This window comes from Sus scrofa, chromosome 5, assembly GCF_000003025.6.
Source record: "Sus scrofa isolate TJ Tabasco breed Duroc chromosome 5, Sscrofa11.1, whole genome shotgun sequence".
Lineage (NCBI taxonomy): Eukaryota > Metazoa > Chordata > Mammalia > Artiodactyla > Suidae > Sus > Sus scrofa.
In genome coordinates this window covers 91817489-91961667 of record NC_010447.5, presented here as the reverse complement: position 1 = coordinate 91961667, position 144179 = coordinate 91817489, and the positions used below count along the sequence as shown (strand labels likewise).

General features: G+C 38.2%; 2 protein-coding genes across 3 annotated transcripts; both read right to left on the bottom strand.

Moving 5' to 3' along the window:
• On the bottom strand, positions 75388-77663 carry CCER1 (coiled-coil glutamate rich protein 1). The gene is given in 4 exon segments (XM_003126728.4): positions 75388-75874; positions 75877-76338; positions 76341-76868; positions 76871-77663. Coding segments are annotated over 4 exon segments (1209 nt in total). The 5' UTR covers positions 77016-77663; the 3' UTR covers positions 75388-75800.
• EPYC (epiphycan) lies at positions 83889-123996 on the bottom strand. 2 transcript variants are annotated; one of them, XM_021093030.1, is made up of 6 exons: positions 120293-123996; positions 97438-97606; positions 92376-92534; positions 91311-91513; positions 90566-90661; positions 83889-84857 (listed from the first exon to the last, which is right to left on the bottom strand). In XM_021093030.1, the coding sequence occupies exons 1-6, from the start codon at positions 120455-120457 to the stop codon at positions 84687-84689; spliced, it is 963 nt and encodes a 320-aa protein (XP_020948689.1). In that variant the 5' UTR covers positions 120458-123996; the 3' UTR covers positions 83889-84686. The 2 variants fall into 2 exon arrangements, with proteins under 2 accessions (XP_020948689.1, XP_020948688.1); XM_021093029.1 differs by lacking the exon at positions 120293-123996 and adding an exon at positions 98788-99302.

The window sequence follows — 144179 nt, the reverse complement described above, 5'->3', positions numbered from 1 at the left end:
GTTGCTGTGAGCTGTGGTGTAGGTCGCAGACGTGGCTCGGATCCTGCGTTGCTGTGGCTCTGGCGTAGGCCGGTGGCTACAGCTCCAATTCAACCCCTAGCCTGGGAACCTCCATATGCCGCGGCAGCAGCCCTAGAAAAGGCAAAAGGACAAAAAGAAAAGAAAAGAAAAAAAGAAAGCATTGTCCAGAAGTAAGGAATGTTTGTTTCGAAGACAGAAATAAGTATCTCCTGGGATGTAAGTACTAGAATTCTTTCCATGATAAGGCTCCTTCCCCAGGTGGACAGGTGGACAGCCATGCTGACTCTCTCTGTACATGCTCATCAGCTTTTTTTAAACCTTGAAGGAATATACCCCTGCCCTGTTTGAGGTTCTTTGTTCTGACAAGAAATAAAACAGTGCTAGAAACCACACTTCTTGGGAATAGTTCCTCAGCGCTATGGGAGAAGCTGTCTCTGAAGTCCTCACTTTGGCTAAATTCTCTTCTGTTCTTCTTATCGATTGAATATTGGTCATTTCCATCGAGAGGGTCACACCACACGTGGGTATGGAGATTCAGAGATTAAAACTGCACTGTCTCCTATCTTGAGAAGCTTATGAGTCCCTAATAGAAACGATCATATATGTAAGTGATCTTAGGCAATGTGGCAGTTACATTCAAATAGGTCCAAAGGATGATGAGATAGGATATAATTAACTCAGAAATCAAAGAAGAAAAACTACAAGGAAAAAAATACATAGCAGAAGGTATTTTTTTGCCCCTTTATTCACATTAGGCATGCTTGCAAGCGAGGCCATCACATTGTCAACTAAAATCATTATTATATATTATGTGCATTATAAATATTTTATATTTTGCATTATGTACATAAATGCATACCACAATATGCATTACAAAATATATGTAATGATTACTTTACCTGACCCAGCTGTTTAGTTAGAAATCAAACCAAGTAAACTTTGATATGACCACAAAAGTAATCGGGGTCTTTCGTATTGGGGTCATCTCTGACATATTTATCACACTTAGAAAATGAATAATATCCCCTAATGTTAAAAGCACTGATGTTAATTGCAGAGTTTGTATTAGAAAATTATCCATCTTTCATCTTATCTCTATATGGTATAATTAATAAGAATTAGTCCGTGAAATGGAGTTTCTGTCATGGCTCAGTAGTAACGAACCCGACTAGTATCCTTGAGGATGTGGGTTTGATCCCTGGCCTCACTCAGTGGGTTAAAGATCTGGTGTTGCCATGAGCTATGGTGTAGGTTGCAGATGAGGTTCAGATCTGGTGATGGGGTGGCTGAGGTGTAGGCCGGCAGCTCCAGCTCCAGTTTGACCCCTAGCCTGGAAACTTTCATATGCCGTGAGTGTGGCCCTAAAAAGGCAAAAAAAAAAAAAAAAAAAAAAAAAAAGAATTAGTCCATGAAAGCAGAAATTTCATTGTCTTAATTTTTTTCAACTTGACTCATTACCTAGCGTTAGACCTAATATAGTAATAAATGTATGAGAACATTTTCTACTGAATGCTTTAAGTAGCATTTTCCTTGAGATATGTTTATATTTGTCTCTGTAAAATTTAATTTCTGAATATGTGAAAAGAGCTTTATTGCAAGGCATTCTCATCCATAAACTTGTTCCATGGAAATTACTCCATTCCTTACAGTGAAAGGAATATGATGCCTTTTTCCATTCACTCTTGTGCTGAATAGGTTTTAATATTTTCCCTCTTCATTTTCACACATCAATTGCCATATAACAACTATATTGTATGATAACTTAAATGACTATATAAGAAAAAATTATGGGGCTTGAGACAGAATAGTCTTATGATGCAATAACTTTTTGTGTAGAAGAAAAGATTTAAAATTGGCTCTGACTCAATGCATGAAAAAATGAATATAATATTTTATGAAGTTACAACACAGTAAACAAAGTGACAAGGCAAAAAATTAAAAATATCCTTTTAAATAGAAATGGATATTGAAATTAAAAAATATATATCCTTTTAACTAATAAACCAGTCAACCATAAAAAGATAAAGGTGCAAAGTAAAGAGAGAGATCGAAGCTCTGTGACCTCTCCCCATACCTAGCCCTCTGCTTCTCTTCCATTTGGCTCTCCGTGAGCTGTATCTTTTGATCATAAACTGGTGGTCTACTTAAAGTGGCAAAATAAATTCAAATGTTTGGTCTCGGCTCCTCCTCCACCACTATTGACCAAATTAAGGTGTGTCTCATTGGCTCTCTTGTGGTGGATGTATCAGGGTTATAGATTCTTATACTCAAGGGGTAAATAAGCTCTCTTCTTCCAGAACTACTAAAGTGAAATATGTTCCTATAAATGCCAAATTCTAGGAATATATTTTTAAATCTCCATGTGGGATGTAAGTAGAAAAATTTTCCTCAGCCAATGTGGGGTTTCTTCTTGTACCCCTCAATAAAAGATATGTCAAGTGAAGATGACAAACCAGGATACCACATGGTACATCATCATAATGCAGTACTTTTGCCACATTACATTTTGCAAAAGGTTGCAGATGAGTCATAGCACAAAGTTCTGCAAGAGCTGCCGCATCTCTCTATTGCACCTTCATTCTTTTCAGCAAGCCTCCTCTTACTGGAGCCCTGGCATTTTCTTCAAAAGGACTGCCGATTGTTTTAGTGTTTCTAAGATGTACAGAAATGACTCTGAAGTTTCAGACCGAAAAGCCAGTAAGTCACCTCCTGAATTGCCTTCCTCCCAGCAAAGCTTCCTGATTTTCTCAACAGGATTGCTCCTGAGAAAGCCCTCCCAATACTGAATGTATTGCAAAGAGGACATTTTTGTGTTGGTTACAGGACATTATTTGGTTCTCGGCCATGGCAAACTATGATCTGTAAGGGAAAGGATATTGCAGTTCCTTTGGCACTAATGAGTTAATGCCCCAATTTTAAAAAATGAATCATCCACGTTTAAAAACTTAACCCTCATTTGTCTTAAAAAACAAAAGCAGAAGTTTTTGCTAAAGAAGAAATAATCAATGATAAGTATGTAATAAATTCAGCCTCGAGCTAAAAGATGGTCCCAAGGGAGTTCCTTCTTGACACGGTGGGTTAAGTTTCCGGTATTGTCACTGCTGTGGCTCTGGTTGCAGCTGTGGCTTGGGTTAGATCCCTGTCCCAGGAACTTCTGCATGCCATGGGTGCAGCCAAATAAATAAATAAATAAATAAATAAATAAATAAATAAGTAAAGAGACAATCCCCAAAGCTCTGGGATCATTGGTATTGCGTGAGGAGGTGTGGGTGTTAGACATTAGGGGTGCTTATTCACTCCACAACAGCCTGCTGCACAAACCGTAATCATTCCTGAGGACAACGCTGCTTCACAGTGAGGCAAGTTATTATCCTTGAAAGTGACCAAGAATGAGGGGCTGAATGCGGAGAGGGAGAGTGGGAGCAAAGAGTCAGTTGTTTCTCTGTTTACATGAAAATGTTTTAGAGCACACTACTTCTTCAAGGCAAATAAGAAAAAAAAAAAGTCACTTTTTAGTAATGTGCTGCCAAGATCTTTTCTTTATTCTTTTTGCTTAAAGAAACTATCCAGATTGATAATCAAGTTTGAAATATTGTAAAAGCCAAATATGAAATCAGATGATTCTCTTTTAACCAAAAGTTCCTATATTGTATACGCTTACAAATGTTATGATAATTGTTCTCCTTCACTGTAAAAATAAATATCACTTGATATCAGTAGAGACATGCTCACTTTAAATTCATAGTATGAGCATCTTCTTTCAATTTCATTCTTTAGAATTAATTTTGCTCTATTTTAACACCTAAGACTATACTACAGAGTACTGGCTTTCTAATTTTTCATATGTTTGTAATATTTAATGTTCTTTGATTTTAAAAATATTCCTTAAAGAAAATATGATACTATAGGTATGCAATAGTTAGGTTCATAAATGTATATGTACTTTATTTATATGCATGAGATATATATGTGTGAAACACACACACATGACTCTTGGCCACACCTGAGATATTTGAGTTTTTTCTCAATATAAACTTTATTATGTATTTTAGAAATGTGATGAATAGAGTTTGAAGAGTGAAGATTTAAAAAGATAAAATACATTATATCCCACAGCTAAGCAGTAATTCAAAGACTTTTCTTGCTAAGATAATATAATTGTACAATAAGATTATTTTTGTACTTAAAAAATAGTAAAATCATAGATGTTATGCTTGCAAATAGGTCTACAGTTAAGCACATTCAGATTGATACATGAAGATGCTTTGAAGAGGAGTTCCCTTCGTGGCTCAGCGGTTAACGACCCCAACTAGCATCCATGAGGACTCGGGTTTGATCCCTGGCTTCTCTCAGTGGGTTAAGGATCTGGCATTGTCATGAGCTGTGATGTAGGTCGCAGACGCTGCTCAGATCCAGCATTGCTGTGGCTCTGGTACAGGCCAGCGGCTACAGCTCTGATTGGACCCCTAGCCTGGGAACCTCCATGTGCTGCAAGTGCGGGCCTAAAAAGACAAAAAAAAAAAAAAAAAAAGAAAAAGAAAAAGAAAGAAAGAAAAACTGGTTTTTTTTAGTGTGTGAAATTTTAAGTTGGATATTTTAGGTCCTTTGGTTCCTGAGGTATTTTTTTGTTTCTGTTTTTTAGGGCTGCACCTGTGACATATATGGAAGTTCCCAGGCTAGGGGTTGAATCAGAGCTGCAGCTGCTGACCTACGCCACAGCCACAGCAATATGGGATCCGAGCCATGTCTGCAGCCCACACCACAGCTCACGGCAATGCCAGTTCTGTAACCCACTGAGTGAGGCCAGGGATCAAACCCACATCCTCATTGATACTAGTCAGGTTCATTACCGCTGAGCCACAGAGGGAACTCCCTGGTTCCTGAATTTTAGAAATGCCTCAGAAATTGGTACTTAACCCCATGAAAGATGAAGCATACAGACCTACCTAAGCTGAATTCAAACTCTGCCATTTAGTAGCTGTGCTTTTAATTCAGGTATTTCTAGTCTCTGAAACTATTTTCCTAATTGTAAAATACTACCTAATTCTAAGGTTATTCAAAGGATTAAAAGAGACAAAATATGCCAAATGCTTTGTTTTAACAAAGGTGTGGTTGGTTTACAATATTCCAGGTATAAAGTGATTCAGTGAAATATATAAATACCTATATATAATTTTTGAGATTCTTTTCCATCATAGGTTATTATAAGATACTGAATATAGTTCCTTGTGCTTTTCAGTAGGTCCTTGTTGTTTATCTGTTTTATACATAGTAACGTACATGTATTAATCCCAAATTCCCAGTTTATCTCTCCCCATTTTCCTCTTTGGTAACCATAAGTTTATTTTCTATGTCTATGAGTCTATATCTGTTTTGTAAATAAGTTCATTTGCATCCTTTTTCTAGATTGCACATATAAGTGATATCATATGATATTTGTATTTCTCTGTCTTACTGCACTTTGTATGGTAATTTCTAGGTCCACCCATGTTGCTGCAAATGGCATGATTTCATTCCTTTCATGGCTGAGTAATAGTCCATTGTATATGTGTATATATGTGGTTGGTGTGTGTATATATATGTGTGTGTGCTATGTCTTCTTTATACATTCATCTGTCAGTGGACACTTAGGTTGTCTCCATGTCTTGTATATTATAAGTGGTGCTGCATGAACACTGGGGTACATGTATCTTTTCAAATTAGTGTTTTCATCTTTTCCAGAAATTGGACTGCTGGATCATATGGTGACTCTATTTTTAGTTTTTTAGTGAACCTCCAAACTATTCTCCACAATGGCTAAATTACTACATTCCCACCAACACAGTAGGAGGATTCCCTTTTCTCCACACCCTCTCTAGCATTTATTATTTGTGGCCTTTTTGGTGATGGCCATTCTGACTAGTATAAGGTGGTATTTCATTGTAGTTTTGATTTGAACTTCTTTAACCGTCAGTGATGTTGAGCGTATGTACCTGTGCCTGTTAGCTATCTGTATATCTTTGTTGGAGAAATGCCTATTTAGGTCTTCTGTTCACTTTTTGATTGGGTTATTTTTTTGTTTTGATATTGAGTTGTGTAAGCAGTTTGCATATTTGGGAAACTAAGCTCTTGTCAGTTGCATCATTTGCAAAATGCTATCTGAGGTTGCACAGAAGATTTTACATGATAAGAACTTGGTGTATGGTGTCACACTATTATTATTATTATTATTATTATTAATAAGAATGAGTACGGTAATAAGATGATTTGTTACAAAGAAGAAGGAGGAAGATGGAGGGGCTGGGGAAGGGAGGGCAGAATGACTATCTGCTTGTGAAGAAATAGTGTATTTGGAAGAATTGAATTCATTGGATAGTTTCTAACCCCATTTCACCTTGCATTTTTGGTCACAGCCTCTATGATTTTGTTTTGTTCATGGACTAAGATTTATTCTCAAAAAACTCTATGGTGAGGAAGATATAAAGTCAAATGATTAATAGGACATTCAAAAATTGTTTGCAGTCTTAGGCACTCAAACAAGAGAAATATGGAATCTGACTAGAAATATAATGTACTACATTCATTAGTAAATTCAAATGTTAAGTGTACGCATACAGAATAAATTATAATTATCAGCTTCTAGAATGAAGCAACTATTTGGTTGTAGAATGATTCTGCCAAAGTCATACAAAAGATGAAAAGGCTCAGTTATCTCCCTGCTACTATATCCCTTTAGCAATAATAACCTGCTTTTCAGTACATGAAGTAGAATTGATTTCTGAATATCTCTACCTCATAGATCAGCAGCATCCAAAAAAAGAACAGTGTTGCAGGCTCATTTCATTAAAATAGGAAACCAGCTCTCCAAAAACTTGAAATCGTTTAAGCCAGGGATTTGTCTACAATCCACCCCCTGCTCCTATATCACTTTGATAATCAACTGAAATTCAAAAATTAAATTAAGAGGGAAGACTCCAGTCTAAACTGAGCAATAAAATATGTGAGAATCATAAAGGTTTTCCAATGAGATAGTGTTTTACCTTGAAATTGTTCCTTAGATATGTATTAAAAGCAAAACCTTAACTTTCAGAGGACCATCAAGTTTAGGGGAAAGGAATAAATTCCAGGGCTTGAGTCCATAACCTAAAGGTCAAATTTGCATGCAGTGGACATGTGCAACACTGCCTCTCACTGAAATACTTATGCAGAGATTAACCTGGTAGTGATTTTCTAAAGATAAAATTATATTTAAGTGCATTACTTCAATAATAGTGCTAATAGATGGCTAATTCATGAGTTCTGCAGACACTAGCTATGTTACAAGATGAAAATTTGCAAGTGAATGATGCTTTTAAGGGTTTAGTAAATTTTCATTTCTTTGAATTTGTTGAATGCCTGTGAAAATATTATTTTCTAAGTTTATTACCTTTTCTTCCAGCTATAATTTATATCAGATACTTTAATAATAATTTTTTAACTCAGGTGCAATGAAATATTATGTCAGAATAAGAAAAGCACAAACTAAGTTATCAATGGACAAAAATTTTGCTCTATTTGTTTTGTTGTCTGCATATAGGCAAACAAAAATTGGAAAGAGAAAAATATTAAAAGTTATGTCAAAACTGCCTATTGATTTACTGCTTCCAAATATTCGTCCTCCGTCCAGAGTCTCCTGAGTTCAAGATCCTAGTACTTAATTATCTTCTTGATTCTCCATTTAGATGTCACACAGGAAAAACACAAATTATTAAAAAGTTCTTCTCCATCAGCCAAGAGGGCTTCTTCCTTGGGTGAAATAGAATAAATGGAAATCATTCATAGCCTGCTGTCAAACACGTGAGATACCCATAGTTACCATCCAAGGTTTCAAGGGGAAGATTTTCCCTATCTGGGCGTTTATACTCAATCTTGAGTCCGTGGACAGTCTTGGCAAAAGATCAATAGCAATGGGTTTCTTATTCTAGGAGTTGGATATTTGGGGATCCAGTGTTATTTGGGATTTGCTCTTGTAGGAGAAAGGAGCTCCGAGTGGTAGATTTGATTTCAAAGTATGATCTAATGCAGAAAGCCCTCCGCTACATCCTCCCTCCCCTCTGTCTGGGTTTCAGTGTTCCTTTGACTACTCCCACACTGCCTGACTCCAGTTTCTGTCCATCAAACACAGCGGTCTTTTTTTGGAAACTTCTCTCCTAAGAAAATACCGTACTTGGAAGCTGATTTTTCCACATAAGTGAAAGCTTATTTCTCATTGACTTATTTGCACCTTAGAACCAGTCTAGGGCATGAAAATCAGTGCACGAATGGCTCAACCATTTGTTGAGCATAGACATAGAGCAACAAGATAATTTAATGTAAAAATATGTTTCTCTAGTGAAATCATGCTGTTTAATTGGAGTCCGCAAAGTATTTGGGCAAAAATACTATCCGAATAACAGATATTGTCATGACCGACCTGTACTGGAAGCATATTTTTCTTCTTTATGTATCTCTGAATTTCCAAAAGAAACACATTCTCATTTTGAAAAACTTATTTATTTCAAACTTTTTAAACTTCTCTCTTATCTCTTTTAACATTCTTATCTCTTTGAATCCTCCTTCTACTCTCCATTTTAAACAGACCCCTAGCTTCTTAAATCTTTAAGGCCATGGAAGAATTACAGTGACTGCGTTAAAAAGATACTCAATCATGCAAACCAATTAGAGATACTGGCCGTCTCTAGCGACTGTGCAAACTTACCTTACACAGAGCAGGGTATATATAAGAGATTAATTTCTTGGATGATGATAGCGGAAGATAGAGTTTGGGCTTGAACAGTTGGAGGACCAAATTTTTCCTGATTCTGGGGGGAAAAGTCTCATGGAAGTCCAGAAGTTAATGTTCTTGCTTTGTCGAGTGATCTGGAGACCTAGAAATTGTGGATGATAGTTCATAACTCATGTTTAGGAAAGAGAGGTAATAGGAGTACCTACTTTCTGCTTTGGAAATATAGGTCTCTTTCTTTACCTCTGTGAGCTATCCATAAAACACGTTCCTGTCTATATCTTGATGTCTTCTTGCCACCTAAAATGGACTACCCCTCTTATCCGCCTTCCATGTATAGTTTCAGATACAGTGATGGTTCTAAGTTGGGGGTGATTTGGCATACCCCTTCTCCCAAGGGGCATTTTCATTGTGGCATTCAGGGATGCTGCTTGTATCTAGTGGGGATAAGGCCCAGAGATGCTATCAAACATGCTAAAGTGCACAGGACAACCCTCCCTGTTTCCAACAAAGAATCATCTGGCTCAAAATGTCAACTGAAATTGAGAAACTGTGATAGAGTGTTATTAAATGTTTATGTGCCATTTGTTATTTGCTAGACTATGTGCTTTCCAATTCATTTTCTTATTTTAAACCAGTGACAGATCAGAGATATCAGTTTTGTCTTCATTTTACAGATTTGGAAACTGAGCTTGCAGTGATGTTCAGAGTTGCCCAGCATTCTCTGACAACTCAGAGTGAGTACTAGTTTCGAAGTCTTTAAATTCTAAGCTGAGTTGTCTTTCCTCTTTCTCAGTCTGTGAGTTTCTTCTGGAATGTTGTGTTCCCATGTATAGTACCATACTATGTGGTAAACTTTGCTCCAGTTGTACATTCAGAGTACCTCCCTGCTTAATTGTAAGGTCCATATATTTTGAAATGAAAGGGTATGTATTATATTTAAATTATTATTTTTTCCTTTCCAATATTTGTTTTCCTCCTATTTTTTTAATCCAGGTGAATGGCTCATTATTTTCCAAATTGCTCTAACCATAAACATGGGAAATAGCCTACACGTCTTGCTTATCTTTGCTATCCCGATAAGGTGTCACTAATCCCTGACACTTCTATTTCCTAAACATGGATTATGTTAATTACCTCCTCTCTATCCTCACTGACACTGCTCTGCTTCCGGCTGCTATCTCCTTTTCCATGAATTTTCATTCATTCACTCCTTCAGTCATTTACATATTCAGGTATTTATTGAAGAAAAGTGAATGGAAATAAAATCAAAACACAATTGTTATTCTCAAGGCATCTTCAGTAGAGTGGGAAGAAAAAAGATAGATACTGGAAATTACAATTATAGTGTTGTCCATAATGGCAGATGTAGGCATGCACAGGCAACTAGGGGAGCATCAAAAGCCACGTTAGAGTCAGGTGAGGCTATCTGGAAGAGGTAACGGCTGAAGTGAAACCTATAGAACCAGTAGGCAAGGCACAGAGTGATGGGCTATAGATTGCATTGCTGGCCCCAACATTCCTCCCTATACCCACACTTTTTGACATAAGGCTTTGCCCTTCCTCCCACCAAAGAAGCAGGGTGTATTCCTCTCCCTGACTCTGGACACCTACATGGAATTTGCTTTGGCCAATCACTAGGCAGAATTTATAGCAGTCCGGTCTGAGACTGCACCGTAAGGGGTTTTGAGTGTTTCCACCTTCCCTCTTGTACCTCTGCCATCACCATGTAAAGAACTTGCCTGCAGGATAGCCCACAAGCCCCAGGAGGAGGATGAGAGACACAGGGAGAAAAGCCCAGCCTAAATAAGTTAACTCCTCCCTGATTCCCAGACATGTAAATAAGTACCACTCAGATTTTTGTGGTTGTCCCAATAAATAGTGAACTAAACTGAGGTGGGGAGGTTGGTGGCAGAGGTGGTCTTTCAGGTGAATAGAACAACATGGATAAAGGATTGAGTGGCATTTAGGACTCTTACGTTCTTTACTTGACTGCAGCTTAGCTAAAGTTGGAAACGTAACTAAAATGATGAAGACGTTCATATGGGATAGACTATGGAGGGCACTGCATGCCACCTGAAAGATGTAAGTGTTCATCCTCCAGGATATAGGTGAGCAGATGAAGAGCTTTAAGTAAGAGTGTGAGAAGAAGAGATATTCATTTCGGAGAAAAAAACTTATAGACTGCACCATGGGGAATGGATTGGAGAAAGTGACTGATCAAATTTAGGATGACCAGTTAGGAGCTGATAATATGGGTAATACAAAAACAAACAAACAAAAACACTTCAATTAAGGAAATGGTAATAATAACGGATGGAGAGGAGCCGGAGACCAAGGGATGATATGTGTATCCATATGTCTCTATGTCCAAGGAAAAGACGAATATGGGTGAGAAAAATGTCAGAAATCATTCCCATACTTTTGACGTGGGCAACTGATATACATATCTTCAGTGGTGCCATTCACAATGTTTTGTTTTGTGTTCTTTTATGTATTTTTTTTTGAAGGCCGGGGGAGGAGAAATTAATCCATATTTCCATATATTGAGTTTCAGTGCCTATGCACATGAGGATATAATTTTTCAGCAGATAGTTGAAAATATGGATCTTCTACTTAGGAGAAGGCTGAATTTAAACTAAACATTTGCCAGGTATTTTAGGGAAAAAATAAGAAAGCCAAAGAAAGATAGCATCAAGATTTAAGGTGGTGACTGGGGCACAAGGGAAAAGAAAGCGTTTAGAAGGAGCTGTCAGAGAGGAAGAAGGAGAAACAGATAAAATGGTACAACAGGATATAAATAGAAGGCACATATATAGTTTTTATTATGAGACAGACATTGTTATAAACATTTAGTCTTCACAGCAGCCTTGTGAACCAGATACAATGGTTATCACCATTTTGCAGACTTGAAACCAAGCCATAGAGGCTGAATAAAATGCCGGGGTCGCCCAGTTAATCTGTGGCAGACCTGGGATTCGAGTCTGAGTTTATAATCCATGCATCCAACCACTCCCCCTGGCAGGGGAAGAAAGTGTCCTGAGAAAAGGGATGGTCAACAGGTTAAATGCAGGACTGAAAGAAGCTCATCGGTTTCAGCTGCAAGGAAGTCATTAATAACTTTTGTCAAAACAGTGTCAGTGAAGAGAAGAAGCCAGAGAAGCTTGCTTGGGATGTCATGTTGCCCACTGACATCCTCTGTGGCTTAATTTCTGACTTCACATCCCCTAATCCTTTTCTCCAGGTAGAGATTTTCCAGACTCAAATACCGAGACCATTTTCAGGATGTGAGATGTTTATCACAGATCCACTGTGCAAGGAAGAGGGAAGAAGGCATATAGGAAAAAATACAAGGAGTTAAATTGCGATGCAGACCTGAAGCAGTTTTAGCCAATCTGGTGGGGAGATCTGGAGGGACTGCTGAGTGTTAAAGTTGTTCTATTTTGGGTTGAAATAGTGCAGCTTTGTACCACTCTTGGCTCAGTCAGTTACCAGAGGTGGCTGTTCCAAGAACGACATAACCTTGGGAGTGGAGGTGGGACTTGAAACTGAAACACAGCTGACAACTGGAAGCTGTTTGCCCACCCATATCTGCAGAAATTCTCTGAAGGAGAGTATTGATCACAGCTCCCAATAATTTTTTAAGCTTCTATTTCCTTATATTAAAAGTGGCTTTTCCTCCCCTGATGGATACATAAACCTCAGGCCAAGTTTGCATTACTTTTTAATTGTCTCCTTGGTAGCTATCTTTTTAATGGGACAGTAGCATCTTGAGGTCAAGGAACTTATTTTTTCATCTTACTTTTCTCAGCATCTAACACAGCAGTGACTCATAATAAAATGTGTTGACAGTTGAATAAGAGGGCATTTGAGATGGGTCTTTAAGGATGACTAAGAGTTTGTCAGTCAGAACAGAGGACCAAAGGCTAAACCGCTTGTGTGCCCATTAAACTTGTAGTCACTTTTCTATTTTTCTTCGTATTTTTTTTAAAAAATTCATAGGTGAATAGTTTGCATTATTCACTGCACTATAAAAGCTTACTCACTTCCCTAAGCAGAAGTCTCTCCAAAAGCAATTGAAAGACTAAGTGAAATGGACTTATTCATTTTCAGATAATTGATTTAAATGTAAATGTTCAGTATGTGAACCATTCAGTGAGTTTTTGAAAAGTTTAGATTGCATTTGTAAGTGTCATTAGCTCAAATTCAACATAAGATGAGAAAATTAAGGTGACATTTTAAAGACTTTAAAAAATGTAAAATTATTTTTCTGTTTGTATGACATAAAATGTATATTGTTTTCTATCTAATTTTGTGTAAGTTTGACTCTATGCTAGGTGCTGTTTCAGTTCTTCTCCTAATAATGGGATAATTTATAGATTTTATGAGAATTAAATAACATCTAAGATATCCTGGGTAGAACAGATCCTAAAAGATGCCTTATTTTTTATGTCTAAATTATCTCTTTATTTAGGGAAGTGGTGGCCTTTCAGCTCTAAATTTTCAGTACCGAGTACAATGTTTGAGCTCTAGTATGTGCTAAATAAACATTTCCTGAATCAATAGAAAATCAGCAAAAGCAGGATCAAAATTATACTAAGAATTTTAAACAGTTATAAATTAAAGAAAAAATCTAGTCTGAAGAATATAAAGAAAGCACTTAGGATTTCTATTCCATTGTTCTTTCTTAAAATATTACTTCACAAATGATATTTCTCCATCGTCCAGACAAATTTTCATTCATCAAGTCTGATGATGACTCGGCAAGAAATCTGAGCTTACCTACCTCTCCTTTTCACATGATGTCACTAAGGTGGAACAGCTGATCTGTGGTAGATTGAGGGCTGGAAATTCAATCTCCAAACATGTAGTTCACAGTCATTCTTTCTCAGTTAAAAATACTGACTGTAAGGCTGCTGGTGTTTCTGTCGTCTCCTCATACGCTTGTAAAGGATAAAAGCGTGAAATAGGTTTCTTTGCAAGGTCAAATTATTTTCAAGGAGTATTCCAGCAAATATTATAACAGCTGTGAAATTTTAAATTGGTAAATCTACTTCATAATAGACCCACTGATGTCGTACAATACGGTCCGTTCCTAAAACTCTTCTCTTGACGGTTTACCCCATCGCTGGCCTAAAATAGTCATTGCTCTTGTCATCTAAATGCTGCCCATCCTTCATTACCAAGGTCAGTTTTGCTTGGGCGCCCAAGTTGTTGAAAATGGCAATTCTAGTTCTGGATCACTTCTAACTTAAGCCATGTTATGAGCTTGAAGTCGCTTTGTATAAAACAAAGTTTATGTAGATGATTTCTAAGTTCCTTTCCTGTTGTAGAAATTGTGTGGGTCACAGAGCTCTTGGCTTTATCTTCCTGTTTCTTTTCTGATTTGCTCCAACATTACAGACCCATTGTCATCTAATTTGGTGCTTGGAAAATAATGTATATAGCTTCGAGTGACTTTCATTTTGTTTGTTGTTTGTATGTTTGTCTTTTTTTCTAAAAAAAAAAGATGGCAGATTCTTCAAGGAGAGGCTACACTTAGTCTCCTTTAGTTTCTCTCTCACTTACTGACTAGTTAATACCAATACACTTGCTACTTTCGGATTCCTTTGATAAAGTCAGCGTTCAAAAACTAAAACTTGGGAAACAATTGGGTGATAATTATTATTATTGTGGAAAAAGGAATTCATTGCTTTGCTTCATTCATTGCCAAATTCATTGCAAAAGGATTCATGCAAAGAACAGATATTTGAAAGGTGCATAGAACTGCAGAACTTTCCATGGCCTTCTCCTGGAAGACAAACTTGACCAGAGACACTTCCCAAATATGTCTATCAGACTTCTGTTCCTTCTCTCTTTAAGAACTGCATTTATCCACACCTACCCCCCAGCAAATGAATCAACAAAGTTTGGATGCTAGTGCCAACTCCTGCCAGAGGAAAGAAGAAACCAGTTGGGAAAATGGCACTTTGATGACAAACGGTGTGTGCGAGTTCTCTTTTTTATGCCATTTCTCCTTCCCCCACCAAGTAACCTAGAACAGTTCTCTTTGTTCTGAATATGTCTTTCCTATTTCTTCCCTGACCCATGCATAAGGCTCAAAAAATGATTTTTCATGTACAGTCTGAATGGCACTTCAGAGTGTGTGGTCTCATTTGATCTGCCTAAGAAACTCATGAAGTATATAGAATGTAGCATCTTAATGGTGCAGAGTGAAGAAACCGAGCAAGCACTGTGGTGAAGGAAAGTGACGGAGCTGGGGTCAGAATCTAGACTTTCTGAAGCAAATTTCTTCAAGTAGCTGTGGAAAACAAGAAGCCAAAAAATAGCAATGTACCCTCCTTCTCTACTTGTTGTGTCATAATTTTCTTTCCTTTTAATTTTTGTCCTTAAATCTCCTTTCTGTTACACTCAAGTTGTTTAAATGTCAGGTAATAAATAGAAGACACTAAACACTCTGAAGATAAACGCTGAGGCATAGAGCAGTCTTTTTTAAAAAAGCATTGTGCCCTCCATTATGTAACTAAAAATGAATATACATAATATATGCTGTAAAGTGAACAATAACTTAATAAAAATATTTGTGAGTCGCATTAATACAAACATTTCTGAGGTGGGTGAAACAGAGGGCGGGAGCTTATTTTTGAAATGTTAGGGTCCGTTTTCTTTCTTGGCGCCATTTTGGTGGGTAGGTTTTCATGAGGATTATCCTGAAACTGGTAGGAGAATGCAGTGAATTCTAGTCTCTTCCCTATTCCTGACATTGGCTTCTAGGAGTATCATATTTTGTTTTTAAACACTCTGCAATAAACCAAGTATAACCAATTTAAATTTAAAGAATATATGCCAGCTCTTTCCCATAATTTGTGATGTTCTCCTCACGCCCAGTTAAACCATGATCTGCAACCTGATCAACTTTGCCCTTTTCTTCTTCTTATGAAAGCCTGGAGGTAGGTACCAGTCCATTCCAATTAATATCTAATGACAATGATAAACTAAAGACAAGATCCCAGCTAACAGCTTCCATCTGTGGTTATGCATAAAATATCTGCTTCTGGCAAGTGACACTATATGCAAATGTAAAAATTTCATTGCTGCAGTAGTTACGTAATGTATTCATATAGGCCTAAAATAGAGATTTCCCCACTTTTCACCACCTTTCCTTTCTTTAATGCTCAGGAACCCTATAAACAGATTAGAAATACATTTTCATCTTCATGTCCTTTGGGTAGAATGCTTCTTTTAAAGTTTTCTCTTGTCCTGGTTGCCAATACCAATGAATATATACTATTTTGACTCACATTAAAAATATTTTGTAAAACATGTTCAATTTAGCTAGTATTAATTTTAAAAAATTTACATTGCTTTTGGTATCACTGTAACATTCTTAAGGCTGTGGCCATGTGTAAATATTACGGTGTTCCCCTAGGACTTAATATTTAGCATATCCTTGCTGCCTTAAGGCCTCTCTGTATTTGTCTACCAACAAAATTATCCATCTCTGTTATTTACTGTACTCAGGCTTAAAAATGGATGTAAGTCATACATTCCGTGTGCGGCTATAGATTTTTAACTCCTGGTATTTCCGAAAGGAAACTGTCTAGTCCTCCTCATTTCTCTCTCTCTCTCTGTCTCTGTTGGAAGTTCCTGGTTAGTTTTCAGTTGTTCCAGTTTTGATGACGATATGTTTATGTGTAGTCTAATATCAATTTCAAGAGAACGTCATCCTTAGGGAGCCCTGTCCTTAAGAATGAATGAACTCTGAAATTAACAAATTAACTTGAGTTAAATGGATGAATCTTGATGGTATCCAAGGGCTCTGAAGGAGTGTTAGCAACTTGGGAAGTCTCACTGCAAAACCTTTTAAAACCAACACGCTCTTTATGAACGTATCACTGTGGGTCTGATGTCAAGAAAACAGATATGGTTTAATAGTACGGCTCTGTTGTCTGCTAGTAAGAATGCCATATTACCTGCCTTGGCACCAAGTAAACTCTAGAAATTAAAAAAAGGAAAGATGTAAAAAGTAAGGAGGTTTTTTTGTTTTTTTTTGTTTGTTTTTAGGCATATAAGAACACATTATAAAACCTCTACAGCAATTTGGGTATTTTTTTAGCTAAGTGAGAGACAGGAAGATAAGTTTCCATTATCTTTTGATGGGCCAAAATAACATAGTTTTTTTTTTTTTTTAAGTCATTTTTAGAAAGGTATGTGTTCCTCACATTTCATTAACTCCTAAAGTGTGTACTTTAACTTGTAAACGGCTCGGGCTAATTCTTCTCTCACTTGAGGGATTCAATTACATAACATGGCCTCAGGGAGAAAAGGGATTCTAAAAGTATATTTACATAGGTATTGTGCTGTGTTTGTGTTGACCTTTATTTTATTCTTTTTAGATATTCACTGAGGTTAGCTGGGCTCTCTGCATCTCCAAGGTGTTAGAATGATGGCAATTTCCTGATGAATAAAACGTTGCAGGAGTAGAACATCTGAGCCTTGAGAAGCCTGGAAAGGCGGGGATGTTTATCCTTTGGGATAAAGCACATAATAAGCAATCACACTGGGTGATGTTTTAGTCAATGAGAACTCTGAGAGGTACAGTTCTTACAGCCAGAGAGATGTTTGGGAATAGTGATTCAGTGACTGTGGCCAGGGTGGCCCTGGGTAAGACTACTCAAGAATGAATGAATATGATATTACGGAAATTAAACAAAAAGATATTGGAAAAAATAATATATCAGAGACATGGCTAGGGCAGTGTACCTATAATCGCTTTGACTTAGGCAGACATGCTACTTTACTGGTGAACAAACTCCACGATCAAGGCAAGTCTTGTAGCAGACTCTTTGGGAAATACAGCCCAGTCACAACGACAATTCCTTCCTCCTGGTTTCTCCACAATGACCAACCTTGGCAACCATTTAGTTCAGTGCATCCCTTTTGCTTATAGCCTTGGTTGATAAAATTAGAGGCCACTTAGAGTCTCTGACTGAAAATATGTACATAGAAAAGACTGGGGTAACTAATGGAGTAAATAAATTTCAAGTACGGGGAGCATAGAATAACTCTCTTTTATAAGACGTATCAGCCAGAGAGGTCAAGAGAGAGAAATAAAGAAGGTACATAGACATTTAGGTTGTTTCCATGTCTTGGCTATTGCAAACAGGGCTGCAGTGAACATCAGAGTACGTGTGTCTTTGTGAGTCATGGTTTTCTCTGGATAGATGCCCAGGAGTGGGATTGTTGGATCAAATGGTAGTTCTATTTTTAGTTTTCTGAGGAATCTCCATACTGTTTTCCACAGTGGTTGCACCAATTTACAATCCCACCAACAGTGTCATAGGCTTCCTTATTCTCCACACCCTCTCCAGCACTTATTGTTTGTAGGCTTTTTGATGATGGCCATTCTGGCTGGTGTAAGGTGGTACCTCATAGTGGTTTTGATTTGCATTTCTCTGATAGTGAGTGATGTTGAATATCTTTTCATGTGTTTTTTGTCCATCTGTATGTCTTCTTTGTAGAATTGTCTGTTTAGATCTTCTGCCCATTTTTTGATGGGGTTGTTTGATTTTTTTGGTATTGAGCAGTAGGAAGTGTTTATACATTTTGGAGATTAATCCCTTGTCAGAAGATTCATTTGCAAATATTTTCAACAGAGAAGTGGCTGGAAGATGTGGTACATATACACAATGGAATGTTACTCTGCCATGAAAAGGAATGAAATAACGGCATTTTTAGCAACATAGATGGACCTAGAAATTATCATGCTAAGTGATGTCAGTCAGACAATGAAACACCACCATCAAAAGCTATCACTGACATGTGGAATCTGAAAAAAGGACACAGTGAATTTCTTTGCAGAATAGATACTGACTCACAGACTTTGAAAAACTTATGGTTTCCAAAGGAGACAGTTTAGGGTGTGGGGGGATGCGCTGGGGATATGGGATGGAAATCCTATAAAATTGGATTGTGATGATCATTGCACAACTATAAATGTAATAAATTCATTGAGTAATAAGAAAAAAGTTACATAGAGAAGGTCAGAGATGTGAAAACAAAAGTCGAGATGGCACGGCAGTCCCTCATTTCAGCATGTTTCTGTGCCCTGCCTGACTTCATCCCTTGCATTCCTATGTAATATTCCTAATCTAAACCATCTTTGCCTTTTTCCCCAGTAAGCTAGTTTATATAAGTCACTAATAGCTAAATCCTAAAGCTTGGCTCAAGCATTTCTTCTGTTAGGCAGTGCACTGCTCACATTTTTACATTTCCTAATGAATTACATTTACTTCTATTAATAAGTAGAGTCTGCAGAGGCAGACAGTATCACCTAGTTACATTCAAAGTGAGAAATCTATTACTTGTTATTAACAAACAGAGATGAAATGCAGTAAGCAAAAAAAAAATTATGATTGTGATTGTAGCTATGGCTATTTTTATTACTGATTAGTCTCAAAATTAAAGTTAATATAAACTACATTTAATTTTAATACTGTTAAATATTTAAAATACAAAAATGCAAAATTATGATCTTTTAGGAAGACATATTTTCTACTTATAAAGGAAGAAAAAAAGTCTTTGTAATTAGATTCAGAAATTGTTTTTTCCATGTGGTTAACCCATCATCACTTTGATGTGTATAAGCTCTTGAGAAGCTTGCAAGAAAATGTAGGAGGTGGGAGTCCAGGTTAACAATTCTGATACTGCTGTAAATGAATGCTAGAAGTGAACAATTAAGAAATGGATGGTGGATGGCAGGAGCCAGGTTTCCCTCTGTTGGAGTGGGAATTTACAGGTAAGCAAGGAGAAAAGACTAGAATGTGATGTGGAAATTGAGTCAGAGACATCAGAAAGAATTGTTTAGCTTAATATAGTTAGCTTAATGACTTAAACCCAGATGGTTACATATGACAATACTTACAGATATGCACTTATATGTATATATACACATGTTGTGTAAACATATATATTTTCTTGCCCTGTCAGTTGAGAGTACCTATAAGAAATAATATCCCAGAAGAAATGAGCACACCTAGCACAGATATCGTGGTGTCTAATGTCATTTTGCAATAAAAGAAAACATGGCACCTCAGAAAAGTGGTTGATTTTACACCTGGGGCAGGAAGTGAACCCAGAGCATTTCACGGTGCCAGAAAGTAAGGATGTGCTAAAACACAAACAAAAACCCATCTTAATAGAGAATACCAAAGGAGCATAGACGACAACCGTGAGCGCTCCCGATGGCCAGAGCTGGAATAATTTGATCAAATATAATAAAGTAGTACTAGATTATAGCCCAAATTCAAAGTGAGAAATCTATTACTGTAAATCTATTACATCAAACAAATGATTGAATCAAGTATTAAAATGGGAGAGAATAGACATATCTCCCATGTATAGGAATTTCAAATAATTGAGGTAGATTCTTATGGGAATTAAAAATACATGTCTGCCCTAAAGGAATTATGGGCTTAAGTGTGGTGGAAGCATAGACACGTCCTTCCAAAGAGGATAGTATAGAAAGTGGGAAACGTAACTTTACAGTGAATAAACCTGGTAAGTAATACTTTAGCCAAGTGGTCAAGGTCAACAGTCATAAATCATCGTGGTAGTATGTACCCTTGATCAGTGACGTAAATGAAAATTTATCTCTTCCAATTCTTCCCCTAAACCCCTAACCTTAATCAGTTTATGGGAAATCATTAGATAAATCCAAATTTGCCAATGTCAGTACATTATACATAATACTTTACCAGTACTCGTCAACATTGTGAAGGAAATCAAAAATAGATTTTAAGAAATCTTCAGTGACAAGAGAAGTTTGAGGGGATGTGAGTACTAACTGTAATGCAGTATCCTAGAACAGATAAATGACATGAGTGAAAAACTAGAAAAATCCGAATAAAGTATGGACTTAATTATAATGCATCAACATGAGTTCATCATCTGTAACATAACATACGAATACTGTAAGATGTTAATAGTAGCGGGAAATATTAAAATGTATTTGGGGACTTTCTCTACTAAGTTCCTAATTTTTCTGTGGATTTGAATCAGTCGTTAAAAGAAAAAGTCTATTTTTAGGGGGAAAAGTAGATTCTGGGATCTGCCCCAAAGATTCTTAAGTAAGAGGGCTGAAGTGGACGGCTGACGATTCTGATTTCTCTGGCCCATCATCGTGTTTGGAGGGACACTGCTCCTAGTGTGTGAATTTTTTTTTTAATGGTAGTAACTATCTTGTTCATTGTTGTAGCTCCAGGCATTGGGTGTTAAGTGTGTATTAGGCAAGCAGTAAATATAATATTTTGCTAATGTTGATTTAATTTGTCATTAGTAAATACATTTCAGTTACATATCTTTTTCTTTTTCTTTTTGCCATTTCTTGGGCCACTCCCACAGCATATGAAGGTTCCCCGGCTAGGGGTCCAATTGGAGCTGTAGCCGCCAGCCTACGCCAGAGCCACAGCAACTTGGGATCTGAGCCGCGTCTGCGACCTACACCACAGCTCACGGCAACGCCGGATCGTTAACCCACTGAGCAAGGCCAGGGATCGAACCTGCAACCTCATGGTTCCTAGTCAGATTCGTTAACCGCTGCGCCACGACGGGAACTCCAGTTGCATATCTTTTTGAGACAAAAACATAACTGCTTTCCTATGATCATCACTGTTTTACAAGCTTGTCTTTATAGTTTTATTGTTTTATTGGTTTTCTTTCCCTGTATGGCTGCTCATTTCAGGTTCAACGCTATGATTCTCATGTATATTAAAATTTAACTTATTCCCATAAACATTCGTGGAGCTATTGATAACTGATTGATATGATTCATCACATTTATACCATATACATTTATATAGAAATAAGAATATTTAATAGAGATCTAAATATGAAAATTACTATTCAAGGAATCTGTATGTTCAGACTACTTCCTTCTCTTTTGAGGATACATGTGATCCAGCATGTAATCCAGGACGATTTCTTCATCTTGAGATGTTTAACCTAGCTATGTCTGCAAAGTCACATTGGCCATATAAGGGAACACTCACTGTTCCCTTCTAATCCCTTTCTAATTTCAGAAATTAGAAAATGAATAACTTTGGAATGCTGTTATTCAGCCATAGTCAGTTATGATTCTGAAAACGCCTCCATAGTCTCACTCACTGATACCGTGTCTTTATAGCCCATCTCCTAAACTCAGATGTTGTTTCTTAGTTGAGAGCACCAACATCTTTGTATCTTCCCTTTTTCGCTCTTCCAAATTCAGCTCGCTCTACTCCACCTGCCTACGAATACATTGCTACAAGACTTATTTTATATCTCGTAAAATTCAACTAGCGAAAATCAAAGTCATCAATCATCCTTCAAATGTGCCCTCCTACACAATTCAGTGTTTTTCTTAGCTTTATTATAATCAGAGACTACTTATGCTTCCAACTTTGCCCATCTCTGGAACCACAATATATCCAATAAGGTAGCTACCAAGTAAATCATTTCCATAGATTCTGTAATGTTCGACTTCCATTATATGTAGTCTCCTGACTTTAAATATCAGTTTAGGTGCTAATGACTGTAAAATGTAAACTTTCATTTCTCATATTTCTCCTGATCTTCAAACTAGTAATCTAACTGCGTAGGTAATATCTCCATTTGAATGTTCAATAAATGTGATGAGAAAATAACTGTTTTAAGTTGCTGCCCAGGCATTTTATAGTAGGACAACACTGCCTCACCCAGAGTTTGAACATTTCAGTAAGGGATTGGGATTCCCACCATAAGTTCTTGCTTTGTTTTTCCTGAAGCACATTTTAAAATAACCTCTTAAGAGTTGAATCCACAAAAAGTTAGTGACCTCCACCCAACCACCTTATAAGTAGTAGATGCTTGTTACCCTAGCTCTCTCTTTCCTGCTTGCTTGTGACCTGGGATGGAAGACTGCCCTTTCACTAGATCACTGGATGCACCCCACTGCTCCTATTTCTTGAATCTATAAGTAACACATCTGGTGACTTTACTTCCTTTGTGTGAATGTCTTGAAAATGCACCTTCAATCAAGACGATCCAGGGGTTTTCACATCCTCAAAGTGGGAGCTCAGATGCTGAGGTAGCTCTCTGCCAACCCTGTGTGGGTGGGTGTCTTATGCCTCCTGATTCTACAGGTTATAATCTGCATATTCTTAATTTAATACACAAGTTATTCCCCTCCCCAACACACCAACATACTCCAGAGAAATTAATTTTCATCAATCTTCTTCATCAGGTTAAGAAAGTTTAGGGTAAAAAGACCCCTTTTATTCCTAATTAGTTAAGTTGTTTTTATCATGGACTTTTTCAAGTGCTCTTTTTGCATATATTGAAATAATCATGAAGTTTCTGTCATTTTTTATATTAATATTGTAACATTCATAGATTTTAGGTTGTTAAATCAACTTTGTGCTCCTCAGATAAATCCACTTGATCACGGTATAAAAATGTCCTTATATGCTAATGGATTTTGGTTTGTTAGTATTTTGTTGAGGGCGCTTGTATCCTATATTAATAAGGAATGTTTGCCTATAATTTTCTTTTCTCATAGTGTATTTTTTCTGGCTTTAGTGTCAGATTATGGCCTCATAGAGTGAGTGAGGATGCCTTCCCTTCTCTTCCATGCTTTAAAGGAGTTTGGGGAGGATTGATATTAATTCCGCTTTAAACATTTGGTAGAATTCACTGGTTAACTATCAGGTCCTGAACTCTTCTCTGAAGGAAAAATTTTAAATTACTAACTCAGCATTTTAATTTATTATTGGCCCACTTAGACATTTTATGATTCTTGAGTCATTTATGGTATTTTTTGTCTTTCTAGAAGTTTGCTTATTTCATCTACATTAGTTAATTTCTCAGTTGTTCACACTATGCTTTCATGTCTTTTTATTTCTGTAACATCAGTAGTAATGGCTCCTTTTCCATCTTGATTTAACTTATTTCAATCTTCTCTGTTTTTTATTAGTCAGTATTGCTTAAAGTTTGTCAATTCCATTGATTATTTCTTCAAATACATAAATTTGATAGGATATATTTTCTCTTCTGCATTTTCTTTATTTTATCTCCACTCTAACTTTTAATAGTTTCTCCTATCTTCTTACTTTGGGTTTAGTTTATTCTTTACAATGGGTTTTTAAATTCCAAACCCAGCAACATTTGACACTGAATAAGATTCCATTCTTCATTGTGTCTCCTACCCAAAGTATCATTTATCTGTCTAATTATCTGGCCTCCCCTCCCTTTCTAATTCTGTTTTCCTGGCTTATTCTCACATCCTGGAACTTTAAAAGTTGGGGGTCTTCAATGGTTGGTCTTAAACTTTTTTTTCACTTGTGGTAAATGCTGTCATTTGCTTCTCATTATTTCTTTCACTTGCGGTAGATGCTCTCACTTGCTGCTCAAGTCCAACAGGGTAGGGCCCATTCTCTGGGAAGAGCTGGCAGACAGTCCATGTCTGTGGGAAGAGCCCCATTCAATTTCTAGTCAACATAGGATTGTAAAGGCCTGAAACTTGCCCTTACCCTTGGACAAATCTGAAATTCTCTTCTCATTTCAGCTTGTCTGTACTATTAAGGAGGTTTTTTATATTCCATTATAGTGCAACTTCTCCCTCTCCCCAGTCTTAACTCTTAATTTTTCCTATTTTTTGGTCCTAAGAACACTGTCTAATAAACTGTCTACATGCTAATTACCATCACAAAGGTTATTTCCTAAGAAATTCAGTGCAACATTTTACATACTCTTTCCATAGTGATTTCATCTGCATCAGTAGTTTCCATTCCCCTCTATATGCTGATAAGCATTAATTTCTATCTCTATCCCAGACTTCTTCCAAAAGCCAAATAATATATCTCACAGCTGTCTCAAAATATTCCCTTCAATAACTCATAGTCAGCTAAAAATAAACATGCCAAAAATGGAAATCATGGTTTTCATGCTGAAATTGTATCCGCCTCCTGCCCTGCCAGTTTAGCTGAAATATATTCTAAGAAAATCTTTGATTCTGAGTTTTCCAAGATCTAGTGACATGTACAGGCCTCTTAATTCAATCACCAAATCACTGAATAGATAAGTAGAAACCAGCAGTTCTAATTTAAGATGTTTTCCTAAGCACTTTGCAGGTATTAACTCATTTACTTCTCACAACTCTGTGAAAAAGTTTTATTATAATATCTTTTAATCCTTAAAGGAAAGTACCATACAAAGAAGCATATAAATTTTCCAAGGGCCTAATATCCAAACAAGGATTTGTACATCAATATGTATCTTAAAATCCCCATGCTAGTGTTTACTTAGACTGCCTTATATTGTTAATGGACGAAACCATTGGTTTGACTTTGATTGAAGTTGAGGTGAATGGGTAGAAGACACAGCTGGTCATATGCATATGTGTTTGATAAGAACCACTGTGGGCAGCAACGTGAGATTTGATAATACTATCATCCTTACATCTTTGGGGACTTGTTGAAAGGAATGTCAGCTCCCCATGACGGGTAGGGAAGATTCCTGATCCTGGTGCGCCCAAAGTCTGCCTAAACAGGCTTATACTATGTTCCTTTCTATTAGTATTCTGGAGTAATCCTACCCCAAATGTAAAACCTACCTACCTATCAGCATTTTTCTATATATCCTCAGGTGTGTATATCAGAATCAAAACCTTATCTACCATCCATAAAATGAGAAGCTAGAAGGCAAAATGTGAGTGTTATTTTTGAAATCTCTCTCACACTCCTCCCATGTAATCAGTATTCAAATCATATTATATTATAAATGCTTCTTTTTTATTACTCAGTGAATTTTATTACATTTATAGTCGTACGACGATCATCACAACCCAATTTTATAGCATTTCCATCCCATATCCAGCACATCTTCCCGCCCCCCAACCTGTCTCATTTGGAAACCATAAGTTTTTCAAAGTCTCTGAGTCAGTATCTGTTCTCAAAGAAGTTCATTGTCTCCATTTTTTATATTCTACATGTAAGTGACAGCATGTGATATTATTGTCTTGCTGTCTGACTTCACTTAGCATGATAATTTCTAGGCCCATCCATGTTGCTACACATCCTGTTATTTCTTTCCTTTTAACAGCTGAGTGGTATTCCATTGTGTATATATACCGCATCTTCTTTATCCACTCTGTTGATGGGCATTTAGATTGTTTCCTTGTCTTGGCTATTGTATATAGAGCTGCAGTGAACACTGGAGTATCTTTTCGAGTCATGGTTTTCTCTGGATAGATGCCCAGGAGTGGGATTGCTGGATCAAATGGTAATTCTATTTTTAGTTTTCTGAGGAATCTCCATACTGTTTTCCACAGTGGTTGCACCAAGTTACATTCCCATGTAAATGCTTCTAAGAATCACTTGTTTTTCTGCATCCAAGGCATGACTCTTACCAGCCCTCCTATAACTGCCCTTAGGACAATCTTTACCTCCACCCTTGATGCCAGCTTCTTGGTCATGGACCCTGCAAAGGCTCCATCCCTGGTCTCCCTCTATCTACTTTTGACTTTTTTTTTTTTTCTTTTAGGGCTACACCTATAGCATATGGAAGTTCCCGGGCTAGGGAATGAATCAGAGCTACAATGCCAGCCTATTCCACAGACATAGCAGTGGGGGATCAGAGCCAGGTCTGTGACATACACAATAGTTAAACGCACCACAGAATTCCTAACTCACTGAGCAAGGCCAGGGACAGAACCCAAATCCTCATGGATACTAGTCAGGTTCATATCCACTGAGTTGCAATGCGAACTCCCTGCCTTTCTAATCATAGTAGCTTAAGCAGTATTTTTAAAATACATAGCTGATAATGTCCATTTCCTGCTTAAAACCTTTCAGTAACTTTCTTTGCTTTTAAGAGGAAAAAAGATGTGACTTGCAAGTTTGCCTATGGTGGTTCTTCTTGCCTATTTTTTCCAGTGTCAAAAATCAGTTATTACTCTTCTGCCAACTTCTTCTGATCATTTGTCATGTGCCATGTCCTTTCCCAAGTCAGGACCGTGTATGTGCCCTTTTTCTCTATAGGAAGCTCCCAAAATATGTATATGAGTTAACACATATTTCATATTTCCAATCAAAACATCCTTGAGAAGACTTGTGTAAGTTCCAGAAGTAGATCAGTGTTTCCTGCTACAGAACTGTCATAAAACTTTGTTTTTTCCCCTTATAGCTAAGTTGTCTAGTAGCTGACTATTAAAAAAAATTTTAAATTATGGCCTAACTGCATATAAGAACAACACAAGAAGCCACCCATATATATATTTTGGATATTTTCATGAATTATACTCACAAACAACTAAACCCCCTCTTTAAACTTGTATTTGATTTAATGACTTTCAGTGGTTAAAACATTTTTTTTTCAACTCATTTGGCTGAGGACAAAGGGAAAAGCTGGCATCTCAATCAGTTTACAAAGACACCAAACTTTCTTTCCATAAAATCAGACTTAAAAATAAATCATTAAGCATGTGAGAAAGATATTTCAGGCTTTTAAAATCTAAGGAAAACCAACCACCTCATGCATTGCCAAGATTCCTTTTGTTGATCGAATTGTAAACCATTTGATTTGCAGAGTATTCCATTTGATATCAGTGTACTTCCCCTACCTGTGGAGGGGAATGTGGACGGAGGAAGATGGACAGAATAGTTAATAAAAGTGAGGGAAGTGACAAGCAGTTCTGTGGATCTGGGTACAAGAAAGTCATTTAGCTGATATCCTAGAAGAGGAGCATGAAAGTCAAGGAATCAGAAAGTGGAGCAGCAGTAAAACAATAAATAATAAGAATTGGTGAGACTGGCCTTTGAAAGTGCCTGAGGCAGAACCTCTATCCCAGAATTGACTCTCCCGTATTTCCTTGTGGGTGGCACACAAGAACCCAGTCATGATGCTAATGTGTGGGAATTCTGTTTAAAGTGCCCGGCATTCCCTCCCACCTGCCCTTTCCCACATCGCTGTTGCAGGGCATACCTTGAGCCACATGTGAAGACTGTAAGTGTGATTACATCATATTCTTCTCTGCTTTCTGAACCATTTGTCTCCCCTTGAGGATAAAACGTTCCTCAAATCCAGGAAAGAAAAACGAAACATTTTTCGTTGAGCATCCAGAGAGCGCCAGGACAATACAGTCGCATTGAATCCTCGCAGCAACCCTATTGCTGGGGATGGCATCCCCATTTTACCAGTTGGGAAACAGGGTCCAAAAGAATCAACATCTTTTCCACATCGTAAGATTCCAGAGTTGAATATATATTTCATTCTCATCCCCGCCTTCTTCGCATTGCATCATATAAGTCATTTAGCTATTGCCTTCCAGGCCACTTTATTGTCCCTCCTCTGTCAAAATGTAAGTCCATTTCTCTTTATCTCACACGACCTAATGCATACGTTGACTAAAAAGATTTCACAACAATTGGTTGCCTAAAAGAATGCATATTTATTTTAAGTGAGTCCCTGTCTCCTGGTGATCTGAAGCAGTTAAAGAATTCCAATTTACTCAAAAAACTTCAGAGTGCATGCAGATGAGCTGTGGGGGGCTGGAAAACCCTATTAGGATCAGCCAGTTGGCTTTGAAGGTAAAGCTCACTTAACCTTTTTTTGAGGGTCACTGCAACCTGAAAGGAGGTCCCTGCTTCCCAGCAGGCGGAGCTGCTCTTCAGAGGAGAATGATCTGAAGGCCAGAAAGGCTACAACTGGTCTAATTGCCTATTTCAGGCCACTGCTGGCTCTGAGCTATCTGGGGTTCTTTTTTCACTGGCTTCTTCCAAAGGGCTTTAAAGTAATGTTTCTATAGTAAGAGAGAAGATAGAAATCCCTTGGGAAAAAAATCCCTAAAGTTAGGGTTCAGATATCTGCTTTTTTTTTAATCAAGCCCTTAAGTTCATTTCGGTATTGGTGGCCCAAGAATCACACTTGGAGAAACATTCCAAGCTTGGGACAGTCCTCTCTGACTGTGCACCTGCTGGTACGTGTCCTTCAAGAATATTTCTCTGGGAGTTCCCGTCGTGGCACAGTGGTTAACGAATCCGACTAGGAACCATGAGGTTGCAGGTTCAGTCCCTGCCTTGCTCAGTGGTTAACAATCCGGTGTTGCCGTGAGCTGTGGTGTAGGTTGCAGACGCGGCTCGGATCCCGCGTTGCTGTGGCTCTGGCGTAGGCCGTGGCTACAGCTCCGATTCAACCTCTAGCCTGGAACCTCCATATGCCGCGGAGCGCCAAGAATAGCAACAATAACAACAACAACAACAAAAGACAAAAGACAAAAAAAAAAAAAAAATTTCTCTGCATCTCTGTCTCTTTTCCCTAAAATTCGGCCAACTTTCTTTTCCCCTTTTCACTAACCCATTGACATTATTTTAGTTGAGTAATTTATTACTTATTGTGAATTCTTATTTATGTCTCTCTGCTCTACAGATTATATATTTTTTTCTATCTATGATGATAAAGCTCTTGACATCAATGTAGTAGATAGGAGAGTAGATTTCCTTTATTGAAAGAGTTATTACTTTATTGGAAAAGCATATCCCCACGCTATTAATATGAAAGGGAGTCTAAGGTGATATCAGCTGTCACGTTAGAATGGCAAATCAATATTTTTGATCTGCAGAGAAGCAGAAAGCAAGTATGTTGGCCAAGAGAAGAGAAAAAAAAATGGGGGGCGGGGAGAAGTCCGGCTTGATCTTTTTCAGATGATAGATTGAAATGACCCAAAATGTTGACAGACTGCTTATGCTGAAATGACCAGATACCATAGTCACTGAAGTAATTATAGCTTAGAAACAAAGCCAATTGAAGTTAAGCCATTTGCCTAATAAATGTGGAAAGGGAGGCTAGCTGTTAAATTTATTTTGCCATATATGGATCAGTTTGGGCAGAATGGTTGAATTAAAGTTAAATTATAGTTTCCCTCTTTTGTTAGCCAGGTTCCCAAATAACAACATTACCCTATATGGCATTTTAAGGATAATCTCCAAAGAGTCTCTCAAAGCCTTTGCCAATAAATGCTCTAAGGAACATTATCCAGTTTCATTTTTCTTACGTATCATAATTATAAAAATGACTCTCAAATCTGTATCTCAAGTCCTTTTTCTTAGGGGGTGGTCCTCAATTCCCAACACAAATTCGATATGTCCCACAAAATTTTCATCATCATCTCCTCAGAATAGCTCCCTCTGTGGACTTAATTCTACTTTCAAAAATGCTACTAGTATTCTCTGAATAACTAATGCTTAAAATCTTAGAGGAACTCTTGTCTCATGTTCTTAATCACTCACAACAAATTTTTCAGCAAGTTCTTTGAATTTTTGCCTCAAAATATTTTTTGATTTTCAGCAGTGTGACATTTGACCAAGTTTTAACATTACTTAGAGCTTTCACACCTATCTCCTAACTGGTTTGTTTTTTCTGTTTGTTTTGTTTTATTTTGTTTTGTCTCACGTTTCTTCCCTATTCAGCAAATTCTGGACTCTTCCAGCAGATTAATCTTTCTAAATCACAGCTCTCATCTTGTGACTCAAAACTTTCAATCATTCACCAATATCGGTAAAATACACAGTTAACCTTGTGCTCAGGTATTAAGAGCCACTTCTTATTTTTCTAACTCTATTATAAAGCTCCCCCTGTATGTATTTCTAAATTCCTCTAAATAGGTTATTATCTTACATGGTGGCCCCCTAAATAGTATGTCTATCTGGCATCTGTAAATGTGATCTAATTTGGAAAAGGAGTCTTTGCAGATTGTAATTAAGCTAAGGATCTTGAGATGAGGTCATCCTAGATTAGCGTTGGCCCTAAATTTAATTACATGTGTCCTTTCAAGAGAAGGAGAGAAGACATAGAGGAGACGTTTATGTGAAGGTGGAGGAAGAGATTGAAATTACCTAAGCCAAGAAATCCTGGGAGTCATCAGAGGCTGGAAGAAGTAAGGAAGGGTTCTTCCTTGAAGCCTCCCGGGAGTGTGGCCCTGCTGATGCCTTGATTTCAGACTTTAATGGCCTCTAGGACTGTGAGAGAACACAGGTCTCTTGTTTTAAGCCATCCCATTTGTGGTAGCAAGTTGTGGCAGTCCTAGGAAACCAGCACAACAAATTTAACTGAGTCTTCCTGAAGATAGCTGTTCCTGTGCTTTTCCTTGATTCTCACCATGCCTCTCCACCTGCTAAAATGACAAGTAGATTTTTAAGCTCATATAACATGAAGGACACTGTTTTAAGACTTTCCATGTATTATATTGTTTAAATATTTCATCAGCTCTATAAAATAGGTCTATAGATAAGTAGGCATACATTCCAGATGAGCTGAAATTTAATAGAAGTAGTCTTAGTTCTGAATCTATGCTCTTACTGCCTTCCAAAACATCAAGGTCAGAGCTCAAAACATATCCCCTCGTGGAACCTTGCTCAGTTACGTGACTGAAGAAGCTGTTTGTGATTTCCTGTAGTTATTTTGATTTTGAAACTGTGATTTCCTATAGTTATAGTACCACTCATAAAACATAACGTAGCCTGCCTTTTATCAACTTTATTTATTCACTCAGCTAGACTGTAAAATAAGTGACTATACCATATATATATATAATATGATTATATATAAATACATATATAGATAAATTTTCTTCTACACAGGCTAGTGTAACACTTTTCTAGGTTCAAAATAAATAAATCATTGAAGGAGTACATCTGGTAGAAGACAAATGAAATGACTGTGTTTAAAACAAATTAAACAAAGGGTGAAACTATTTATCTGAGGTGTTTTTTATAAAAACAGAGGCTGAACTTCACATTTCAGAATCACCAAGGCATTACTCTCTCATCCCTAGGTCTCTTGCTTTATCTAACAAACATAAACTATAGAAACATATTCAAAACATTTGGATTTAGTAACCTTTCTTAACAATAATCTCCATATAGAAGAAATATTTAAAAAATTAAATTGATAAAAATAAGATTTTCTCATTATTTTAAATAATGTTACAGATGAATTAATTTGCTAATTGATTATTTGGTTTTATTTTTTCAAATGTAAATATAAGAAAAATCTGAGAAAGTCAGTGCTTTGGGAAAACCAAATCAAGATGCTAAATTGGGTGACTTATTTATTCTGTGCAGAGATGGAAAAAAATGACTCACCTCCTTCTCTTCCTAGACTCAGTCATCTTTCTTGAACAACAGTTTGTGTGAAAGCAAACTTCTTGTAAGAAAGATGAGAAATCCAAACTAAAGTATTCTTTCACAAACTCCAAAGAAAGGTTTTTCCCTGTTCCAATTTTATAATCTGTAAAATTTTGAAAGATGGTAAAGTTGTATATTTCAGTTTTTAGAGTCAGTCACTACTACACCTATGGAAAAATATCTAAAATATGCATGATTTTTTTTCTTTGTAGAAATTATGACATACAGACACATTTTAACAAGGACAGTTTTAAATCATTCATAAAAAATCATATTAACCATGAACTCTGTGTATGCATGAAAAGCATAAAGCTAAAAAATTTTCCCCTAAGCTTCATTTACCTGTCACGGAAGAAAAGAATTATTTGATGAAAGTGAGGGCATAACCAAGAAGGAATGAATAGGAATCACAAGAAAGTGACCAAGTGGATACACAGCACATATGTGTAACAATTCGCAATATTTCAGCTGCTGATAACAGAATATTCAAATAGCACTTTAAGGAAAGGTTTATATGTTTACACCTAATAGAAATCTGAACGTTGACAGTTACTGGTGATGGTTCCTCAATTAGCAATTAGAAGAATCTTCATGATTCTCTTGGCTTTTTTCCTTGTACCTCATCTCAAACAACTAGAGGCTTTAGGTGTCTGTCTAAAAGAGTGCAGAACAAATGAGGAAAAACCCACTTCATCAGAAAAGCAAAAAGCTTCTAGGAAGCCCCATTCAATTTTCTCCCTTTGACATTTTATTGGCCAGAGGCGTGTCAAATTGTCATTCCGGGAAGGAAGCCATGGAGGGTAGGCACTGGATCATCCAAACATCCAAAATAGGGTCTGCTACACAACCACCGTGGAAAATGACAGTGATAGATTTTCCTGTGATAGATTTTACATAACCTGAGGATATGTTTTTCCTGGAAGATAAAGCTAAAGTTAAATTTGATTCTATATATTTCCCTAAAGAATTTGAAAGCATTTGATAATTGAAGCGTCCTCAATGCAGTGATATCTGTGACTACTGTCTGTGTGTTCACATTGTCCCCTTTTTGGAATCATTTTTCTCAGAAGCATCCACATGTCTGAATCCTTTTCAACATTTGGGTCTGAATTCAAGTGTTCCCTTCTTAGCACACTTGTCTGACCACATAAAGTAGACTCTTCTCATTAGTCATTCTCCTGCCACTGTTTTAAATTATTTGTTTGTATATTGTCTTTTTTTCTGAGTAGAAGAGAAGCCCCATGAGACAGTGGCCTTTGTCTTGTTCCTCACTGTGTCCCCTGTGCTCAGAACTGCATCTGGCCCATAGTAAGTACTCAGTAAGTGTTGCTAGAAAGCACAAGTGTATACATGTATATATGCGTATCATCTTTATCAATATCTGCAGATTGATATTGCAGGGCCTGGGTTATCTTGGATGGAGAGGGGTAGTCCTGGAAAAGTTTCCTGATGGGCAGGTCTGCCTCAAGCCTCCCAATAGGGAATGGGAATGATACAGTGCTCTTTAAGGCAATAACAGATTACCCAGTACTTGGCTGAACATCAGGAAGGATGCTGTTGGCACAGAGTGGCAGGAACCATGGCTGTAGTATGGTGACTCAGCAGAAGCTGAGATGGTCTTGCACCAGTTGCACACCTGATGACTGATAACACCATGGGCCTAGAGTAGCCAGGACAGGGTCTTTAATATGAGCAGCCGTGCGTCACATAGGCAAGGGAAGAGGCCAAAGAGCAGCAAATGGAGCACTCTCTGGACCATCCAACTTCATCTGCGGCTTGTTTTGCCTCTAGGTGTAATCATGTTATGTGAGCCTCAGGTCAATGAACCAGAGATCTGGAATTAACAATGAGGTGGGAGGAATTAAGACTGAAGCATGTAAATCTGAACACTGGGACCCATAATTATCTTAGGAAAGTTCCTTGAATGGTAGAAAACAAATCTGGTTCATAATATATTCTACTACTAAAATGTTAAATAGGACTACTTAGGTATTTATATGATTGACATAATTATAACTCTAGCCAATAGAGACAATTATTTGATACAAAGCACAATGCCTTTTTTTTTTTTTTTTTTTTTTTTTTTTTTTTTTTTTTTTTTTTGCTTTTTAGGGCCACACCCGAGGCATCTGGAGGTTGCCAGCCTAGGGGTCAAATTGGAGCTACAGCTGCCGGCCTAGGCCACAACCACAGCAATGCCAGATCCAAGCTGCATCTGCAACCCACACCACAGCTCACAGCAATACCAGATCCTTAACCCACTGACCGAGGCCAGGGCTTGAACCTGCAACATCATGGTTCCTAGTCAGATTCATTTCCACTTCACCACAATGGGAATGCCCTACAATGCCCTTTAAACAATCCTTTATTGAAGGTTCAGTGGTTAAATGACTATGCTGGGTCCTTGGGGCAGGGTGACGTGTTGAAGATGGGTTCTTTTTTTCACTACTGCACTCATTCTGCTCTGGGCATAGAAGGTTTTGGCTGTTCCTCCAGCTCATGAGGGCACTCCTGCCCTCGGACCTATGGTCTGTACCTGGAGCACTCTGGCCCAGGTAGATGACCTGCTGCTTCACCTTATTCAAGTCTTTGCACATGTGTCACCTTCTAAATGAGATGAACTACCTCCCTGAACCACCCCTTTTGAGGCTTCAATCCTCCCTCACATACCCTGGTGTTCCTTGTTGCCCCTGCTGTGCTTTATTTTTCTTCATACAACTTACTCCCGATATTTTAATTAATTAGCTTATTGAATGGACACCCTCACCCCATCAACTCTATTACAGCAGATATTTTTATGTGTTTTGTCTACTGATATATGTGCAAATCAAGGCTGTAAATGTTCAGTGAATATTGGTGAATGAATAAATGAATGATTACACGAATGAATGAAGGTGAGAATGGGGGAAATCACTGTAGCATGAAGCTTGAGCTAATAGGAGCCGGGAAGAAGATAAGTAATAAGTTATGGGGCTACAGCAGAAAAAGTGATCCTAACCCAGCAGCAATTTTTGGGGAGGCATGACAGGGAGTGAAACTTCTGAGTTGGTCCACATAAGAGGAAGCATGAGAAAAGAGTAAAATTTTACATGTGTAGAAGCAAGAGATTGAGTAAAAGCACAGATGAACAGTTAGCTGGACATCTGGAGTTTTGATGTATCTTAAGAATCAGGTGTATGGAATTATGTAGTAAGAAGAGCTAAAAAGCTTCATGCATCAGCCAGATTGTTCTTGGCTGTGAGGACTAAAACCATGAATGAAATGATATCCTTAGAACACTGGCATAATCAGTTAGACATCTACTCCCTCTCACAGCTGTACCCCCCTCGCAGGGCTGCCTCAGACTGAGACGAGTTGGCAGCTCAGTGATACCATCCAGGACCCACGTTCTTTCCATCTCTCCACACCCTTCAAACTTTGCAGAAGTTTCCTCCTCAAAAATGACTGCTGTGATTTTAGGCCTCACATTTTCACTATTAACAGAGGAAGAAGGTAGACTCTTTTCCTGTGGGTTTATCTTAGAAATGATAAGCCTTTATCAGAGGACACTTGGCACACTTTCTTTCACATATCATAGACCAGAGTTGCACCACAAGCCCATTTCTGAGTAGCTTCTTCATTTGGAAATACTCAGCCCATCTAATGTCACCAGTCACTGTTCTAGGCATTGTAAAATACTAGACCATTAAATGACATGAAACCCATGCCCTCATGGAGTTTATATTCTGGTTGGAGAAACCAGAAACACACAGACTGCGAGAAGGATCGAGATGGCAGAAGAATAAGAGGGCCCGCTCACCCTCTCCCACAAACACACCAAAAAAACACATGTACCTGTGGAAGGTTTCACACAGATCATCTACTGAATGCTGGCAGAAGAACTTAAACCTCCAAAAGGGCAAGAAATCCTCCACCTAACTGGGTAGAACAAAAGGAAAACACACAAGCTAACAAAATATATGATGTCAGATTAGAAATTCTATAAACACAATCAAAGTAGTGTAAGAGACAGGAGCTTTATCCACTCTCTTGAGATAAAACATGATGGACGATAATATGACAAAAAGAAAAAAAAATATATATATATATATTCATATATATGTGTGAATGACTGGGTCACTGTGCCATACAGCAGAAATTGACACGACGTGGTAAATCAAAACTACACTTTAATGAAAAATAAAGGGGAAGAGGTTTGGGTTGTGTGGGCAGAGAAAGAGTCTCTGCGGAAATGACATTTAAGCAGAGACTTAAGTGAACTGAAGGAAGGACCCTGTGAAGATCTGAAAAAAGCTCTTTCTATACAGAGAACAGCCAGTCCAGAGCCCTGAACCAGCAATGAGTTTGGTAATGCTCAAGAAACACCGTGGAAGGCGAAGTAGCTAGAACAGAATAAGACAAGTAGGATATGTAAGGAGATGAGGTGAGAGAATTTGCAAAGGGAGCAGATCATGATGGGTCCTCTAGGCCTTAGTAAGGATGCGGGGTTGTATCCTAAGGCGGATAGGAAGGCATTGAATGATTTTGAAGAGAAGAGTGGTGTGATCCAATTTACATTTTGAAAGGGATCACTCTGTCTACAGAGAAATGATTGTGGGGAAAAGTGCAGAAGATGAGATAGGCGACCGGAGCAGAAGTACAGGATTTAAAAAAAAAAAAAAACTGCCTGAAGAAGGATGATCATAAAGACAATCAGAAGTGGTTGGATTGGAGTTCCCACCGTGGCTCAGCAGAAACAAATCCGACTGGCATCCATGAGGGCACAGTTTCAATCCCTGGTCTCACTCAGTAGGTTAAGGATCTGGGGTTGCCATGAGCTGTGGTGTAGGTCGCAGTATGGCTCAGATCTGGCATTGCTGTGGCTGTGGCTATAGCTCTGATTCATCCCCTAGCCTGGGAGCCTCCATATGCTGCCATGCAGTCCTAAAAAGAAAAAAAAAAAAAGAAGAAGAAGAAGTGGTTGGACTGAAAATACATTGTGAAGCTAGTAGATGACTGGCTCTAGACAGCTGAATAGACTACCCCTCAGTGTTTAATCTGATCTTCTGGAAGGACTGCATCTTGAGGAGTTGAGCATCCTGCCCACGCAGAGTATATTAACATCTGATTATGAAGAACTTTTCTTTATGTGCATCTCCACAAATGTTGGTTGGGTAGCTAGTATCCATGATTTGTCTGAGAGAAGTCACTAGAGAGACCTAGGATACAGGGTGATTATTAGGCCATCCCATGGGCTTTACACCTAAAGAAGCTGGAGCTTCAGTTACGCTTTTCACAGACTTTCCAGATGCTCTATCAGGCTGCAGTTTCAGACTGGTTTGGTATGTAATACGACTAATAGATCCCATAGTCGTAGACCTGTCCCTGCTTCTTCTTTGATGCAAAGTGTGTCATCTTGGTCTCATATAATGATATGTGGGAACCTGTTCTGGTTTATCAAATGTTTTATGAACTCTATAGCCACCATCTGCTGAAAATATATTATTTGTGTTTAGTGTCTTGGAATGGAACATTTCAGAGAGTTCTTCTTGGCCTTCCCCTACTGTGAAAGCTCTTCCCTCACAGCACCAGGACCTGATGTGAGTTATCCCAATTATCAAGTACACCTATTCCAATTCAGTCAGTGATAAAATAACCACCATCTGTGTCTATAAACTCAGTGGATCCCTTGTGGGCTTGATCTTGGTCAGAACCCCATTTATTACCTGGTTCCTATGCTCACACTCAAACAGGAGGACCATGACTGGTAGGTTCAATAGATCTCCAGGTATGTAAGTGCAGTGTAGTTACCAGGGAATGAATGGGGGAAAATCATTACCATGTTCATTTGTCAAAGTCATGCACGATCTTTCCTCCTGGGAAACCTGCTTCTTCCTCAGTCCGTAGGATTAAGTCTGAAAGCTGGTTAATATATAGGAACTGGACAAGCATGAAAGGTAGAATGGATTCCTAAAGATGTCCAAACCCTAATTCCTAGAATCTGTGAATATGATATGTTGGGTGGCAAGGGGGACTTTTCCAGTGTAATTAAGGTTCCAGACCTGGACTTTAAAATGGGGAGGTTGTCTTGGATTATCTGGGTGGTCCCCATTTAATTGAATGAACCCTTTCAAGCAGAGAACGTTCTCAGGTGGAGTCAGATGTGCCCAGAGAGGAAGAAAGGGAGATGCAGAAAAAGGGTATGTCCAAGAGATTCTACATGGGATGAGGACTCTGTGCTGGCTCTGAGCCTGTATGCAAGGCTCCTACAAGAACATGCAAGAACAGAGAGTGGCTTTCAGAGCTGCCGCAGTCCCCAGCCAATGACCAGCAAATAAAGGACAACCTCAACCGTGCAGCAACAAAGAACTGAATTTGGCCAACAGTTTGAAAGAGTTTGGATGCAGAGTCTATGGAAAGAAGTGGAGTGAAATGAAAGTTTGTAATTCTTAGTTCATTTTTTGATCTGAGAAGATAAGGTTAGATTGCTTACAAACTCCTCAAACAGTCTTGAAGAGGAGATCATGCCAGGAGCCAGAAGCAGAGAAAGGAACGAAGAGATTCCCAGCTGGGGAGTCTGCAGTTAAGGAGGCCATCTTGGGATAGGTCAAGCACATACTCCATCTCTGTGGTGAAGAGTGTTTCAGACTTCTGCCATTTAACAAGGATCTTCAGCAGAGGGCTGCGAAGGTGGCGCTGTTAGCTGCAGTAAGACAGCAGGTTCAAAAGGCTTTGACTCTAACTCTTGAGGGAAGGCCTTTAGCAACATGAGGAAAGTGATGAGGCTCAGGATAGTGTTAGGAACAAGAAGACCTGGTCGAGAATAACCCCAAAAAGATCAATGACTATTTAAAAATATATCAAAAAGAAGTTGAATTTTTAAAATCAAAATGGCTTGAGCGTACATATCCTGTTATGTAAAAATATGCATATACTGAGAGTGGAAAGCCATAAAAAGCTCAATATTGAGATCAACTATTTTCTCCTCCTTTGGGTTGTATCTGCTTCTCTATAGCACATCAGCTTTCTCATTATTTTATGCTCCCTCAGAAAATTAGTTTGCCTATCAATTTTTTCAGCCTTTTCTCTATATCATAGCTTTTCACCTTAAATTCCCACTGCTCAGTGGAAAACACGTCATGTGTTTCTCTTTCCAAATTTAGGTTTATAGAAGCATGAATTGGACAGACCTGAGTCATCTTTTCAAGTCAGGTCACAGAGGTTATTGTTGCCTGTCCAGCCTATAATCAAGGACCATTTGTTACATACATGGCTGCTCCGGGGGCCAGTGTTGTCACAGAGGTAGTTTTGTTTAGAAGTGAGTGTGGTCAAGGCAGGTGCTCCAGCCAGTATCCATGTAGCACACTGGCTGATGTTTTCATGTAATGCACTGAGAACCCTTCGGTAGTACATTCGGGCCATCCATGACTTCCTTTGTTCATCACTGGGCATGGTAGGTAGAGAAGCCCATTGGCTAGATCTTAGGAATAAAGTATTTCTCCAAACAGGAGAGTTTATACTGAATTTGTTCTGTACTCCTGAACACCCTCCTTGCCTTTTCTGGAACCCTTTTTAGAAGAAGCCATCTGATTAAGCCACCCAGAAGCTCCGAGACTCTCCAAGGGATACCAAGCAATTGTCTTTAGGAAGATTGAGCTTTCGCTGCCCTCTAGTGGGAGTGGAGGAAGTAGTTCCACTGCTAGTAATAATTGGGGTTAAGCTTGAATGGATAAGCAGGATCCACGTTATTGTCCAAAAAGATCAGTGTGAGAGAAAGGGAGAGAAGACAGGTGTTTTTGTTTGTTTGTTTGTTTTGGTTTGGTTTGGTTTTGTATGGAGGAGTAAAAAGGGAGTATGTATCAGGTATCAAAGCAGCCTGAGAAGAAAAGAAAACCAAGGAGGAAAGTCTGAAGGCCAGGAGGCCCAGTCTTGGAGAGCAAACATAAATGAATATGAGACCTGGAAGGTACTAGTCAGTGAAGGAAGAATTGTCTGAATGACAGGACTTGTGTGGGAGCAAAGTCTTCATTCGAGGACTGCCTGCATAGCCTCACCTGAAAGGGATCATCTGGGCAGCAGTCAATCCATTTTCAGCTTTTTCAGGCTTTGCACCCCCAGCACCCAAGCATGTGTTTGGTATAATGTCAAACCCATGTCGTCTCCGAGCTTTCCCATGGAATGCTTCCCCACAATATCCCTTCAGCTGTGACATTAATGCCTGGGACGTAAGTGCTCAAAAGTTTGTTTCATGAACTGTAACAGCAACAGGGACTTCTAGACCCTAAGCAGAATGTTGAACTTCTGCACAATTATTTGAAGAATGCAATAAAAAATACTACGGCATCCCCAATAAGACATTGGAAAAGGGATCCCTGTGTTATACTTAAAACAAATATTTCTCTTGAAGTGACTCAACTAAATATTATTTGCAACTGGATGTAGGTAAACTTCATTATATAAACCCAGTGCAAATATCAGGCACATGCTTGTCATTTATAACAGAGAGGGATGCATTGCTGAACAGCTCATCTGCAAATTATAAAGCTGTTAAGCTACTTAGGTGAGTACGTATGAATTCATTCTTAAAACTGGAGAGCAAATTTAGAGTGTTGTATAATTTTAGCTGTTGTAACCAAGCCAACCCTAACTAACCCAAGAAGACCTACCTGTTTTCCATGGATCTTTGTGGTATAGTGATACTAAGCTGCGTGCACTATGTCAACAGAAGAGTGTAAGCTAGTTATTATGGGTGATCTACCTGGTTGTTACAGAAATAACTTCTTTGTATTATCTTCGATCATCTACTAGGAGATGTCTAGCCCATGAGAGTCAATCAAGTATGCTGGAGACATATTGTAGAAAAAGGATGCATTTTACAGACTAGCCCCTAAAAAGGACTCTCAATAACCTGTACCACTGTTTGAATGGGCAGCACAAAGAGAGGCTCTGGGAGCTTTAGCCAACGAGAAATCAAACCAAATCCCATTGAATTTGTGGATAACAAGAATCCTATTAAATTTATGGATCAGCCACCAAAGTAGACCATAACATTTCCCAAAAGGGTTGATGTCTTATACTGTAAACCAGACACAGGGAACACAGTATTGAAAATCAAATTAGAGTGTTGTTGACAGGCACAAAAAAGCTAGACAAGGAAATAATTTCCCAATTTTGTGTTGAAGAGCTGGGCTTACATTCTGTGTCTGGGATGAGAATAATATGGGATGGATTAGGTTAAATCCCTGGCATAAATTTCTGTTTAATACTAATTAGTAAAGAATGCAATCCCTTACCCAGTAGGCCAGGTAAGGAGGCCCTACAAAAGAGAGTGAGAGCTCCTAAGGCCATGGTTCTCAGTGTCTGTGTATATCAGCATTACCTAGAAGGCTTGTTCAAATAGAGATTGCTGGGACTTCACTCCCCTGCGTTTCTGATTCAGCCCTCTGAGACTGGCCCCAATATTTGAATTTCTAAGTGCCTAAGTAATGCTGATGATACTGATCTGGAAACCATATTTTGCAACCACCCTTTGCATCATGTTGGACTTAGTATTTTTGAAAACGTTAGGACCAAGACTGTGAAGGTGACACACATCAAGTTAGAAAATGGAAAAAAAAAAAAAAAAAAAAGGAATGCTGATGATTTATTCCTTGTCTTCCCATTGCTAACCTTATAAGAAGGGAAAAAACCTATACTAATTTTTAATGTTCTATTTCTTTACATGCATTATGTCATCTAACAGGCACAGTATTCTTGAGTAAACATAATTCAATAAGCTATATCATATATAAATAATTATAGTGAGTTCCCTTCGTGGCTCAGCAGTTAATGAACCCAACTAGGATTCATGAGGATGTGGGTTCAATCCCTGGCCTTGCTCAGTGGGTTAAGGATCCGGCATTGCTGTGGGTTGTGGTATAAGTCGCAGACATGGCTTGGATCTGGCATTGCTGTAGCTGTGATGTAGGCCAGCAGCTGTTGTTCCTAGCCTAGGAAATTCCATATGCCATCACTGTGGGCCTAAAAAGAAGAAGGAAAAAAAAAATATATATATATATATATATGCATCCTGTGGCTCATTTTGTCATTTTCCATTCAAAGAAAAGTTACTTTGATATCTAGAATAACTGGGGGAAATGCAACTCTATACTAATTTTTTTTCAAAACACCAAAAAATGAATAATACTCATAGAGCATACCAAAAATCTTTCCTTCCCATCTCTTTCTTGTTCAATATCTTTCAAAGGCACATACACTATAAAAAGATTTTTCTGGAAGGCCATGAAAGATTTGGAAACTTGGAACCAGACCAAAAGATCTTGTGTCAGCTCAGTTAACTGAGAACCCAGGGAACATGATTGGGTTTCTCTTTGGCTCTCAAAATTTGCATTTGGTTTACATTCACCAGGAAAAAAAAAATCCCAGTGAACTGAGGTGAGTTTATTCCTCTGAGTGCTCAATTCTCATTTAACCCAATCATATTCTACCTTATTATTTTTTATCTTTTATTTATATATATTTTTTCCTACTGTACAGCATGGTGTCCCAGTTACACATACATATATACATGCTTTTTTTCTCATATTACATGAGTCTCATGTTCCATCATAAGTGACTAGACACCAGTTCCCAGTGCTACACAGCAGGATCTCATTGCTAATCCATCCCCAAGGCAACATTCTGCATCTGTTTACCCCAAGCTCCCAGTCCCTCTCACTCCCTCCCCTTCCCCCTTAGCAACCACAAGACTATTCTCCAAGTCCATGATTTTCTTTTCTGTGAAAAGATTCCTTTGTGCCGTATGTTATATTCCAGATATAAGTGATACCATATCATACCAGTCAGAATGGCCATCATTAATAAGTCCACGAATAACAAATGCTGGAGGGGGTGTGGAGAAAAGGGAACCTTGTTGCACTGTTGGTGGGAATGTAAGCTCGTACCACCACTATGGAGAACAGTATGGCGGTACCTTAGAAAACTATACATACAACTACCATATGACACAGCAATCCCACTCTTGGGCATATATCCAGACAAAACTCTCCTTAAAAAAGACACATGCACCCGCATGTTCATTGCAGCACTAATCGCAATAGCCAAGACATGGAATCAACCCAAATGTCTGCTGATAGATGATTGGGTTAGGAAGATGTAGTATATATTCACAGTGGAATACTACTCAGCCATAAAAAGAACATAATGCTATTTGAAGCAACATGGATGGAGCTAGAGACTCTCATCCTGAGTGAAGTAAGTCAGAAAGAGGAAGACAAATACCATATTGTACTTTAAATATTGCTGTATTTAAAATGAGAGGGGGGGTTCCCATTGTGTCTCAGTGGAAATGAATTTGACTAGTATTCATTAGGATGCAGGTTTGGTCCCTGGCCTCACTCAGTGGGTTAAGGATCCAGCGTTGCCATGAGCTGTGGTGTAGGTTGAAGAAGAGGCTCAGATCCCCCGTTGCTATGGCTGTGATATAGGCTGGTGGCTACACTCCAATTCAACCCCTAACCTGGGAACCTCCATGTGTGCTGGTTCCCAGGGTGTGGCCCTAAAAAAAAAAAAAAGACAAATAAATAAATAATAAAATGATAGGCAGACCCTAATATCCATGTTGAAATGGTTTCATAGAACCTATTAGGCTGAGCCCAAAGGATTGTCATGTGACTGAAACCTAGCCAATCACAATGCCACATTTTTCTTGGCTATGGCAATTGGGCTAAACTGATTGAATTCCCTCTTGGAGCTTTTCACCTTGAAGTAGTTTATATCTTTCCATCAGGATCACCAGTGGCCGTCTTGGAAGTGGACATCATGTTAAGCCAAGAAGAGACAAGCAAAGCTGGGAGATAGAACTAGAGGACCCTTATAAGAAGGGTGCATCCTTGGAAGCAAAAATTAGGGGACACAGAGCTGTTTTCAAATTTTCCACATACATTGGGCAAGTTCCTTGACCTCTTTGAACCTCAGATTATTCATCTCAAAAAACAACTGTCTTGTAGGATCATTTTGAGGACTGAGCAAGTTAATAAATATAAAGTGCTTATGACAGTGTCTGACACACAGTAAGTACTGTATGTGTATTGGATATTTTTATAACATTCTTTGGTCTCCTGTTCTACCCAGTGAAGCGAATAAATAGGTCAATATAGCTTATATCAGACTCCATCATATTTAATAACTACAAAAGATATTCACCACATTTCTCAAACTGGAACTTTAGTGCAATAATTGCAATTAAATCCCAGATATCTTGAAAAAGAGTACAATATTGGTACAGTGGTATTGTACTATATATACTTAGCTATACTTCATTTTCTTAAAAATAACAGCTACAGATTCCTGTTAGTCCTTCCTCTAGTATGTAGTGATGTTATGAAAGTATAAATCAATGAAGAAAAACTGTATTATTGGAGTTCCTCTCATGGCTCAGTGGTTAGCGAATCCAACTAGGAACCATGAGGTTGTGGGTTCAATCCCTGGCCTTGCTCAGTGGGTTAGGGATCCAGTGTGACCTTGACTATGGTTTAGGCTGCAGACGTGGCTCGCATCCCCACATTGCTGTGGCTGTGGTATAGGTTGGCAGCACATCTCTGATTAGACCCCTAGTCTGGGAACCTCCATATGCTATGGGTGTGGCCCTAGAAAAAGATGAAAAACAAAAACAAAAAACAAAACAAAAAAACTGTATTATTAAAGCATATATTATATCCTAAACAATAATTAATCTCTTCTTTGTAAAATAGGGAGTTTAACCAAGTTACCACTTTTATATTTTTAGTTCTAAAAATTCTCTAAAATTGTAGCTCTTTAAAAACGTATTTTTAGAATCATAAAACTTTGTTATAAGACAATGTTTAAGAATCGCTAGCCTGACATTTTTATATTAGAGAGGTCCAAAATGACTTAGTATGATTTCTTCAAGATCATTCTGACAGTGATACAGTGATAGAAATACACCTTGACTTAGAAGTTGCCAGGAGGGAATTCCCAGTGTGGCTCAGCGGGTTGAGAACCTGACATAGTATCCATGAGGATATGGGTTCAATCCCTGGCCTCACTCAGTGGGTTAACAAGCTGGCATTGCCTTGAGCTTGCAGATGCACTTGGATCCAGATCCCAGTGTTGCTGTGGCTGTGTTGTAGGCCTGCAGCTGCAGCTCTGATTCGACCCCTAGCCTAAGAACCTCCATATGCCATGGGTGCGACCCTAAAAAGACCAAAAAAAAAAAAAAAAAAAACCTGCCAGGAAAGAGCAGCTCCCTAAGGAGTTAAAATAAAGAGAAGCTCCTTTAGGGGGTTGAAATAAAAACATAATTAAATAAAAAAAATTTATTTAATATTTAGAAGGGCAGATAATAGAGAAAATTGAAGGCAAGTCAATGAAACTGCTAGAAAGAGCACTGTAAGAACAAAGTTCTAGAAAGGAGCAATAAGATGCTGATTTATAATCCATGGTTACCTTTTTTTTCTCTTAATAGAATGTGAGTTTTGCAAGTATTGGCTGTTGGGGTGCTCAGTTGTTAGACATAGGAATATCCTATAATTTTGATGCTTTTTTGCTATTAATTACCTTCTGATAAACCTCTCGAGTTTTGCATGCAGAGCAACTTCCATATTTTAATCCAAGTAAACAGTATAATGTATTCAAAATAAAACAAATAAAAAGAGGAACTCATATGAAACCACAGCTGTTCACAGGATAAGAACTATTCAGTGAATCTAAATTGAGAGTGTCATGCATTCATCCTACGTCAATACAATGTTAATATCATAATAAGTTCCTTGTTGTCTTCCTTTTGTTAATATGGCCCTTAACCATGCATGGATAACTAAAATCATGAGTCTGTGCTGGTGGAAGTCACAATTCTTAAGTGCAGAAAATTAAACTATTTCAAGAAATCCTCCATGGACTCTTCAAGATTAAATGCCCCAGCTAAAAAAACAAAACAAAACAAACAAACAAAAAAACACCTAAATACTTTAGTTATCTTTGGAAAAATTTTCTCTTGTGAATCTGAAAAAAAAATTTAAATGATATAAATGTATGTTGATGCAAAGGCATGAGGGAGGGGGGATAAAGCATCCATGTCAAGATGTTGCTTGGCTTCACTCTCTTCACTTCTTTATTCTTATCATCATTTCTGTTCCTTCCTACCATAGGATTATTTCTACTCTTAGCAGATCCAGTTCACTTCCTACCTCCTGAGACTGATTTAACTCTAGGCTCCCAAACTATAATGACATTCTTTGGCATCAAGATCATTCTTGCTTCTGGCTCTTACATCCACTGCTCAGGCTGTACTTTATAGTGCTCCTGCTTTCTTTGGAGCTGAATCCTGCCTGAAGGTTCTTTTCCTTGGTCCCTATTCCATCCTCCCAGCCTGTATTTTAGATCCTAAATGGTGGCTTTTCAGATTCTTACCAAGTCTCTGAAGGAAGATCTCTTTACCGTGCTGTACCTCCTTCCTTGTGCTGATAGCCTGGAATACTCTATCCTCTTAGTCCCCAGGTGGGAACGTCTCAGTCGCTTTGCTTTTATGAATTGTACCCCAGTCATGACCTTTTTTATACACACTCTGATCGTGTATGAGGATCTTCTGGTATAATTGTTTTCTAGTCCTGGCTTCCTTCAGTTTCATGCAGGAACATCTCAAGCCCCCTGGTGCTGATTTTTTTTGCCAAATAGTGTTAACTCTATAAAGTAAATGTCAACTATAAGGACTGAAGGACATCATGACCTTGAAGACTTCCGGTAACACTTAAGAAGGCAAAGAATGGCAAATGCGGAAAATTCACGGGATGAGGGAGGATTTCTAAGATGTGACTAGAAAGAGCTCCAGGCAGTGGCAGAGGCTAGTTGAAAATGGAAAGCAAGAATCTGCAATTGTTTAATTCTTCATGATTTTGAATCTTCCCTAAGGATTCCTCATTGGGCATATTGGGGAGCTTAGTCAGTGGTTTCTAGAAAGGAATTCTTGTTTGGGATTGACATAGATAACTGGAAAAGTTTCATGAGGGTCAAGGCATTGATTGTATTAGTCTGAAGTAGTTGAGAAGAAGTTTAGAAGAGGAAAGTGGTTACTGCTACAGAAACCTCTGGTATGCTGTGATTCTAAATGTTTTAATTATATTTTTGTTGATAGTGTTGCTGAATGGGAGTATTAAATTGTAAATAGTATGTGGTTGAAGAGACAAGGTACTGAGGTGAAGATTTCAAGAGATGATATATCTTTTAATGGTTTATTTCCAAGATAGTGAGCCATGACAAAACAGTTCTGTGGGGGTTAATCTTGTCTTAAGGAACTTGGGAATTAAAATGGATAAAATTGATGCAATGAACAGGATGAGGAAGAAACATACAAGTGGGGAGGTAGTGCCAATAGTGATTCTAAAAAAAAAAAACATAGGAAAAATGTGATGAACGTGTATCTATATATTTAATATGGCACTTTAAATGTCCTTAAAAATGGCAATAAGAAGCAAAAGAAAGTTGATTTCACTAAACCCTCCAATTTGGTGATAAAGACAAAATAAGGGCATTGCAAAATAGAACAACTGATTTACCTGCAGAATAGATAAAAGTGACAAATGGAAGCGGTTCAAAAAAAGTTGGGGGAGAGGCGAGATTTTTATCCATAATGGAGAGGGGAGAAAAGGAATAAGTTGAGATGAATCACGCAGAATGGGTTATCTAAATAAATAGGAAGGTTATAATTGAAGCTGCTTATCTTCATAGAAAGGACAAAAGAATTGAGATGGACATCACAAATTATGAGACAAAGGCAGTAGTTACCATGGGGCTGACTGGAAACACTTTTACAGAATGGAAGGTGGGAGGGTTTAAATATTGATAAGAATGAAGATGAAATAGAATTTCTATTAAGGTCTCAATGTGTGACCTTTTCCTAATGCTTATCAAAATTTCTTCAATATTCACTAATACTTTAATTAACTTGTTTTTTAGAAAGTTTATTTCCACAAACCATTACATTTAAAAAATATTTTCCAGCCCCATAACAACAGTAACAATAGCAACAACTATCTTGGAAAACTTGGAGAGTGTAACTTACAAAGTATCTTCAGTAGTTTAACTTTTTCTTTTTTTGTCTTTTTCTTTTTTTAAGGCTGCACCTGTGGCATATGGAAGTTCCCAGGCTAGGGATTGATCGGAGCTACAGCTGCTGGCCTATGCCACAGCCACAGCAATGCTGGATCCAAGCCACGTCTGCAACTTACACCACAGCTCACGTCAACGCCGGATCCTTAACCCACTGAGCAAGGCCAGGAATCGAACCTGTGACCTCATGGTTACTAGTTGGGCTCATTAACCACTGAGCTGGAAACACCTAACTTTTTAAGAAACATATTTGTACAGCAGTGTAGCTAGCACATAAAACTCTTGCTTGATAGTAGAGTCTGGAAAGTCATTGTTGTCTCTGATGTGAGATGCTCTATACTGCATCTCATATACATTTTAAGAAGGAGCAAAGTGAAATAAAATTTTAATGGCTCAAAGCTCTGAAAATACATCTTGCCTCTGCTGTGTCTTCATTAATGGAGCACTCTTTCATCAGTTTTGAGAGTTCAGTTCACAGGCAGTTAGCCCGCTGATTTTAGCATCACACTCATTGAGAAATATATAGAAGTTCAGTTTGGGCTTCTGAAACTGCCTATTGAGTCATGTCCCGAAGCAATCACACTAAACATTTTTTATAAAGTCGTATCCTTACAGTTGTGATCGAAATTCAAAGATAATCTTATGGACAATGTTTATACTCTGATTATATACATGTAATAAAGAGAGTCTGATTGAAAGACTGTACTTTACAATCTTTTCTGACACAGACAGTCCATTAAAGCAGACCCTGGTTTGCAGGAAATATTTGCTAAAGTTGCTACTTATCATGATACTCCTCATGTCTGAGCAGGTCTACATTGTATAAAATGCAAAGAGGAGTTCCCGTCGTGGCGCAGTGGTTAACGAATCTGACTAGGAACCATGAGGTTGTGGGTTTAATCCCTGCCCTTGCTCAGTGGGTTAAGAATCTGGTGTTGCCGTGAGCTGTGGTGTAGGTTGCAGATGCAGCTCAGATCCTGAGTTGCTGTGGCTCTGGCATAGGCTGGCGGCTACAGCTCCAATTAGATCCCTAGCCTGGGAACCTCCATATGCCGTGGGAGAGGCTCAAGAAATGGCAAAAAGACAAAAAAAAAAAAAATGCAAAGAATACTGGTTGCACTTGGAATTCTTATACACCCAGTGCCATTTTCAGCTTGAACTACTCTGATGATATTAACAAAGGTGTGGCTTCAAATTTGCAGGTGTCCTAATACTTTTCCTAAAATCAAACAGATAAATAAACCTAAGGGTTGTCCCATGTCTGTTTGCTAAATTACACGCAGGACCCTTAAAGGGAATCAGTCCCAACAGGCATTCACAAGCACAGAGATTTAGCTCCAGTTGTTAAATCAACATCACCGTGGTCTGTTTACTTGGACAATACAGGACTAAATAGTTGCTCGGGGTATGGAATTCAAAATGATCTCGGGGTTTTCCATTTGATCTGGAACTTGTAGCATAAGTACGATTGTGCTACAAGTATTTGAGAGAGAGGAGGTCTGTGGGCAGAAATAGCAACACCAGAGAATGTTCACAGATCTCAATGAACATGGCTGGGTCTGGGAAACACTGAGTGTCCCCGAGTGAGCCTGGAGCTAAGGGTAGTGGAAATGAGATCACAGGGGACCTTGACGTTGCAATAAAAATGGAGGGGCCCCTAGAAGTATTTAAGCAGAGGGGAAAAAGGTTATAGCCAAATTTATTTTGTCTTTTTTTTGGGGGGTCGCACCCACAGTATATGGAGGTTCCCAGGCTAAGGGTAACTATAGCCGCTGGCCTACACCACAGCCACAGCAATGTGAGATCCGAGCCATGTCTGCGACCTACGCTATAGCTCACGGCAAGGCCGGATCCTGGACCCTCTGAGTGAGGCCAGGGATTGAACCTGTGTCCTCATGGATACTAGTCCGATTCATTTCTGCTGAGCCAGGACGGGAACACCTATAGCCAAAATTGTAAAGATCAGTCTGGCAGATGTCTAGAACATAGATGAACTGAAAGGCAGGAAAATCCTGTAAGAATTCTCTCCTAACAATCCAGATAAAAAGTGATAGACACCTGGACTAACACAAAAACAAGGAAAGGTCTTTGGCATTTAAAAGCCATTTCCACTACCCTCCAGCCTAATCTTCATCTTTCTCATTCTTCTTAGTGGGGAGGGGGCATTTAATTTTTTTTTCTGATTTCTAAGTGAAAGACTTCTGTCTTTCCTTCTGTAACAGCTGACCCACAGGATTATGCTGAGTCGATAAAACGGCACATCTGAACCCATACAGCGGCATATGCATATGCTATGCATTTATATACTTTTCTACATTTGTAATATATATTGGTTGCTTTCACTTTTCGTGCAAAGATACTTTATAGGACTTCAGACTGTTCTTTTTTAAAGCAGATGGCTTGCAAATAACACTATTTACCAGTTTCTTCCATGAGCCTCACCCAGTATACCAGCCTCACACTCTTACATTTCCACTGAAATGTCTTTTGCCTTGTAATGAAAGGATTTGGTTGGTTGCTTCTCCTGAATTTCCTATGACCTTGAACGGTTCACATGTTCTTCTAGTGACTCAGGCTGCAAGGCTCAGCTTCCTGTGTACGAAACCTCCTTCCCACCTCTCCCGCCACCACTTCCACAGGCATCAGAATCTCTTAGGAACTCTATCCAAATCCCTCACCTGCTCCATGAGTCCTGGAGGATGGCACTTGCTAAAGTCAATGCTCCTCCTATCATTTCTCTGCTTAAAAACCTCCAATCACCTTTAAGAACACAACCTGGTTTTCAGTCACATTTGCTGTTTCTTACCTTCACCAAGTCTGTACTCAAAGCATGTTAGATGCTTTCTTAATATGCCTCATGTTTTTCAGACTTTGGATGTGTTCTTGTGTTCTTTCCAAGCTCAGAGCAAGCATCACCTTCCTTTGGAAGCTTTTTTCTGATATCCTTTTCCCCACTAGCAGGTATGGTCACCATTAAAACTCCATGGCATTTTAATCTCTCCTTTCTATGTCTGTTTACTGTACATTATACTAAATAGTTGTTTTACCCTCAAAAATGGACTAGATTGTAAACTTATTGTGGACAGAGGCTATGCTGTCTATAATTGATGTAAGCGCCGAGTCATGTATGTAGAAGCAGTGTACAAAACATCCGATTTATTTAATTATATTGAAGATAGCCTCAAAGCATGTATTTTCCTAGCCTGGTTACAGCTGTTCCCTTTTAGGTGAATATGAATGATTTGCTCAGGCACCTTTCTGCTTTTCATCATCAACATCACTACCAGTATATTCATTACCAAGGAAGAGCCACTGAATGCCTGCAAATGTAAGGGGTGCCCAGTTTGGTAGAATTGAATGTGGTCAGCACAGATCCAGTGCAGCTAAATTTTACTCCTGGATTCCACTGGTACTGATAATCAAAGTTCAGCAAGGCTTGGCGACCATGACAGTGCATTGAAATTGAAGTGAGCGAGCTACAGCTACCCTTCACAGTGACAAAATGTAGAATTTAGGCCCTGCCTTGATTTTGTTTGGAGATGGAGCTCATTTCTTTTTAGGTAAGCCTTTTTAATTGTGAAGCGTATCTAACACACACATCTTCTCCATAAAGCGCATCGCAGCCTCTCTTACCTTAGGAACACCAGACAGCACTTCGGCCCTTTGCCTTGGGAAAGCACCAAGACAAAACACAGCAATGCAAAGACACATGGCACTAAATAGACCTTGAAAAGGATACTTGTTTACAGGAAGAGAGCTAATGGAGACAGAGGAGTCCGTCGCCTCGTTTGATCACAGCCAGGAATGTGCAAGTTTGGTAATAAACTCTTCATCCCTGGACATGTCTAGATAAAAGCACCAATGTGCTGAGGTGAGGGTTTCAGACAAATTTTAGTACATAGACAAAGTCACAAATATGGACTCTGCAAATAAAGATGTTCAGTTGTACTAAGGATGCTCCAACCACCAGGCAGCCAAAGGTCATATAATCTTTTCTTAGTTCCTTAAAGAAGTTGAAATGATGCTTATTAAGTTTCTCAGCTTGCATTTTATATTAATGTTAGGAAACTGTTTATAATAACCACACAGATTCACGGTTATAAGCCTCTAAACTTTTCTTACATAGCACCCTCTTCCTGGAATCCTGTACTATCTTCTTCAGTACTTAATTCCCATCAGTCCTAACAGCTCATGTTAGCATTGCCTCCACCAGGAAGGCTACCAAGCCATCCCTTTCTGGACACATGCCGTCCTCTATCCTGATACATGGAATTTAATACATTTTTGTCACGTCTGTTATGAAAACTTCTTCATAAGACTCATGTTTACCTATTTTGTAGCATAATGCCTGGCACTAATAGATGCCGAGAGTGCATTGCATTGAACTGAACGAGGAAGGGCATAGGAAGAACTGCCAGTTTTAAAAAGGACAAGAATGTACCTTGAATATGTAGAAAAACCACTTAAAAAACCCAGGACTGAATGTAATCAGTTTGAATGAGATATCCTGTGAGGAACAAAAAATAAACTCAGTTGATTTAAGAAAGGATTTGTGTGCTCAAGTACTGGGGGGACTTGGCTTAATGCTCATCATATCGTACACATTGATGACTCAGCAGCATGAAGCAATTATTTAAAAAGCTAACATTATGCTGGAGTATATATTAGGAGGATGGCAAGCTTATCATGAATAGTAATCTTTCTTCCATATTTGGCAATAATCAAGGCTTTCCTGAAGTATTTATGAGAGTTGTAGAGAAATTGGAGCTCATTCAAAGAAGATCAACAAAAATGAAAATGAGACCATTAGGAAAGATGAAAGAGACTCTGGGGACTCCAAGGAGGTCAGGGAACAGCAAGGAGGATCATGAATTAGAACTTGACATTAAGCCCAGCCCAAAACTTGGCCCAAGGCTCAGTGAATAATTTGCTGATTAATTAAAGTACTCAAGTTGAGGCTCAGAAGACAGAGATCAGTGGTCCTGCGTTAGTTTAGTATACTGGCCAAAATCGGGTGAAGTAGATTAAAATTCTAGAAATAGATTAAAAGTTATTTGAAGGTGAGTCTAATGATTCAGTGATTAAACCTGGAGCAAACTCCAGCAAAAGATCTTGAAAGATTCCTTTATATGTACTGTTCGTATCATTTAGATGACAAACAACCTTGAATGACTTAACTAAGTTCAGCCTAGGAACAGGGGGCTGGACTCAGTGACTTTTTAACCACTCTGACAGAATTATAATACTTACTGGTATATTACATTATTTTTCTGATCTAGAAATCTGTGACTCTAGTTTTATTGAATCTAAACCTGTGTCCATTATGACTCTTTTCATATGTCTCACTTTCACTCTCCCACATACTTTCCTAGGGAAGATAAAGTATTTCCATTTATTTCCTTTTTATTCTCACCTAGTAATAGATTTGAATCAAGCTACAGAAAAAACTCCGGTTTAGAAAGTTGTTTCCATCTCTTGCACAAATAGTAACAACTGTAATTATTTTCATACCACCTATTAAGAATTTAAATGTACCAACTACTAGGGTGGGGTTTACATCCTTTAATTCTCACAAAAATCTCTGAAAGGGTACTTTTATAACCCCTTTCATGGATGAAGACTGGGCTACAAAAGTATAAAAAAACAGGAGAGTACCTACCTTCATGATGCTTATTTGGTGGAGAAATGGGAGAAACTATCCAAATAATATTTCCCCCCTATGGCAGATGGTATACATTGTAAGGAAAAAAATAAAGCAGGGCAGAGAGAGTTCAAAGGTGAGGGCTGCATATGAAGCAATTTAGTTAAGCTTCACTACGCATTGGAGACATTTGAGCAAAGGCTGGAAGGAGGTGGGGAGGTGCACAAGGACAGCTAGAGAAAGAGAGTTTATGTTGGAGAAAACAGGCCTGTGCAGAAGCCCCAGTAGGAGTGTGATGGCCACGTCTGAGGAATTGCGGGGGGAGGGGAGGGGGTGCCGTTGGCCAGTGTTGCTGAATCACAGTGTGCAAAGAACAGAGTGGTGAGAGATCAAAGCCAGAGAAATAATAGACATTGGAGCCCAAATAATGCGGGAGCTCTGTGACTCATTAAGGACTTTGGCATTTATTCTGAATGAATTTGGAAGTTATTTGAGGATTTTGAGCAGAGGTGTGAATGATCTGACAAATTTTAAAAGGCTCCCTCTTATGTGTTAAGAACAGACTGTAGGGAGACAAAGACAAAAATAGGAGAAGCGTTAAGCTACTGCAGTGGCAGAGGAGAACTGGTGATGGTTGGAACCATGATGGTTAAGAGTGAAGGTGGTGAGAAGTGGTTGGATTCTGGATACCCTTGGAAGGTGGAACTAAAAGAATTTGCTAATCAAGGTTCCACAACTTACTCATTTGCCCTTAAGCAAACTACTTCCTTCCTTAGAGCCTTAGTATTTCTTCAAATATGGAGCAATGTGTCTACTCTACTGAGCAGACTGTGAGAATTAAGTGAAAAAATATATGTAATGTGCTTGGCATAATGCCTAGAACACAATGGATGCCCGATAAGTATTTTTTCTTCTCCCCTCTCTTGTCTCCCACCTTTATCAACATGCTTTTACTTTCATCACTCCATTCAGTGTTAAAAAATATACTCTACAGTAGCCCAGCAAACATGATTAACTTTGATTTATAAATGAAGACAAATAATGCCATTAATTTAAATGATGTATATGAAACTACAGCGAAGTTAAACTATCTCTGGACTTAGCATCTATGACAGTGAACCTTCAGGGGTAGAGAGAGGCTTCTTGGATATTGATGTTTGAATCCTTCCAGATAGCTCATAAGTCTCTTAAGAAGCAAACTTCACCCTACTTTTGGTGGCTTTTAAGAGTGTGCTCTCCAAATTTTAATTTTAAAGGTTTCTTTTAAAGAAACATATGCTCTACCAGCTGTCTACATCTAATAAAGCAGCCACTGACAGAAGGGGGAAAAAGGAATGGAATAAAACATTTCAGGGGTTCTTCAGATACACTGAAGACTTTTGAATAATACAAATGCCATTAAATCAGGTTGACATGAAGTTTAGGGGTTGTGAAAGAATGAAACCCCCTATAATGCATATAGAATCTCAGATTTTCAAAGGCAATACTGTTTATTATAGATACATTATTGACTAGACAGAAAAATCACAGGTTATTAAACAAAAATAAGATGCTAGATGTTTCTGCCATTGATGTGTTTAAAATCACAATGTGTTTATTTGTAAAATGTTTATATAAAAATTCATTACAGGGAGTTCCCTTGTGGGGCTCAGCAGGTTAGGGATCTGGCATTGTCACGGCAGAGGCTTGGGTTGCTACGTGGCATGGGTTTGATCCCTGACCTGGGAACCTCATATGCCTAAGGCATAGCCAAAAAATTAAAAATAAAAAATAAAATGGTGGGTCCCCATTGTGGCTCAGCGAGTTAATGACTCCACGTTTTCTCTGTGAGAATGGAAGTTCGACCCCTGGCTTTGCTCAGAGGGTTAAGGATCCGGCATTGCCCGTAAGTTGCAGTGTAGGTTGCAGATGAGGCTCAGATCCAGTGGTGCTGTGGTTGTGGCTGCGGCTCCAGCTGCAGCTCCTATTCGACGCCTGACCTGGTAACTTGCAAATGCTGCAGGTGCAGCCTTAAAAAAATTAATAAAATAAAAAATTCATTACAATAATATTTATAATGTTTCTCTAAAAATTTGTGAAACATAAGACAGTGCAATTTGATGTGGAACAATTTAAAACCCTCAAACAAAATCAAAACCTAATTTCTATTGGAAGAACCTGTTCCTCTCCTCTGAAAATGGTGTTACTTTTTTTTTTTCTCACTGTTTCTTGGGCCTCTCCTGCAGCATATGGAGGTTCCCAGGCTAGGGGTCGAATCAGAGCTGTAGCTGCCGGCCTACACTAGAGCCACAGCCACGCGGGACCCAAGCCGCGTCTGCCGCCTACACCACAGCTCACGGCAACACCGGATCCTTAACCCACTGAGCAAGGCCAGGGATTGAACCTACAACCTCATGGTTCCTAGTCGGATTTGTTAACCACTGAGCCACGATGGGAACTCCTGAAAAACCATGTCACTCTTGAAGAGTGTGAAGAGTTAGTGAACCGAATAAGAGAAGAAAGCTGCCAAAGCACAGGAGGTTAAAATATAAGATTTCATTGGTCTGGTGGCTCTCAATTCTGGCAAGTCAGAGGCTGTGATAACACATTGGCTCGATGGACTTGAAGGCCAGTGGGGTTGGAGCCAAGGGCCTGTGAAACAGGGATTGTTATACAGGTTTCTAACACAGTCAGAGGGATGACAGGGTTTGGGGTGGAGAGGAAGGTTATGCTCTAGAGGTAGTAAATGATCAGTGGAAGGTGGAGAGCCTGCAGGAGATGCTGGATCAAGGGGAAGAGACGTGCAGAGAGGCTGCAGGGTGGTGATGTGCACCTTAATTACATGAGGTTGGAAGAGCAGTGGTTTATGAGTGAGGCAGCATTAGGAAGCTGGGAGTCATGCCTCCCACCCCCACCCCAGTTCCCAGGAGCAAGTGACAGTAAGCAGGGCATGCTCAGGCTGCTTTGAAGGAAGCCAAGTTCCTCCGTGGAGCACAGCGTGAAGACTCAGTCTGATAAGGCTGGGAGTGGGGGAAAGCTGTTTCATGGCTGGCAGGGTCCACTGGCTTCTTGTGTGTGGTCCTGTGCCCTCGAGCGCAGCCTCAGTCTCAAAAGGGACTCTGCAGTCTGTGGATATCCCCTTGAAATTCTTAGCAATTTCATTTCTGAATTTGTGTTTTCTGAGTGAAATGTGGTCTGCTAGGATGATGAAGGCACAGGGGCCTTAGGCGCCCAGCTCACCTGTTGTCCTGCCCCCTTGGGTAAAACCTCAGACATCTGCCTCCCCTGCACCCGCCCCACTGGCCAGAGACTGTTGCCCCTCCAGGAGACCTAGACGGAGGCTTGGGGAGGGATGGGGATCAGGAAAACAAGCCCCATACGCAGATTTGTGGTGGGACCTGGGCTCCTGTGCAAGTCCACACTGGCCCTTCACCTGAGGGAGCTTGACACTGAACGATAACAGCACAAAACCCCAGAATGAGTTTAGAGAGAGGTCGCAAAAGAAAGGAAAAGGTTTCTTTTCCTTTTCTTTTTGCACAAGGCTACCTCCATTTACATTGCACTGGTCCCTACAAATTGCATGGTTGGAGGTTTGCAAAGGTGACAAGGGAAAGATTCTAGAAAGTGGGCAATGGCCAAGAGAGGGATGGGAGCGAAGGGACATTACTGAGACTTTAGGGGAAGATGGGGGAGGGATTGATACCCTGAGATAACAGAGGTGGAGGACTTTGTATTTTGAGCAGTGGCCAAGGAGCAGAGAGACATGGAAATTACCGTCAAAGATCCAGATGGACCTCAGGGACATATGTTACCGTGAGTGCACTGAACTCCAGCGCTCAGCTTTACCACTGATGGCTTCTGCCCAGGGTACCAAACAGGAAGTCGAAGGATTTTATGAGCTGGTTCAATAAATCCCTTCCCAGAAGCCATTTAGCTAGAGAAACTGCCCTTCAAAATGGAATACAACAGTAAAATCATGGTATGTGTGAGCAGGTCGAGGCCCAGGGAAGGCGATGGCAGTAGTACGTGGGTCTGTGTGAAGAGCTGGATGTAACCAACTGTGCTTACAAAGGAAAAAAGACAGGCTTTGAGTCCTGGCTTTTCAGTTACCGATTTTTAACTCTGACTAAAGACCTTGATTTCTTTGAAATTTATCTATAAATTAGGGATAGTGATAACGCCTGCTTTTTAACTGCCCAGGACTACTAAGTGTTAAAGTATGTAAGAAAAGGGAAGTTGCCTTGCAAATAGCTACATAAATATTCATTGGTACTTTAATTCGATCCCTCTCCCCCCCCCTTTTTTTTTCTTTTGAAGGATTATAGGATACTTCAGATTACTCTGTGACAGCTTTTAGGAGAGTCATGCTTCATCATTGCCAGCCTACATCTCTTGAAGGTTAAACCTTGGGATGGGGCAATGAAGAGTTTAAACAAACAAATTAAAAACAAAAGGTGAAGTTCCAAAGCAGAGGAAAGCTTAAGTCTATATATATATTATATATTATATATGTGAATGTCATAGATATATGACATATATGTCAAGTGTGAATGATGACTGTCCTTGAAGACATATATCAGGGTAAGAAGAATGTGGGAAGAAAAACGTTTGTGAATTTTAGAATATTTTTTACTCCATATCATTTCTTTTTTTTTTTTTTTTTTTTTTTTTTTTACCTCTAAGTAGTCTCTTTTTTTATGTTATTACCTCTCTCTCTTTTTCAACATAGTATGAAAGTATAAGATGTAAGTGAGATTCGTTCTTCTTACTCACCTTCTCTCATGTGCTGGTGGTATACCCACAAAAGGGCAACTGTGGGCACTGCCCAGGGCTGGGGGCGGGGCAGGGGGGAACAGTTATCAATCTAAAGAGATCAATGAAGCATTTCATTAAATAACAATGTGAGAAATAGTGTCCTTTTTAGAACAGGCGTCTTAGACAGTTCAGAAACTACAATTTGAGTAAAATGTCTCAGTCACCTTCATAAAACCCCAGCTCAATTCAAATCAATGTCTTTCAGTATCTTTTCTTAAACGTATTTACATTTTAAGTAGATAACACCCATATCTTCAATTGTGAGAGATTTTTGAGCTAGTGTTCAAAATAATATCGTGTCCCAAATTGCATTTTTCTTCTCTGGGTGGAGATGAAAAGAGCAGCTGGAGTAGGGTGTAAGTATTAGGTGCTGATCCACTCAATTCTTTTAGGTGGAGGTTCAAGTGACGCTTCTTTGAAAAGATCGCCACCTAGGGGAAATTTTGAGTCAAGCAACATCTGCAATGCACCAGATGTGGGACACAGTACCTGGTTACATATTTCAAATTAAAAACACAAAATGTTCTCATATTTCAGTACATGAACTGAACTACCAATGAAACCCATACTAACTTGTGGGCCTAGAATGTGTGTTTGTGTCTACTTTTATGTTTTTTCCTAAGTAACATTTAGAACTGTATGTAGATTTTGCTTATGCATTAGAGCTTGACTTCTTAATTTTTTCCTCCATGTCTAGAAATACTTTCAGAAAATATACATCCCGACATTTGACTACAGGGATAAAAATTATATTTGGGGCAAAGTCTTCGATTTTAAAATAATCAGAGATTTTAGTTAGGACGCTGAACATGTTTGAGCCTAACATGTCAAAGATTTCTACCTCAGTTAAGTCATAGAACTTAAGAAAACTTTTTTTCTCCTAATCTCATTTGCATCTGAGCATTTCTGCCTAGGTCCCAAATCAAAGAAAATGGCATGAGAGATAATTTAGTTGGCTGATTCAGATTAAAGTGGGCTATTTTTCTTTGCTACAATTTCTGATGTTTTTGAATCACTGCATTTTTCTGAAAGCATATTCAACATGTAATATGATTCATGTAGTAATCTTTACATGCTATGTTAAAATATGGGAACGTGAAAGAAAGTAACAAATCTTTAAGGTGTTTTAAATAGATATTTAGCAGCTGTGAGAAATTTATGTCCTGTTCAAAAAGCAAAAAAGAAAAAAGCTGCTGCCTTCAAGTTAACTCTCTCAAAAAATCCATAAAAAATAATTTTGAATCAAATCATATTCTAAAGATAAAAGCTTTTGGTTAGTTATATACCTCTGGATTGTGGATTTTTTAATGCATCAAGAATTTGTGGGATAGGAGACGGGATTAAGATGGAAAAGTAGAAGGCTGGAGCTCATCTTCTCTCATAAAAATAACAAAAATTACAACTAACTGCTGAATAACCATAAACAAAATGACTGGAAACTACCAAAAAAGATATCTTACACCAAAAGACAAAGAGGAGGCCACATCAAGATGGTAGGGGGGCAATTAGTTGTTATAAGCAACCCCACACCTGGATGGGCAGCCCAGAGATGGAAAGTAATTATATCACAGAGGCTCACCCACAGGAGTGAAAGTTCTGATTTCCACATCAAGTTCCCATGCCTGGGAGCTGGCATTGGGAGGGGGAGCCCCCAGAGCATTTGGCGTTGAGGGCTAGTGGGGCTTATGCAGAGGAGCCACGAGACCAGAGAAATGGTGATTGCACTCCTGAAAGGCTTACACAGGCTTTTGTGTGCACTGGATCCCAGGGCAAAGCAGAGACTCCATAGAAATCTGGGTCAAACCTGCATGCTGTTCTTGGAGGATGACTGTGTGTCACTGTAGGGGAATGACATTGGAGGCAAAGATCTCAGGAATAATAATTAGTGTGAACTCCCCTGGAGCTGACCATTTTGGAAAAATCTGGCCCACCCATCAGGGCTGAGAATCCCAAGACAAAACAACAAAACTGGTGGGAACACAGTCCCACCCATCAGCAAACAGGCTCCCTGAAGACCCCTCAGGCACACAGCCACCCCCAATCACATCCAGGGACAAAGGCCCACCCACCAGAGGATAAGAATCAGCTCCACAGACCAGTGGGCAGGTACCAGTCCCTCCCATCGGGAAACAGAGCAAGCCTCCACGCCAAATTTAGCCACAAGGGGGTCAGACATCAGAAACCAGAGAGGCTACAACTCTATTGCCTGCAAAAAGGAGACCACACCAAAATCTATACACAATGAAATGAAGTCATAATCCTGTAATTATGACTCAGATAATGGGACAAGGAAAAAAAAAAAAAAACAGAAAAACATCTAAGTGATCTGGAGATTACCAAACTCCATGAAAAAGACTAAAGACTTTAGACTAATGATAGTATAAATGAGTCAAGATCTTGGAAATAAACTGGGGGCACAGATTGATAAATTACAAGAAACACTGAGCAAAGAAAGAGAAGATTTAAAGATTAAGCAAGCAGAGATGCAAATACAATAAATAAAATAAAAAATTCACAAGAAGGAACCAATAGCAGAATACAGGAGGCAGAGAAATGAAGAAGCGAGGTGGAAATCACTGACATGAAACAGAAAAGAGAAAAAAAGATTGAAAAGAAATGAAAACAGTCTAAGAGAATTCTGGGACAACTTGAAATGCACTAACATCCATATTATAGGGGTGCCAGAAGGAGAAGAGAGAGAGAAAGGACCAAAGAAAATATTTGAAGAGATAATAGCCAAACACTTCCCTAACAAGGGAAAGGAATCACTCACTCAAATCCAGAAAGCATAAAAAATGCCTTATGAAATAAATCCAAGAAGGAACACCCTGAGACACATATTAATCAAACTGACCAAAATTAAAAAGGAGAAATTACTGAAAGCAGCTAGGAAGAAGAAAGCAATAACATACAAGGGAACCCCGATAAGGTTGTAGGATGATTTTTCGGCAGAAGCTCTACAGGCCAGAAGCGAGTGGCCTGATGTACTTAAAGTGATGAAAGGAAAAGCTTCCAACTGAGATGACTATACCCAACAAGGCTCTCATTCAGATTGAAGGAGAAATCAAAAGCTTTGTGGACAAGCAAAAGCTAAGAGAATTCAGCACCCCTAAACCAGCTTTACAGCAAATACTAAAGGAATTTCTCTAGGTGGAAAAGAAAAGGCCACAACTAGAAACAAAAATATTATAAATGGCAAGGTCAACAGTGAAGGCATACATACAATAAAGGTAGGAAATCATCCACACACAATTATGCTACCAAAACCAGAAATCATGAGAAGAGGGTACAAATGCAGGATACTGGAGAAACATTTGCAATTAAGAGACTAACAACTTAAAAAAATCTTATATATATATATATATATATATATAATTTATATATATAATCTTATATATATATTTTATATATAAATATATATAAATCTTATATATATATATTTATATATATATATATATAGAGAGAGAGAGAGAGAGAGGTTCTATATCTAAATTTCATGGTAAACCAAAAATCTACACTACATAAAAACACAAATAAGGAAAAGCAATCCAAACACAACACTAAAGGTAGTCCTCAAGCCACAAGAGAGCAAGAGAAGTAGGGAAGAAAAACATTGATAAAAGCAAAACCAAACAATTAACAAAATGACAATAAGAACATACATATAAATAATTAGCTTAAATGTAAATGGACTAAATGCCCCAACCAAAAGACACAGACGGCTGAATGGTTTCAAAAACAAGTCCCATACATGTGCTGCTTTAAGAGACCTACTTCAGTTCTAGGGACACACACAAATGAAAGTGAGAGGATGGAAGACAATATTCCATGCAAACAGAAGTCAAAAAAAAGCTGGAGTAGTAATACTCATATCAGCAAAACAGACCTTAAAATAATATTAGACAAAGAAGACATTACATGATGATCAAAGGATCAATCCAAGAAGAAGATATTTATAGGATATTCCATCCAAAAGTATCAGAATACACATTCTTCTCAAGTGCACATGGAACATTCTCTAGAATAGGTCATATTTTGGGCCACAAAACAAGTCCTGGTAAATTTTAAGAAAATTAAAGTCATATCAAGCATCTTTTCTGAGCACAGCACTGAGTAGAAATCAACAAGAAAAATCTGCAGAAAAACACAGACACGTGGAAGCTAAAAAAGCATGATACTAGACAACTGATGGATCACTGAGGAAATCAAAGAAAATACCTAGAAGCAACTGACAACAAAGACACAACAATCCAAAACCTGTGGGATGCAGCAAAAGAATTACTAAGGGGATGTTTATAGCAATACAAGCCTATTCAGGAAACAAGAAAAATCTCAAGTAAACAACCTAACTTTATACCTGAAGCAACTAGAGAAAAAGAACAGACAAAGCCTAAAGTTAGTAGGAGGAAAGAAATAAAAGATCAGAGCAGAAATAAATGAAATAGAAACAAAGAAAACCATAGAAAAGATCAATGAAACCAGAAGCTGGTTCTTTGAAAAGATCAACAAAATTGATAAACCCTTAGCCAGATTCCTCAAGAAAAAAAGAGAGAGGGCAAATCAATAACATTAGAAATGAAAATGGAGAAACGGACATCACAGAAATAAAAAGGATCATAAGAGACTACCAAAAGTGGCTATATGCCAATAAAATGGACAACCTAGAAGAAATGGACAAATTCTTAGAAAAGTACAATCTTCCAAGACTAAAGCAAGATGAAATAGAAAAGATGAACATACCAATCGCAAGTAACTGAAATTGAAACTGTGATTTAAAAATTTTCAACAAACAAAAGTCCAGGACCAGATGGCTTCACTGGTGAATTCTATCAAAAAATTAGAGAAGAGTTAATACCTATCCTTCTGAAACTATTCCAGAAAATTGCAAAGGAAGGAACACTTCCAAACTCATTCTATTAGGCCACCATCACCCTGATACCAATCAGGGCAAAGATACCACAAAAAAAAAAAAAAAAAAAGAAAATTACAGGCCAATATCACTGATGAATATAGATGCAAAAATCTTCAACAAAATACTGGCAAACCAAATCTGACAGTACATTAAATAGATTGTACACCATGGTCAAGTGGGTTTTATCCCAGGGATGCAAGGATTTTCAATATCCACAAATCAATCAGTGTGATAAACTACATTAGCAAACTGAAGAATAGAAACCGTATGATCCTCTCAATGGATGCAAAAAAGCTTCTGACAGAATCAACACCCATTTCTGATAAAATCCCTCTAGAAAGTGGATAGAGGGAAGGAACCTATCTCAACATAATAAAGACTATATATGACAAACTTAAAGCTAACATCATTCTCAATGGTGAAAGCTTAAAGAATTCCCACTAAGATAAGGAACAATACAAGGATGTTTGCTCTCACCACTGCTATTCAACATAGTTTTAGAAGTCCTAGCCACAGCTGTTAGAGAAGAAAAAGAAATAAAAGGAATCTAAATTGGAAAGGAAGAAGTGAAACTATCATTGTTTGCAGATGACATTACAACTATACCTAGAAAATCCTAAGACACTGCTAGAAACATGTTAGAGGTCATCAATTAATTTGGTAAAGTTGCATGATACACAACTAATACACAGAAATCAAATGCATTTCTATATACTAACAATGAAAGGTCAGAAAGAGAAATTAAGGAAACAATCCCATTTACCATCACATTAAAATAAAATAAATGCCTAGGCATAAAAATACCTAAGGAGAAAAGGACCTGTACTCTGAAAACTATAAGATGCTGATGAAAGAAATCAAAGATGACACAAATAGATGGAACTATACACCATGCTCTTGGATTGGAAGAATCAATACTGTCAAAATGACTATACTACCCAAGGCAGTCTAAAGATTCAGTTCAATCCCTATCAAATTACCAATGGCATTTTTCACAGAACTAGAACAAAATATTTTAAAGTTTGTTTGGAAGCACAAAAGACCCAGAAGAGCTAAAGCAGTCCTGAGAAAGAAAAATGGAGCTGGAGGAATCAGGCTCCCTGACTTCATCAAAACTGTATGGTAGTGGCACAAAAACAGAAATAAAGATCAGTTAGAAAGCCCAGAATTAAACCCACACATCTATAGTCAACTCATCTATGACTAAGGAGGCAAGAATATACAATGGAGGAAAGAAAGTTCTTTCAATAAGTGGTGCTGCAAGAACTGGACAGCTACATGTAAAAAACACCATACCCAAAAATAAACTCCAAATAGATTAAAGACCTAAATATAAGACCAGCTACTATTAAACTCTTAGAGGAAAACATAGGCAAACCCTCTCTGACATAAACCACACCAATATCTTCTCAGATCCACCTCCTAGAGTAATGACAGTAAAAACCAAAATAAACAGATGAGACCTAATTTAAAAGTTTTTGCACAACAATGAAACCCTAAACAAAATGAAAAGACAACCCACAGAATAGGAGAAGTTATTTGCAAATGAAGCTATTGACAAGGGATTAACCTCCAAAATGTCTAAACACCTCCTGCAACTCAATACCAAAACAACAAAAAACCCCATCAAAACAGAAGATCTAAACAGAAATTTTCCAAAAAAGACATACAGATGGCCAAAAACCACATGAAAAGATGTTCAACATCACTCATTATTAAGGAAATGCAAATCAAAACTACCATGAGGTACCACCTTATACCAGCCAGCATGGCCATCATCAAAAAGTCCACAAACAGTAAGTGCTGGAGAGAGTGTGGAAAAAGGGGAAGCCTCTTACACTGGGGCGGGAATGTAAATTGGTGCAACCACTGTGGAAAACAGTATGGAGGTTCTTCAAAAAAATAAAAATAGAATTACCATATGATCCAGCAATCCCACTCCTGGGCATCTATCTGGAGAAACCATGACTCAAAAAGATAATGTACCCCAATGTATCAGCACTATATACAATAGCCAAGACATGGAAGCAACTTAAATGTCCACTGACAGGGAAGTGGATAAAGAAGATGTGGTACATATACACATTGGAATATTACTCAACCGTAAAAAGTAATGAAATAGTGGAATTTGCATCAACTTAGATGGATCTAGAAATTATCATGCTAAGTGAAATTAAACAGTAAGACATCACTTATCATCATGTGGCATCACTTATATGTGGAATCTAAAAAAAGTATACAATGAACTTATTTGCAAAACAGAAGCGACTCACAGACTTTGGAAAACTTATGGGTACCAAAGGAGACAGGTTTGTGGGTGGGAAGGGATGGACTAGGGGTTTGGGATGGAAATGTTGTAAAATCAGGTTGTAATGATTGTTGCACAACTATAAATGTAATGTAAAATTCATTGAATTAAATAAAGAATTTATGGGGTAGGCAAAAGTATGAATAGGGAGAAAACAACTCTATGGATTATTTGAAGATGTTTTGTTGTCCTTTTTTTATCCTCATTAGATTAGATCAGTCCTCATACTGTACGGTGACTACTTCAACTCCTCAATCTTCCCCACTAAATGGTAAACTCCTTGGAGATAGAGACCCTGTTTTATTTTTTATTTTTTGTTTTATCTATCTATCTATTTATTTATTTATATTTTTGTCTTTTTAGGGCTGCACCTTCGCATATGGAGGTTCTCAGGCTAGGGGTCCAATCAGAGCTGTAGCTGCCGGCCTATGCCACAGCCACAGCAATGCCAGATCCAACTGCGTCTGCGACCTACACCACAGCTCTCATCAATGCCAGATCCTTGACCCACGAGTGAGGGCAGGGATGGAACCCGCAACCTCACGGTTCCTAGTTGGATTCATTTCTGCTGTGCCACGACGGCAACTTGGAGATGCTGTTTTATATGCAGCCATTTCCAGGGTGCTATTTGGCCAGTACCTGTTCTGATTAATTGGTAACCACAGTATCAGTGTTTAAATATTTTGAATATAACCCATAGATGTACCTTTAGCCCTGAGAATATATAGAATGCCTGACATTTAGGAGGGACACATGTAATGAGTGAGTGAATGAATGGCCTTCAAATTGGGACCTACCCACTGCTTTAAGTGTATGTTTATTGAATGTGCCAGTTGCCACAAACAATTTAAAAAAAGAAAAAAAAAAACATGATGAAGTTAATCTACTGTTGAAGGCATAATTAATATTTGTAAAACAAAGGCAAATAGAAATTATTCTCCTCCCCTTTTAGATTATCCCTAGCCTAAGCCAAACTGACTAGACAAATCCATGCTAATATATTCATCAGGCGTTATTAATTGCCAGCTCTCTCCTGATATATACAGAATCTAGTAGTTGACTTTTGAGGATAAAATTTGTTTTACCTGAAGGAGTGGTGGGGCTTACGGGGGGATGTTTAAGCTATAGAGAACATAAACATGTCACTGACCAGCAGCAACTATTTTAAAGGAAGTAGATTTTTTAGATACACTAGATCTAAATGTGTCTTTCGCCCATATGTGTGGCTGAGTCTGTTGATCATCTTTGGGATTTAGCAGTTGTAATACCTTACTTGGCATTATTCCTGGCTAAGTTCTTCTTTTAAAGATGCATCCTTATTTCCTATTTAGATTCTTAGTTTAATTCCCACTGCTTTCCTTATGACGAACCTGTCTCAGCATTTACACTTGGATTCTTCATTAGACCTGGTGCTTTCAAATGACCTCCTAACATTGGCTACTGCCTTTACTTTTCATACGGTATTTAATTTTTTTTCTCCTCTAACTGTGACTGCCATGTGGCAGCCCTTGGGCTCTTCTCCTGCCAGCAGCTAGCAATTTTTCATTTCCACCCACCTCCATTAGTGACAGCAGATTCCTAATTTAGAGAATTAGCATTCTGAAATCAGAGTGAGCTTTATACTTTCACCTTAGAAGCAAGAGGCCAGGAAACCTCTCTAATGATGTGACCATTCCAGCAGTTTTGCACTCGACTTCTTTTCTGTCTTTGAAATTTCTCATCCCATGAATAATTTATCCCAGAACCTTTGGACATCGATTTCTGAGACTCAGCATTTTTCCAAGATGTTATTTCAATATGCAGTATGATTGCAAAAGTTTGACTTTGAATATTGACTCAGAGCTGTATCCTTGAATAATCTGAACCGAATTTAAAATTTCATCATACTCTCATCCATTTCACAGAGTAGAGTTCATGATATATGGAAACAGACTGTGTGGCTTCTAGCCTCTGTCACCTATTAGCTGTGTGACTTTGGGTAAGTTGCTCAATAGCTGTTAGCATTGGTTTTCTCACTGGTAAAGTAGGCACATCTGCTAGCCCAGGCCCTGGCACAGTGTAAGCGTTCAGCAAGTGTAGTTCAAACATGAAATAAAATAAGTACTGGCTGTTTTAAATTTCTAAACCAGAGAGTTCCCATTATGGCTCAACAGGTTAAGAATCCAACTAGTACCCATGAGGATGCTAGTTCAATCCCTGGCCTTGCTCAGTGGTTAAGGATCTGGCATTGCTGCAAACTGCAGTGTAGGCTGCCATGCAGCTGGGATCTGGTGTGGCTGTGGCTGTGGTGTAGGCCAGCAGCTGCAGCTCCGATTCAACCCGTAAACTGGGAACTTCCATATGCTGCAAGTGCAGCCTTAACAAGAAAAAAAGAAATTTCTAAACTAGGGCCTTGAAGCTGTAGAATTTCAGCAGTAAACTTAATATGCATTTTCAAGTGCAGTTAAGAGGAGAATTGTTGCTGTGAGCTTTGTCGAGGAGGTTCATACTCATGATTCTGTGGCCCAGCAAGTTGGAGCCAAGAGCTCCCTATTTATATTAAAGGATTCTGTATGTAGGTCCTATGAGGCTCTGTCTGTCCATGAGGACTGATCTATTGTATAACAGAGAGTTGATTCTGCAAGAGATGTGGTTGGGTACCTGCTGCACTAACAGCTCCTTCCTTGCTCACTCTTCTTTATGCTTTCCTACTGAAAGTGATTTTAGTCCACACAGCATGAAGAAGTCAATATGCTTCTCTATTAGAACTACCTAATCATCATAGTTCATTTCATAAATTTAGTTTTATTTTTTCATAATATTAAAAATGTTTATTGAGGGCTTATATTCAAGATTCTGGAATATAATACAGCATCAGTCCTTGACCTATAGGATTTTCTAGGCAGCAAAGAACCACAGACAACTATAATTTTTAAAAGCATAATGGAATTATTTATGGAGTGTGAAGGAAGTACAAAGCAGGAGTACCTACTCTGGGACAATTGATGAATGCATTACTACAAAAGTTGTAAATCTGGAAACTGTTAGTCTAAGGCAAAGTCAGCCCTTAGCACTGATTTATGCTCCCAATGGAAGTGGTTAAGCAGCTGGGAAGAACTGGAAAAAAGGTCAGTAATAAAAATATAAATTATCCTCTAGACACCAGACCAACAAATAAACAGGTTTGTCTCTTTCCTTAACAAATTGTGTTCTAATTAGAGGCTGTGGTCCTTAATAAATTAAATGACGTCAAGTCCCAGAGGTAATTGACTATTACAAGTCCTGGATTTAACCCTAGGCTGATGGACATTTATTCTTATTTTTAGTTATCAGAATTAAAGTATTAAGCATTATTTAGTTTAGCAATTTGGATTTAAAACTTAAGCATATAAAGATAAATTCAAATTTTCTAATTTTCTTCTCATGTTAAAAGCAAAACACACAAGGTATCAGTGCCAGTTGCTAAGGTTAATTAGTGTAGTTCATGTCAAAGGGAACTCAAAATAGATTTTTTTGTAGTAATGCCTTTAAACTCTTGTTAACAGTGAAAATTATTGTAAGTATAAACATAAAAATCCATGGAAGTTCAAGGACTCTTATGTATCTGTTTTCCCTCTTTCCTTTACAAATTTTGGTAGTTTATATTTATGGCTTAATCTCATAGGGCAAAAAGATACTATTATTAAACACCACGGCTTATGGCAACACATTCACATAAACAGTATAAATATTTTAATATGATTCTTTGTGCCAACACATTTCAATACTCCTTTTATATGGATCAGTGTATTATGTGTCCCCAAAATAGCATCTGTAAATACAACAGAAACACCACGATCATTAATGTTTTTATTTAAATATTCTCCCTTTGCCACCAGGTGGCACCTAAATATTAATAGTTATAAAGCATACGTTCTGCCTAAGAAGGCGATATAGAAAGTAAATGAAAGGAAAGTTAGCTATATTAATTTTGTTTTATGTATAATACTTGCACTAATAAATATTTTGAGGTCATGGGTTTATTGCAGAAATAGGATGGAATACATAAACTTTTTTTAAGAAAAAGCAAACAAAATATTCCTTTTTTAAGGAATAATAAAAAATCAACATTGACTTTGGAAATCTACTGGAGTGAGGGGAAGTGTATAGCCATTTAGTCTTGACCTCAGCTTGTCATTTTATATTATAATTTCTCAGCTCAAGGGAATGCTACAATCAATAGAAAAGTATACAAAATACAATTACATTTAGCAGCATTCTAATTTTGCTTTTGCTGTTTAATGATGAATGTCATATAAATTACCTGACCTAGTCGTGAGCTTTGTGAGAACTGGTAAATTAACACTCTTAAATTACTAGAGCTGAAAGTGACATGCTAAAAGGCTAAATATACTCAGGGAGGAGAGAACATTCATATATGTCATGATAACAGAAGTTATAAAAGGTTCAAGGGCCCCATGAAAACATCAGAAGACGCTACTATCAAGAACTTATCTTTAGGTATAGCACAAAACAGAACCTTCAAAAATGGGATAATATTCGAATGTTAACCAGATATTTTATACACCTATAAAATTACCTCCAAATTTTATAAATATTTTTCTAAAGTAAAATTTTGGGGCTTTCCCGTCATGACTCAATGGTTAACGAACCCGACTAGCATCCATGAGGATGCAGGTTCGATCCCTGGCCTTGCTCAGTGGGTTAAGGATCCGGCATTGCCATGAGCTGTGGTGTAGGTCGCAGACGTGGCTCGACCCTGCATTTCTGTGGCTGTGAGGCTGGCAGCCGTAGCTCTGACTGGACTGGGACCTTCCACATGCTGCGAGTACAGCCCTATAAAACAAAATAAAAATAAAATTTTGATTTTACTTTGGAGATGAACAGCACTCAGTTATTTTTCCACTAAATAGGTATTTATATTGGTACACATATACATAAAATATTATTTGTTAGTTTGCCATCATATGAATTATATAAGCTATTAAACTACTACTAAGAATTACAGTGAGTCACAGATAACGGTATTGCTTCCTTGGGTGTCATCGTTACCAACCCCACACTGAAAGACTAGATTTTTTTCTACCCACTTTAGAACTCAGGTCAAGCTTATTAAGGGAAATTTCATTCCTAGAAAGGTTGTTTTTAAATAAAACAGCAGGGAGGTATGTTTCAGTGATGCAGTAGACCCACGAATTTGAACTCAGAATAGAGGATTTTTAGGTCCAAAACAATTCCTTTGAATTGCAGGTCCTTCCTCTGCAAAAGGAAGATAAAACGTTAGTTCATAGTGCGGCTATATGTGATAATGTAGGTTAAAATCTTGCATACACTTAAATGTTCTCTGAAATATTAGATCTCCTTCTAATAGCTTAAGTGTTCTGCATAAGTGGCTTATGGCAGGTATTTGATATTGATCGGAATTTTCACTATCTTCAGGTGTTGCATGAGAGAGAACCTTCCTTTTTAAGCATGATGATATATGCATTTTGATTTTGAAAAGATGCATTGCCTGCATGGGAAGGAATGATCTTGAATTGAGTGGGTAAATCTTCCACCTAGCTGTTAGGGTATTCAGGTCCACCATAAAGGGAAAGGAAACACCCTGGGAGGATAGAAAGGGCAGAAAGTATATTTGAATTAGTCCAGCTCTAGAAACTTAACTGGTTTTCACAATCCTGCACAACAGTCTGTGCAGCCCAAAATAATGTGTCTGATTGCAGTAATCCAAGAGAAACAAGACACTCATTTTGTTAATTATCTCAGTAGTTATTACATTTATATTAGCCCTAATTATTAACAAGTGACTTTTAGATACCCCACAATATTTCATGGTCTCATCTATGCTTTTATGACTGATATTTATAAATAGTTATAGATATTGAATATCACTGTTCTGGGGGTTTGGTAAATATTGACCCATTTAATCATCATAATCCCATTTAATCCCATGAGGCAGATACTGTAGATAAAGAAGATGAGAAGCCAAAATTTTAGGAATATGCCTTAGGTCACACAAGTAGTAAATAACTGAAGTTCTGAATCTACAAACTATAGTCTTAATCATTAAATTCCAGAGAGGGCTCTGCAGTGGATAAAACCCCTACATCCCAGAATTTCTAAGTCTTTAACATGTGCGCATATCAGTTTGATGTCTTTCTACAAAGGTGATTCTAACTTAATAGGTCTGGATGAGCCTGGATGGGGGCGTTTCTAACAAGCTCTTGGTGCTGCCCATAACGCTGGTCTGTGGACCGTTGTTTCAGTATCAAGGTGCAAGCCCCTGCATTCGCTTCCAGGACAAACTGATTTATGTTCAGTTGGTAACATCAAAAATATCTAGATAGCTCAGTCCAACAAAATTGCAATGAGATGAGATTTCCTGAGCCTTGTGACTTAATTTCAGAAACTGAAATGGTTTTGATTGCAAAATGTAGTTTCACGTACAATAATTAAAAGTGACTTATTGTCTGTAATGAAATTCCTCTTTGACATTTAGTTTTGGGTCTTCACAAAAGATATGAGTGATAATGGGGTCTGACAACTATGTTTGAGGAAACAAAGACCCAAGACTCCCACCACTGGTCCCTTAGGCAGAAGTGACAGTACACAGATGCCCAAACTCTTCTCTTCCATCTGCTGTCTTTGAAATTGAGATATGTTCCATTAATTGGCTAAAAGTTAAATAGATGCAGAAAAATGCTAGTACTGAAAACAGCTGAGATACAACCACATTCTGATTTTGCTTTAAATACACAGATACTTAAGGCCAAAATGATTCAGAAGCATTAATATTTTCAGTTGTGATTACATTAATTTGAGCCTTCTAGATTCAAACAATTTAGCCACATATATCATTTTATTATGCTGCTAAAATCAAAATTAAACTAAAGAAGCTGTTTTCTTTATCCTATTCACTCCCTCACCCAAGAACACCTTGGAGGTGATATTTGTGTTATTTTCTTCCCAGACTCTGTGTTTGGTGTAGTTGGGTTGTTTCACCTTATTTTAATGGAACCAAATATGTTGGAATAACTCTTGTCTTCATATGCAGCAGTTATAAAATTTTATTAAACCATACTCAGAATTCAGAGTTGATCTCTAAATGTCAAGTGTATTTACCATCCTTAGAAGACTAATATATGTACAGAAAAAAAAAAGCATCCCTTTAAGTTACTGTGGAGAGAAATTAATGGAATAAATCAAGAAATGCTGTCAGTTACTGGAAAGGAAAATACCAGATATTTTGATGTAAAAACACCTGCAAATAGACAGCAAAGATTTTTATCAAGCCTAGGCCTTCTAAACACATTTATGATATTATTCTTACAGCTGACAAAGGAAATAATACCTCCTTTCCGGAAAGACATGGTTAAGTGGCACCTCATTAGCATGGTGTCCACTCATCAAGTATGAAATGACTTTAAGAATGAGAATTTTTGAAAACTTGTGACATTTCATTAAGTGTACTTACCTCTAAGATACAGTCGGGGTTTATCCTGAGCCGTACAAACACAGGTACTCCTGATTTGTCATTCAGTGGCATGGAGGGTCTCCACAGAGCTGAGAACCGTGGATCTCCAATCATGCTGAGCAGCAGTTCCTAGGACCTGGGTACCACATGGTAGTTGGGGGGCAGGTCTCTGAAAAGTGTTACTGGGATGACCAGCCCTCCCATCACCCAACATGATTTAATCACTCATATTGACCTTCTGGGTTCATAAAGGGACCAGCACGGTACCTGGCTAATAAAAAAATGAGTTCAGGTAGAGAATCATTAATGACTGATTGTTTTCTTCTTTCCACATTTTTTTGCTGGGGTCTATTGAGAAGACATGGATAGTGTAGACGTGAGCAGCTAATGTGGTTTCTGCCACCTCTCTCACTTCTCTCCGGCTGCTCCTTCCGGAAACTCTGGTCCTTGGGCCCTCAGTTCCTAAAGGCATCACATTCCTCCTAGCTCCTGGCCTTTGGATCCCTCTGCCCACAGTAAACTGCTCACATTTGCATCCCTTACAATGACTAGTGGATAAGGTCTTGTGCATGTGAGGCAATGAATGTGTTCTGAACTTGGTAATGTAAAAGTGGAATCTTTGGTAGGAATAACTTGAGAATGGTCCAGATATGACTGTGTTTTCCTTTAGGAAAGTGTTTCTTTAATGAGAATCTACTTGAGACTTCATGATTGAGTATTTTTGATAATGGAGTTTTGGACTAGGACTTGTAAGGACTAATTAATCAATATCAGCAGCAGGATTCTTGGTTTCCCTCTACATATTAACAATGCACATGGGTGGCCAATTTTAAACTACTTGTATAGGTCACCCAAAAATTGCATATTGCAGAAAGCAGTGATTTCTTAAGAGTATAATTAAATGTTTTGTTATTCACTGCTCTCATTTGGAGTGTTTGGTGTCATTTTAAAAATCCTGCCCTTTGGGAGTTCCCGTCATGGCTCAGTGGTTAACAAACCTGACTAGGATCCATGAGAATGCAGGTTCAGTCCCTGGCCTCGCTCAGTGGGTCAAGGATCTGGCATTGCCGTGAGCTGTGGTGTATGTCACAGACGTGGCTTGGACCCCATGTTGCTGTGGCTGTGGCTGTGGCACAGGCCAGCAGCTGTAGCTCTGATTCAACCCCTAGCCTGGGAACTTCCATATGTGGCCCTAAAAAGCAAAAAAAAAAAAAAAAAAAAAAAATTCGTACACTTGGTGTTAGTTTTTCTTATGTCCATCCTGTTGGCCACTGAAGTATTGCTGAATAAGAGGTCTGATGTTTTAAAAAAATAAGTGAGAAGCAGAGGATTTAACACTTTAATTCTTTTATTATTTATTTTTTTAGCAGCTTAGGGTTATCACCCCAAAAGCTGCAATAAGATCAGCATCCAGGTAAGATATCACCACAGTCTTCTCTTCACTAAATAAATACTGAATTGTGATTCAAACTATACTTGGATGTACAGTTTGTCAAAAGATGTAATTTTTGAGGAGCCAGGCTCAAATTATGCCTCTAGGGATATTCTGGAAATATACTGGAACCTTTGTTAAGTTATGAGAATTAAGGGCCCAAGAAAAAAATGTATTACTTCCTCAAAATGTCTGAATAAAAGCTGTTATTTCTCGTGATGAATTCTCCATAGGTAATTTAGACATTAGAAACTAGCTCATGCAGGCTTACATTTAAGCATATGTTACTCTCCCTTATAAGGAAAAAACTGGGAAATAAATTTTTTAAAAAAAGATATTCCACCCCCAAAAGGCCAATCATCTTTTTAAAAAATCCATTCTGCAAAGCCTATTATTATTATTCCTGTGAACTTATGACAAGGAATATATCCAGGAACAAGGCTTCAAATTTAAGCTCTGTTCCACTGTTTGCAGTTACCTTGGATTTTAACTAGGTGTGCAAGTTGACTTCTGACCATGGGGAATCCTCTCCATGCATGGATTTATGGATTGTTGAGGCCATGGCAGATAACCAGTTCCACAGAAGCAACTTCATGATCTTCTGAGGAAGATCCATAGCACTGTGGAACAAGGAATATAAATGAGCAATGCCACAAGAGACTGCAAATGGGGTTACCAAAATACAACCCTCAAAAATGAACTCTGAAGGCGGAAAATCTTTAAGAAAAAATATTAAAATATACATCGTAAAATGGTCAGCTAGCATGTTAACAGCACTGATGGACATTCAATAGACAGGACGCATGCTTCTTAGGCATGTAACTGTCAAAACAACTGTAGATTCCAGGCTCATTAAGATGTATAAAATTTTTATAAGAAGTAACATCTTCAGCATTGCCAGAATTAGAAAGAAAAAAAAATTCGACCATCTAGAAGGAGAAACACCATATGAACATATTCGAACTGTAGTAATAAAATATTTGGCCTTTAATCATTTCCAGTTAAATTATATTTGAGAGCTCCCCTTCCCCCTCCCATAGTCATACACAAACACACCAATTTTTAAACATTTTATAATGGCCAAAGAAGGGGTTTACATAGATATGTTTATTAATGGAACTCACTTTGTAATTAGTTAATAAGCTAATTCATTTTAGCTTCAAATCAGTTCCATCCCATTCCTCAATCCCTTCCTGATGTCTAACAGTTAATGTCCTGCAGCATGAGGAGACCTTCCTGTGGCACTTTGGGGATTATCTGTGTGGGGCTTAAATAGTACAGTTTATAAACTTCTCTCTCTCTTCTTCAGCCCCCACTAGGATTGATAAAGGCATTTCCAGAGGCAAATGATTCTCTTCCTCTCTCTGCTCATCCTCCTCCAGCCCCTCCTCTTCCTCTTCTGTCTCTTCCTCCTCCTCCTCCTCCTCTTCTTCCCCCGCCTGCACATAGTCAGCCTCTTCCATCTCCTCTTCATCTTTGGCCTCTGCCTCTTCATCCTCCTCCTCCTCCTCCTCGCTCTCCAGCTCCTTGCCATCACCCTCCTCCTCGTCACACTCCTCTTCGTCATCATTTTTCTCCTCTCCCTCTTCCTCCTCCACTAGCTGTGGAGGAGACTGGTCTTCCTCCTCCGGGTCAGGACTGAAGACGAGAGAGGGATTCTGCGCGAAGCTATACAGAGGTTCCTGCTGCGCCGCATCTTCCTCGCCACCGCTAGGGGGGGCATCGTTTCCGAAGGAACCGGAGGGGAGGCCGTGCCTCCTGCCTGGGCCTGCTGCGCCCGCAGCGCCTCCTGCTGGCGCTCCAGCTTCTCCTGCTGCCGCATGTCCTCATAGATCTGGTTCATGATGAACTGGGTGGTGTTCTTGGGCGCCCGCATGCCAGGTGCCCGCCACCCATACAGGTTGACTGGACGCAGCAGCGTGCTCAGATCCACGGGGGGTCTCCTGGGGAAGGAGCGGCGAGAGTGGCGGCGCAGGCCGCGGCCCCGGCGGCCCCAGCGCTTCTTCCTGCCCGGGGGCCTCGCCCAGCCGGGGTTCCAGGGGCCGCGCCAGCAGGAACAGCAGCAGAGACAGAGTGGGTGCAGGCCGTACACCCGTATCACTTGCACTCGGCCAGGCGGCTTTCGGAATCTTGCAGGAGGTGGACGCCAGGGCCCTCCCCAACGCCCCCAATTAGAATACACGGCCCAAGAGGGACGTCGGGGTGGATGGAACCAAGGGCCTGGGCCGTGCTGTTGCTTCTGCTGTTTCCACGGGGGCTCATACTCGCCTTGGGACCATAGTGGTGCCGCCGCTTGTAAATCGGGGCTCCCCTGCGCCTTCGATGGCAGGAAGACCAGGTGCGTAATGGGGCCGAGGATGACCAGCCGCCGCCCAGGTTAAGAGGGTCCTCTCTTGTGTCAAGGGTCTGGGTCATGGTTCAGGGAGCTCCGAGAGGTCTAAACAAAAGCCTCCTAGAAGCTGTCATCAAGGTTGGCCAGATCTGACGGTCTAAAGGGCCTCCTCTCCCTTTGCAGCACCACGTGCCTGCCACTGGGATGACACCTTTTTTTCTCAAAGGACCCCTCTTCTCTGCTCTCTCAATCGCTCTTCCGCGTAGTCTCTGGTCCTTCGCACCCGGGTTGTCTCTCCCAGGTAAATTGGTGGGACTGGGGCTGGGTAAAGGATGGTCGGGGAGGAAGGTGTTGGTGGGCGACGCTCAGTGAGACCCGCTCCCGGGTCCCACACACACCCGCCTCGACGGAGGCGCGGGCTGGGACTGGGGAGGCAGGGGTTGCGCGTTACCTTGCTGCTCCCTCTCAACCCAGGTGCTTCACCGTCTCCGTCCTGGCCAGACTGAAGCGGCGCGGGCAGCGGCAGCCTTTAAATACCGGCCGGAGCCCCCGCGTGCCCACTGCATCCTTGGTTGCCCTGGGAGACAGCCAATTGGAGTCGAGGTCGTTCTCCCAGTGCGTGGAGGTGGGGTTCCGGCTGGAACGAGGTGCCCCGTGAACGTTCTCAGGGGGCTTGTGACGCAGCATTTGAAGGAGGCTGAGAGGGCGGGAGGCTGGGTGGTACTGCGCTTGTTAGGAAACGCTTGAGGCCGTGAACTTGAACCCTTCGCGTCTCCTTGAGGGGCGGGGTTGGAGGAGAGGGACCTTTGGCTGGATCTGGAGACGAGGGTTGTGGGGGAGCTTGCCTGTTGAAAAACAATGCCCTGCATCTTGGGGCGAGGGTGGGGGAGGCGAGGGGTAGAGAGAAAGCCCCTAAAAGTCAGAAAAGTGGGCCCCACTCCTTACCTTGGGGCTGGTGTCCACTCTTCTAACTCTTGGAGCTCCGTTAGATCATACATGAAACAAGACGGGCAGATATTTATTGCGGGTGCTGACTGCACGCAGGTGGACTCACAGCTACACTGTGAGGTAGGCACTGTTACCACATCTCATGGGTTAGGAAGCTGAGAAATTAATTTACCCAAGGCGCGGCCGATGAACTGAAGGGCTGATGTTTAAACCCAAGCCTATTTGACCTCAAAGCCCAAATCCTTAATGAGATTACTGACTACCCTGCCCAAACTCCTTAAATAGGACTCTGGTGATGCATGCAAGGAATCTGTATGGGCAAGACGTTCTAATTGTAATATTATTGTAATAATTGTCATCAAATTCAATTGTAATCAAATTCCTATTGACTAAACATTACCAGGATGTATACAGTGGATTTGCTCTTAAGAATGCTAGTATGCCAATTACGTTTTTCCTTTAGTGAACCAGACAGTGGTAACTTGGGAGTCTTTATAGTATTATAGTTAGGATATGGGCTTTGATTTTTTTTTATACAATGATTTTTTTTTTCCATTGTGTCTGATTTATAGTGTTCTGTCCGTTTTCTGCTGTACAGCATGCTGACCCAGTCACACATACATGTATACCTTCTTTTGTCTCATATTATTTTGCTCTATCATAAGTGACCAGACATAGTTGCCAGTTCTACACAGGAGGATCTCATTGCTAATCCATTCCAAAGGCAGTAGTCTGCATCTATGAACCCCAAGCACCCCATCCATCCCACCCTCCCCCTTGGCAACCACAAGTCTATTCTCCAAGTCCATGATTTTCTTTTCTGTGGAAGCTTCATTTGTGCCGTATATTAGATTCCAGATCTAAGTGATGCCATGGGCTTTGATTTAAATAGATAAGAGCCTACCCTGACTGATACTATAGGGCGGATCCACGCAGTTATACATTTGTCCAAATCTTTAGAGGGGACAACATCAAGAGTGACCTCTAATGGACACTATGGACTTTTGGTGATAATGACGTGCCAACTTAGGTTCATTAGTTAACAAATGTGCCACCCTGTGTGGGATGAGATGATGTGGGAGGCTCTGGGGAGGGTGGGTACATGGGGAAATCTCTGTGCCTTCTGCTCACTTTGGCTATGAATTTAAAACTGCTACCAAAGTACAAAGTCTATTAAAAAATAGAGGTACTTCAAGCTCAGCTCACCCATTATTAACCTCTGGAAGCCTCCAGTTCCTTACCCATACCCTAAGTATATAGTACCTGTTCTGTGGAGTTGTATTAAGGATTGAAAATAAAGCTCTTAGCACAAGTACCCTCTGAGCACTCACTAAGTGTGACCTGTCGTCATTGTTATGTTTATGTGCTTTGGGACATTTAAAGACCATGGTACAGTATATGTAAAGATAACTAACCCTGTGCCTGATGTGAAAATAGACATCCCCATGCATGTGTCCCTTTCTTGTCCCACTTTTGGAAAATGTCGAGAAAGTGCTACCAGCCGTGATCCTACAGAAAACCATTGAGTATATCTGTCCCTTTATTACCTTCCTGTGGTGAGTGTAATTGTGCAAAATGGAACCTGAGTCTGCACAAGCACCCATAAAATGACAGAGAAGCAAAGTGGGGGAAGCCTGATGCTTGCAAAGTTCCTTTATGCTCTCCTGTTGCAAATTGAGAACAGTATGGGAGTTCTTGGATCAGCGCTCCACCCTTTGCTGTGGGACCCATAGACTCTGCAGGCTTCATTCAAGTTCATTTGCTCTGTGGTTTGCTGAAGAGAGGAACCTACTTGACTCCAAGTGCAGAATGCTGACATTTTTAGTCTCCAGTGTCCCTTTTTGGAGGTAGACTCACACATTTTGTGGTGGCTCACCCCCTGATCTGTGTAGCCTGAGGCAGTGTGGTGATAGTCCAAATTTATTTTTCTAAGAACATATGTGGTATACGATACTGAGTTTTAATTAAGAGCTCTAGGAATTGAACATGTTCCTGTTGTGAAATTCCCATCGACTTCTTCTTTGTTGAAAGAAAGATTAACTCACGGATAATCAAGGACATTTCTTTTTATCATGGTGTAAACCTTATGCAAATAAGAGTGGCTTTACACAATTTTTCATGGTGAAATATTACAACTTTCATATTTATTCTTCCTCTTAAAAAAACATTATTGCAGGGTTGTTTTGCCTCACTCTTCTTCTTAAGAGAAATGTGATTTTTTTTTCAATAGTTTGACACTGTAATACAGATTACTCATATCCTGGTAATTCACCCAAGAAAATTAGCACCAGAACATGTTAAACACCACTGTCAGACATGCAATTAAGAAATTTTTAAGACTTTAAAAATTGACCCACACTCTTCACATACTGCAAAATGAAATGTTTTGATTCAGCATTAAAATACAGCAACCATGTTTTTATGTACTGCATTCATTTATATTGCTACATAAAAATCCCACAAATGCAGTTACTTAAACAACATACCTTTGTTGTCTCAGAGTTTCCAAGGGTCTGGGATCCAGGGACAACTTAGTTGTGTCTTCTGCTCAGAGTCTCCCTGGGTTGTGATCACAGCCTTTGGTCGTTTGGGTTCTTATCCTGGAGCTCAATTCAGGAGCATTTTATTCCCAAGATTATTCCTATTATTGGCAGAATTTGTTTCTTGCGGCTGTAGAACTGAGGGCCCCTCCTTTTAGCTACCTGTTGGCTGGAGGAGGCCTACCTACAGGTTTTGAAACATGCCGGTCGTAGAGGACAATGGGCCTTCCTAGAGGCTGACCAGAGATCCCTGCCATGGGTTCGCCCACATGGCTACTCCCTCCATCAAGCCAGTCCAGAGCATCTCCTTAGTGCTTCCTGGCACAATTTTTCTCTCTCTTACTCACACACACACACGCGTATCATAATCAGGGGGCTTGTTTGACTTTGTGACCTCCATCACCTCTGACAAATCCTATTGGTTAGAAGCAAGGCCCATCCTACCAGCTCTGAAGGAGAGAGGCTTACGCAAAGGCATGAATACCAGGAGGCAGGGAATCGTTGGGGGTCATCTTAGAGTCTGTCTACCACCCACTTCAAGTAAATGTAGTAAAATGTGTCCTTTATATGATGTGGTTACACCTTGGGGAGAGTTTAATGATATTGCTGTATTTTGAAATGCTGACAAGTGCTTATGACAGCATGGGTTTTGTTCTGCTTTATGTTTTTTCAGAGCATTATGTTGTTAAATTGAAAACTGCAGTCTTGGTGTTAGTTTTTGTGCATTTGGGTGACTTGAAAAGAGTGAATTCTAACACTTGATGGCAGTAGTAACATTCAGAATTCAGTCAGTTGACGTCCTTATACAAAAGAAACTGTGTGAAGTTAGATACTTTATAAAAAAATGTTTCATCAAAAATGCCTTATTTAAATTAATCCAGGTTGCCAATATTAATTATTCTTTTACTCTAGTGTGGTGAAATTAGGTATATTTATTAGATTTTAGTATTTTTTGATTGGCTTATGGAAAGTAAACCTCAGCTAATTAAACTTGTAAATAAAATTCTTTAGAGAAATTTGAATGTATCTGATACATTCGGTCAGAGAAATGAGATGCAAAGAATGTTTTTGTAGCCAGTACAGCGTCAGGATGTACAAAAAGTAAATAGAACTCATTTTATGCACTCTCGAAAACCTGCCTTTTTCCACCCCGAGGTGTAATTTAAAACCAAAGAGGTCACCACCACCTAGTGGTTACAAAGCTAAATACAAGGAATTAAACCTTACTGACTTTTTGAAAGTGAGATAAAGAGATTCACAATGACTCACTGCTGAGTTCCCTGTGGCCTAATGGTTAGAACTCGGCTTTTTCACCTGTGTGCAGTCTGGTTTCAATCCTTGATTTGGGAACTGAGATCAAGCATTGCCACAGCCAGAAAAAAAAAAAAAATGACTCCTTGCTTTCTCTTTATAATTTGAGAAGTTGTGGGTTAGTTCGCAGTTTAGTGAGTCATGTTTCACACCAGAGGACACCACGTGATATTTTCCATTTATGCATTATCCTAATATTTAAGCAAATTATGACGAGAAAGTTAACTTTGTAATGAGATGACTACCAAGGCAATATTGCTGCAGATTTAAAGAGAAGGATGTGAATTTTATATTCATAATAGTACTCTGTGTATGTATTATTCACTATCACCACTTGAAAATTTTACTGACCCTATAACAGACCCTATGACTCTCTTTCTTGTTTGTTTTGCTGCAACTCCCTGCCCTACCCCTCATGATGTTGTAATGATGGAGTCCTGAGAAGGGTGGGAGGACAAAGAGGTATTTCATGTCATTTGTGGGGAGATCTGAGATCATTGGTAGTTTAGATAGGCAGGGCATTATAAATGCATGGGCCCTTTTCTCCATTAAAAAATGAAAATTAGAGTTTATGTCTTGTTGCTGTAAAGACGAATATAATCCAGGCTGGATTCTTTATTGTGTGTTTATTAATATTATAATTAGTTTTCTGTCAAAAAGAAAACATGCAAAGTTCCTAAAATTATCTCTGGCCCCAGGCACTGTTCCTGCTATGTCTAGTGAGTTGTCAGCCCTGCCTGCTGGGGTCATCTTTATCCTTGCTGGAAGACTTCTTTAGACCCCAGAAATGTTTCCTTGAATGTGACTCGAAGGCCTTTGGCCGCTTGGAAGCCACTGTGGCATACAAAAAAGATAACACTGAGCTTGGTATCTATATTAGTCTGTTTCCATAACAAACTCCATAGCCTGGGTGGCTTAAACAGTAGAATTTTCTCTCTCACAGTTTTGGAGGGTAGAAAGTCCACAATCAAGGTCTTGGTTGCTTTGGTTTCTGGTGGGAGCTCTCCTCCTAGCTTGCAGATGGGGCTTCTTGTAAGGTCTTCACGTGGCCTTTCTTTAGTACACACACACACACACACACACACACACACACACACACGTTCTTTTCCCTCCTCTTCTTATGCGGCCACTAATCCCATCATGAGGGCTCTACCTCATGACCTCATCTAGCCCTAATTAAACTCCCAAAAGGCCTGTCTCAAAGCGTCATCACCTTGGAGGTTAGAGCTTCAACATGAAATTGGGAGCGAATAAACATTGAGTTCGTAACGGCTTCTCTGTCGAGTCTGTACACCGTTTCCTTATATTACAAAACAGGGAAAAGGCCTGTCCATGGTCTTTGAAGCAGGATGGACTAGAATAGGCCTTTGGAGTCAGTCTTAACCCAGGACAAGTTATTTCAGCTCTCCCTCTGATCTGTGACTTGGAAGAGTCATTGCAATCCCCAGCTCCTAGGATGCTGGGAATTAATACATGCAGAACACCTTCGTAGATGCCTGATACACATAATGCGTCCATGAGTTGGTTCCTATTATAGTAATATACGTATGTGTCATGGGCTGACATGCGGTTTTCAGAATCAGTAGAGCTGTATGTGCTGATATGGCAAAAATCACCAAGAAATCTTTTGGGCGAAGCAAGCAAGGTTCAGAATAGTGATTATTTTTTGTGCTTAAAAATACATGTTTACATGTACTGATACATCCATAATGGTGATATGCATATACCTGAAGCATTTACCCATACATATTTGTATAAAAGAGGGTAAATTATTTATATACAAGGTTTTGTGTCTCATGGAAAAGTTGATAAGAGTATGCAAGAAACCGTTGACTGTTTCTAAGGAGTGGTACTCGGGTTTGCTGCTGGAAGGGAATTCACTTTCATTGTACACTCTTTTGTTATCTTTCAGTTTTTAACCACGTGCCTGTGCTATTATCACACATCTCAGAAAGATCAACTTTCTCTAGAGGGTATTCTGTTTTGTCTTTTTAGGGCCACACCTGTAGCATATGGAGTTTCCCAGGCTAGGGGTCGAATCAGAGCTACAGCTGTCGGCCTATGCCACCACAGCCACAGCAGCACAGGATTCGAGCTGCATCTACGACCTACATCATAGCTCAGGGCCATGCTGGATCCTTAACCCACTGGGCAAGGTCAGGGATCCAATCTGCGTCCTCATGGATTCTAGTCAGATCCATTTCGGCTGAGCCATGATGGGAACTCCTCTAGAAGGTATTCTTAACCTCTTCCCTACTGTCCTTTTCATATCCTTGCCTATATTTTCTATTTTCTGTATTTTATTTTATTTATTTTTTGGATGGGCACAAGAATATGCCAAGTAACTAGTTGGTTTAGAAAAGGTCAAAAATGAGTTGGCAGAAATTAAATTGTTAACATATTATTCAACAACCAAAGCTATGTGTGTTTTTGTTATGATTATTTGCATGTTGTGATTATAATGACTATTTTCCCACAAGGCCATTATAATTTTCAAATATTTTTATTCATTTCTTCATTTTCCTTAAGGAATTTAAAAACAGAAACATGCTTTAGTGAAAAGAAAAGAATTGAAAAGTTTATTTAAAACAACTAAATCTTGGCAATATACCTAAAGGTGTTAATTTTTAATTTTTATTATATGATTAATTTAATATTATATAAGCTGTGAATCTCTAAAACTTGCATATTACATGTGATTTATAAGAAATATCTGTGAAATATTTTCTATCTTTTAGTTTTGCTCTTTATATCTTTTGGTTTATTCTTGATTTATTGGGTGTTTTTTTAATGATACTAAACTGGTATTCTGTTAAAACTTTTAGCTGTATTTTATGTAATTATATCATCTTTCAGAACACATTTTGAAAGTATCATGCTGAGTTTTCTTTTTGAAGAGAACAATAAGAATTGTTCTGTTATAGGAAGCATCCTAATGCTAACCATCATCTGAAATTAGACAAGGCTCCCAACAGGCAAACGAGGTAGGCACATATATGCTTGAGGAGTTTTGCTGAGATTGATAGGGTTTCCATCCAGTCGGATATCCTCTAGTGCCTTACGAATATAAGTCAAATTTTTAACATTGCAGAAGGTATCTTCATGCATCTCCAGAATGTTGTTATTCTAAAATAGATTAAAATAAATTATTAGACAGATATATTATTAGTATTGATTAATAATATCTATTTTCCTTCACCCTGTTTTTACTTTCATTCCTTCTCTCTCTTTGAAAAAAAATGCATGGTATGTGATTATTATACATCAAGCGCTTTCTAAGCAATGGGATTCAATTGATCAACGTAATAGACATGCTTGTCCTTATGGAGCATGCACTTCAGTAATGGGAATATAAGATGACAAAACAATTTAAAGAAGACAAATTATTTTCAAAAATTATGTGAACTAAGAAGAAAGGATGGTGACTGTGAGAAGTTATCCTAAGAGATGGCAGTGGAGTTGAGGATGGAGTGACAAGGAGCCATGGACATAGGAGGACCCAAAGTAAGAATGTCTCGGGCAGAGAGAACACCAGGTTCAAATTCTGAGCAACTAGCATGGAACATTCAAGAACAGGAAAAAAGTCAACATGGCCAAAGTGAAGTGAGGGAGAAAGTGATCAAATAGGAGGAAGATATAGATCTGGCCAAGGCCTAGAACTAGATTTTTAAAAATAGCTTTATTGAGGAAGTTCCTGTTGTGGCTCAGTGATAACAAGCCTGACTAGTATCCATGAGGATGCGGGTTTAATCCCTGGCCTCACTCAGTGGGTTAAGGATCTGGTGGTGCTGTAAACTGTGGTGTAGGTCACAGATGCAGCTCAGATCTGGTGATGATATGGCTGTGGCATGGGCCAGGAGCTGTAGCTCCTATTTGACCCCCTAGCCAGGGACTTCCAGGTGCCACAAGTGCAGCCCTAAAATAATAATAAAAAAAAGCTTATTGAATATATTTATTTAGAGTTCTTTCTCCTCAGCTTTATTAAGGTATAATTGACAAAAATTGTATGTATTTAAGGCATACAGCATAATGATTTGATTTAGGTATGCATTGTGGAATGGTTCCCACAATCAAGCCAATTAACATTTTCATCACTTTACATAGTTACCTTTTGTGTATGTGTCTGGTGAGAACACTAGAGATCTACTGTCAACACAGTATTACTTGCTACGGTAATATGCTGTCACCGCATCAGTAATGGGAATATAAGATGACAAAACAAATTTAAAGAAGACAAATTATTTTCAAAAATTATGTGAACTAAGAAGAAAGGATGGTGACTGTGAGAAGTTATCCTAAGAGATGGCAGTGGAGTTGAGGATGGAGTGACAAGGAGCTGTCACCGCATCTCTAGAACTTACTGTGAGAAGTTATCCTAAGAGATGGCAGTGGAGTTGAGGATGGAGTGACAAGATGCTGTCACTGCATCTCTAGAACTTACTCCATCCTGAATAACTAAAACTTTGTACCCTTTCCCCAACATCTCCCCCATCTTCTACTCCCAGCCCTTGTTAACTACTATTCTGTTGTCTGCTTCTGAGTCTTAGATTTTACACATAGTTGAGATCATACAGTATTTTTCTTTCTGTGTCTGGCTTATTTGAGTTGGCATAATTTTCTCCAGGTTCATTCATGTTGTTGCAAATGGCAGGATTTCATTCTTTTTAAAGGCTTAATAATATTTCATTTTATACCTATGCCATAATTTCTTATCCATTCATCCACTGAAAGGCACTTGGGTTGTTTTTCTATCTTGGCTGTTGTTAAAGTGCCGCCATGAGCATGGGATTCAGATCAGTTCAAGATACTTCTTTCATTTCCCTTGGACACATACCCAGAAGTGGGATCATATGGTAATTCTATTTTTAATGTTTTTGAAGAATCTTCATACTCTTTTTCATAACTGTACCACCTTACATTCCCACCAATAGTGTACAAAATTTTCCTTTCTACCACATAACTTGCCAACACTTATCTTTGGTCTTTCTTTTTTTTTGTTTTTTTTTTGGTCTTTTTTGCCACTTCTTGGGCCGCTCCAGTGGCATATGGAGGTTCCCAGGCTAGGGGTCTAATCGGAGCTGTAGCTGCCAGCCTACGCCTGAGCCACAGCAATGCAGGATCTGAGCCTCGTCTGTGACCTACACCACCGATCATGGCAACGCCAGATCCTTAACCCACTGAGCAAGGCCAGGGATCAAACCCGCAACATCATGTTTCCTAGTTGGATTCGTTAACCACTGCGCCACGACGGGAACTCCTCTTTGGTCTTTCTGATAACAGTTGTTCTAACAGGTGTGCAGAGACATATCATTGTGGTTTTGATTTGCATTTCCCTTATTATTAGTCTTGTTGAGGTCTTTTTCACATACTTGCTTGCCATTTGTATGGCTTCTTTTGAAAAATGTCTCGAACTCCTTTGCCAATATTTTAATTATTTGGTTTTTTTTTCCTACTGCTGTGCTTGGGTTCTGTATATATTTTGATAATTAACCTCTTATTAAATGAGTGATTTGCAAATATTTTCTTCCATTCCATAGGTAATCTCTTCTCTCTGTTGTTTCCTTTGTAGTGCAGAAGTCTTTCAATAATACATATAGTTTTTAGTATACACATTTTGCACTTCATTTATTAATATTATTTTCAGGTAATTTATTATTTTTGTGACTATTATAACTAAAACTTTTTTCTTAATTTTATTTTTGTATTTTTCATTTATTTATTTAAAACAAATTTTTTTTGTCATTTGCCCTCTTTAGAGCTGCACCCACGGCATATGGAGGTTCCCAGGCTAGGGGTTGAATCAGAGCTACAGCTGCCAGCCTACGCCACGCCACAGCAACGCCAGATCTGAGCCAAATCTGCGAACTACACCACAGCCCGCAGCAGCACCAGATCCTTAATCCACTGAGTGAGGCCTTGGATTGAACCCACAACCTCGTGGTTCCTAGTCGGATTCATTTCCGCTGAGCCATGATGGGAACTCCTATTTTTGTATTTTTCATTTCTAGTATACACATATACAATTAATATTTATATATATTGAATTTTTATAATCTATCATAATTGCTGAACTCATTTATTAGATTTCTGCATTGACCCATTTCTTCTTAAGAAAGTGTTAATATCCATATATTTGTGAATTTCCTGTTTTATTTGTAGTTTATTTCTATTTTAATTTCATTGTAATGAAAAATACTATGTATGATTTCAGTTGTTTTCAATTTGTTGAGGGCTGTTTTGTGGCTAGGTATATTGTATGTCCTGGAGTGTTCCTTGTGCACTTGAAAAGAATGAATGTTTTGCTGTTGTTGGGTTGATTGTTCTGTAGATGACTGTTATGTCTAGTTAGTATATAGTGTTGTCTAAATCTCTGTTTCCTAGTTGATCGTATGGCTAGTTGTTCTATCATTATTAAAAGTGGAGTATTGAGGAATCCAGCTATTACTGCTGAATCTATTTCTCCATTCAGTTCTGACAGTGTATTCTTAAAAATTTGGGGGCTTTGCTGTTAGGTGCATATATGTTTATAAGCATTACATCTTCCTGACGGATTGACTCTGTATTATTACAGAGTGTCATGAGGAATTTACAGATTTAGTGCATTTGCCCTTTGATAGGTAATAGATACATATTGTTAATAATTATTGTACCTCATTTTTAAGTACTGATCATGCATCAGTAAATGCAGTACCACTTTATAAACTAAAACTGAGATGCAGGGAGGTTGAGATACGTGTCTAGTCATTAAATAGCATCAAGTAGAATTTCAGCTCAGGGAATCTGCTTTTGCCAGAACTGTATTACTATACCATATATTGGAAAACATTTTTCAATTTATCAAAAAGGAGATTTTTATGTGAGCATTAAAAATAAATGTAAAGTCAATACAATGTAAATTAAAAATAGTTTTGTGGGGGATATTGGTGAAGTTTGTGATTGTGAAAGAGAAATGTTTTTAAAGGTGCACTTAATGCCTTTTTAACTCTTAGAATAGGGAATGTAAAGCCAATTACTTCAAAAAAATCTTATACTGTATATGCAGCCACATTATGTTTAAATATGACATCAGAGACCTGGTTACTCTGTTGAGTCAATACACCAAGACAATAGTAATAACATTTAATTCAGGATTGAAAAAAAAAATCCAAAATTTCCTTGAGTCCCTTGAAAATCCTCCTTCCAATCCTAAACAAGGCGAGAAATTTTCACATACATAGAAATTCACCACCAGAAAAAGAGAGACCAAGAGAGGGTCATCCAGAAACAGGATGAAGGCTAGAAAAGACATATACATCAAGGAAATTAACACAGCCAGAAAAGCTCAAAAGTGACAGGTATCCAAAGTTCCTGCTGTGGCTCCCTCTTGGGAGTGCTAGGACATGGGTTTGGGTTTGATCCCCAGCCCGGCACAGGGTTAGGGATCCAGCCTTACTGAAGGTGTGGCTTAGGTTACAACGAAGCTCAGATCTGATCCCTGGCCTGGGAACTCCATATGAAGCGGGATAGCCAAAAAAGAAAACAAACAAACAAACAGAGAAACATATCCAAGATTCATACACAGATAGACACAAAAAACCACCCCCAGGAGTTCCTTTCGAGGTGCTGTGGAAACAAATCCGACTAGGAACTATAAGGTGGCGGCTTCGATCCCTGGCCTCGCTCAGTGGGTTAAGGATCCGCATTGCTGTGAGCTGTGGTGTCGGTCAGGTCACAGACGCGGCTCTGATCTGGCGTTGCTGTGGCTGTGGTGTAGGCCGGCAGCTACAGCTCCGATTAGACCCCTAGCCTGGGAACCTCCATAGGCCGTGGGTGTGGCCCTAAAAAGACATAAATAAATAAATAAATAAATAAATAAATAAAACCCCAAATATGGAAAGATATGAATAGAAGTGAAAGAAAAGACATAGAGGTAAATAGAGAAAAACATCGGAATCAAAGCCTGTCTCTCACATAGCAAAGTCACTTCTTGTGGTGGTTTTTAGTTTTTCTGCCAAGAGATTGTAATATTACACCATGATATTGTGTCTTTGAGCGCACAATGGTTGTATTCTCTACAGATTCATTCCACAGAACAGCTGAAATTATTACAAAAAATTGATTATAGATGTAGACCAAAAGTTAGATCCAAAATAAGAAGTAATCTTCTTTGTTTCAACAACCCAAAATGTTTGTTTCAATTAATCAGACTTTAATATATTTAAATGAAACATATTTAGAAAAGATTTAGATCATAACATTTTGAAAATATATTTTCACTCATTACTTCCAAGATAAAATATAGGTTAATGGAGTTTAAAATAATGCAAACTTTCGAATATGTTGGCTTAGAAAAAAATGCATTTTCTTAATCCGGTGAAATAGAAGTTTCTCATCTCTCAGCAGATAGGAATGCCCTAGGGTTGAATTTAATTCAATATATAAAACCTAAAAGCAAGAGCTAAAACTGACATTTTCCCCCTAAAAGTTTGAAATCAAGTAGATTTCTCTTTCCCTCTTTTTTCTTCCATTCCTAATCTTTACACATTTCTTCAGCAGATAAAGCTTTCTTTTTTTTTAAAAGAAGCTTTTTTTTTTTTTTGCCAAGAAGCTGCATTATGATTTGGCATAGAATGAAAATAAAGATGACAGTTGTCATAAATAAATCAGTATAGAAAGAATCATGATGCACAATACCTTGCACTTGGATTGAGAGAGGATGAGTAAGAGGAAAAAAGAAAAACTGTCACAGTGTGTCAACAGGCCATCCATTATAAAAAGCTTTTTGCACCCCACCTTCCTCCTGTTTGCTTTTGTTCCATGGAGGTGTTGGCCATAACTTACTAGGAGACGCGTACCTGGAGGTGAAGGGCCCGTAGATTTTCTGGAAGAGGCAGAGGGATGTGGTCCAAGTTGTTATCCGTGAGGTAGAGATGACGCAGATCATACATATCCTGTAAACATTCCAAATGCAGGGACTCAATAGGAATTAGGAACGTGCAGTTGTAGTTTTCATCCCCTGTCCATACAATTCATAAAATAACACATTCCCGTTCAGGTCTTATTTTGTAAAGCTGAAGCAAATTAGTTTTCTATGTTATGGGCAATTCAGATGAGTTCTGGAAGAACTGATAGCAAGCAAATATCTCTCAATGCCCATGAAATATGTTTTTTTAATCTGTAGGAAGAAGTTTGCTTTGGGAAGAATCTCTGTCTCAATTTAAGCAAGGCAACGATTTCCCACATAAGACATTCCACAGTAAGATTTTGAGGATTTGGGCAAGACATCAGCAAGAATTTCCTTCATGCTATAGGAACGGAGAAATGAGAATTTCTCAACGAAACCCTGCTCTCTCCAGCCCAAGTACCAGGAAAAGGGCAGCCTAGCAAGTCAGAATAAGTTTAGATGATAAAAGGTCTCCTCTAGCCAAACATCACAGGATGACCCATGACACACCGTCACTCATGTAATGGGTAGTGTCGTAAAGTTTATTTTAGGAGTTAAACGTCTCATCAAATTGAATTCCCTTGTGGAAATAAACAGCCTAGTCATTGATAGCAAGGGAGATATACAGATGAAAGTCTTTAAAGCCTAAAACTCACTTTAAATGCTTCTTGCTTTATTCCTTTCCTTCCAAGTCTATTGTTGCTAATATCAATAAATGTCAAAGTGGTTGGCAATTCTGGGAGCTGCCTTATCTTGTTGTCACGAAGAACAAGCTCTTGGAGTTGAGGCAGTTTTCGGAATGCATCTTCATCAATCTCGGATATTAAATTTGATGTCAGATCAATCCTTCTTAGATCATCTGGAAGAAAAAATGGGGGAAGTAGTTACATAGTCTTGAATACGTTTTGCTCACATAAAAATATGAATATAAATTTTCCCACATATAAGCAAATATATATGACTTTAATTAGCAACAGCTAATGAAACAATTATTTCTAACAACTTTATAAAAATTTAATGGTTTGCTCCAAACACTATTCATAATTATGCACTTATAAGAAAGTGTAACTTTAGAAAAAAACAAACAAACAAAAAAACCCCCAAAAAAACCAACTGGCACCTTATATTTAAAATAACTGCTCTTTTCCCTATGATCTTCATAAACTTTCTCTGGCTTTTACTATTTAAAATATTTTTTTCAGTGATGACAGATTGTTGTGCTTTTTAATAGTTTATAAAGGAATTCACATTAAAATATAAAGGCATTAAAAAGAAATTTTCCAGTGATCGAAACACTTTAGGAAGACAAGTACCAAAATTCTTGGACTTTGGCAAAAATTATAAAGTCAGAATTTAGGCTTGCATTCATCAATCATAAAGCAATTGTGCTGTAATGGACATCTATTCAGCCAAGCCAGATCCTAGTAAATTTAACAATGACCCTCTACTCTTACTGTTATAACATGATAATGAGGGCTAGCCTATAAAACGTAATTATTCCTGACTTCTATTTAGAGACTATCAACAACTATATAGTTTCATAATAACCTTAATTATTCATCATTTTTATTATCACAAAACAAACCTTTAAATATATACATAAGTAACTGATTGATGTTATATTTTGATATTCAAGTTTCATTTTCAGTACCAGCGTTTTATAGTGCAAATATTTTAGGAAAAATCAATAAAGAGAAGGATATTAGTGTCATCATCCATACTTAGGTTTGCAAAATCACTTTTGTTGATCTTTTTAATTCTGTTAAAGCGGGAGTAGAAATAAGCGGTGGTCTTGGGCAGAGGAGGAATAGCATCAAGTTCATGGTCGTCACAGTACACGGTGGTACTTATACAGGTACACAGAAGGCAGGTTGGAAAGTCTAAAAGACAGAAGCAAATAATTATATGTAAGGAATGGAAGCAATTTCTAACAAATGATGCGATTACAAATGTTTATTAAACACGATTAGACTCCCAGGCTCTTCGGGCATAGTTCACATTTTCTTGTATAGTTTTCTGCAAATGGACCATTAAAGTCAAACGTACCAACTAAGGCTGCCCCAATAATTAGTATATTCTTTCTAATGTTTTAAAATTTTATTTTGAACTATTGAGTGGATACTACCTGGTTGTTGTTTTTATGTTTGTTAGACATTCTATTTTTAAATGTCAATATTAGGATTTTGGTTTTTACAAATTTAAAGCACCACATGTAATACTCTTATTAGGGTTTTCAGTCAGTATTTAAACACCCCACTGAAATAAAATCAAGGAAAAAATAGGGTAATAATCTTTCCTATTAATTCACTCTGTATGTATTTATGGATTTTTTTCTATGTAATGGCACTGTGCCAGCTGGTGAAACAGTAGTCTGAACAGAGAGACACAGTTCTGTTTTATGATCCGCTATAAAAGATGAATGTTAACCACGCAAATAAAGTGACGCCTCTGGTCAATGTCACGAAATATCATATGAGCGTAAAATAGGAGAATCTGATCCAGTCTGAGAGGCATGGTTCTCTGAGGAGGTGATGATTGAGTTGAAATCTGCAAGAAGAGTGGGACTTGACCAGGCAGATGAGGGGAAGAGTATGCAGGCAGAGGAAGCAGCAAGTACCAAGTCCCTGTACTCCAGCCCAGAGAGCATTGGACTGTGGGGACATCACGCACAAGGGACTGTGTTACAGGTTTTGTTCCGTATCCCAGGATGGACAGGGGTATTATCTCATCAGACTCACATGTTAAGATACCGCTCTGCTTGAAGATAAGCTGAATGACTAAGGGACGGCCTGTGGGCAGAGAGGAGATGATTTACCTCCCTGAAAGAGGATGGTTGTTGGCTGGGGTAAATGATAGAAAAGGCAACAGATCAGGAATTATCTGTCAGGCTGGATTACATCTCCATTTATTAATCTGTTTTTTCTCTATATATCTCTCACATACACATGCACACACTTCTACCTCTCCTTCACTTTCTTTTTTTCTTTTTTGTCTTTTTGAGGGCTGCACCTGTGGCATATGGAGGTTCCCAGGCTAGGAGTCTAATCGGAGCTGTAGCTGCCGGCCTGCGTCACAGGATCTGAACCATGTCTGCGACGTACACCACGGCTCACGGCAATGCCAGATCCTTAACCCACTAAGTGAGGCCAGAGATCGAACCCGCAACCTCATGGTGCCTAGTCGGATTCATTTCCACTGTGCCACGACAGGAACTCCCACTTTCTGTTTATGTTTGTGTCTGGTCGTGTAGAGGGCAGTGAGCTTCCAAGGGAGATAGAGCAGCAATGGCACAATGGCCAGAAGGAAAGAAGGACGGTAGATTGGGCAGTGTTGTGGAGGCCAAGTGGAGAGAAAGTTTGAAGGAGCAGGAAGTAGAAAATAATCTCAGGCGGCTGAGATGTCAGTTAAGGGCTACAGAGTGTCTCTTGGATTAGTGAATGTGGTGCTTATAGGGGCTCCAGCAGGAGCGTGGAGGATGAGTCTGGAAGGCAGATTGCAGTCCCTGAAGGCGGAAGTGGGAGGTAAGGAAAACGTACACCACGTAGAGACAGTTCTGTTGAGATGTCAGGCTGTAAAGTACAAGGAAAGAGAGAGGATGACAACTATAAAAGACATGTTTGTGGGGTGTCTGAGGAGGGGGGTGATCTAAAGGGGGGAACCTTTGAAGAAAAGAGTCCTGAAGGGGCAGCAGGAAATGGGACTCAAAATACACTGGGAAGAATTTGCATCCCACGTGTTGGAGGCCGACAGCTCCTCTGTTGTAACAGGATGAGGGGGAAACAGGATGCATGGATATAGAAGTACTTAAATTGTCTGAAAGCAGAAAGACCAAAGAGCTGCTGGCAGGAAGACCGCATTTGCTGTGTGAAGTAGGAGGCTAAGCTCTGTGATGCACTTGAGAAGCAAAGGGAGGAGGCGAGCAGGGCTGTGAGGCTTGAGATGAGTGGAGAGAGTGACATGGTCCTAAGTGAGGGAAAGAAAGCGATGGAGGACCTTTCTTAGGATTGCTCAGTGATCACTCCATCCCGATTTGGTTGAGACTTCACTAGTTTTAGCATTGGAAGCCCCCTCTCTTGGGATTGCCTCACTCCCAGGCAAAATCAGGACATGTTGGTTGCTTTTATTGAAGGATCCATTTGTGGTTTGAGTAGTAAGGTCTTATTACTGTCATTAAATAGAAAAATCATTTACAGTAACAACTCCAGGAATGAAAACTGTTTTAGGAACAGGAAGCTAAGAAAAAAATTTTAAGGGAGAGCTATGAAATATTTAACACTTGCCAATTTCTCCAGTCATTATAAATGAAAATGTTTTCTACTTATCACAACATTTTTAAAAAGTAGAGCATTTGATTCTTCTATATATTCATGACTGCTTATTTAGTAATAATCGCTTAGGGTAATTACATAGATTCACACCAGTTATCATTTAATTCTGGTTTTTCCACTCTACGCAAGCCTACTTTATGGGGCTTGAGACTGTTATTTCTAGAAATTGGTATTCAGAATAACAATGTTTTTATTTTTAATGTTTTAAATATTTCCAAACTATTTGACTTCAATTAATTTATATTTAAATTTAATTTGAAATTTAGAATTTCTGGAGATGCTTCTCTGGAAAGTAAAATGTGAATTAAAATTTTACCTTCATTACTTATCCTCAGACTCCTTTAGAAATAACTTTTTTTTTTTTTAAGTCATAGCTTTTTTAAAAATATTGTTTCAAAAATGACATTGTTGAGCCATAATTTTTACTAAAGCTTTTAAAAAGGTTGGACATTGTTCTGCTTTTCTGTTGTTCCTGGCTCAGCAGAAAGCCCCTAAGGACAGGTAATGATGCCAGATCTGTCAACTTTTGAAGGACCTGAAATTACTTAAAAGTAAGTAATGTTCTAGAGATGTTTAACATTCCTATTTTGGGTACTTTCCGACGTGTACTTACATGTCCTTCTCATTGTGTATGTATCTCCCTGGTTTGTCTGTAGCATGTTCTACTGCCCCGTAGAAAGTTGACTATGTGCAAAGAATGTCATCATTAAAGACAGGATCTAGTGGGCTCTGTGTGCATCCCAGCACTGCCAGGTACCACCTGCATGATCTTGAACAGCTTTTATAGTACGTTAGAATTTTCGTTTTCATATTTATAAAGTGAAGATAATAAACATAGCTCTTACATACTTAGTATTGTTTTATCTCTTCGAAGAGTTAATGTACATAAAACACTTGCGTGGCTGGCCTATTCACAGCATTTCATAAAAGACAACTTTTTTACACTACTTATGGGTAAATAGTTAAAAACTCATAGATGTTGAGAGGAGACTGGTGGTTACCAGGGACTGGTGGGGAGGGGAAAATGGACAGTTGTTCAACAGGCATAAAGTTTCAGTTGTGTAAAGTGAATTCGGTTCTAGGGATCTGCTTACAACCCAGTGCTATAGCTAACAATACTGTATTGGACACAGAAAGAAATTGCTGAGAATAAATAAAAAAGATACACTTCTAAAAATAACAAAATGAGAATAACTCACATTGATGATGTTTACAGTGGACCAGGCACTACATTCATTCATTTAATCCTTACAACAACGCTATGAGGTAAGCTCTATTATTCATTATCCCATTTTTTAGGTGAGGAAACCAGGGCAAAAAAAAAAAAAAATATTGAATGCCTTGCCAAGTCTGTATATCCCAAGTCTCAAAGCCAGAATTTGAATGCTCTTTCCTCTCTTTTGTTCTTTCAGTGTGTTCTGTACAGACTTTTCTGATATTACCTATAACACATTATTGTCTCTTAAGTTGGTTACATGTCCATCTTTTTGTACTAGGCAGACATATCCGTGAAAGTAATCGTCATTTTAAGATAGGCTTTTTTTTTTTTTCTTTCATTTCCAGAACTTTGAGTACAGAGACACCGAGATACTAACTAAACCTTGATGATGGGAATCCCGTTCATTTTTTCGGCCCCCTTCGCCACGCCCTTCTCCATGTGTGTAAAAGTATTCTGGAGTGTGTCCACTTGACTCCCTCAGGGTTGACACTGACAAAGTCTAACATGAAATATAGAGAAATCATAGAATCACATTTAGCTCTAGAATTCTTTCCAGGCCCCGGTTTACACTGCCTTCTGGCCCTAGACGATGGAGTCCAAGGTTACAGAACCCTCTCTTCCCGATCCTAGGACTGAGTGAAAAGAATCCTGTTTTCCAACAGGTGCCCCGATTAGAATCAGAACAGGCTTGCTTCACACCCAGTGTGTGAAACTAACAGTTACGTGATCTCTGGAAAGTTCCTACCCTTTCTGGGCTAGTTTCCTTGAGTAACGAAGAAAATACTACTACTACCTTCACAGGGAGGTTCTAATAGTCAGATGAGATCATGCGCAGTGCTGAGCATTATGGCCCACGGGCAGCGTGGGCTCCATCCATGTAAAGTATTGTTACTGTTACCATCCTAATCCATCATCACTTTATCACCTAGAAGTGCTGTGGCCTGATCTCTCAGACATGGGATTCTGATCTTATTAATAGGGTCTCCTTGTTCTCAAAATGCATTCCACCACAAAGTAATGAGAGCAGACAAGTATCTTCACCCCAAATCTTTGGTGATTTGATCATTTCCATCATGCCACAGCTGAATTCTAAAAATTGCTTTATATTTTAATACAAAACCTCCTGCTTCAAGCCTTGCCTATTGCAAAGCGTGGTCCTTGGGTTGCAAGGATTCTTGGCAGTTTTGAGGAAAGAACAAGTGGACTGCATTACAGTTCAGCTTTGATGGACCTGACCTTCATTGGTGTGTGGGCCCAGAACCCCAGTGAATTCAGGCTCCTGTGGGGAGGAGCCGTCGATTAATCTGGGGGTGGACTCCTCCTCCTCCTCTTCAGCCTCCTCTGGCTGTGGGGGCGGGGTGAGGAGCTCTCTGTTTCCAGAAGGCATCACTGTCGCAACATCGATCTGAAAAAGAAGCGGGATTTCATCAGGCAACCTTCTATCACGTTCAGTGGCAGACACAAATTTAAAATGCATCCATCTTTGCCACCAGAGGTCGCTGGTGTTCTGAAGTTGAACACATGTGAAGTCTGCTTGCCTGGGAAGGCTCAATCATTTCTAGTTACTGTTAACAGTTTTTAAGTAATTTTGTTCCTCAAATCTTAGCAGAGGTTTCCAATCCCCACCCCTACCCCCCTTTTGGTCTTCTTTGCTCTTTTAAACACCCTTGTTTATTTGATAGGTTTAAAAATAACTTCCTTCAGTGTTTTCTAAATACTTAGCATTGCAAGAATGCGTTATTGTTGTGAAAGATTCAAATTAAAAGTGAACAGCATACAATCCAAAAGTCCCCTTCACCCTGCAGCCCTAATTCTACTCTCCCTGAAGACAACAACCAATAAGAAATTGATATGCCTTTTGAAGCCCTTTTCATCCTTGGTTTTCTAGATTAAAATATTCTGTTCCTTGACAATGACTTCCACTTCCTCCAATTGTATTTTTAGGGAAAAGTATCCTTTATACTAAAAGAAAATATATGGAGACATGAAAACTACACAATTTAATTATGAAATGCCATTTCTCACATATTTTCACTATTATTTGTGTAATCGGTATTAGCCATGATATTTGGGTATGTTAAAATTGACCTTTTTAGGGGTTTCTCAATAGGCTTTTTTTTTTTTGTCTTTTTGTCTTTTTAGGGCCACACCTGCTGCATATGGAGGTTCCCAGGCTAGGGGTCCAGTTGGAGCTATAGCTGCTGGTCTACACCAGAGTCACAGCAACGCCAGATCCGAGCCGTGTCTGCGACCTACACCACAGTTCACGGCCACGCCGGATCCTCAACCCACTGGGTGAGGCCAGGGATCGAACCCGCAACCTCATGTTTCCTAGTCGGATTCGTTAACCATTGAGCCACTATGGGAACTCCAGGAGGCATTTTTATAAAATTGAAAAAAAAAAAAAACCTGCAAAGGTTTTTTTCAGGGATTTTATTTTAAATTACACTGGCTTTTCTTTTCATCCTTGCATATCTATGTAATGAATTATAGCTTTTAAGCATAGCATGTTTAGAACAACCCCTTACTCAACTTCCTTCCCTCATCTCAGTATCTTTTCCTTTGTAGCCCTTAGTAAATGCTTACCTCCCTAGGCCTGCCACCCTCAGGATCTTGTAACCTCGGGCAGGAAATGCGCTCAAATCTGCTGTCTATGTGTAGGAACCACTCTTTGGGGCCCGGTTTCCTCATGGCATCCCAGAAATCCCCAGTTCCCCCTTTCTCCCCTTCATTTGTTCTTGACTCTTTCCACTCTCAAACAACACACAAATTACTTTCTAACTTAATGTCAACATGATGTACAAGCTGTGCCTTTCCTGTGCAAAATAAGGACACAATTGGGCCAGATATTTTCTGAATATTTTAGAAGATGTTTTGGATAACCATAAGATTTTAGGATAGACTTATGAAATCATGACCCTTGAGTACAGTTGAATACATTGCTTTACAAATGAAAATGCTCCTTTTAAAGAAACACTACACTTGGTCAGTTTACATTTCTGAGCTGTGATCGCCCGCTGTGTCTCTGTACTTTCTCCATTGTCAGCCATTCCTACATTGTGTGCTATAGGTTCCATCCGTTTTCTGCCAGTCCAGCCTCCTCGAGGGTACACTTTGAGGTATATCTTTTATCTTTGCACCTCATGGCTATAGCACAATAGATAATCAAGTGCTTATTGAATATAATAAAACATTTTACTTGTCGAAATAGATCCAATTTGCTACTCTATGCTTAATTTTAGAGATTTTGCTGAGAAAAAAAAATCAATGAACATATTCATGCTTATTTTAATGCATTTAAAGCCTTTGTGTGAACACAAACCTAAAGCAAAATATTTGGTGCATTAGGAAGCCGTACATGAAGATATTATAAAACTGTACAGAAATCTCTGCTTGCGGAGACTGGGCACACCTCCTCAAACAGAAACATACGGTTTCCATCTTCAGGGTCAGAAAGAGGCAGATTCAGAAGAATGGATTTGCAGAGAGACCAAAAGGAGGCTCCAGGAAGAGCGGAAATTGAGACAGATGTTTCATGGAATGGAGGCAGCCTAAAGGGAGAGACACATTCCAGACACGTTGCCTTGAATCTTTAGCTTTGTAGGAAAAATGTTTGCACATACTTTTTACGGATAATTGTTTTTCCACTGATTGGATGCGAAGCTGTAGGATCGCGCTTGTCATTCACTGTAATGAGGCAAAACAGCTTTTGTGTTTATCAAAAACTGTTTTGTTCCGCCTCACTTGCTAGTAAAACGTGAATGTCGAACAACATTTAAGACCAAGGAAAAGGAAGGCCTTTGCAGTTCAGCGAAATTGCAGAACCGGAACCTCAAAGCGCTGTCGCCTGGAGAGCCTTTTGCATTGCAGCCACATCTCGTCGCACCGTGGAACAGAAGTGATGTAGGCGTCTGTCTTTTCCTCTTTAGCAGTTTTCTTACTGGGATGTGAAGATGTGAGGCCAGGCCTACAGAGAAGTGGGGCCCGGGTCGTGTGCCACCTGGTTCTCCACGCAGTAGATGTTTGTGCTCAGGTGGCAGAAACCTAAATTGCAGAATTCACACCAATGGCCAGGAGATATCCCTGCCCCCCTCCTTTCTCAGGCTACAATCGGTGCCACTCAAAGGCCAATATAACTGAGGCTCTGGTGTAAACATTCATTCTTTTGGAGTTTTTCTCTACTTTTTCCCCTCTTGCTGCCTTGTTTTCCTGTGTCTTGCTCCCTACTGGGTTGATTTTTTAGTCCGTTCATTATATCTCCCTCAAGTCTAAAAACACAACACAAGGTCACTCTCACACATGACCTTGAGCTTACTCATTACTGCCCTTGCTTATCTTCTTGACCTAGTACCAGCAGGGTACATCTCTGAGTTGATTGGTTGTCTCTTCCATTCTCTGGTTCACTGGCCTTGGACTTGTAGATAATCCGCGCCACGGTAGGTTTTATGTGGAAGCACCTTCCATGTCCATGAAAGAGGTAAATTTCTACGAGAGATGACAAGTGCCTACCCCACAGACAGTGACCTGGGTTGAGTGATGTCTCAGCAGAGGTCAGACTGGAGAGATGCCTCACCATCACACCCAGCATGCCCTTGACTCCGCATAAGTAACCCAGGACCTCCAAGCAATCGCAGGGAGAAGAAGACTGAAATGACCCTCAGGTGTCTGAGACCAAGTTTCTGCTCCCGAGAGAACATAGGATTCTCGGCAGCAAGTGGTTCAGTTATGTTTCTTGTACCAGAATATGTATGCTCAGACTTTTATTGGCAATACCTATACTGTCATGACTAATATTGCATTAGATGTGAGATTTTCATCCTCCAGCCATCAGCAGAGTTCCCTTAGAAGGCTCTTTCTCTGCAAGTACTCAGCACCATTTGCATGACCATAACATTTGCTTAGAAATCATTTTACTCACATCCGTCTGTCCCTTCGCAAAAAAAGGCCATCTAATTGATCTATGCCACCATAGTGATACCGTTAAGCCCATTTAATTTTGTCTTAACTTCAAGGTAAAAATGTGATAAATTGGTAGATTCAGAAACCATAGTCACTCTTCTTCCTGCCTCATTTGCCACTGAATCCCTTCACAGAGACTTCTTGCTGCACATGTGGATCACACCTGTTCAGAACAGTCACAAACCATTTGCTGCTGTTAAGCATTGTGTTTGAATTAATACAACTTAATGTATTTTGTTTCCTCAGGTTTTAATATTTTTAAATATTTTTTGTTTCCTCGTATTTTAATATTTTTTCATCTCTGCACTGAATCTGCTCGATGAAAATGTATGTGTGGTGGAAAGACTGTTATGAAAGAAGTCAAAGTTACTCGGATTGATTCCTACCTTCATGAATGAAATGTCTAAATATGGAAGGATCGCAGTCTTTATAATCATCTAAGCAATGAGAGCGAATGTCTCTCATGCTTAAGATTAACTCTCCACGTTACCTGTCACTAATATTTTCTGAACATTTGTCAATACCATTCTTTTTCCTCCTTGTATGTTATCATCACCGCTATCTAGGTTGCTGTGTTCTCGTGTCTGAAATACACTAACAGTCTATTTACAGGAAGTTGTGATCACCTTTACTCTGTATTCACCCTGCAGGGAGAATAAACTCTTAAAAATACAAAATTGATCATGCCCAGCCCTGTTTAAAATCCTTCAGTGGCTTTTTATTGCTCTTGATAACCACCAGAACAATGGCTTTGCTGAAGCACCATAACGCAATGATCACAAGGAAGGATCCAGAATAGATGCATTTGAAGCTAGCTTCCTGTGAGATCTTGGGCAGGTTACCTTATCTCCCTTAACTTCAGTTTCTCTATTTATAAATCCTAATATGGATAGTACTGCTGCATTAGGATGAAAATGTTAATATGTGTAAAGCACCTGGAATAATGTCAGACATGTTACATGCCAGGAAAATGTCTCCTATTATTATTATAATAAATGTAAAACTCTTTGACTCACAGAGCCCTGCATGGCTGGCCCTTCCAAGGTCCCCTTCCTCCATCTCCTGCCAATTGTGCTCTTTTGCTGCACCGACTGTCTTCAGTTTCTTATACACTCCATGCTCCTTCTTCTATAGGACATTTGCACTAGTCATTCTGCTTGAAACCTCCACCACTCCTCATGTCTTTTTCCATTATTTTATTTTTAACAGTTTTATTGAAAGTATATTGATATACAAAGAACTTCACTTATTTAATGTGTACAATTTGATGAGTTTGGACATAGGCACATATCTGCAATGCCATCACCACAGTCAAAATAATAGAGATATCCAGCACCTCCCCATGTTTCCTTGTAATTAACTTCTTATTTGTCTCTCATATCTAGTTCAAGTCTTACTTCCTCAAGGAATTATCTCATGATCTACATGACTTAGACAAACACGTCTACTGGCTCTCAGAGTTTTGTGTACCTCTGTTGCTGTATCCGCCACTGAATTTGTGGTAGTTTGGGGGGGGGTGATTTTGGAGTTATTCCCTTCCTTAGATTGTTGGCAGCATAATGTTTCAACTCTTACTATCAAGAAGTAGAGGTTAATTTCTCATTCCTTGAATTTTGAATTTAGATGGCCCTCTGATTTTTTTTAGTCAACAGAATGCATTGATGTGATGGTGTTGAGGGCATGATTTCATTTGCTGTCTAGAAAATCTGCCAGTTATTACATGAACAAGATGGCATCTGCTTGTTGGAAGATTGGAGAGTTCATGGGTAGAGAAGGGTCATTTAAGTTGAGACCAACCTAGACCAGACAGTCCTGAACCAACCCAGTAGCTGGAGAAACTGTGAGGGAGCCCAGTGCAAAGTAGAAGCACAGCACAGCCCAAATTGCTGAACTGTAGAATTGTGAGCCAAGTAAACGTTTGTTTTAAGCCGCTCAAATTTGATATTGTTTGTTACACAGCACAAGATAACTGGTACCAAGTTTTATGTTGTACATGTAAATATTTGACTATATTTTCTGATGAGGGTTAATATATATCTCCTTATTTTTTAAAAAAGCCATTATGTTCCCAATGTGCCTAGCAATTATTAGGCCTCCTGATAAATCCTATTGAATTATTAAAGGCAAACACTGGCAATTTTTAATACTTTAAAGATTTATTTTTTATGGCAGAGTAGTATTCCATTGTGTATATATACCACATCTTCATAATCCAATCACCTGCCATGGACACTTGGGTTGTTTCCATGTCTTGGCTATTGTGAATAGAGCTGCAATGAACATGCGGGAGCATGTGTCTTTTTTAGGGAAAGTTTTGTCCGGATGTATGCCCAAGAGTGGGATTGCTGGGTCGTAAATTAGTTCTATGTATAGATTTCTAAGTTACTTCCATACCGTTCTCCATAGTAGTTGTACCAGCTTACATTCCTACCAACAGTGCAGGAGGGTTCTCTTTTCTCCACACCCCTCCAGCATTTGCTATTTGTGGACTTACTAATGATGGCCATTCTGACTGGTGTGAAGTGGTATCTCATGGTAGTTTTGTCAGAAGGAGAAAGACAAATACCATATGATATCATTCATATCTGGTATCTAATATACAGCACAAATGAACCTTTCCACGGAAAAGAAAATCCTGGACTTGGAGAATAGACTTGTGGTTGCGCGAGGGAAGTGGGAGGGGTGAGATGGATTGGGAGCTTGGGGTTAGCGGATGCAAACTATTGCTTTTGGAATGGATTAACAATGAGATCCTGCTGTGTAGGACTGAGAACTATGTCTAGATGCTTACAACAGAGCATGACAATGGGATGTGTAACTGGGTCCCGGTGCTGTACAGTGGGGAAAAAAAAATTGTGTTGTGGGAAATAACAATTTAAAGAAAAGGCTTAACAAAATATTTCAACCTACTAAAAGTGCACAAGAGAGCAAGAGATTGTGGTAGTTATGACTCAGATATCTCTACATCTGCAAAAAGACTTCATTCATTGTAGGTGCAGACATGGTGTAAAAGGAAACAAAGGAGATGTGCTTTGAATTCACTCACTGATGCTGGTTTTGAATCTACTGTTGATCTAAGGGTTTTGGTTATATATTTGAGGGAAAGATGGTATCATACACACAGAGTCAGAGCTACTCCATTGCACTAGTCCAAAAACCACTGTTCATTTGGTACTCTGTGTAAATGATGCTCCCTGAATTTGAGGAATGTAATGACTCTGTCTGAGAACCTGTTAACTCTGAGAGATCAATTAACCAATCTTGAACCTTTCCCTGATCTTTCTTCATATCCTCTTATCTCAACTGCATTCTTTATAATTTTACACCTCAATTTAGGTAGAGATGAAAATCTTATTAATCTTTTCTTTGCCTGTACTTGCATTTGAGAAACAGGACAGTGCAATAAAGGCCTGAAGAAAGAGAATGTAAAAGTGTGTGTGTGTGTGTGTGTGTGGTGTGTGTGTATAAAGATCCTTGGTGCTTCATTGATATTCATCCAAGAATGAAAATACAATTGTCTCTATTGGAATAGAAAAAATAATGCAAACTTTAGTAAAAGTGAGTCAAGGGTAGGGTCACAATGAGAAATTGAAATTACTTTATATTGTTCTTATGATATATAACTGATCTTAAAAATGCACAGCAAGAAGAGACTGTCCCTTTCTGATAAAAGGAGCAGCTTCTTGATTCATTAGTGATGACCATACAGTTAAAGAAAGAAAAAGAATACTGAAGTTTGTTATTGCAGCCAGCATTGGTTGGAGGAGAGTAGTATTAAATTTGTTGGACATTAACAATAGTCAATAAGATATCATCTCCAACATGGAGAAGAGAGGATTCATTGGATATCATCATGGGATAGACAAAAATAACTGGCATGGATTGAATGCACAATAGATGAGAGATGTCTTGCTCTTTCCATCGACTTGCAGGTGATTCTGTGAACAACCCTTTGTAGAAGGTTCAATAATGGTGCACATTTCATAGATTTGTAAACTGAGGATAAAAGGAGGGAGGGCTAAATAAACTGCCTGAGGTCACACAGCTTATATGTAATGAGACCAGAACTTGAATCTGCCACAGAGCTGCACAACTTCCTTAATACTTACTGATTTTATACTCACTCCCCCCCAAAAAAATATCTACTGAAATCTAGCTCCTTAAACATCTTCTGAGAAAGAGGAGCACTGGATAGGAAAAGTGAGTGTTGTCATCCCTGGAAATGACTTCACATTATAAATTCATAAATGGACTTTCTTGTGCATATTTTAAGCCTCACACAACTTTTTTTCTTGGTGTTACTTAGCAACCTACAATCAGATCTGACCATGACTGATTATGTTAGTTAGGTGCTGAATCTGAAGGTGGAAGACCCTACCAAGGGCGTGTTGCCCTGTGGGAGCACGTGGCAGCCAATCAGTCTTTCCCTGAAATTGACAAGTACGAAAAATATCGTGTAACACTGATGTAGGTAGATTGTAAAATTCAACCAGCATTTGTTATAATTTTCTCTGAGAAGTATTATATAGCATGTAACTCTAGCCTGTTTAAGCACAACGGCTGAGACAATGTTATATATTCACCACATTGTTTCCTTTTCCTCCTGGGCATTCAGCTAAAATACATCTCCTACTTCCTTTGAATCTAGATCGGGTCATGTGGCTAGTTCTGGCCAATTGATGGGGAGAGAAAGGTATGTGCAACATCTGGTCGAAATCATTGAAAAGTAAGTATACTTTTTTCTACACTTTCTTTGCTGTCAATCTGTCAGCAGAAGATCCACTGTGACCTTGAAGTCCAAAGGTTAGAATGGTGAAGTCCTAGCATGAAAGATGTTTGAATCCCTGAATAATTGCTTGGAAGATAGTAAAGCTGTTGACCTGCTTTGGGTAGTCATGTCAGCAAGATATAAATTTTTATTGTGTTAAGCCATTGGGATTTTTAGTTGTTTGTTACAGCTGCTATTATAACTTGCCCTAATATAGACCTTTACAATTTTTATTTTCTTATCCATTTCCTTATTATATTGATGGAAGAATTTTTAATATTTTGGGTATTGATTTATCTAGCACATATCATTGACATTAGAAAAAAATAAATGCACATTTTTGGTTTCTCTGTCCCTCTGATTTCTCTCTTACAAACAATGGTTCTTTGATCTTGGTTATTTGGTGTAGTACTTACTGAAATATTATATCACTGAATTTTAATGAATTTGCCGTTATTTCAATTTACTTATTTTTAAATCTCAGTCTTTTATTAACTTAAGTCAAAATGAATAAGTCTATATAGTAAATAAATATCTGCAAGCCAAATCAAAATTAATGGGTTTTTGTTTAGTCAAAATGATATATAATCATGATAACATTTGATACTGACTTAAGTTATTATGTATGTATTTACACAAACATGTAAGTGCTTCCTTTGTTTTTTTTTTTAATCTATCCTAATGTATGCTGTTCTTCATGGATTCATAATTCCAAATGGTGATGCTCGGTATTCACTGAATTGTTTAAGTGAAAAATTTAATGCAAGAGAAACAAAAGCTGATGATCTGAATGTTCCATTTAATCCTTTCCATTCTAGTCTGTGTCTCTCCTGGGACCTCAGCATTTTTTTCTTTGTTCACGTGTTTATTTTCTCATTTCTTTTCTTGTTGTCAGAAAATGGCACTATTTCATTTTTTGCTTGCCAGAGTGATTTTTACTTCAGTTTTATCCCCGTTTATTCCACACTCCATTCACCATCATCCCCGTAGGCTCCAGAAACTAATAGGTTTCCAATATCTCAGGTCTCACAAAATGTATCATCAGTACTAATTGAATGTCTCCAAATAATATTGGTAGAGAATTTTGGCAAAGACTTCAGAAACATTATCAAATAGCAAAGTCAGTTCATGTTCCCTTTCCCCGCATTGCCCTTGTTCTCCAGTAAGGATGCCAGGAGGACAGTTTCGTGTGGGCTGAAATCAGTAATCTCATGAGGATGGGGGGAGGGGGAAGTAGTCAATCACGGTAATTGAAAACAAAGAAGTTGGACTGAAAACCAAGATATTTGGAACCTTTCAAACTCTAGCTCTTTATTTTATGATGGAGCAATTTAGTATTTTTTTTTTAAGTTTCAGTCTTTCCCATCTTAACACAAAGAAACTGTTCCTTGTAACACAGCCTTTATTGAGACACAAAGTATTACAAGCCATGCCTTCTAATATGTAGAGTTTCTCTGCATGCACCTGGTACTCACTCATGATGATGGCTATGATGGTGATGGTGTGTATATTATCAGAGGTAATTAAGGCATTTTAAATAGGAAAGTGTGCATTTCAGAAGATGTTCCAGGGAGGAGCACCAAATAGTCAATTACCTTCAAAATAGATAATTATAATACTACAGTTTTTGTTTTGTTTTTTTTTTTTCTGTTGCACAAGATCAGTGGTAAAAACCTTGCAAATTTTACAAATTTAGAAACCTGGCTTTATCTCTCAGGGGCAGAATTACTTTAAACAAATTCAAAAGACTATACTAAACCAGTATGCTATTCTGCACACTGTCAGTACCACCAGTGTGTTCTTTGGAGTCTCTGTAGCCTCACATGGGGCCTTAATTATAATCAAGTGTTTGTTGATGGTCATAGAACGAGAACAAAGACCCTAAGTAAGTCAGCTCTATAATAGCATAAGGTAAAGAAAGGGCTGCCTTCCAAGGGTTCAGAATCCTTAGATTTGTGGACACTCTTAAGGTTTGAAGTCTTTAGCACATAGAAATCATCCTGCCAATAGGAGAAGGCTGCTGAGTGGTAGATACTAGGCCTTGGCAATATTTGACACTATGATCTTCCTTTATAATCTCAGCACCAAAATGTACAGGTTCCTCAATCTCCATTCTGTATATGTTATGATTCATTCTGTATATGTTATAGGTACTGTGAAGGATTTTTCCTCAGATGTTCTCAATTTGATTTCTTTCATATTTTGTCTTTGATCAGAGTTTTGATATCATAGCTCCAGAGCTATCACACTTATGCAAAGATTTGATCCAGCCTCAGTATTTTTTAGATATATTTTACCTGGTTTTCTCCTTATATGTGTTAAGAAATGGAGCATTTGGTAATATATTCTCATATATACCATTTACCTCTTTAAAGCCACATTGAATGTTAGCAAGATATAACATGCTGTCACTGTGATTATTCTTTGGGGCCCACCTATCAGCATCTTATACGGGGTATGTTGATATCACAAGCCATGATTGTATGTCCTGATGAATGGCAACATTGTCAAGCAGTAATTCTTGGGTTATTTCAATGTTTCTGTGTGTGTGTGTGTACGAACCTTAACAGTGTAAGCCTCTCTGTTCCTAGCAAACTCAAGACAAAGTTTATCATGACTTGCCATAAGAGGGTTAGAGTAAGAAATTTATGGAATAGGGACAATCCAATGAAAATTAGGCACATTAAAATATGTCTAGGCAGGATAATAAGAGGTCAGGCCCAATCCTGCTTTAGAAATTAGTATGGTGGGAGAACATGTCTAGGGTAAGATTATCCAACCCAGAAATGTGAAGATTTCCAATACTTTTTTGAACAATAATACTTTTGGCAGACTTTGAGCAAACCTATGTTACAGCAGAGGCCCCAGCCGTTGCAGTGACAATGCCAGATCCTTAACCCACTAACCCACTATGCCACAAGGAACTCCAAGGTATATTTATAATTTAGTGCTTCTTTTTTATATTATCCTTATGGAAGATGGCACAAGGCAAAATCCAGAGGACTATGTCAGTAAAACCAAAGTCTGGACCACAAAGAAAAGAGAAGGCTCTCATTTAGCACACAATACTAGAGAAGTAGAGACCAAATTAAAAAGTATATTAAACTGGTTAGACAAAAATAGTAACTGACTCACAGTGAAGGAATAGCTGAGGGACATCCAATGTTCTATCTGGGTCCTACCCCCAGAGATTCTGGTTTTAATAGTATGGGGTGCGGTCTAGGCATTAAGATGTTTTGAAACTCTAGGGGTGACTGAAATATCTGGCGATGGTCAAGAACCACCACAGTGGAGGGAAGATTTATTCTGCAAAATAGGTCATAAGAGACAGAAATGCTAATGAAGTTGTAGAACTTTGAAATATTGCGTGAAGTCTTGGTGAGACTATGGTAGAAGGATTGCTTTCCACTAGCATCCCAAAGACCAAAGGCATCAGAACATCAATGGCAGTTTCAGTTCAAGAATCTGCTGAAGTCAGTTCTCCCAATAAAACAACAATAACAACAACAAACATGGGGAAGAGACTAAAATTCTTAGGGAAACAGATTTCTTGAATTCCACAGCAGGAAGCAAGAGAAAACCCCTGGGGCACATTGCTTCCAGGCTGGAGAAACCCCTGGCTGAATATCTTTGCTTACTAGAGAGTCTACCGCTTAACAGAACTCATACTCCAGGCAGTACCAGGTACCAGAAACCCAGGTCTTTGCAGGAAAAGGCTTTGAGCATGCAAAAAGAGAAGCTCCAGGCAAAGCTGGAGATTGGGCTTGTCATCACTTGCCTGTGCTAGAAAAAAAGGATGTTAGAAACTGTGCTAAGAAACAGGAGTATCTCCAGTGATACTCTGAGAGAAGAGACATGATATTTGGGGATGTTTCTAGTTCAGCGCTGCTCATACTACAGGTGCATCAGAATAACCCGGAGGTTTGTTAAATCGCTGATTGCTGGGACCCCCTCTCAGTTTCTAATTTGTTAGGCATGGAGAGGGACCTAAGAATTTGCATTCCTGACCAATTCCATCTTGTCTGTTGCTGTCAGTTCAGGAATTATACTTTAGAACAGCTGCTCTAATAATGATAAAACAGTGCCATAATTTAACTCCTGGTGGGAGATTTCTCTAAATTGTAGTTGAACACAAATTTGCAGACTAGAGATAATGAACAGAAGCTGACCAAATCTGGATGAGGGTAAGCCAAAATATCTTCCATCTTCTGACTTCTTAAGTACCATCAACTCTCTTCTTGGGTCTCTGGCAACAGAATGTACTAGTTTGGGGAATATACTTTTGCCTAGAATAGCTGTTTTAGGGATTCAGTATTAACTTTTTACTTTAATCTGATAGGGTTAGGGTCAACATTGTGGTAATGTTGTGTGTGCAATTCATGCTTCATTCTTTTTAAATATCAAGGTCATGGGAAACTTGGTAATGAAGGAATGACAGTTAACATACCTCTGGAGGAACTACACCTGTAGAGAGTTGTAGTTAATAAAACAAGCCAGCTTGGCCCAAGCTTGAATAGTTGATCTACTAGGGATGAAGCAAAAGGAATTAAGAAAGGGAGATTTTGGACTGCCTATTCTTTGGACTTGTAGAGCACTAGGCAAGCAAATTTGATTTTATACTATAATCTCTTTGGATTGAAATAATTTTAGGCATTAATATACAAGAGACATTAATGTGCAGTTTTAAATTTTTCCTCAAAAAATTTATAGATGTAGGGGAGCTATATGCAAATGTGTGTCCTCTTTATGTTTCTGATAGTGTCTTATTGGAGTATATTTACTTAACATTTCATGTCATTGCAGAAACTCTCTTAAGCTCTGTTGTTAGATAATGTGGCTTGATATAATTTCAGGTAGAACTTAGAATTGAGTGAAATCTCAATCTCAGGTGCAGAAAGATCTTTGAGATAAATTCACTGATGTTCTTGAATCCATTTCAGAGCCTTCTGAGTCAAAACCTAAAGACTTTCTGAGGATGCCTAAGACTGGTGGTTGGCATGAGGACAGGCCGCATGAAGGTAGAGAGCAAGTATCCTAAAAATGGCCTCATTGTTCCTCTTGACAAGGAAAGCTCTGTTGAACTTAATGGCCAAACCCGATGGCTTGAGAAGCCCCCATGCTGGAGAGTGGGTCCATCCTCTGTTGGCCCCTCCTCCTAAGGGAGGAAGAATGAGCAGGGTAATTGATGAGTGGGAGAAGGAACGTGGCCTGAGTGGTACATCATCTTTTTTAGGGGAAGGTGCCTGCCTTTAGGAGCATATGTTCCTTTTTGTGCTCCCCACCTCTCCCCCCATGCATGTACTCTCATTTATTGTATTTTGAGGCCTCTGGTTGACCAGCATTGCCTATGACTGATGACCTAGCTGATTTCTGGAGTTTTATAATAAGAAGGCTGCAGTTGCTTCACATCTAAGTCATGTATTCAACTTAGCCTTTATAAGGGGATTATTTTGAACTCTGTTTGTCTGAGTCCCATTTCTGTCTTCCATTGGTTATGAAGTCAGGTAGGGCATGGTTGGAGTATGCTTGAGGTTCCTTAAAACCAAACACTATTGCTCAGAAAAAAACTTCAATGCTATATGTATCTATTGGTGTCATAATACAAAATAGTATGCATTTTCAAATATGTAGTTGGCTCCTGGCTTCATATTATGTTCTTAGCTCCTATTTTTCTCACTCTCGTAATTCATATTTTTATACCATAAGGTAATACATAATTAATAATATATGAGATGTGATATTGTAGAGAATATGATATATCTTACTCTATATTATATATTTTTATAAACTATTTTATGAGATAATGTAATTGTAAATAGCTTATATTTTATCTAATTTTTCTATATATGTTCATTATATATGTTTACATATATTTCTGTAATCCTTATAGCATTTATTCATATAAATAGACTTACATACTGTTCAAAAAAAGTGGTAGATGATTACATAAGTAAGGTATTTATATCTCAGATTTTTTGTCAGATCCATGACTGATAACAGATTTGGGGACATAATTTCTCAGTGTATGCATGTATTTTGTGACTGAACTCATAGAAATCTTATGTCCCAACAGATGGCTATACATATTATTTATACTTACCTTTTTTCACTTCCTTTATTGTGTTGCAATTGTGTGTTTATAAGACGACTAGACTGAGAGATACTGAGGGGCAGGGAGGGACTTTGTCTGATTTACCTGCTTCCATTCCTGGCTCTCAGTGAGAGGTTGGTAAGTGGATCATTTAAAGTGAACCTATGCCCAGTAGGCTTAGTCTTCGTGATAGCTCAACTCCCATCCCTTCCATGAAGGCTTCCCTGATCATCGGTGGTGCATAAGTTTCAGTGGCTCTAGATTAAATAGTTAATTCCATGGTTAAAGATAACATGTATTGAACATCTGCTAGTGCCACACTCTAAGTTGAGCTGTTTTTTATTTAATTCTTACAAGTTATCTTGTAAGTAGGAAGCGAGGCTCAGAAGGGTGGTATGACTGTCTGAGGCCACAGGGTTGGTGTGGCAGACTTGGGACTCATGCATGGGGAGTCTGACCCCATAGCCCGTGTCATTCAACACTGTGAAAAACTGTCCCACGAGGATGAACCGGGTGTAGACATGAGCAACACCCAAAGCCAGTGGTTTCTTCCACCATTCTTTGTAGTGTGTGTGTTAATGGTTTAAGTGACCAGGCAAAGCCGGACTGAGGAGCAAATGTCCTTGCTTGTTTATTTCCTTACTTTAGATCCCCACTATGCCAGGCAGTGCTTAACCAGTAAGTTCAGTTCTCAGCAAATGTTTAAAGTAGAGGTCTATCTCATTAAAAACAGAAAAAAAAAAAAAAAGGTCTTCAGAATCCAGAATGTTATTTGGATTTTTACTCTAGCACAAACTAAGATTTTTGCTAAAGAATATAGAAATTTAAATTTGTCTTTCTCCCAAATTATCCTGCCAGTTGATACTAAATCTTAAAAAAAAATAATTCTTTGTTGTGATCATATATCAAAAGTTGCTTTCCGAACATGTTAAAAGGCCCTGGCTGTTGAGGCTAGGTTGCTAAACGAATATTCTTACTGGCATGTAGGTATGTGAAGTGCTCTGGAATTCTGCTCTAAGCATAAGTCTGGTACTCACATTTATTTAAGTGATTCATATTAATTATCAAAAAGGTTGTGACCAGAAACACTGGCAATAAAAGCTGTATCTTATTTTCTACTTTATCTTGAAAATGAATGAGGAAGAAATGTGTTTGGCAAAGATTGCTCAATCCCCATATTTTTGACAAAGCTGCTTTCAGTTTAGAAGGATCATCTTTCCCTCTCTCCCTTAAATACTTTGACAGCTAAAAGAGATGCTTAGATAGTATGTTAACTGTTAATTGTAATCACTTGAAAATGTTTATTTTCCTGATTCCTAATAATTAAATTACTCCATTTCAGATAAAATAAACCTCAATATTGGACACAGCTAAAAGAAGTAAAGATGAAAGAGAAGCAGCAGAAAAATGATGGAGGTTTTAGTGCCAGAGTCTCTCTAGTTTGGCATTAAAATAATCTGGTTTAAATTTTGCTCTGAAACTTACTAGCTGAATAACCTTGAGCAACATTCTGATCCTCAGTTGTTCTTAATAATAATGCTGCTGCTGCTGCTGTTGCTGTTTTATATCAAGGGACAGTTATGAGAATTAACTTATGTTTGTGGTCTCATTAATAATGTATAATACCAGTACAAACACAAACAAATCACTGGCAAATACTATCAATGATTTTTTTTTTCTTGATGATCCTACATGATTGTACATTTTTGTTGCTTTGTTTGTTAAGGTTTTCAAATAGCTTAAAATAAGAATCAAATGGTTTAATACTGCTTTTGAAAGAAGCATTTGGAAAGTCAATCAGACAACCATATTAAAAGATCATCAGCGAAATTCTTTCCTCTCATCCTTCAGAGCATCTTCAGTGAAAAGGAGGGTGAAGAGAAAGATTAGCTTTCATTTTTTTTTACCATATCCTAAAAAAGAATATTTAATGCGGACTGACTGAACCTTTAACAAGTTACTTCTTCCAATAAAAGGCATTTTATATGCCAACCATATGCTTGAAACTTCAAAACATAAATTGCCAAGTGAGACATAATTCTGAATATAAAGATAAAAATATTGCATGCCTTTTTTCACTTAAGGAAATAGTAGAAATATGTCTAATTTAATTGCTTTTATCCATAAAATATAAAGATGAATTTTTGAGGCAAGTAGCTTCTAGTATTTACAAAGTTCGATACCAATTTGTAGTATTTAGATAACCTAATTTAACGATCCTTCTTATATGTTGTTATCTAAAGTGGATGTAGATTTCTGTGAGTATTCTAAAATCAGAGTGATTGTGCTTAGGCAATTTCAACATATATTCTAAAAATTGTTTGCATGCCGCCCTGTTATTGCAGTGGTACAGCAGTCTTCACTGAGTGCTGTCTCACTCCTGTAACTCCACTACATTTAATTTTCATTCTTTGATGAAGCTTATAGCTTCACCTATTCTGCTATTTTTGAAGCTGAATTTATTTGTTTCAGTGGCAGTTTTCTTTATAGAGATAGTTTTAAGCAATTAACCACGTGTACTTTCTGTAAAAGAGTTCAAAAATGACCTTACTTTTAAGATCAATAGAGGGGAATAGCAAGAAAAGCATTCCTTATTCAAGAAATTTCCTTTTGGCTGGTTATCACAGATAGTCTTTTATTAGTCAATGTTATATACTTTTGAATGCCTCTCCCATCTCATTGCAGAAAGGCATTTTTTAAAGCATACATGGTAATACCTCAACAAAATCTACATGAGATTAGGGTGACAGAGAATAAAGGTGGGGAAGTATATGAAACCAGGGAAGAATGAGGCAAAAATGAAGATCTTGTTTTGTGAGCAAAACGACAAACACGCTTAGTGACAAATGCATGATCCAAAACAAATTTCTGGAAAATGCAACCCATTCTGACACCGAGGCCTAGAATCCTCCACACCTCATGAAAGAGTATGGTGTGATGTCTTTGCACATGCCCTCCACATGATCCTACAGTGGATGCATTCAAGTTCAAGTACTTTATGGGACTCCGTGGTATAACATTCTTGGAACAGTGCAGGTGCAGTTAAGTAGAAGTAGTTATGGTATAGGTAAGGAGAAGTCTAATTATCTGATGGAGCCAAGGAAATTTCCTGGAGGAATGAAAGTTCATATAGTTCAGCAGAACCTCTATAAATATTAATGTGGCCACTGAGTACTTTTCTGAGCAAAATAAGTTACTCATGGGCAAGACCAAGTGTTTTTTTAGACCTAAGAGAAATGGACAGTCAACCACCCAAAAACCATATCATGAAAATGGAAACACCAAATACCTTCCTTGGTCAAAAACACAATCTCAATTTAAGCCACTCAAAGATACCAAATTTTGAACTATGTAGTTTTTTGATGATCCCTTTAAGGAAAATAGAAAAATGTTCCCCTGGATCCCAGACTCCCAAATGTGTGAGTATATGTATTCAAATTATTGCCCATATGTTGAAGAACACTATTCACAATTATTCTATGAGTATTTTAAGCCATTTATTCTTACAGTAAGTAGATAAGTCAGTTGTCTATAAAGGTTACTTCAGTTCACATTATTCATCCATAGAAGAATTTTTTCTTTCTCTTTTTAGGAATTCAGTGTAGAATATACCTGGCATTCAGTTCAACCAAAACTGATTCAAGTTAAAGGGACAATTAGAAAAGGGAAGGGAGGGTAGTATAATCTTATATTAGTCTGCTGGAAATTATTTCTATATGAGAACATCACTATGATTATGTATTATGAATAACTGTAATCTTATCAAGTTACTTAACTGCTTTTTGTCCAAATAACCCCATGTCTTCAATGGGAATAACAATGGTACTTCATAGTTTTGTTGTGAGAAATAAATGAAATAATACATGTGATATTCCTGGTACCTGACCCATAACAAGTGCTCACGGTTAGCTATTAGCCATCAGAAAGCAAAAAGTCGGCATTTGATCTGATGGCTTCTAACCAGTTGCTCTTCATATCGTTAAAGTAAAATGAAAGACCAGTAAAAGCTGCAACAATGTTATGTTATACCAGAAATTTATTTATCTGCTGGGTAATATAGACATTATGACGGAATTTCTGGATCTAAAATCTTTTTCAAACATAATGTCCGGTGGATTCTGGATATCCTAGATCATAAGAAATTCCTAGGTCATCAGTCTGAAATACTGTTGCTGTGTATAATTTTCAAAAACAAATACTTTCCATTACCCTTTCCTAATGAATATTCTGCCACCAGTAGAAAGCAATAAAGCTCTGTTGAGATTCTAACTCTGGGAATCAGGAGTGGTTTGGCTCACTGACTAGATAAGTCATTGGACTAATACATGCAAGCCTTGCAGCAGTATAGTAATTCAAATTTGGTTTTCAGAAAAAAAAAGTTTAAATCATTACGTGTGCATTAGATTTGTATTGCTGCGTTACTGACTGCTATAAATTTAGCAGCTTAGGAGTTCCCGTTGTGGTACAGGGGTTAACGAATCCAACTGGGAACCATGAGGTTGCAGGTTTGATCCCTGGCCTTGCTCAGTGGGTTAGGGATCTGGTGTTGCCATGAGCTGTGGTGTAGGTCGCAGACACTGCTCAGATCCCGCGTTGCTATGGCTGTGGTGTAGGCTGGCAGCTACAGCTCCGATTAGATCCTAGCCTGGGAACCTCCGTATACCACAGGAGCAGCCCTAGAAAAGGCAAAAAGACAATACATATATACATACATACATACATAATAAATTTAGCAGTTTAAAACTATATGCATTTTTAAACTCATAGTTTCTGTGGGTTAGAAGTCCAGGAATGGTTTGACTAGATTCTTAGCTTAGAGTCTCAAAAGGCCAAAATTAAGATGATGGCCAGGGCTGTAACCTCATGTGGAGCTTGGAATTTCTTGTATCCTTAGAACTAGGGTCCCCACATGCTTGCTAGGTGTCGCTTCTCTCAGCATCTAGACACTTCCTGCATTCCTTGTTACGTAGACACATCTATCTTTAAAGCCAGTAATGGACAGTTTCTCTTGCACTGAATTTCTCTCATGCTTCACATTTTGTCTCTACTCTCAAGACAATTATTTAAAGGGCTCCTGAATTTAGGTCAGGCTGACCAAGATAATCTCTTTTTTAAATTTCAGCTGAGTCATATAACATAACCTATTACAGGAAGTGATGTCCCAATATTCTTGATGTTAAGAATGATAAAGACCATGGATACACCAAGAGATGGGCCACTTAGGGAGCATCTTGGAATTCCGCCTACCGCATTTATTAAGGCCTTAAGTATTAATCATTCAAAGTTTAGACCAAAGAGTCCATCATATTAGCATAGGACGGCAAGTCTTAGAATTTATAAGAAAGAAACTGGAATTTAAAGCAGTTACCTATACATTTACAATTTTTTCAATTGTAATTATAAAAGGCTGTCTCTTTTACAGATGAAATAAATTCTAAGCTAAATCTGGCAGAGCCATGTTCTTGGCATCAAGGACAAAAAGCTGCAGCATCTGATCCCATCATTCTTCATGTGCATCATTTACTATGAATTTTTTCATCAACCGTACTCTATATGGGTGTGCTACTCCTCTTCACTTAAAAAGCATCATATAAGATAAAGAATATGTGGAACCACTGCCTTTAATTTATAAAGATGAGGTAAATAAGCTTATCTGACCTCCCTGAATCTGAATTTGTAAGACTGCATTCAAGAAATGCATAAGTTAGCCAGATTGTAGAATCTATTCCCATGACTGGAACTATTGACTTTATTTCACATTTTCCCATACTGAATTATATGCTAGTTCTTTGTTTGTAAAGAAATACATAGTCATAATTTGTTAAGATCTAAAGTTCTTCTGAATTTTGTTCTTCATGTTATTTTATTTTTTGGGGAATTTTTTTTCCATAGGTGGTGATTAAGGGGGTTAGTTGATTGATTTTTGCCACTAGACAAATCCCTTGTGAATTTCTTTAAAAGATTTATGTATAGCTTATGTTTTAAGATATGTTATAGTTTCATTATAGCATATGCATATGTGTATCTCTATATAGTATCTACCTAAAACCAGTTTTCTGATTATGATTATACCACAAAGGATTATTTCTTCTTCTTCTTTTTTTTTTTTTTTTTTTGTCACATATGGAGATGGAGGTTCCCAGGCTAGGGGTCTAATCGAGCTGTAGCCACGGCCTATGCCAGAGCCACAGCAATGCCAGATCCGAGCTGCATCTGCGACCTACACCACAGCTCATGGCAAGGCCAGATCCTTAACACACTGAGCGAGGTCAGGGATCAAACCCACAACCTCATGGTTCCTAGTCGGATTCATTAGCCACTGAGCCACGAAGGGAACTCCCACAAAGGATTATTAACTCAGGGCTGACTTGTACATTTGATCAACTACAAAGGATTATCAGTAGCTCTCTGTAACTTTAAGTTGTTAAGGTTTCTGAGGGTGGCTAGGCCATTGTAAAAATTAGGTTTGCATGAAGTGAGGACAAAGGTGGGTAAGGATGGATGCCACAGAGTCAGTACTTTGCAGGAAGGTGGTTATTCTAGAATAACCAAATCCTGAGGGAGGTTGTATACTCAATTGTCTTTGTATAGATTAGCTATTAGCTTAATTTTCTTGATGAGAGGAAGAACTTCGGAATCTCACAAGAATTTCTGGGCCTTCTTGCAGTAGAAAGGATCCTGACAGCAAGGAATGACTTAAAAGAGGTCTACAAAGCTCCTTTCCTTCACAATTTTGCCTAGGGCTACCTTGGTCTCAAATGGTGTTCCCTCTATTATGCATTTGGTATTCTGAGGGAATAAATAATTCCTTGAATCCACATTTCCCAGCCTACTTAAAATAGAGAATCCATTATGGTACTCACCATCCTATGAAATATTTTTTTGGAGGAATGACCAAGAAGCTTAAATTAAAATATTTAATTTGGTAGATAACTGTAAATATGCACTGAGGTTTTTTTTTTTTAATATTTATGCAAGATAGGAAAAGAAGCAGGCAGATGACTTAAGCACTGAAAAAGTGTCTTCTGTACAAAAGACATTGATGCACTAGGTTAGAGATATAGACAGCACATACAGCAAGACTGGTATTGCTGACTATAAATTTTCAACGGAAAACCCCCTTACATAACAGAAGCCACACCATGAAATGAATCAAACAGTGAATATTAATAAACACTTGGAAAACAGAGCAATAACCACATGTTCAGAAGGAAAGTGACCTGCTGTGAAGTCTGCAACTTTACTAAAAATAGGGGAAAGAGTGAGAGAGTGTGAAAGAAAGACAGCGAAAGAAGAGGGTAGTGGGAGGATTTGTGAAAACCGTTGTATCGTGAAAGTCTGATTCTTGTATTTTGTAATGCAACATCAACAAAAATGAGAGTGTTTACTATCTTAATAAAGATATACCTAAGACCCATGCAATTCAAATACATGTTTTTGTCTAAATATTTCATTTCCCTAGTTATCAAAAGAGGTTATTCTAAGATTTACACTTGAATGACTCCCTCGAATATGCTGTGATTCTGTAAAGGTGATGTAATTTCCCTTTTGGTTTATTTATACTTAATTAGTTTTTGTCAATGCTGTGTATTAGTTATATGCCAGCATCTTAAGATCTGCTTGTTTTCTGATTTAGAAAAATTAGTCTGTGTCCCTTAGTTATGTAAAAAGGCTACCATTTAATTAGGAACATGTCATATTAGATTTAGGTAATGGGCTCTAACCTTGCCAATGTCTACATTACTGCTGAGAGTAAGCAGTCATTTAGGGAAGAATATTTGCTCTTGGAATACATGAAGTTCCAAACCATTGTCCTTTTCCTGAAACCTCTTTGTTTTCTTCTATTATATTTTAATTTCACATCTTTTTTTTCTTTATTTAATTACTCAATGAATTTATCACACCTGTATCTTTTTTCTTTACTTCAAACTTCTTGAACTTTGTTATCATCATATGTGTACTACTTGTCTTTTTCTCACTGATTTCCACCTTCTCTGATATTTTTCTGATCTAACTTGGTAGAAACTCCTATTTTTCAGTTTTGTGGGGAGATGTAAGGAAAATGAAGTGAAGTGTAAGAAAGCAAGACTCTCCCATGTTAACCACCAACAAACACATTGACCAAGTTCTAGAGAAAAAAGTTAATATGAAATGATTAAGACAGAACATCTCTGCTTATAAGTAAATAAAAATCTATTTCAGGATAAGAAATCCCAACAATTCCTCATCCAATGCTTTAAAAAAAAATCTTAAGACTAGGAGGAATCAGTTACCTCAGCTGGACCCATAGGTATGTTTTCATAGTTGTATAAATTATCCAGATCTTCTAAGGTGGCATCGTAGGTTTCAGAGTCATAGTTGATGGACTCTAGAGTTGGGGCAGTCACAGCAGCATCCAGGATGACAAATCCCAGAATAAGTCTTGCTAATGTTTTCATTTTTCAAACCTTCCTAGTTATAAAATATTAAAATGTATAAATATTTAATGGAGAGTAACTTATGAATAGTTTGCACTAAAAAGAAATGCTAAATCACCGTCAATGCTAAAAATCTCATGCTGGTCATTTTATTTCCATGGATAGTTTATAAACATAACACATGAAATTGTGTGGCTTCTGAAGACTATTGATGCCAGATGTTTAAGTTCACAAACCAATCCACATTTTTTTACAATAGATATTATAATTACAGTGAAATTGATTTTATTTTATAGAGGAACATGGAGAAAATGGGATGCAGAAAGACTGGGATATACTTCTTCGTGAAACTTTTCACATTATCAAAGAGTTTACCACTTCTTAAGCATTCAGATTCTTTCCTCGACTCTGGGATACAGGGATGATGCTAATGATGACAATCTCTGTAACTGTCACAGCATTTTACAAATGAGGAAACCAAGATGGAGTCGGCTAGTAATGCAAATAGGACTGTTTCTTGTACATTTAAGCCTAGGGCTTTTTCCAGACAAAATAATGAATTTTTTTTCCCTTTTACTTTTTTGTTGCCTCTGGGTTTCATTAATACATACATAATTTAATATTTACATACATAACATTAATATTTCATGCAATATTTTCAAAACTTGTCCTTAACTAAATGGAGCAGACAAGAAAATCATTTTAACTTTAGTCCTTAGTAGTTCATTTCAATTCTTAATAGCTATCTAAAGTTTAAACTCAGAATCAATTGGAATACATGACTTAACAGTCACCATTTAGCAAGATTTCTTTAGAGGAGGATTTGTCCACACACAAGAACAGAGAGATCTTTGGTGATTCTTTAATAAACACAACACTTATTTTCCGTGATCACATTATGCTTTGGGGGATTCAATCAAGATCTTACAACTTTAAGTATTTTAATTCTATATATACTCCTTTGAAGACATTTTAGTTTAGGAAAAATCTCTCATGTTTAAATTATAAACACTAAAATTAGGCCTCTGAAAAGTGTTGCCTGGTGATCATTTATTGAGGAAGAAAAGTATTTGTAAAACTTTTTAGCAAACTTGTCTGATTTTAAAGCTTTTATATTTTGGGTAAACTCCATGGGTTGACTTTAAGAACAGTACATATGGTGTTTTTGCCTATGCACACATATAAAAGGGAATTCATGATAAATATTACTTTTAAACTTGAATGTACTGGCAGACAAACTGACCTTCAGTTACTTGAAAGAAAGTCTTTATGAAGCAGGTTTAGGCAAGAAGCATATGAAATTCCTCTGAGAATAAGAAGTATACAAGGAGCTCCTTTTTATCCCCTCCTATGCTTTCTTCAAATAATTTTTTTATTCACACTGGATAAACTAAGCCTCTATTTTACTGGCCTTTGCAGAGGTCTTTGCAAAATCTCAGATTTGGAACCGTTTTGTGCAATTACCAACCAAGTCCTATTTAATAAAACGGTGCGTTTTGCAAGTCTTTCAGGGACCATTCTTCCCTGTTCAGGTGGAAAACATTAACAGTGGCCACCATTAACCTAAAAAAATAAAATAAATATTTTTCTTGTATGTTTCTGGCAACTTTCATTTTTCAAAAGAATTATGAACTTCCTTATTCTTTTTCTTACTTCATACTCTGTATTTGATTACAGATGTCTGCATGTTAGAGTTACTTGCATTTGGCATATCCCATAAAGCTATCATCAGTAAGGCAGTATGTGTGAACCTTAAAAATATGGAGAACATATATCCATAGTCTAAAAAGCATGTTCTCCACTTTGAGTAATTATATTAGTATTTAATGTAGTGTCTTTGTTGAAGCTTTTGAACTTACTGTCCACCTCACACCATTTAATGATATTTTAATAATATGTGCCTCTAAAAACCTTTAAAATATATAGCTTAAAAGACATAAATACATAATTTTAATATGACCATCAGTACATTTTAAGCACCTGAAGTCTCATCATGTTCTTCTTTGCCATAATATTTCAATCAATAATATCAGTAGTGCCTGTCAATACAAGCAAAGAGTGTGTTCTGTGTCAGGGCACCTGATTTAAAGAATATTCTGGAAACTACTATAATTTTATTGGCATCTATTATGGCTATTAAGATCAAGTATTTTGCTGTATGTTATGAATTCCTAAGCTAATTCAGAATTTTGGATTTTCCAAGAATAATATAAAAATAGCAAAATTAAGTCCAATCCATTGAATCAAAGTTCACCACAAAATATTAAAGCAAGTTGAATTATTTTTTTAAAGGTTGTTATAGTAGGGGAAAAAAGCCCATAACCCAAGAAGAAAGCAAGTGTAAAACTTACCTTTGGCTCCTACTTGGTGAAATGGCACGAAGTGACTGAGGATGCAGAGCCAGTGGTATTTGCCCCTGACCAATGGTTGTGAATTCTGGTCTGTGGGAGGTGGAATTTCTAACACTCAATTTTCTGTTGAGAAAGTTAACCTTGGGAAATGCTTCTCAATCTTTAAAAAACCCAAATTATTTTATAGTCACTCAAATTAAGCAGTAGCATCCAAACCGCCTAGTACATAAAGCTCTTGAAATTATGTTAAAGGGGTTATCACTGCCAATGTGTCACCTTAAAATTTTTAAGTAGAAAAAGTTGGTTGTAACATATCTATAGCAAATTCGCCAATTAAGATAAGACAGTGTATACAGTGATACCATGGATGGATATTTCAGAAATGTTCTAATAAGAAGTAATTTTACCGAACCTTGCATATCTTCAATTGCTGTCTTCACTTTTCATTAATGTTAACTAAAATTTAATAAATGCTGTAAAAACCTTACCTGTATAATGTTAGGTAAGTAAAAAAAAAAATCCAAATTATTTTGATTGCTTGGAATGCTTTGAGAGCAACCAAACAATGAACCTTTTGCACGAATATTTACAAAAAACGATGTTCAGAAATAATGCTTAAATACGATCTGAGTGTTTTGGGGGAAAATGCTCCTTTTCTTCTCTTTTATCTTTTAGAGCCAAACAAATCAAATTACATTAAAAAACTTTCCCCCAAGGTACAAGATTTGTTTTAGCCTTTTGGTACCTGGCAGGGTTTGTGAAAGAGTTTTATTACAGGTATGGAGAGAAAATATATTTGTATTAAATTTCTATGCTTCACGTCCATTCACAAAGCAAAAGTTCTACAGAAAGATAAAACTTGCATCTTGTATTCTGGTTTGCTTTACTGTAAAGCTAGGAGTCTGGTTCTCACCTGGGCATTAGGAACCTCTCCTTTGTGACCAGAGGTGAACAGCTGGGTTTTGAAAGCAGGTTTTATTCTGCACAAACTGATGGAGGCGAGGGCCCATCTTCAGAGTTCTCATTCCTCCTTCTTCCCTCAGACTGCTTTGCTCATCTATTCTGGGCACTCCCAGTCATTACTTGCATCATCTATACCTGCTTCCAAATGATTTGTTCTCAGTGTGAGTCATTTTTCCTGGGACCAGCCTTATTTGCAACAGAAGCAGTGGTACAAGATAAAGTATGAAATCTACCAAAACCCCTCAACAGCAGAGAGGCCATCTTGGAGGCAGCGATTTCCTCCTGGCTTCGTTGTCTGCTGGCGGTCTCACCACATCCTATAGAGGCTCCTTTCCGAAGCATTTCTGGAAAGAGGCCTGGACCAGAATTCCCTCACTGGCTCTGTTTGGCAGCCACGTCCCATGTTGTCTCTGAGCTGATTTTAATACTGTTAATTCTTTCGAAACATTCTCAGCCAGCGTGATTATCTCTCTTTACAGGCGGGAAAACTGACACCCAACATTAAATTATCCACACGTGACACAAAGAGAAAATCAAATTGGGTCAAGGTCAAACAGATGTTCAAGTGCCCATCTGAGGGATATTTGTGAAAGTAAAAAGGCAATAATAGCTCTCAGTTCCTTAGATTCAAAAGTTGCTTACCTGTCATTAGCTTTTAAGCTCATTCAGATGCTTTTAAGTGAAAATAGATGAGTAAACTATCCATAAAAATATCTAATATTTCTTCCTCTCCCTGCATTATTTAATCGATTACTCTGCATGCATTGCCAGGTGATGGTGAGGTGGGATCTCCCTGGTCCAGGGCTTTCTGGAGAACTCTGACAGACTCTAGAAGACTGTTTTCACAAGTAACTTTTCCTTACTATTCTTTACATTATGGGTGTTTAAGTGATGTCTTCCTTGAGCCTTAGAACACTCTCCACAAATGCAGGTTTTTTTCATGATGATAAATTACTTGTCTTATATGCAAAATGAATACTATACTTAGAATTAATTAGGACAGTTACTAGTCTTAATGTAGTTTTGCATGCAGAAATGGTCACTTCGGAGCCTTTTCCTCTTCCACGTTGTCTTTCCTTATAAGAATGGACAATTTATCTTTTCCCTTGTTCTTATTTGGATCCCTTCCAGTACCGAATAATCTGTTTTGAATGGTGGGAGCTCAAATTTGCAACACTCTCATGAGGACCTAATCTCCATTGAACAGCAAGGAAGGATTAATTACCAGTTCTGCCCTATCTTACCTTTCTTATCCCTGCTACATATCTTCTAGTTTCATGATAAATTTTTTCATAGGCCCTGGAGTTGGTTATCAGACACCCTCAGGGGATTAGTTATTATGACTAGTTGTGTTATCTAGTAATTGAGGCCTTATGGCTTTATCCCTTTAAGTCCCAAAACATTTCACAAATCCTTTTGGCTACAACCAAAATACTATCCTGCTTGGTATTTTAAGTCATTTTAAACAGAATGGTCTTGGAGTTCCCATCCTAGAGCAGAGGATTAAGGACCCAACATTGTCTCTCTAGGGATGCAGGTTCAATCCCTGGCCTGGCTCATTGAGGTAAGAATCCAGCATTGTTGTAAGCTGTGGTGTAGGTTACAGATGCAGCTCAGATCCAGTGTTCCTGTGGCTGTGGCTTAGGCCTCAGCTGAGATCCTATTCAGCCCCTGGCCTGGGAAATTCCAGATGCCCCAGGTGTGGCTGTAAAAAGAAAAACAAACAAACAAAAAATACCCCAAACCCAGAATGGTCTTAACAATTGTTTTCTCTCTGTTCTGTAGTAGTGGTGAGCTTAGAGGAGCAATCACTCTGAAGGTAGTCCATTGCTCCTTGCCCCTGTCCCCAGCCCCCAAAGGCCACATCAGTCCACTGATTATAAGGAATAAAACTATTGCTAGAAATGATTAGCTGTCTTCCTGTATAGAATTCCCTTGTTGCCTCAGAGACCTACTCATCAGTAAAAGCCCAAAGTCCAGGTCTTTCACCATCACCATAAAAAACCACATACATGGTGCTGTCTCTATTCCCTAATCTTATCCAGTCTCCTCCTCCAGAATCTTCCAAGCCTGATCTGCAATCTGAACATTCTCCATTGTCTTCACTTTCTTTTGGAAAATTTCCCTTTGCTTTTCTTTACCTTAAAAAGAATCTGGCTGCCTGCCTCTCAACAAAGGTTTTCCCCTGCAGTCCTTTAAAGGAGTGGCTGCTTTTTCCTTCCTTACTCATATAACTCAAAGATTTTTCTCTGCTCTGCATTTTCTCTTCTTTTTACTCTTTCCAAACCTTCATCCATTATGAAACTCATGGCATTGGACTTAATTATCTACAACCTCTTCCTTGTCATCAACTGCTTGACTTTCTCGTCCAGCCTCTCCTTGTTGACGACTTTTGCTCCTGACTCATTTGCACCCTCTACTGATGCCGTCATCATTTCCAGTGATGTGCTTCCATGTGCATATCGCGTCTAACACGGTGGCCTAGTAGTTGCCTTATCTTCTCATGTGTAGCAAGTTACCCACCGTGATTGTCACACTTCCAGCTTGTCATCACCAGGAATTGGATAACCCTACTACTAGAGGACTGTTGCGTTTTTCTTCCGCCTCATGAGAATTCATTCCACAAACTCCATCTCTTTTTCACTGTTTATTAAATCTCCTATCTTCAACCTCCCTTTTCCTTCCTTCACTTTAGACTTGATGGACCATTATCATCATGACTTTCCCTCAAGCACTTTCTGCCCTCTTTCTTCTTTTCCTTCCATCCTACTTACTTAGGAAAACTTAAATTTTGGTTGAATATAACTCCCAACTCTCTTCTGTCCTTCATCTGAGCAGCTGCATATTACTACTGAAAATCACATAACGACAACAGTTGGTGACACTTTAAATTCTTAAAAATAAGCTTCAACCCTGGCCAGCTGATCTACTATATTTCTGATGTTGATTCCCTTCCAACACTCTAAGTTTACTACATGATAACATTTTCTTTGCTTTAAACATCTATATTCCTTTTATCCTCATGGGACATCAACAGAGTGATGGCAGAAGTCATCAGAGAAATGTTCGATACACATTCCACTGTAAAATCCACCTGCGCCTATGTGCATCGTCTTTGTTTTCCCTTCTGTGACAGTGCAGGAAGTTAAAAGTATATTCCCCAAATGATGCCCAGGGTCTTATTCCCTTTCCACGTCTCAAAGTCTATACCTCTTTATCTTCTTCCCCTCAACATCTCCCCTCTCTATGAGGTCAATTCTGTGGACAAACATATATGTCTGTTCAAAGGGCAGGTAGGCATTCTATACAGCACAAGTGAACTGAATGAAAGTACCAAATATAATGAGTACAGTAGCAACTGTGTGAGCACATGCCACTTCTAAAAAAAATTCAAAATCAAATTATTTTAAAACACTCCAAAGCCCCAAAATGTGTCTACAGACCTGAATAATCCTACAAATTATTCAATTATGACTTGGATGTTGTCTTACCTTGGATTCTACATTTTCATTTTACTGTTACAATTCCTTAGTCCTTTTGTCCCTCAAAGGAAAGAATTCAAACAAGGGACACAGAGCAGATTCAGGTTGCAGAGATTTTATTAAGCAAAGCAAGCTAAGCTGTGGCGCAGTGGAAATGAATCTGACTAGTTTCCATGAGGATGTGGGTTCAATCCCTGGCCTCGCTCAGTGGGTTAAGGATCCAACATTGCCATGAGCTGTGCTATAGGTCACAGATGCAGCTCAGATCCCGCATTGCTTTGACTGTGACAGGCCGACAGCTGTAGCTGTGATTGGACCCCTAGCATGGGAGTTTCCATATACCATGGTGCAGCCCTAAAAAGCAAAAGCAAAAAAAAAAAAAAAAAAAAGCAAGCTGAAATATGTTCCCTAGAAGAGAGTGGGCTCTCTGGCTGGAAACCAGAAGCAGCCCTGCAGTGAGGAAAAGGCTGGTTTTACAGAGTAATGAAAACTCCCTCCCTGTGTCCTGCATCATTTGATTGACAAGGTGATTGACAGCTTTAGGTTCTAAAACTTCTTTGTGCAGATGCTTACCCCTAAGCATCCAAGTGAAACCCATGGGGTACGGGGGGGAGGGAACCACAATGCTAATTTATTATAAATACAACCTAATGAACCTGGGTCATTTTGGGCCACCTGGGTCATTTAGGTCCTGGTTCATGTACACCAGTAGGTGCTGGCAGTTTGGAAAGGCCAGCTGCGTTTTGGCTTTCTACTTGGGCCTGCTAAGTCTGGGGACTTAGTGGTCTTTAACCAGAAAAGGGAGGACCTCTGGACGTGTTTTGGTCGGTGTAAAGGTGAGGGGGAGAGAAAAAGAAAGATGACTTCATCCAGGATGTGGCGGGAGCTGCTCACATCTGACTAGCTACCTAACACTACTACCACCCTATGCTGTGTTCTGTTTTACAGAACATTGTCTCAAGCAAATGGTATGTACCTACTGTTTATTCTTGCTCTTTTCCCGTTCATTCTGTATCCTACTGCAGTTTGGGTTCCGTATGGGTCATTTTCTGGCTTAGGCTTCACTGCTGTCCCAGTGACCCACCTTGGGTTTCAGTACCTCACTGGCTGTGCCTTCTCGATTCCTTTGAGAAAGCCTTCTCTTTCGCTACCCAGCCTATAAATGTTGGAGTATCTCAGGTTTTAGTCTTTCGTTGACCTCATCTGTTTCCAGTCTAAAATTCCAACAAAAACAAAAGGAATTTTAGTAATAACTACCATTTTGAATGATCACTGTGTACCTGGCATGGCTTATTATCCTCACTTACTGGAGAAATCACTAAGGTCCAGGGAGGCTGAGTGATGTCAGCCAGTAAGAGGCAGAGCCAGAATCAAAGCTGAAGACATCTGGCAGCGAAGCCCAGGTTCTTAACCACAGCACTGAACCACATCTTAGGTTTACATCTGTAGTCTGTACAGTTCACACCGAGCCGCTGAGGCTTCTGTGCTACTGCTTCCTGGTAACTTGACCTCTTCACTTGGGTGTCTAACTGGGAAATCATGAAATAAGGGCTTTTGGACTCACCCTAAATTTTGTTCCTCTACTCTGCACTTTTTTTGGCTGCACCCATGGCATGCAGAAGTTCCCTGGGCCAGGGATCAAATTAAGTTACAGCAGTGATAATGCCAAATCTTTAACCGCTAGGCCACCAAAGACCCCCTTACTATGCATTTTATTAAATGATATTATGTCTCTCTGTTGACTCCAGCCCAGATGTTTCTTCCATTTCCATGCTGTGTCTCCCTTATCCAATCTATCAAAGAGATCAGTTCCACTTACATAGCTCTCATTCCACTATCCTCTCTCCTAACTACCGCAAAAGCATACTATGCGTCTCCTGGCTTCCTCCTTTTTGCTTCTATCGTTTACTTTCCTAACACCAGCAAGTCATTTAAAATGGAAATATATACATTTTGTTCGTTGCAACATGCAGTAGCTTTACATTTCCCTTTAAATAAAATCTAAGGTCCGAACCATTTCCTGGAAAGTTCTCTATCGCTGGAACCTACCTCCTTGTCCAAGCCTAGAGGAGGCACGTCTTCCCCAGGCAGTCTGCTGTAGGCGTGCGGATGACCCATCTGTTCTTGGATCACACCCAGTGATTGTTTCCTCAGAGTGTTGCACTTGATATTGGTGCTCATTTCAGAATGGCTGGCTCACTTTTAAACTGTTGTATCTCTACATAAATACCACTACACAGAGGCTTTCTCTGGCCCCCTCTCCACTGAAGTAGATCCTCTTTCTGGGAAGGAAGGTGATGCCTCACCACAGTTGTTTTTCCCTGCACTTGCTATAACCCTTTATTATATTTGTTCTGTTCTTATATATGTCTCTCCCAGAGGAATATAAACTCTATAGAGCATACACTTTATTGGTCATAGTCACAGTTGTAGCCTTAATGTCTAAAAGAGTTCTTGGCTCACAGTTTGTGTTCAGTGTTTTTTGAATGAATCAGTCCATTAAAAACTATTGACTGTATGAATCAAACACATAGTACTTCGAAGTAATAAATTATCACTTGAGGGGTGTTCCCCTTGTGCCTCAGCGGAAGCAATCTGACTAGCATCCATGAGGACGCAGGTTCAATCCCTGGCCTTCCTCAGTGGCTTAAGGATCCTGTGTTGCCGTGAACTGTGGTATAGGTCGCAGATGCTGCTCAGATCCCAAGTCCCTATGGCTCTGTTGTAGGCCGGTGGCTGTGGCTCTGATTTGACTCCTAGCGAACTTCCATATGCCACAAGTGCGGCTCTCAAAAGACAAAAATAAATAAATAATCGCTTAATAAATTAGAATGCTTTGATTGGACCATTCTAAGATATATAGGATTACTTCCATTTATAACTGGTTCTTAATTAACATGTTAAATTCGTCCCTTTCTCTATTTTATTATTATTTTTTTTAACTTTACGTTTTTTCTGTTCTAGCTAACAGCCAAGCTGCCTAGTGATACTTTTCAAGCTGTTGCTCATGGGCTTCATGCAGCAAGGGTTAGGTTTATTTGATATGATTTTCCTGTGTCACATACAACAATATATAGAACAGACTTTTAATGAGAATCTGAGTTTCCATACCACATAGGACTCTTGGATATAAGTTTAGAAAACCCCAAATCAAACTGACTTAGAAGGAGTTCCCGACGTGGCGCAGTGGTTAACGAATCCGACTAGGAACCATGAGGTTGCGGGTTCGGTCCCTGCCCTTGCTCAGTGGGTTAACGATCCGGCGTTGCCATGAGCTGTGGTGTAGGTCGCAGACTCGGCTCGGATCCTGTGTTGCTGTGGCTCTGGCGTAGGCCGGGGCTACAGCTCCGATTCAACCCCTAGCCTGGGAACCTCCATATGCCGTGGGAGCGGCCCAAAGAAATAGCAAAAAAAAAAAAAAAAAAAAAAAAAAAAAAAAAAAAAAAAAAAAAAAAACTGACTTAGAAAATGGCATTTCATTGACCCAAGCAACTGAAAATTACAAGTTTCTCTCCTTTGAGAGAACTTCCTTGTGGTTAATGCCATAATTAGTGGTCTTCCACACAGAGATGCTGGCTACATCTGCTCCATATCTTATATCTTTTTGTGTTAAAATCAGAGGAGAAAATGGGCGTTATTTGTTCCTGTAAGCCAAGAAAATATTTCCCTTTGATTCTGATCAAATTATAGGCTCATCACTCAGAAAACACATAAACAAAAAATAGCAGTGGAGTGGGAGAATTTGGTGTCTATTTGGCCAAATCTCACCTCATTTGAGGCTCTGCTTAAATGTTACCTCTTCACTTATCCCTTCCGTAACCACTGCATCTAAAGGAGGACCAACCTCTTTATAACACTCGAAACCATGTGACATTAATGCATAAGTTATTAGTTTATTTATTTCCTCCACCAGAATGTTATCTCCACAAAATGGGTTTATCCATTTTGTTTAATATTGTACTTCTGGTCCATAGCCCGTATTAGGCATTCAATAATTATTTGTTGAAAAATTAATGAACTGACTTAGACCTTTGGCCAAATGCTTTACTCTTGAGGCTGAAAAAGGAGTGAAGAGTGGTTCCCAGCCAAGACTAGTGAAGCAGGGTGGCTCAATCATAAGTCGCAAATCTTTGTACTTCTGTGTGTGGACTTTCTGAAAACTATTTTGGTTTTTTTCTTTCACTAAATTCCTGATTCATATCTGTCATGCAAATGAATTGGATCTAAGACGTCAACAAATCATTGATAAACAAGATGTTTATGTAATACCATTAAATCTCAGCTTCATGCATAGCTTATGGTATACAGTATTTTCCATGTCATTTTCACATTACTCATGCTTAATGAGTAAAAATTAAAAGAACAATTATAGATACTATTAATGATTATTTTATCGTAATTTAGACTCTCAGGTATTACATTTTACTTGTCTTTTTTATGTTACATTTATTTAAAAGCTTATTACTTTGGTATAAATTCTACATATCATCATTACAAAATTCAAGGACTGTAATTAAGTTTTGAGAAAAAGGCAAAATAATTATCCAAATGCTTATCACTCAAAATACTATTTTCTCTTCATGTTTACAAATAAAAATGGATGAAAGAGATAGATGTAAATAATATTACAAACTATAATAACAGTATGTTTAAAACATTTAACTCTACTTATGTTTAATATAAGGAAAATTAACTGAACTTTAATTGAAAAAAATGGTAAAATTTAATAGATACTTTATTAAAAATGATCCATTTAATGATTAAAAATTAAGAAAAATACTGAGTTAAATCTTTTATAAATATCTTTAATTTATATGTACTTATTTACACTTGTGCTTCTTTTAATTTTCCAATTTTGTTATATTTTACTTATCAGAGATTGTAATTTTTCCTATTGTCAGAATATACATGTTTGCTTGGTTTCGAACATATTTCGAGGGGTTTTAATGTCTCTTTCACTTTGATATATTAAAACACATTTAATCTTCACAACAACCTCATGAAATAGTTCTGTTGTTACCTTGCCAAAGATTATACACCTAAAATATGTCAGAGTTGAAATTATAAGAATCTGGCTCCTGACCATTGGCTTTGTCCCAGTATACAGTAATGGGTCTCTGATATTTGATCTTTGATATATGGACAGTAATAGCATTTAATACTAATGATCTGTTCTTTTTGCACGTCTGCCTCAGTTTTGGAAGAATAGTTTTGATACAATACTTTTTTAGCTGTATTCATTTCCATCTCACATATGCTGTGGCCCCTGTATGCTTGCCTGTTCGAAGTGTCTGTGAACTTTTGACCTAGTACTCTAAGGACAAATTGTTTGGTAGGACATTCTTAGGTCACATTTTTCTCAGAACCTTGAGACATTGCTTCATTGTCTTCTGGCACTAAAGGTTGAAATGGAAAAGTCTGAAGCCAGCCTAATGATTTTCCATTGTCAAGGTCACTTACTTTTCCTCCCTGCAGGCTCATAATACGTTTTCTAGACTTTGAATCTCAGTAACATCACAAATGATGACTTGACCTTTACATTTGTATCAGTCTTTCCAGGAGAAGAAAACACATTTTTTAAAATTGTAGATTAATTGATCATCTTAATTTCAGGGCAAATCCCCGCTAGCATATGAATTTTTATTTCTGTTGAATTCATTGTAATCGTTTTTTTCTGGAATAATAATAAAGTTGTATTGAAACTCATTTTGGTTTGTTCCATCATCATCATTTTTCTCTCTAGTCTGTTGTTCACTATTTTACCCTTTTCTGTATATTTTCTTAACTTTCTTACCCTTCCCAATACCTTACCGCCACATCAATAGGGTTTCAATATAAAAACAACAAATAACAAGTAAGAGCCATAGACCCTACTTAGGGAAACCCAAAGGTAACAGGAATTAAAAAAAAAAAACTGACAAAGAAACTAGAGAAAATTGAAGCTTGTGCACCTACAGTTATGGTAAACATTAAACACAACCCAACTTGTAGCCAGATTAACATAAAACTTCACACTAAAAGCTTAATTAATTCAGTGCCTAATAACCAATACATATGTCTAGATTTCAACAAAAAATTACAAGGCATTCTAAAAAACAAACCAAAAAAATCTGACAAAGACAAAGCAAAACAAGTAACAATATGACTGTGATATGACATAAAATTTGAGGTTATCAGATATTTAAAACAATTATGTTTACTTTGTTAAAGACTGTATTGGAAAAAAGTCGACAAACTTGCAAGAATAAATGGGTAATGTAAACAGAGGATAGAAACTCCGAGAATGAGTCAAAAGGAAATTCTGGAAATCACAGACACTGTAATAGACATGAATAATACTTTTGATGCGCTTATTAGCAGCCTAAACACGGCAAAGAAAAGAAGCATTGAGCCTGAAGATATTCCAGTAGAAACTTCCAAAAGTGAAGTGCAAAGAGTAAAAAAAAAATATGTTAAAGAGACAGAATGTGCAAGAAATGTGGGAGAATCACAAAAGGTATAACATATGTATAATGGAAACATCAGAAGGAAAGGAAGGACAGAAAGGGGCAGAAAAGGTATTTGAAGTACTAATAATAGAATTGTCCACAATTATTTATAGATGTCAAACTACAGACTCAAGAAACTTGGAGAACAACAAGCAGGATAGATACCCAATAAAATCTACACATAGGCAAACAGCAGAAAACCAAATACAAAGAGAAAATCTTGAAAAAATTCTTACACTGTAGAGGAAACATCTTTTGAGGAATGAGAATTATATTCGACTTTTAGTCAGAAACCATGCTGCCAAGAAGATACTGGAATGAAATATTTAAAGTTTTGAGGGGAAGATACCCCAAGTCCTAGAATTTTGTATTTGTTTAATATATATTTCAAAAGTGAAGGAGAAATAAACACATTTTTAGCCAAATGTAAACTGAGGAAATCTATTTTCTGTGGATCTGCCTTGCAAGAAATTTTGAAAGAAGTTTAGAGAGAAGGTGATATAGGTCAGAAACTTGGATTACTTAAAGATAGGAAGAGCATATAAGAAAAGGAAGATAAACAATATCTTTTATTTATCTTACTCTTTATTTAATAGATAATGGTTTGTTTAAATAATCATAGCAGTACTGTTTTAGGTGATTACAGCATATGTACAAGTAAAATAAATGACAGCAATTTATAAAGGATGGAAGGAAGGAGTTGGGAATACTCTGCATACAGCAGTTTTATTTATAATCACTCAAAACTGGAAGCAGCCCTCTAAAGGTGAATGTATAAACAGTGGTATAGCCATACAATGGACATTATCTAATAATTTTTTTTTAAATTGGCCATAAAGAATCTTGGAAGAAAGGTGAATACATATTGCTAAATGAAAGAACCCAATCTTAAAAGTCTATGTATTGTCTGATTACAACCAAATGACGTTCTGGAAAAGGGGTATCTATGGAGACAGTGAAGAGATCAGTGGTTGCCAAGAGTTTAGAGAGAGTGGGTTGGGATTAAGAAGTGAAGCAAACAGGATTTCTAAGGCAGAGAAAATAATCTGTGTGTTGTTGTGATGGTAGATACATGACATTATGAATTTGCTAAAACCTATGGCGTTGTACAGCGTAAATGGTGAACCATAATGCAAACTATGGACTTTGGTAAATAACATTGTGTTAATATTGGTACATCTTTTGCCAATGTTCACACTAATGCAAGGTATTAAGAATAGAGGAAATGTATGCCAGGGATAGGATAGGGTAACATGAAAATCTTTGTACCACTTGCTCAATTTTTCTATAAATCCAAAACCACTCAAAAAATTAAATATTCAGTCCTTTCATTTCCAATAAAAGATTAATAGCTTAAAGGTCCCATAAAAAAGATTAATATATTAATTTACTCACTAATTGGCCCTATTTTTATGTGTCTGTTCTACCTCAGAGTATATAGCTACTTGGAATATATAGCTTGACAGAATTCTGATGTAGAAAGAACCTAGACTATATACACAGTATTTTACCAGATTAAAGATCAACCATGTTTTAAAATGAGGTAAATGTTATGATGGGTCCTACCTCTCCCACTGTTCCTACTTTCGTCATGGATGGGTTCCTACATTAATCTTCAGGAATAACCCACACACTGTGTACATTATATACCAAGTCGAGAAATTTCATCTCCTTCACAAATATTTGCTAAGGGAAAACATTTGAAATCAAAAGAGGCTTTTATCAGAGCAGGAAGCTGGGTCACACAGTACATTCATGATGTTCTTGGTAGAGAATATTTTCTAACTTTTAAGGTCTATACATGCATATAAATGCCAGAAGTCTTAACACTTCCCTCCCAAGTTTTGGAAATCTGATGTTTGTTGGCTCTGCTACAATTAAGATCTAGTCTTCTCTTGGCTGAAGTTACTTTATGTTGTCTAACTTGGTTAAATCACTTGTTCTGGACTGAATAAGTTAATTCATGTACTTGTTTATAAGGTGATATATTTTTCATCTTGGCCTCCACAGCAGTATAGGTGAATTGGCTGTTTGCTCCAAACTTGATTCTGATCCCAGAATGTCACCCAGCTTTCGCTCTTTCTGTGTTTCTAACGTTAATTTTACTCTGGTGTTTGCAGCTTCACATAGCATTCAGTATAGCTTTTATAAGTTGCTATTAAAATTGTTCTTTCTTGTCTCATAGGTTCCACAGTTATATTCATTTTTAAAACTTTGTTTCTTTATTTAGTTGCCAAAATGATTGACAAAAAAATATAATAAAAAAATATACCTAGGAAAAAAGTAAAAATGATGTTTTAGAAAGTTTATTAATAATTGATGAAAATTTTTAAAAGCAACCATGTAATATATTAGATAGTATGGACACCAAACCAAAAGATTTAATTCTATTTAGTCTTTTTTTTAAATTATGATTTCAAATACCAAGTAAATACCTCAAAGAATCAGAAATGCTTCTCTTTACAGAGAAAATATAGAACATCTGTTTATGACAGCTAAAGATGTCTCCCATTAAAGGACTATAAAATTTATATTTCTACTTAATGTGTTGCTCTAAGTTTCTTTAAATTGTCTACTGTGCATCTTTTATACTGTAGTTATTTAAAAAATCTTCTGATAGCATGGTTGATATCTATAATGAAGAAATGACTCTGTGCTTAGAATGAAATAGAAAAATATTAACATATCTAAAATAGTGGGGAGTTTTTGTTTTGGTTTGGGGGGGTTGTTTTTTTCATTTTTTTATTTTTGCTTTTTAGGACCACTGGTATGGCGTATGGAAGTCCCCAGGTTAGGGGTCCAATCGGAGCTGCAGCTGTAGGCCTATACCACAGCCGCAAAATGCCAGATCCAAGGCATGGTCTGTGATCTACGTCACAGCTCATGGCAACACTGGATTTTAACCCACCAAGTGAAGCCAGGGATCGAACCCACATCCTCATGGTTGCTAGTTAGGTTCGTTTACACTGAGACAGGAGCTCCTGAAATATGTTTTCTGATATGGCCTAGTGCCTCTCCAACTTGACCTTATCCTACCATGTTCCCTGTTCACCAAAGTACAGCCATATCAGTCATTCACTGCCCCCAAAACCTTGTGTTCTTTCCTAATTCACATGCTTCCCCATAGTTCCCTTTGTCTTATTTGCACTTTCCTATCACCACCAATCATTTATGTCTGGGGAGGCCTTCCTAACTCCCTAAACTCAAAAGCCTTCTTCTTCTTCTTCTTATTCTCTATAACATCTTGCCTTATTTTTCCACATTTCTTATTGAATATTTTGTATTTATTTATCATTAAATTTAACTTCCAGAAAACTGGATTTCCATGGAAGCATAAATTAAATTTTATTTCCCTGCCATCAGATACGCATTGCATAGCTCTGTGTCTGGAACAAAGGAAGACTCCAATTAATGTTTGCGAATAAAGAAATTATAATTTCAAAATTGATATTGTGTGTCCCGTCAGGACATTCAGTTTTACTGAGTTGACTTAGTATGGAAATATAATACTAATACAAATTAGTATAGAAATATCTGGAATCTAACTAAAGAGCACCTGGGTTACTGTCTCCTGATATGGTCAAAATGCTATTTTGGAAAGAGTACTAGGTCCTGGTGATTCTTCAGTACACCTTGTGCCAGTCCTTGAGTTGTTACCACTTACTGACCATTTGGTTGACTGACACACAATTCTGCCACTCAATGGGTAATTATTGTTGGGTTTTTCAGTATTTCATAAGAAGCTTTCTTTCATTCAAGAAGTCTTTAGTCCTGATATGCCAGGATCCTGTAGGTCTTAGGGAACAAAAATTAATAAACGGGAGTTCCCGTTGTGACGCCACAGGATAAGAGCACAACAGGGTGTCCCTGAGGATGTGGGTTCCATCCCTGGCCTTGCTCAGTGGATTAAGGATCTGGCACTGTCACAGTTGAGATGTAGGTTGTGGATGTGGCTCAGATCTGGTGTTGCTATGGCTGTGACATAGGCTGGTAGCTGCAGCTCCAATTTGACCCCTAGCTTGGGAACTTCCATAGGCCGAAGGTGTGGTCACAAAAAGAAAAAAAATTAATAAACATGATAAACTTCAGTGCTGGAGAGGTCAGCAGAACACAGTAGAGAGACTACCGTAACAATTCTTTACTCTGCCTGTGCACATCTAGATCAGATTCTACACACACACACACACACACTCACATACACCTGGAGGGAAACACAACCAAGTTATAGATGTTGGTCTGTATGTGTTAAAATTACAGCTAAGACCATTTTTTAAATTTCTTATCTAATTTATTATCACTTTCCAAATTGTTTTTTTTTTAAGTGTTATGTGTCATTAACTTCCACCACCTCTGGGTAAACTGTCAATGAACGATGGAAAAGTCAAAGCTCTTTAACCAGTATTTTTTTTTATTATAATTTGTTGTATCCTTATAAAATTAAAGTTAAAAACTCTGGCAATTAATAATTATTTTGTCAATATTACTATTATATCAGTAACAAATGTTATGTTTTACTCTCCTGCTTGGTTTACTCTGTAATTATATCTCTCAACTACTAGTAAGTGTTGCTGGAGCTAGGAAATAAAAATAGAGCAAACACAGTGGAATTTGAATTTCAAGCAAGTGACATTTTTAAAGGTATTAGTATGTCATGTGATATTTGAGATATATTTATACTAAAAATATTTATTTACCTAAAATTTAAATCGAGTGTCCTGTATTTTACAGTCAACCCTAATTAGTTCAGAACTTGAGCAGGAAAAAGTAAGATCTCCTCAAAAAAAAGTAGGATCTCCTCAAACCTAACAAGTCATTACAAAGATCTCTCAGAGAACCTCAGAATTTATAAAATGACAGAGAATTTAAAAGTCTTCTAGGAAAGTAAAATGTTGCAATACGTAAATACCTCTCATGGGGTATTCAAATGAAGTTTCACTGATGGCAACTGAATCTACCTAAATCAAGAAGAATTTGGAAGCAAGTCCATGGAGCCTGGGGGTAGTGGGCATGGGCCAGAGGAGGTTTTGTTATCCTTTGAAATCAAAGGTGATATCCTTGAAGTTACCTGAAATCTTAAAGGCATGTGTAGTTTCAAAGCAACCTGTAGGCTTTCTGAAAGTTGCATGAAAACATTCCTTTGATTCATAATGGGCAGCATGAGTCAGCAGGTAACGTAAGAAGATGCCATTTATGGGTTCTATTACAGCAGACTAGCTTGAGCAGGTTTTTAACCCACACCTTTCCCTGAGTGTCAGTGATACAGGTGATGTAACTTAGAGTAGGTGTGAATTCTGTCTCAGTCTGGATTCTCCAGAGGAATAGAACCAATAGAATATATGTATATATTCTATAGAGGTTCATTTTAAGGGATTAGCAGAAACAATTGTGGGGGCTAGTAAGCCCGAAATTCCTAGGGCAGGCCAGCAAGCTGGAAATTCCGGCAGTAGTTGATGTAAGCTGGAGTCTGAAATTTGCAGGGTAGCATGCAAGTTAAAAACTGAGGTGGGTTTTTATTGAGGCTAAATTTCTTCTCTTCAAAAACTTTGTTTTTCCTCTATAGGCCATTAAACTGATTAGGTGTGCCCCATCTGCCTCGTCAAGGGTAATCGCTTTGATTTAAAATCACCTGACTTTGGATCTTAATCGAAGAAGATCTAAAGCCGAGAATAATCAACATCCCCCTCTTTTCTTAATCATCCAGAGGCAACAAGGAAGGTAAAAATAAAAATTTAAAGTCTATTAGAAACCAAATAAAAAATAAATGATAAACCTCAGAGGTATCAACAGGCAGCCCTGAGTTACTAAATAGGAGAGAAGACCAATAGCATTATAGAGAAAGGATCCTTGTGGTTGCAGAACTCAATTAAAAAGCCATAAATCCTGCTTCTTTTTTTTTTTTTTGTTTGTTTGTTTTTTTAGGGCTGTACCTGCCGCATACTGAGGTTCTCAGGCCAGGGGTCAAATCGCCACAGCCACAGCCACACCAGGTCCAAGCTGCGTCTGCAACCTACAGCACAGCTCATGGAAATGTTGGATCCTTAACCCACTGAGCAAGGCCAGGGATTGAACCCACGTCCTCATGGATTCTAGTCGGGTTCATTTCCGCTGAGCCACAATGAGAACTCCAGTCCTGCTTATTCTTAAGTAGATGGGATTTTGAGATTTGAGAATGACAGTTACTTCTTTGCAAAAATGCCAATAGGGTGCCTGGAGCACGTGGGGAGCTTCCTTGGAGCTGGCTGTATTTTGAGGAAGAGAAGATGGAAAAGGATGAATGTGAAATCACACAGACAACCAACACCGCAGGTCAGTCCAAGGAGAGAAGAGGGACTTCCCATCCTTGTGAGCTGCTTGCCAGTCACTAACCTCAGTATTTTGGGATCAGTAAAAGTGAGTGAACTTCTCACACACACACCAAGCAAGAGCACAAAAACGTTTCTCACCAACCTGGAATATAATACCGGCCTACCCTTCAGGAAAACCTCCTTCAAATAATTAGGCTAGAAAAAAATCATTTTGTTCACACATGAGTTATCAGAATGGAAACGACAACAATATGAAATCCTAAACCGATGAGGAAAATTCCAAGATGCATATTCTAATCCTAAAGTAATTCCTAAAAATATAATGGAAACACTCCCTTTGCCACCTTGTTCAAGGAACAGGCTGAGGTGGAGAGGGAACATGCGAAGCAGTTCAGCTAAGAAAATATGAAGGTAGTGTCTGTTTGCTGGGAGTTACTGAGAGGCCTGACAGAATTGAGACATGGTGTTCAAGCCCTAATGTCTGCTCTGCACTTGCATAAGCAAGATGCTATAGAACCTGAAGACCTCGGCTGCTGAGAAGAGTGAAACTGATCTCTTAGAGTTCCTGCATAAACAGTTGAAGGACACTAGAAAAATACCAAGTTGCCAGTCTGAAGGCAACAGAAGAGCTGGTTCAAGCAGGAAGACCTATTGAAAAGCTTGCTGGGGCCTTAGGGGAAGAGCCTTAACTTTTGAAGACCACATCTGAGGCTTCCTGGTGCAGTAGGTTCCAAAGTCTGCTACTTAGAAGTCTTCATCGTCTCCATTTGCCTGAAGACAGCTTTCTTTGTGATTAGGGTTTCCATCCTAACCCTCACTGTTGTGCAAGCAAATAAATCTGCCTTGCATCATAAAAATAAATACGTAAATAGATACACGCATAAATAATTGTTTTAAAATAGATGAATTACTGCCAGTAGATATAGCTCCTCAGACGCTTCTGGCCTTTGCAGTTACCTGTTCTGGTATATTGCAGGGGAGTTTAAAGATACAGATGTCATTTCAGAATTAAAAAATAAGGTGTTGGATGCATTAAGGGAGCACCCATCATTTTTTGTGTTTAATCATCAGAGTTAGTACGCTTCTGGCCTTTGGTTTCAACAAATTCTTAAAACCAAGACTCATTGCTTTTAACACATCACTGAAATTAAAAAAAAAATCCTCAAATTACTGCATGGTTAAGATTTTTACAAATTATAACGACAAGACAGGACAAAGAGATGGTGTATTGGAGTTCAGGGTATAAAACATACCCCCCATCAGTATTTATACTGCTCTTTCAGTCCTAATTAAAATAAAATCTATGGTCCTTGTTTGCACACTGTTAATCAAATCATTAATGTAGTGCAAGTTAACTGGAAAATGAGCATTTGATCTTTCATGGAGGGAATGTATTTTTCATTTAGAACAAATTTACTCCTTTAGTAAAAACCACTGTTTATAATATATTTCTTTGAAAAGTTTTTATGGTTTTCGATTAAAAAATGAAAAAACAAATCATTCAAGAATTTAAAGCTTAAAATATCAGTTTATTCTCATGGATCTGAGGTTGCCTGAGGCGACTCTCCTTCAGTTTGCTGTAACCAGGAACCATTAGGTTAACTGGGGTCTGTTTAACTAAAGAATGGATATTGGGTTGGTAACTAACACTTCCACAAGGGGTTAAGTTAATGATTGCATTTAGCAACAAGGATGACCTTGGTGACACCCGTACAAACCTGCTTCAGTGATATTAGTTGGATCAGGAGAAAGAGTAACTGGAGGTAAAGAGAAATGAAAAAGTAGAAAAAGCGTGTGAGAACAAAATTTTCATGAAATTATACTCTAAAAAATGAATAGCTAAAAATAATAGAGTCAACTTTTTAAACACTATACAATTATATAGACGTGCAATGTTTTATTTGTATTTTCTTTAGGTTTACAAAATTTTGGCTTAAAATGTCTGTCAAATTCTTATATATATAAGAATGTATCTATATATATATATATGCGTGTATCTATATATATCATTCCCAAGTATGAACATGAATATGAATAGAATATTCACATGTAGAGACATTCATGGCTCGAGTTGCGAGGTTTCATATTTCTGAAATTATGCAATTAGAGAAAGAGTCTGATAAAATGACATGAAGTGGAAGATCATGATTGAACTGAAAACCATTTCACCACAAATATTACCTTGGACAACTCCAGTGCCACAGTGGTCAGTGGCCTACCTGTGGCCTTGGAGGAATGTGGTCTCTCCTGGAATCACTGTTTATTTCTCACTTGCGAAAGCCTAGTTGAGTACTTTGCAAATATTATACCTTAGAAACCAACTGATGGATTTGGCTCTACTGTTGTTGTTTTTGAAGATTTGTATTAAACACAACAAAGTTAAAACCACTGCGGGGAAAGTTTGTAGTGACAGATTCTTCCTCTGCTATTTCTCAAAGAAGGTAAGGGTGGTAGAATATTTCAGACATGTGGAGTAGGACTGGGAAGTACGGTGAACTTTTTTTCAACTTTATGGAAAAATTGTGTTTATACAAGTGCTTATGATAAGTGAGTAGATAAGTGCAATCATATCTCTTATTGTGAGGAATGCATGAGGAATTTTCAGTTGAGGAAACAGAATTTCCTTTTAATTTCATTGAGAAAGCTTTAGAATTATTGAATACTAAATTTAGAATTTGCATTTCAAAGTTAAGCCTTTTCCTAGGTTGAGAGATAAAAAGGAACATTGATTCTCTTCAGTGTTTTGTTTTCTGAATGAAATATTACTTTTTATTCAGGCTGGTATTCAAATCATGTATGCCTCAATTGTTTTATTGAAAATACTTAAAGATATGAAACATACTTGAGCCGAGTCAGTATCTTGCTTTATATTAAAACCAGATAATTTTATATGGTACATTTTCTCCTTATTTAACTTTTCTGTGCATTTTTTTTCCTAGACACAGTTTGCTTTAAACACTAAAGTATTAAGTCATGAGAACATTCAGAATTAAGCACATACTAGAATTTAGTACAAAAAATAATATAGGCATCATTCTGGATGAAATTCTGTCCCTTTCCATGTCTAAACGTTCACTTTTGTATAAACATTATCTTTGGCTTCAGTAAAGATTTATAACCTCTGGAATTGTTTAACTTTGTGAAATGAATCACAGTCAATCTAGAGCTTCAGATAATTTCTTTATAAGAGATAATTTGCTGTTTACAACTCTCTTCTTGCCTCCCTACTCTACAAAAATATTAAACTTAATCAAATGTGACATATTCCAGTATATTTACAAAAATGTCAATATTTTATAGTATTTGTCTTTGTAATAAGAGTTAAGGCATAGATTTATAGACATATTAGATGGAAATTAAAAGAGAGTAATAATGAACTTTGGAGTTTTAAAAAATAATGTAACCAATTGACTCTCTTCATCTGAAATAATACTTCAGTGGGCATTACTGAATCCAGTAATCCTCATCGAATTATTACTTGTGGGCTAAGCTCATAAACACTTCTAAGGGAAAAACAATTCCACTCCGAGGTTTTATCGTAAGACTGGCCTGTACACCAGTTTTGTCCACTGTGATACTGCTCAAAAGCACCTGTGACTAGACTGTGACAAAATACTGCATCCAAGAACTGTATTCATGCCAGACTATGAGAGTGGCCAGTGGAAAATGCCCTGAATGGCAACATAATCATTGTCAGAAATCTGAGCTAAGAGTATGGAGTATGCTAGGCTTCTTTGTGTTTCTGTCCAACACTTCTTTTCACACTTCTTCTAAGAATCTAATAATCTTCCCTTTTAGAAATTTATTGGATAGAGTTTGGGGGCAGGGGGAGCTGACATTCTCCCTGCTTCTACTACGATGGGTATGAAACAAAGTTTGATTCAGAGATCTGCACATAATGTTATGTTAATTAGAGACAGAGTACTCCTTGTGGATATTATGTTAAAGCTGTTAGAATATACACTCTCTTATCCAGGACATAAGATGAAATGATGTAACTCTAGGACTGGTAGTGTCAATACGGCCATCACATGGAACAATCTGGTCTAATATATATCTACATATCATTATCTATGTCTATCTGTCTATCTGTCTATCTACAGAGAGAGAGAGAGAGAAAGAGAGAAGTATTATTTCAGGCCCTGAATCAACCA

Bases quoted from the DNA above. Each gene is read 5' to 3' on its own strand.
- EPYC (XM_021093030.1), bottom strand. From the start codon at position 120,457: ATGAAAACATTAGCAAGACTTATTCTGGGATTTGTCATCCTGGATGCT. The intron at 90,662-91,310 runs GTGAGTTTTAGG...GAATGTTTACAG, and splicing joins TAAAGCAAGAAGCATTTAAA to GATATGTATGATCTGCGTCA. The intron at 84,858-90,565 runs GTACGCGTCTCC...AATCTATTTTAG, and splicing joins TACGGGCCCTTCACCTCCAG to AATAACAACATTCTGGAGAT.